Source organism: Mixophyes fleayi, chromosome 4, assembly GCF_038048845.1.
Source record: "Mixophyes fleayi isolate aMixFle1 chromosome 4, aMixFle1.hap1, whole genome shotgun sequence".
Classification (NCBI taxonomy): domain Eukaryota; kingdom Metazoa; phylum Chordata; class Amphibia; order Anura; family Limnodynastidae; genus Mixophyes; species Mixophyes fleayi.
This window is the reverse complement of record NC_134405.1, coordinates 8997770-9109894: the sequence shown is the minus strand read 5'-3', so window position 1 is coordinate 9109894 and position 112125 is coordinate 8997770. Positions and strand designations below refer to the sequence as shown.

General features: G+C 36.2%; 2 protein-coding genes and 1 pseudogene across 2 annotated transcripts; all 3 read left to right on the top strand.

The window, feature by feature from the left end:
* Positions 1 to 511: 511 nt before the first annotated feature.
* LOC142149646 (uncharacterized) lies at positions 512 to 66731 on the top strand. The gene is made up of 6 exons (XM_075204962.1): positions 512 to 934; positions 11079 to 11689; positions 22284 to 22880; positions 42394 to 43225; positions 55102 to 55675; positions 66184 to 66731. The coding sequence occupies exons 1-6, from the start codon at positions 512 to 514 to the stop codon at positions 66729 to 66731; spliced, it is 3585 nt and encodes a 1194-aa protein (XP_075061063.1).
* Positions 66732 to 68708: 1977 nt separating this feature from the next.
* Positions 68709 to 75796, top strand: LOC142149645 (uncharacterized). The gene is made up of 4 exons (XM_075204961.1): positions 68709 to 68802; positions 74722 to 74819; positions 74940 to 75509; positions 75677 to 75796. Exons 1-4 carry the CDS (start codon positions 68709 to 68711, stop codon positions 75794 to 75796), a joined length of 882 nt encoding a protein of 293 aa, XP_075061062.1.
* Positions 75797 to 89025: 13229 nt separating this feature from the next.
* On the top strand, positions 89026 to 90306 carry LOC142149644 (uncharacterized; annotated as a pseudogene).
* The last annotated feature ends 21819 nt before the right edge of the window (positions 90307 to 112125 follow it).

Here is a 112125-nt window from a genome sequence, read left to right as displayed (position 1 = left end):
TGTTCTTCTTTAGTGTACTTGTTGTGAATTTTATTCACAGGAGAAGCACTTACATCTAAAGATGTAAATTGTTAAATAATAGTGAGTCTGTGGGGAGTGTATTTAGCACAGATAGCCCTTCACAGTTTTCATTTAAGTATGTATGTTTCTGTATCACTGTACACAAAAATAAAAACAATGGTCAATGTCTGAGTCATAGTTGTTAGTGTATAAGACATTTTTGTATTCTGTATCCAATATAACGTTACTATTGTTCAAGAAGTTTCATTAATGTAATGATTAGGCTGCTAAATCTTAACATTCATTTTGCTTACAGGTGAATTAATGAGCAGGATTCCCATTAATAACAGAAGACAGCTTGGAAAGGTCCTTGTTCTCTGAGCATCTCATTGTTCCAAAACATCTTACCTACAAGTCATCTATACTACAGTCATCAGTTCTTCTTTTAAGCAGCTAACTTCATTTCTGAATAGGAGAAAATTTCTACAACTAATTTGTTGTAAAACATACGATGAGTCTAAAAGAAGAGAAGCCCTATCTGTGCTCTGAATGTGACAAAACATTTTCATACAAATCAAAGCTTATTCTCCATCACAGGATTCACACAGGAGAGAAACCATTTAAATGCTCTGAATGTAGCAAGTGTTTTACACTAAAGGCAGATCTTGTACAACATCAGAGGATTCACACAGGAGAAAAACCATTTAAATGCTCTGAATGTTGCAAGTGTTTTACCCAGAAATCCAATCTTGTTGTCCATCAGAAGATTCACACAGGAGAGAAACCATTTAAATGCTCTGAATGTAGCAAGTGTTTTACACTAAAGGCAGATCTTATGAAACATCAGAGGACTCACACAGGAGAGAAACCATTTAAATGTTCTGAATGTAGCAAATGTTTTACCCATAAATCAAATCTTGTTGTACATCAGAAGGTTCACAAGAGATATAAACCATTAAAGACTAGAGCAGTCTGGTAACTGGACTTGGGGCATTTTCCCACCTGTCGTGATTTTCCTGTTATGACCTAGAGCTGTATATTATTAGAGCTAGGCAATGATGATGTGACATCACACTCTGTAATATACTGCTGTTCTGCTCATGCTGGTGCTGGGACTAGTATATAGAAGAACTTTCTAGAAGAGAGTTACAGCAGCTCTTCTCAGTACTGGGATTACTTCTATGTCAGACAGAGCTATCAGTACTGAATATTTCTATAGGTACACTGCACACTGCCCTGTTATACACTACATGTGCTCCTATTGGACTTTGTTATAGCCTCTGTGTTCTTTACCTCATACTTTTCTATTACTGTTTTATCTCCCTCTGTTATGACAACTATGTACTCAGAAAGGGTTATTTAGTAAATGTTGAATGTAAAATACTGGTTTCTGTACCCCATAACAACCAATCAGATAATCACATTTGCTGGTTTGAAGAGAGCAGGTTGCTAATAGCTGATATCTGGTTGCTATGGGTTACATCAAATCCTTGTACTTCCCATCCTATTATTAAATAACTCCCAAGGAGGACACATTGTTCCCCAGGGTACCTGCTAACGTCCTTCAAAACTATTTATTTTATACTCCACAGTGATCGACATCAGACATCACTGACCTGTATATAGACTGAAGGACCATGTTCACACAATATCTGTAATTACCATTTATGTTACTGGCAGCTGTTTCTATCACACTGATGTTTAATAAAAACAGATATTGATAAATGTGTAGATTCTGTTTTTGATTGTGGAACTAATATATTTTTCAGTAGTAATGAGTATTATATACTCTTCTGCATTTTAGAATATGGAACCAGGGGTGATAATTAGGTGGTCATCCAAGCTGATTGTATGACAACCAATAATGAAAACACAGCAAGAACACAATAGTAACTTACAGCAAATGTATTAGTCATGTGGTTATTTTGCGTAAACTGAAATACAAACATAGGGGGCCTGATTCACCAAGGAGCGTAAATGGCGATTTTGTGTATAATCAGCACATTTAATATATGCACAACTAGAACTGGACCATACACAACTAAACGCAGCAACGTTCAATTAATCTATGTACTCATAGGACACTTACTACAACTTATAAATTCTGGGAGGGAACAGTGTGGGGATCTAGCTTTCATCCTTATTGTATGTACAGTAATGGCGTGACAAACATGAGCGCACGGAGATATATCTGATTCAAGCTTTGGGCATCTCACAGGTACTTGTTTATCTGCCGTATCTCTTGCTTCAGCTACAGGACTAGGTTAAGTCCTGATTACTAGTGATGACAGTCTTGTGCGCATGATATAACATGTGTTTGCAATCCGGAGAAACTGTAAAAATGTATTTTATGTTCGGTAGACATTAAGAACATCCTAATGAATGTATTTCATTTAGAGTATATATTTATATATACACCTTTTAAAATTAAAACCACATTACTCTCAGTAAGCATGACTCAATGAATCAGTCCCAGGGTCTTACTGCCAATCAGTAATTGCTCAGTAGAAGGAAAGATACATAGTATTCCCTGCTAGTTGCTGTCTCTTGTCTCATGTCCTCCAGAGGAACAACTACTCACTGTGTAATGGTGGCTAATTAACTAACATCTCCCCATTATATATATATATATATATATATATATATATATATATATACATATTCATTAGCTCCATTACCTCCCAATACCCTCAGACCACCTCCAGGCCCCGCATAAAATTACTGCCCTACTTGAAATGCATGATTTGCATGAAAAAATAAAAATAAATAATAACTATTCTGTACCCACGAAGTCTACTCCCCTATAGATATGTCCTTTATGGACTCCCTTTTCATGCAGAAGACACCTTCATTCCCATAGATCATTCCCATTTTATGGGCACATTATGCGAGGTTTTCTTATAATTTCATTTCATTAACACCCCACAATGATACTGAATGTGGTTGGATTAATCACTGCTTTTAATTTGATCTTTAGCTCTCGATATTGACGCCTACATCAAAAACTTCTTGTATTTTAACACTTCTGAAGACATTCCTCATCTTCATCATCATCATTTATATATAGTGTACCGCAGATACCATAGTGCCGGACAATCAGCTTATAAATATGACATACATCTTACAGATATGACAAACATGAATATAATAAACATATTAACCGATCCATAAATACAACTAAGTACAACAACATGTAAATGGATACTCATGAGCTGGCATACGGCTAGTATGGATACATGTATGAGTTCCATGTGAGTGAGTGAACAAACAGCAGAACACTCTGCCATATCAGAGTCATTACTCCCTCTCTCTAGAATGTCAGCTATCATGGGCAGAGTCCTCTTTTCCCTGAGCCTCATGTCTGACAATCTCATATTTTAAAAAACGACAAGAGGAAGTGCTGGTTTGGGTCATACAATGCTCTGAGGTCATAGGACTGGATGGCTGCAGTGCTGTACAGTGACATCGATCATGAGACTGTAGCCAGTGAGTGGATACATTGTATCCATGTGCAGGGGATCCCAATACATAATGTTTGGCCGTACCCCTTAGAGGGAATATTGATCGGCCTCGGTGATGTCTCTGTATCTGTCACCATCAAGGAGGTGACGTATGTTGTCCAGAGGTGTTATAATAAATGTCACAATCAAGATGGATATGCTAAAAAGAAAAATGATATAGTCCAGTATTTTAAAGTAAACAAATCTCTATGTGTCAACATATACAAAAATAGGAGAATTTGTTTTGTACACAACACAGCTATGTTGGGATAAGATCACCTGCCAACATCAAGGCATCTCTTGTAGGTAAAAAAAAAAAAGCGTTGTAATTCACCAAATTCAAAACTGAGATACCAACCTTTTATTCATATAAACATATAATAGAGATATTTGAAGAAGTCTCCGTTCGAGATGAAACGCGTTGGGACACCTTTTTGACCCATTCCGGTATCCGTAGAAGGAAGTGACTCCGCGCTCCACTGTGGAACGCATCGCACCCGCGGATTCCGGCACACACGATCCGACTGTTGCAACCAGCCTGCCTGTTCTGGAGTTCCATTCTGAGGGAGATCATTGGACCTTGATTCTCCTTCATCCAGTAACGCTTCCACGCCGTTTACCAACACTAGCGTGAGTTCGGTGGTGCACACTCTGGTCATCACTCCATTTTTATCAATGCGTATTTTAGTTGGCGTGTTCATGCTGTGCATGTTTTCATTGTGGTTTATTGTTATGGTCAGTATTGGGTCTTATTAAACTGCTTTTTAGTTATTCCCTCTTGGTCCCATACGTTTGTTCAGTCTTACAGATTGCATTTATACTACAATATATTGTGTATCAACTATAGCACGTACCACCAGCTGATATCATCTTCCTTTCCTTCTTTGTCTCCTTTCCCTCTCTTTCTTCCCCCCCCTTTTTTTTTTTCTTTCCCTTCTTTTTGAGGTTTATCCTGACATACGTGGACATGTGTGGATTTCTGGATTGATCCCGAATTGGTTCATACCCCATTGACAGCAATTCCGAATCCTGCAAGTGTTTTTCAGAGACTTTGTGTGTTTTTTGTGGACTCATTGAGCCAAGGACTATTGGTTTTTTCTCCATTCAGACTATCATTTAGTTCATTCCACGGTATGCATTGATACACCACCTTTAGTTTGTCATATCCAGCCATTGTATGTGATATGTCTAATTTATTCTGCTACAATATTCACCCCTTTTTTCTATTAACACTTCGCGAGTGCAGTTGGAACATATTTATATTTACTGTATCTACAAGGAGGGATTCCTTGGTTCCCCCGCTGCTGCGAGTGTGTCACCCAGTCTGATATTGAGCGCATATGTATATCTATTATATAATAGAGATATATCTAAAAAATATATTGAACTGTAATTAAACACAGTTTGCTATAAATCTCACATAATCCAGCATGTGATAATGGCAGAAATCTTCTCACCAATCTCATATAATGATGATCACTTTTCTAGATTGTAATTAATTACAAACACTCTTATTAGGACCATAGGACACTAAGCAATACTCTCACAGGACTGTTGTTTATCCCTTCTTAGTGTAGATGACCCATACGTTGTAGCTGTCATTCATGGGTCCAGTCTAACTGCATTCACCAGCGAGAGGGGATCCCTGCAGTCTGCCAGGAGATCTCTTAGATAGGTGTGTTCTGTGGTCCGACCAAGATGGCTCCAATGTTAAAGGAAAACATTCCTGTTTGTAATCATACCGCTTTGAATGACAGCTGAAATCGGTCCTTTTACAGTGATAATCAGTGAGTCCAGTTAAGGATCTAATCTTTGAGTTTGTCAGAGCAGAAGTGATTTGGTTCCTGATGTGTTTCCTTACCAACAAGGTAGCTTCTTTAGAGGAATATAATCAGTCACAATTCAGCAGACAATGTGGTGAGCTTATCCCAATATAGCTATATTGTGTACAAAATCCTAATGATGTTCATGCCTACAGATAGTGATTTGTATATTCTTTCTTTAGAGCCCTGGACTATATTTTTTTTTGTTTGCACATACAAAGTGGTCTTAATTGTTCTGGCTGCACTCCTTGGTGTCACTGATCTCTAAAATGGTTCTGCTATCTGTGGACAAAGCAGGGTGACCCCACTAGAGACATTTTAGCGGTTATTTACCGGTGCCTTCTGTAAGCTTTGGGGTTATCAACTGGCTGGAAACTGGAACTATTCACTGTATTGTGTGATTTTAAAAAATAAGTCAGCTTCTTTCACCAGTTTGGAGTTGTGCCCCAGTGATTAGAGAGCCCACTGGTGGATACCATCCCTGGTATCTTTACACTCTCCTGAGAAATGTTTTCAGAAGAAGCCCAAGTTAAATGTCTGTGCTCCCTCATGTTTGTGGTTCTCCCAAGGGAAAGAGTTGTGAGGGGGAAGTAGAGTGTGATGTGAATATAATATACACGTGGTTCTAATATGTAAATCTACTGTATGTTATTAAGGATATTAGTAGTCACCTTGGCTTTATATGTCTTGTATAAAAGTATCCTGCTTTCAGTATTGTGCCATTATATTGTTGTGGATCACCTTGGTGACTTCTAATATCCTTATGACTTACAGTAGAGGGTACATGGCCCTGTATATGTGCAGAATGTTATGTAGCTGAAGATGATAACCTCAATCCTATGCATCCAAGTAACTTTACACAATCCACTAGTTGCACCCTCTAGTGGTCACTCACATTTATGTTATAACGGCCCTTTTCACATTATATTAGGGATGTCAGCTGTGTGTAGTCGCTATCATTTACATCACCTCTGGGTTCTTTGCTGTATTATGCCTTTTCATGGTAACTCTTTTTTAATTATTATTATATTTTATTCATAAGGCATAACAAGGGTTCTGAAGTGTCGTACACTGGGGGTTAGAACATCGAACACAATGACAAAATAACATAAGTACAAAAAGGGACAGTAGCATATGAATACAAACAACAAATTGACATAATTACATAAGGGAAACTCTATGCCCTGCTCATGAGAGCTTACATTCAAAAGGGGATGGGCAGACACAGAGTGGGTGAAACAAAGTGGGGTGAGCAGAGGTAGGGGTATGGAGGTGCGAGAGTCAAGAGGAGGGCTGGTAGGATTGAATGAAAACATGAGATTTAAGGGCACGATTGCAGGCTTTACACTGATCGATAGTCTAATTGGGAGTGGGGATGTGTTCCAGAGGTTGGGAACAGCAAAGGTCCTGATTGTGGGAGCATGAAGAGATAATAAGTAAGGAGGTGGAGCTGGTGTCATTGTCAGAGTGGAGTGGGTGGGAGGGAGTGTGTGTGAGGGTGGATATGTAGGGGGTGAGGAATGTCTGAGGCCTTTGTGGGTAAGGAGTTTGAATTGTAGTCTGAAGCGGTCAGAGTTAACACAGTAGAAGTACAATGTGGCATTTTGGCATGGCCAGAATTAATTTATTCCACTCTGATTCATATTATATCTGCTCTCTTCAGACTATACCATGTCTACCAGATGCAATATCTTGTGGTTTAATCATTGGAGATCTAAACGTGTGTTTTATGTCTAATATTTATTATTGTGAATCACATTGAAATCGAAATTACTGCTGACATACAGAACAGGTCTTTCTGCTCACACCCTCTGCATAGACAGTAGGTTAATCCTAAACAAAAGATCAATTTGTTGACATAACAGGATGTCAGACACTGTGATCCTCTAATTAGAAGATTTTACCTCCCGCCAAGGTCTTATTAGAATTTTCCTTTGTAGTAAGTGACCTTAGGAATGTTTATACCCCATTTACATGTCAATTAAATTTACATGAGAGACCTGAGGTAAATGTATCAAGCTGAGAGATATCCTATGGTTTTGAAAAACCAATCAGATTCTAGCTATCATTTATTTAGTACATTCTACAAAATGATAGCTAGAATCTGATTGGTTGCTATAGGCAACATCTCCACTTTTCAAACCCGCTGGAAAGCTCTCAGCTTGATACATTTACCCACTGGAGACAAATAGTCTGAGAACCTTCTGGTCATCCCGGGAACTATTGAAGAGAGATGGGGAGGAATGACTATAAATAGGCAGTATCAGCCCAGTGTTAGTGAGTTGGTGGCTGCAGAGCTGGAAGGATGGAGCAGTAAGAATGATCAGAAGGGGAAAGAGATAGAAGGAGAAATCTTTAGAGTAAGGTAATTATATTATGCATAAGAATATACTGACATATACACAAATATTTGGAGATACTGTGCTGTAGATATTGTATTGTTATAAATGTGTTCTGACATAATGTTATTGTGCAATAATATACTGAGACAAATACAAACATTTATAGATATTATGTTATTTGTAATACATATCATATATATTTTATCTTAACAATGATTATCTGGATAGTATTGTAATCTAACAGCAGTATAATTATTAGGGTACACTACTGCACATTGTATTATCTATTAGTAAATATTATATTGTAAAACAAAACTGGGATTACATGTGTTGAACTTTATATATCCTGATAATGCACTGTAAATTATATGTATCTGCTTTTTCCTATGGTTGCAGTGTAGTTAGATATACATGAACCATTACAAATATTATTGTACATTTGTAACATATTCGTAAATATATTTCTAGATTTTTATCTTATTTGTATGAGTCATATATGTTAGGACAGGAATAATTTAGATCTCACATATTCATCAGAAAAACCAACTTTTGTTGCACAATTACTTAAGATTAAGACCCAAATAGTTAAATGAACCAACCACTGTATACATGATAATGAATTTAGTGTGCCAATAATTCTGTAACTAACAACACACATAAAGCGATAGATATACATAAGAACTGATTGGCCATTTTACTAGGTGCTGATAAAGAATTCATAACACAGCACTGAGGAATTCATTAATATTAATTACTTTTTGTTTAAAAAAATCCCACTGATCACCGACTGCTTAGATAGAGAATAGCGTGTTTATACCGCTGGTTTATGGAAATCTAAATTGTTTATCAGCTCATCAAACCTCATTTATCACCTGCTGCAAAGACTAATAATAATGTACTTTGTGCCGCTGATTTACATCTTTTAATAGCTACAGAAGACCTCCATATATCATTGGAAGATCAGTGCACTAATCAGAACTTGATAGCAATACAATATTTATCACATTATGTGTGGACCAATTAATACATTTTTAAGTGTAACAAGTATTATGGAATTTATTACACAGGTCTGCAAAAAAACTGACTGATTCCATAAGTAACAGTTGATCACATTATTCTCAGAAGTAGATCTCTGCTTTCAGCATTTGAGCTGTGTCAGATCACGGTACCAGGAGGGACATAAGAACTGAGACATTCGATATGTATTGTGAGCCTATTTTTCTCTGACATTTTAAGACAGAACACTGGTAATTGAAGGGTTTTAGATCTCACTACTCACCTTTATACTGACTGTCTCCTTACATTCTTGGATTCTATGAATGATTGACATTGCACAGTGAGCTATTAAAACCTGTTCTCTGAACTTGGCTGACATTAACTTATCTGATATATTTTCCTAATGGCTATTTCTAATCATTGTATGCATAAATCTTTGCATCATGTTCCTTAGGGTGCTATCACCTGCTTTTTAACAATTGAAAAGGAGTTTTCTCTTCTGTAAAATGAATTTGATTGTTTTAAATAAGGTTATTTAATGTCTATCATTCTGGTTTAATTTAGATGAATGTCATTAATAATCTGTCTTTACAAATTAATTTACTTATATATTTTGTTATGGTTTATTTTTAACAATGAATAATATGGTGTCAGTGTTACTGCTGATATTCAGAACATACCTTTCTGCTCACACTATCTGTCTAGATAATATATGAATCCTAAACAATAGGTCCATTTGTTGACATAACAGAATTTCAGAGACTGTGATGATCTAATTAGAAGATTTTACCACCTGCTGAGGTCTAATTAGAATTTCCCTTTGTATTCAGTGACCTTAGGAATGTTTATACCCCATTTACAAGTCAATTAAATTTACATGAGAGACCTGAGGTAAATGTATCAAGCTGAGAGATATCCTGTGGTTTTGAAAAACCAATCAGATTCTAGCTATCATTTATTTAGTACATTCTACAAAATGATAGCTAAAATCTGATTGGTTGCTATAGGCAACATCTCCACTTTTCAAACCGGCTGGAAAGCTCTCAGCTTGATACATTTGCCCACTGGAGACAAATAGTCTGAGAACCTTCTGGTCATCCCGGGAACTATTGAAGAGAGATGGGGAGGAATGACTATAAATAGGCAGTATCAGCCCAGTGTTAGTGAGTTGGTGGCTGGAGAGCTGGAAGGAGGGAACAGTAAGAATGATCAGGAGGGAAAGAGATAGAAGGAGAAATCTTCAGAGTAAGGTAATTATATTATACATAAGAATATACTGATATATACACAAATATTTTGATATATTATGTTGTAGATATTGTATTGTTATAAATGTGTTCTACCATAATCTTAAAGAAAAAGTTTGTTGTACAATTAAGATTAAGGTCCAAATAGTTTCATGAGCCAACAATTGAATACATGATAATGAATATAGTGTGGCAATAATTCTATCAGTAAAAATATATATATATATATATGCAAACAATCACACAAAAATAACACAAAACTTAGTGATATACTATGATTTTCTTTCATTTTTATGCAAGCAAAACAGATTTCTTTTGAAGAGATTATTTAGCCAAATACTCGAAGGAGACAACATATATCTCAGATATGATTTATATCTAATTTCCTATGATACAGATATTGATTAGAGCACATCACTGTTTATTTAAATTTGTTTGATAATACTACACCGTTTGCTGCTTTTTGTGTGATTCTTTGTAGATATATACCTGGGACAGGTGTCTAATGAATTACTGATTATATATTTACATGACTCCAGAGTGCCTCATTTTTAACATTTTTACTTCTTTAGTGTACTTGTTGTGTATTTTATTCACAGGAGTAACACCTACATCTAATTATGTAAGCTTCTTAATTAATAGTGAGTCTGTCGTGAGTCTATTATCTCCTGTGTGGATAATTCACAACTTTTTTGTCTTCTTTGAGTATACAGATAGGACTTCACAGTTTTCATTTAAGTATGTATATTTCTGTGTCGATGCACACAAAAATAAAATCAATGGTCAATGTCTGAGTCATAAATGTTAGTGCTTATATTATTTTTGTATTCCTTATCCAATATAACACTACTATTGTTATAGTTTTAGTTAAAGTAACATTCATTTTAACATTCATTTTGCTTACAGGTGAATTAATGAGCAGGATTCCCATTAATAAGAGAAGACATCTTGGAAAAGTCCTTGTTCTCTGAGCATCTGAGTGTTCCAAAAAAAATCACCTACAAGTCAGACATACTACAGTGATCAATTCTTCTGTATAGCAGCTAACTTCATTTGTGAATTGGAGAAACTTTCTGCAACTACTTTGTTGTCAAACACATGATGAATCTGAAAGGAGAGAAGCCCTATCTGTGCTCTGAATGTGACAAAACATTTTCATGTAAATCAAAGCTTATTGTCCATCATAGGATTCACACAGGAGATAAACTATTTAAATGTTCTGAATGTAGCACACGTTTCACCCAGAAATCAGATCTTGTTGTACATCAGAGGATTCACACAGGAGAGAAACCATTTAAATGTTCTGAATGTAGCAAGTGTTTTATCCAGAATGGAAACCTCATTAGACATCAGAGGATTCACACAGGAGAAAAACCATTTAAATGCTCTGAATGTAGCAAGTGTTTTATCTCGAATGCACACCTCGTTGTACATCAGAGGTTTCACACAGGAGATAAGCCATTTAAGTGTTCTGAATGCAGCAAATGTTTCACCAAGAAATCAGTTTTTATTGTACATCAGATGTCTCACACAGGAGAGAAACCATTTAAATGTTCTGAATGTAGCAAGTGTTTTACTAAAAAATCATATCTTGTTGAACATCAGAGGATTCACACAGGAGAGAAACCATTTAAATGTTCTGAATGTAGCAAGTGTTTTATCCTGAGTGGAAACCTGGTTAGACATCAGAGGATTCACACAGGAGAGAAACAATTTAAATGCTCTAAATGTAGCAAATGTTTTACCCATAAATCAGATCTTGTTGTACATCAAAGGATTCACACAATATAAAATACATACAGTTTCTGAATGTAGCAAGTGCTTTTCTGTAAAAAGAACAGAGCTCTCAGTACTGAACTTTTCTACAGGAACACATCACACTGTCCTGTTTCACAATAGATGAGCGCCTATTGGTCTATGGTATAGCTTCAGTATTATTTTCTTCATACTTTTCTATTGCTGTCTTATTTACCTTTGTTATTACAGCTATGTACTCAGAAAGTAATGGTGTCTTATGATCCCCCCTAGGTGTTATATTTACATCAACAGGCAGGCAACAATCAACTTCAATAAAGAGTCTTCACGTTCGTTATTCTCTTGTATCCTCTTTCTTTTTATATTGATAAATCAACCATCAACCACATCTCTATATCATATATCCAGGCGGTCTCCTAACCGAGTATTAACCAGACCCAAACTTGCTTAGCTTCCAAGATCAGTGAAGATTAGGCCTATTCAGGCTAATGTGACTAACTTAGTAAAGTAAAACACTTATTTACCCAAAAAATTACCATTCACTTTAAAAACTTTTAACCCCCAATAGACTAGTGAATATTCGAAAACCAATTAATTATTTTAAAAACCAATTGCGTTTGAAGTCACTATTAAGTCCTCGTGGGATAAGAATTTTCATATCAAAATATATATTTCATTTCATTTTAGCTAAAATAACAGTATTATCCCTTGTTCTCCAATTTTCTTTGACAAGTTTCACCGCACAAAAATAGGACATATCTTCTATTGATCATTTGTGATATTCCTTAAAGTGTGCAGATCTTGCATGATTGGGATTGTCTCCTTTTATATTTTGCGAATGTGTTCATTTAATCACATTTTTAACGCACTAGTGGTCTTACCCACATATTTTTTCCCACAATTGTAGGCTAAAACATATATTACATTTTTTGAGTTACATGTAATAAAATCTCTTATTTGGAAATTTTGTTCACCTACCATAGAGGTTACTTCCACAATTTTGGATGTGTCACATCTTATTCATCTACAGCCCATACATACGTCACATCTGTGAAAACCCTTTGTGGCAATAAGTGGCCTTTCGCTTTTTCTTGGTAGGACACTCGAAACTAAATTATCGTGCAGATTCTGTGCTTTTCTATATATGAATATCTCTTTCTCTAAATTATATCTTTAAGGATATTATCTTTTCAAAGTAGTTTCCAATGTTTCGTTATCACTTGTTCTATTAATGCTCAACAGAATATAGATCTTTACTTTGCGCCTTGTATGGAAAATTATTGAGCGCCATTGTACAAACCATTGTATGTTCCAATTGATTTAGTGGTTTAGTGGTATTCCATTCAATTTGTTCAAGGGTGCTGTGGTTGTTTAAGCACCCTAGATCTAATTTTGTTTTGATGTACTCAGAAAGGGTTAGTTAGTAAATGTGGAAAGTTAAATACTGAACGCGGTATCCCACAGCAACCAATGAGACCATCACATTTGTTGGTTTGATGATAGCAGTCTGCTAGTATCTGATATTTGGTTGCTATGGGTTACAGCACATCCTTGTTCTTCACACAATGTTATCATATAAGTCCCAAGGAGGACACATTGTTTCCCAGGGTACCTGTAAAAGTCCTTTAATAGTAGATGGAAGTAGATGGAGTAGGTGGAAGGGAGTGTGTGTGGAAGTGAGGTTGGATATGTAGTGCGGAGTGGAGTGGTTGAGGGGTTTGTAGGTATCGAGTATGAATTATATTCTGAAGTGAAACTATCTACTCCGAGTGTTACCAGGGGAGAGGTAATAGGACATAGGAGAGGTGGGGGAAACAGCACAGATAACCTTACATCACCTAATATATATATATATATTATACCATATATTATATAGTATACACATAATAAGGGCAGCAGCACCCACTTCTATCTTGTAAAGATCCGGGGCAGAGGCACAGAGCATAATATAGTATATTACGATCAGGTCAACACTCAGAATGTACACAAAATCATATTTATTAGGTTAATCCGGCGGTTCCCAAACTGTGCTCAGGGGTGCCGCGGGCCAGCCATAAAAAACCCAAACAAACAGAAACACTTACCAATCCGCCGGGCGCCGGGACCCAGCATCCTCCTCTCTCACGCAGGCTGTCACTGACAGAGGAGAGTGACAGCGTGACAGGAGGGGACAGAGGAGGGTGACAGCATGACAGGAGGGGGACAGAGGAGAGTGGCAGCGTGACAGGAGGGGGACAGAGCAGAGTGACAGCGTGACAGGAGGGGACAGAGGAGAGTGACAGCGTGACATGAGGGGGACAGAGCAGAGTGACAGGAGAGGGACAGAGCAGAGTGACAGGAGGGGACAGAGGAGGGTGACAGCGTGAAAGGAGGGGGACAGAGGAGAGTGGCAGCGTGACAGGAGGGGGACAGAGGAGAGTGACAGGAGGGGACAGAGGAGAGTGGCAGCGTGACAGGAGGGGGACAGAGGAGAGTGACAGCGTGACAGGAGGGGACAGAGGAGAGTGACAGCATGACAGGAGGGGGACAGAGCAGAGTGACAGCATGACAGGAGGGGACAGAGGAGAGTGACAGCGTGACAGGAGGGGGACAGAGCAGAGTGACAGGAGAGGGACAGAGCAGAGTGACAGCATGACAGGAGGGGGACAGAGCAGAGTGACAGCGTGACAGGAGGGGGACAGAGGAGAGTGACAGCGTGAAAGGAGGGGACAGAGGAGAGTGACAGTAGAGGGACAGAGCAGAGTGACAGCGTGACAGGAGGGGGACAGAGCAGAGTGACAGCGTGACAAGAGGGGGACAGAGGAGAGTGACAGCATGACAGGAGGGGGACAGAGGAGAGTGACAGAGGGCAGAGGAGCTGGGACAGCGTGACAGGAGGGAGACAGAGGAGAGTGACAGCGTGACAGGAGGGGGACAGAGGAGAGTGACAGCGTGACAGGAGGGAGACAGAAGAGAGTGACAGCATGACAGGAGGGGGACAGAGCAGAGTGACAGGAGAGGGACAGGAGGGGGACAGAGGAGAGTGACAGAGGGCAGAGGAGCTGGGACAGCGTGACAGGAGGGAGACAGAGGAGAGTGACAGCGTGACAGGAGGGGGACAGAGGAGAGTGACAGCGTGACAGGAGGGGGACAGTGTGACAGAGGACAGAGGAGAGTGACAGCATGACAGGAGGGAGACAGAAGAGAGTGACAGCATGACAGGAGGGGGACAGAGCAGAGTGACAGGAGAGGGACAGAGCAGAGTGACAGCGTGACAGGAGGGGGACAGAGCAGAGTGACAGCGTGACAGGAGGGGGACAGAGGAGAGTGACAGCGTGACAGGAGGGGACAGAGGAGAGTGACAGTAGAGGGACAGAGCAGAGTGACAGCGTGACAAGAGGGGGACAGAGGAGAGTGACAGCGTGACAGGAGGGGGACAGAGGAGAGTGACAGCGTGACAGGAGGGGGACAGAGGAGAGTGACAGCGTGACAGGAGGGGGACAGTGTGACAGAGGACAGAGGAGAGTGACAGCATGACAGGAGGGAGACAGAAGAGAGTGACAGCATGACAGGAGGGGGACAGAGGAGAGTGACAGCATGACAGGAGGGGGACAGCGTGACAGAGGGCAGAGGAGCTGGGACAGCGTGACAGGAGGGAGACAGAGGAGGAGGACAGCGTGGAAGAGGAGCTGGGACAGCATGACAGAGGGCAGAGGAGGGGGGACAGCATGACAGAGGGCAGAGGAGCTGGACCAGCGTGACAGAGGGCAGAGGAGGGGGACAGTGGGCAGAGGAGGAGGACAGCGTGAGAGGGGCAGTGGAGGGGGACAGCGTGACAGAGGGAGGAGGAGGGGGGACAGCGTGACAAGAGGGCAGAGGAGGGGGGACAGCATGACAGAGGGCAGAGGAGGGGGGACAGCATGACAGAGGGCAGAGGAGGGGGGACAGCGTGACAGAGGGCAGAGGAGGTGGGACAGCGTGACAGACAGAGGGCAGAGGAGGGGGGACAGCATGACAGAGGGCAGAGGAGAGGGGACAGAGGGCAGAGGAGGGGGGACAGCGTGACAGATGGCAGAGGAGGGGGGACAGCGTGACAGAGGGCAGAGGGGGCAGCGTGAGAGAGGGCAGAGTGTCTGGATGCTGAGGAGGCATTTTTGCATACAACTAAATAAGCATTTCTGTCCTGACCTAAATACTTATTACAATTTTTTTACCCAACTACTTCTAAAACAGGACTGCTCGGTAATTATTTTGGAGGGGTGCCTTAAAAAAATTATGGAGACTCTAAGGGTGCCGCAAACTGCAAAAGTTTGGGAACCACTGGGTTAATCCATTTAAGCAACAAGTTAATTCGTCCTTTTATCACTTGTTGTGGTCTTTTGTATCAACTCATTAATCAATTGGATTAACCTAACAACTATGATTTTGTGCTCATTCTGAGTGTTGTCCTGCTTGTAATATACAGGATCTATTTACATAAACATAGGATCCTCTGCACTCACCAATGGGATTATTAATCCTATTCAAGCTGTAATCTGTATTGAAAAACAGAGAATGTCCATTCCACATAATGTAATACATGGTAAGATGACCAACTCACACCGAACTCTGCCCTTTCTGGACAGTTCTTACACTAAATATAAACATACATCACTGTGCTAAACATATTACCATAATCATTGGAGATTTATATGTGTGTGTTATGTCTAATTTTCTTATGGTGAATCATATAGAAATCAGAGTTACTGCTGATATGTAGAACAGATCTTTCTGCTCACACCCTCTGCATAGACAATAGGGGAATACTAAACAAAAGGTTTGCGATGATCTCATTAGAAAATTGTACCAACTGCTGAGGTCTAATTATAATTTTCCTTTGTAGTCAGTGACTTCAGGAATATTTATATCTTATTTACATGTCAGGGAAGTTTACATGAGAAGCAGCTTTGATGAAAGAAAACACATTTTATGAGACCCTAATTTAAAAATCACCTGGAGACAAACAGTCTGAGAATACTTTTTTTTGTCATCTGGGAACAAATGAACAGAGATGAGGAGAAATAGCAAAATAAAACTGTACATTTATAATATATGTGTAAACATACTGATGAACATTTATAGCATTACAATTAAACTGTATGAATCATATGTAGGGACAGGAATAATTTAGTACTCCCGTAATATTAAAATCCAACATTTTGCCCAAAATAGTTTCACGAACCAACAATTGATATATATATATATATATATATATATATATATATTGTGAAAAATATACAAAGAAACATTAATAAAAGTATATGTGTACAGTACTGTGGTATCATGTGTGTAATATACATATATACATATATATATATATATATATATATATATATATATATATATATATATATATATATATTTATTTATTCTCTATCTGTACTGTGGTGTCATGTGTGTATTATATCTATATATTCTCTATCGGTACTGTGGTATCATGTGTGTAATATATCTTTATATTCTCTATCAGTACTGTGGTATCATGTGTGTAATATATCTATATATTCTCTATCAGTACTGTGGTATCATGTGTGCAATATATCTATATATTCTCTATCAGTACTGTGGTATCATGTGTGTAATAAATCTATATATTCTCTATCAGTATTGTGGTATCATGTGTGTATTATATCTATATATTCTCTATCAGTACTGTGGTATCATGTGTGTAATATATCTATATATTCTCTATCAGTACTGTGATATCATGTTTGTAATATATCTATATATTCTCTATCAGTACAGTGATATCATGTTTGTAATATATCTATATATTCTCTATCAGTACTGTGGTATCATGTGTGTAATATATCTATATATTCTCTATCAGTACTGTGATATCATGTGTGTAATATATCTATATATTCTCTATCAGTACTGTGGTATCTTGTGAAACATCACAGGATTCACACAGGAGAGAAACCATTTAAATGGTCTGAATGTAGCAAGTGTTTAATTGAGAGGAAAGCTTTTGTCTCCAGAGGATTTATACATGAAAGTGACCCTGAGGATATGAATGTAGTATATGTATCATCATCATCGATTTATTTATATAGCGCCACTAATTCCAAAAAGTTATCTCTATGTATCAAATAATATCCATACAGGGGATATATCATTTTTATATTTAAAATGTGGCAAGTGTTTTATATAACATCAAGGCCTTGTTAAATGTCAGAGAAGACTAGAGTGGTCTAACAAGGGGACTTGGGGGCATTTTCCCTCTGGGATGGTCTAAGTGTTAAGAAATAAAGCTGCAGTACACAATCACACAATGACAATAGGGCAGCCCTTGCAGAGCTCTGCATTATACTGCTGTCCTACTCATACATTACTTACTTGATATAGAGGAGAAGACAAAAAATGTCTCACTTTAAAGCTTTGCCGTCCACTGATAGTCAGTATGGTGTAATTCCAGCATTTAGAGACACCACAGAGGTGCTGCAGAGACAAGCATAAGGGATTAGTCATTGTCCCTGAAATGTGCAGATGCAGAAAATGTTAAAGATTGATAGATCCTGTAAAAAATGTTATATTGGTGAGAATAATCAATTCTATGCAGTGACTGGAAATATCAAGGGCAATGAGACTGGACTGTACAGTCAGAGGTGACGTTCTCTGTAAATGGGTAACTAGTTTATTTGTACAACTGAGTTGTACAATGCTGAATATGGATACTTGATGTTTTTTCTGTTTCATGCATTTAAAATGAAAATATACCGTGAGGCCTCAGTACTGGACACTGTATATGTTACATTTTTGATTGTTAAAATTGTAATTTTGGGTATCAGTCTTTCACCTGAGAATTTGTTCAATTCTTCTAGCCCTTTACTATGCCACAGATTACGCCACAAAGATTGTGCATCTTATTCTGCATTTCTTTGTTTTATTTCTAGTAGTATAGTATAGTACAGTATGTCACAGTCTAAAACCCATGTTACCAATAAGCATTGTGACTGTTGTCATATTAAATTACATTAAATAACATTCTAAGATTTTCTTTATTTTAGTGAACTAAGTATTATGTCTTAAATGATGTTCCCCACTCGCCATTAAAATATATCTCAGTCTAATAACCATTTACCAATAATCACTGTGACCTGCAGTCAGCCTTTGCTGAAACACTGTTATCTTATGTAGCAGTTTGGAAAGTAACATCTTAGCTTCTGAATCTTACACAGTTCATTGAGCATTTTGCTTTATCCACTGACACCCGGGTCAGCTGTCACTTGTAGCCAATGGTTATGACAGATGAAGAGCAGAGATATGAAGGTAATTGGGTACAGTGTGTACACCTGAATCAGCTGCTAATCTAGACTTCAGTCATTTATACAATCGTTAGAGACAACTAATTGACTAAAAGTTTTTGCAGTGTTTACCCATCTTAAGGGTATTATCATTCTGGTGTAATTTAGATGAATATCATTAATATTCTGCCTTTACAAATAAGTTTATGTATATTTATATACTATTTGAACTATTGATACATTTGGACACCATTTACCTGCGACATATTATGTTGTATGACATGGAAAATTTTTGTTAAATATTTGTATCTTGTTCCCCTAACCATCACTTATCATTGCTGAGTACAACACATACATATCATCTCTCTCTTTGGTAATTGCAGCGCTTGAGCAATAACTTTTTTACATTACTATATATTGTTATAGTTCATTTTTAAGAATGAACAATATTAAATTGAGTTACTGCAGATATCTAAAACAGGTCACTCTGCTGACACTCTCTGCCTAGACAATAGGTGAATACTTAACAATAGGTCCATTTGTTGACATAACAGGATGTCAGAGACTGCGAAGATCTAATTAGAATGCAAGATCCTGCCAAGATCTAATTAGAATTTTCCCATGTAGCAAGTGGCCTTAGGAATGTTTATACCTCATTTACAAGTCAATGTTATTTACATGAGAGACCAGTAGACAAACAGTCTGAGAACCTTCTGGTCATCCCGGGAACTATTGAAGAGAGATGGGGAGGAATGACTATAAATAGGCAGTATCAGCCCAGTGTTAGTGAGTTGGTGGCTGGAGAGCTGGAAGGATGGAACAGTAAGAATGATCAGGAGGGAAAGAGATAGAAGGGGAAATCTTCAGAGTAAGGTAATTATGTTATGTATAAGAATATACTGATATATACACAATCATTTGGAGATATTATGTTGTTGTTATTGTATATTTGTAAATGTGAGATATGTTTTTGTCAGAACATTGTTTGTATACTTATTTTTGTAACCAAACAGAATTATAATTATTAATGTACATTACTGTTACATTACTGATGATGATGATGATACTGTACATTGTATATTCTGCATTTGTTGTATCTATTAGTAAATATTTTATTGTAAATCAAAGCTGGATATACATGTCTTGAACTATAAATATCCTGATAATACACTGTACATTATATGTAAGTACATTCATATATGGTTGGCAGTGTAGTTAGATATTCATGAATATAAAAAAAGAGAGAAAGACTGTCACACTAATCACAGAAAGCTGTATCCTGGGCTATTTCATATCATTTATCTCATGTATACTAATGATTTTCATGTATATTCCCAGTTCTTTGTTACTCGGGTGCTATCTTAAACTTTCTTATGATAGGATAAAGAAAAAATAAGTTGTTCAGCTTGCACGATTTTATCTATATGGGATATTCTCCAAAATAATCAATGCAAATTAACTTTTATTAGAATAATTAAAAGAAAGAGCAAAATATGAAACCAATTATTATGTATACATCATTTTAAAATAAAATGTAATTTAAAAATTGCTATCTGTACCAAAACAATCCTCTCTTTTGGTGTGTGGTCTTATACTGAATATAGGATTGGAGGAATATAGTTGTTAATATAACTTGATTCATTTGACATTTGTATCTGTAGTATAAAGTGGGTTTGAGATAATTATTACTATGTTTGCTCAATAATTAGTGCAATTCCATTTTCCTGTAAATGTTTGGCAGTTCCTCTAACTGGGATCAATGTTTCTATTTGATACTTTTAATTATCCCATGTCGAGAAAACACCATCCCTTCTAATAATACAGGGGTGTATTGCTATCTGCCTGTATAATAACTATTCATGTTATAATAAAGTATAATAAATATTATAATAATGTATAATAACTATTCATGTTATAATAAAGTATAATACATAGTATAATAATGTATAATAACTATTCATGTTATAATAAAGTAAAATAAATAGTATAATAATGTATAATAACTATTCATGTTCATGAATAATCAAAAATATTAATATACATTTGTAATATATGTATAAATATGTTGATGGACATTTCTAGGTTTTCACTTAACTCGTATGAGTCATATATTAAAGGGCAGAAATAATTTAGTTCTCCCATAATCTTATAAAGCAAATTAGTTGCATAATCACTTTGGCTTACGTTGAATTTTTTGTAGCATAAATTCTAAAAGTGTGTATATATATATATATATATATATATATATATATATATATATATATATATGCCCTCAGTAGCAACTTTATCAGGTATAACTTTCTTCCACTGGTTTGGAGCACACAATAAGCTTCTGCCACATGATTGGCTGCCTCATTTTGAACACTTTTTTGTCTTTAGTGTACTTATTCTGAATATTTGTCACAGGAGCATCACCTAAAACTAAATATGTAAATTACTTTTATAAAAGTAAAATAAATATGTTATCCATATCACATGTGAAAGTTGTAAAAAATAGAGGTCTATTTATTACATTTTGGGTTATTGCAATAAGTACACAGTTCAGTGTCAATACCACCTACAACCCAAGATTCCACAGCAGACTGAGAGCCAGAGATCTTGTTGCAGTTCAATAAATAAACTTACAATGGAAAGTGTGTTGTACAAATGATGTTATCATACCCTGGTTTCAGTACATAATACAAAGAAGTCACAGCAAGGTAATAACAAAGCAATGAAGAATCACCTTTGTTTGATGGATCTACATTCTTGCCCATATATAGCAGCCGTTTTGATGGTCGCATAGATTATAACATTTAATAGCATTGTACAGGCTATTCCCAAATTAAGCAATAAGTATTCTAAAAAATACAAGTTTAAGTACAAATCAGGTTACACACTATAAATTGTTTTTACTATTAAAACTTACCGGTAATTCATAGCGAATTGGTGACTTGTACATTACCTCCTGTCTCGATATATATCACAGCGTTTTGTCTTGTCTGGGTGCACAGATCAGATAAGTCTTCTCAATAAAAACAATGGTCAGTGACTTGGTCACATTTGTTAGTGTATAAAATATTTTAGTGCTTATTACACGATATAACACTACTACTGTTAACATAGATCCATTCATTGAATCATTATAAACATTTTGTTTTCTCACAGGATTCCAACTAAAATCAAAAGACATCTTGGAAAGGACCTTGTCCTCTGAACTCCTGAGAGTTCCAAAAATAATCCTCACCTACAAGGAAAAGACTACAGACACCAATTATTCCTATCCCGTAGAAAATCTACACAAGCTAATTTCATTTTTGAACAGAAAAAAACCTTCTACAACTAAGTCATTGCTGATGAAATACATTATGAATCGTACAGGAGAGAAACCCTATTTGTGCTCTGAATGTTTCAAGTGTTTTACCAAAAGGTCAGATCTTGTAAAACATCAGAGGATTCACACTGGAGAGAAACCATTTAATTGCTCTGAATGTGGACAGTGTTTTACCCAAAAGTCAACTCTTGTTGCACATAAGAAGATTCACACAGCAGAGAAACCATTTCATTGCTCCGAATATAGCAAGAGTTTTGCTAGAAAGTCACAACTTGTTGTTCACCAGATGATTCACACAGGAGAGAAACCATATTATTGTTCTGATTGTTCCAAGTGTTTTTTCAAAAAGTCACATCTTGCAAGCCATCAGAGGATTCACACAGGAGAGAAACCATTTAAATGCTCTCAATGTTTTAAGTGTTTTACCAAAAAGTCACACCTTGTTAGACATCAGAGGAATCACACAGGAGAGAAACCATTTAAATGCTCTGAATGTAGCAAGTGTTTTACCGAGAATTCAAGTCTTGTTGCACATCATAGGATTCACACAGGAGAGAAACCATTTAAATGCTCTGAATGTAGCAAGAGTTTTAACCAATTGTCAACTCTTAAAAATCATCAAAGGATTCACACAAGAGAGAAACTATTTTAATGCTCTGAATGTCGCAAGTATTTTATTTACAATTAGGCTCTTGTTGCACATTAGAGCATTCACACTGAGGAGAAACCATTTAAATGCTTTGAATGTAGCAAGTGTTTTACCCACAAGTCAGCTCTAATTGAAAATCAGGTAATTCCCATAAAAAATAAACCATTTAAATAGTCTGAATGCAGCAAGTGTTTAATTGAAAATAAACCACTTGTCACTCACCAGAAGATACATGCATGAGAATTACCCTGAGGATCTGAATGTAGCATATATATCATAACCATATTATCACTTTATATCTCCATAATATCCCTACAAGGGATGTGCAATTATATTTTGAATGTGGCAAGTGTTTCTGTTGCATCTCCTTATTATTTCCCTCATACCTTTCTATTACTGTCTTACCTCCCTCTGTTATGAGACCGATGTACTCAGAAAGGGTTATTTAGTAAAATGGTGCAAGTAAAGCCCTGGTTGCTGTATCCTATAACAATCAATCATAACACAATAGTTGTTGGTTTGATGACATCAGAGGGTAATAGCTGATATCTGGTATCTATGTGTTATAGCGCAGCCTTGTTCTTCACACCATGTTATTAAATAAGCCTCAATGAGAAAACATTGCTTCCCCGGCTACTTTTTTCTTAGTGATCCAAATCAGACAGCACTGACCTGTATATAGACTGAAGGACCATGTTCACACAGTATCTGTAATTACCATTTATGCTACTGATAACACTTGATGTTCAATAAAAGCTGATATTAATAATGTCGAATTTTCGTTTTTGATTGTGGAACTAATATATTTTTCAGGCCAAGAAAAGAATAGATAAACATCTCTAGGCGCTACCTTTATACAACCTTTAAACAATATGTAAAAAAAGTACATAGGACTAACATATCACAAGTCCAATATACATATAGACTTATAATTTATTTGTTTTACTGGACTTGTGATGTGTTAGTCCTATGTACTTTGTTCACACATTGTTTAAAGGAGATGTTTATCTATTCTTTTCTTGGTCTCAGTTAACTGATTTGTGGGTTACAAACCCCGTTTACTTCTCAGGCTGCCACCATTTAGGAGTGCTCTAAAGATTTAAAGGCTGTGGCAAAGTCTGATTGGTCATGCTATGTAATTCCATAAGTTGGGAACAGCACGGTAGAAGTCTTGTAGATGGGAGTGAATGGTTGTTACCAGAGACAAGAAAAAAGCGCAGGTCAGAGTTATAAGACCTAAGAGGGTGGGAGGGAGACTATTTTGATATGAGATTTGATAAGTATAATGGGGTGGTATTGTTGAGTGCTTTGTAGGTAAGGTTGAGTAAGTCAGTGTAGGGATTTGGAAAAGTGGTGCAGCATATGTGTAGCTGTGAGAGAGGAAGTTCAATTATGCAGCAGCATTAAGAATGGATTGAAGTGTGAATACATGAGTGTTGGAAATGCCAGATACCAGGAGGTTACATTAATTAAGATGGGAGATGATGAGAGAATGGATAAGAGTTTTGGTAGTCAACAAAACTGGGAGAAAGTTTGGATGTGAGGAGCAAAACAGAGCGCAGAGTCAAGTGTAACACCAAAGCAGCGGGCCTGGAAACCTGTGGACACTTTGGTATTATTGACAGTGAGGGAGAGTTGAGGGGAGGTGGTCACTCTGGCAGGAGGGAAGGTGATAATGTCTATTTTGGATATATTGAGTTATTAGTAGCAGTGGGACATCAATGTTGAGATAACAGAAAGACAGTTGGATATACAAGAATGTACAGAAGGGGATATGTCAGTGGAAGAGATATAGACTTGGGTGTCATCAGTTTAGAGGTGGTACTGGAGGTCAAATGAACAAATTAGTGCCCCAAGAAAAGAGGTGTACAATAGAATAAATAAAGGGACAAGAACAGAACCTTCTGGAAACCCAGCAGATAGCGGGAGTAGAAAGGATGATGTGCCACCATAGGACACACTAAAGGAGTAGTTCGATAGGTAGCGAATGAACCAAGATAGAACTGGGTCATGAAGGCCAATGGAGTGAATGGTGTGTTGGAGATGATTACGATCAACAGTGTCAAAAGAAGGTCCAGAACAATGACTATGGAGAAATGACACTTATACTTTGCATTTAGTAGATCATTGATCATTTATTTGAGAGCTGTTTCAGTAGAATGTTGTGTGGAGTGAGTGGAATGGAGTGAGAGGAGAGAAAGTGAGAGAGGTATTTGCCATTAATTGCTCAAGCAGTTTAGAAGCAATGAGGAGGAGAGAGATAGGGAGGTTGCTGGATAAAGAGGCTGGATTGGCGGAGACTCTGTGGTACCTGGAGCTGCATTGTCTGGGACTGAAGTGATTGTTTTTTTGTAGAAAGATGCAGCCTGATTAGGGCAGGAAAATTCAGCCATAGGAGAAAATAATTGTTGTAGTGACAATGAGATGCTGTTTGGTTTAAGAGACTTTAGGTGTTTTTGGGTACTTGTGGATTTGGGTGCAGAGGGGGAGGTCATGAGGTAAGGTGAGCCTAAAGGAAATGAGGTTGTGGTCAGAGAATGTGAAGGCTAAGTTGGAGAAACTAGAGCTGAAGCAGCAGCAGGGGAAGACAAGGCCAAGTGAGTATAAAAATTATAGTTAATTGTGGATTCTGTGTACAGGGTCATCACCCCATGTCTGTATCTAAAAGGGATTAACCATAAAAACCCTATAGAATGAATACTTTGAAAACAAAATAAAAGATGCAGACAATAGGCACTGACCCTCAATGCATAGAAAGTTCTAATGATTAGAAGCAAGGTAGCTATATCAGATCCAGAAACCAAGAGACACTATATGAGTCATTAATGAAAATGCAACAATAAGTGGCACGTCACAAAAAGTACACTCAAAACATAAATGAACAAATGCCAAAGAAAAAAGTAAAATTGGCAATGATTAAATCTTATCTCATAGTCCACAGTACATATGTAAATCAATATACTTTTGGTTGTATTGTTCCTAGGTGTCTCACTCAAAAATGTTCCCAAAAGAAAAGAGAATGGAAAAAATAGTGTAATACATTCAATGGATTTTCTCACCACCATGTGCATTAAACATCTCACATGCACAAGCGTGATTCCAGAGAGACTAGAATGGTGCCACTTCCATATTCAAAGAGGCAAAAAAATAGGCACCACTATATAAAATGCAAAATGAGAAGGTAATAGAAAGGGGTCTCCTTCACCTGTTTTCGGTGCCCCACATGCAATGTCACTTACATAAACTAGTGAATATTCAAAGCCTTCAAAAACATATAGTTTCAACTTCTCAATATTTTAAGGACAGGGTCTTGTCCTCATATGATCCAATTTATCACCAGGGATAATATTCCATATGCAAATAGAAATTCAGGTAACCACAAAAAGAACATAGTGGTTTTACCATTTATTACCTAAACATTTTTCCTACTGAAGATGGTAATAGGTAAGGGTTTTGGTGTGCACCTTGCCTTGTTTCCAAAATGAGGCTCGGCTTCACTATTCACATAGCTGATATGCTAGGAGAATCTGAGAAGAAGGCTTGGAATATTTTCTTGCTATGACTTCCTTATATACGGAAGTACCTTATGTTCCTTCTATACTATTGAAATTATTATAAATTACAATTTTAATTTTTTTTTTATGTCATATTATGTATTTTATTTTTCATTAATTTTAATTAATGTGATTTTAATGCTCTTTGAAGAAAGGTTACACAACCTTGTATCAGTGTAGTATTTATCCTCATAGGCAGAGTCTTTTTCTTTTAGAACACCAAATACATTTTTGTAGGAAAAATAAACAATATGTTCATTCTTCCGACTTTAGTTGTTGTACAAAAAATGTTTAATCCATAATAAATATAAAGAAAATATGTAAAGAAGGACTGCACTGTTAATTGTCCATTTCTGTAACCCTGTTTTTTTTAGGATTATAGGGTCTGGTTTTAACCATGTGTAAATTACTGTATTATGTCTCTCCCTCCCTCAGATTCATTTAGCCCAAAATGTATCTAAAGCCTTTTTTTAATTAAATAAATTAACCATTTTTTGTTTAAAAAAAAATTGTTTAATAGAATTGCCCACTCCACTTTTAATTGTATTCTTGTTCTTTAATGTACCTATTCAAATTTCTCATTATATTAATGTTATGTAAATGTATGCAATCATTTAAATAAGAAATACAAATTACTTAAATAAATAAATTGTGGAACCATTTGTTTTTAATAGAGGAACCTCATAAATTCTAAATAAGAGATGACAAAGAAACACATTTACATACCTAAAGAAATCAAAGAACACTTTTAATAAAGTTCTTAACGTATTAATTCCTGATTACATTTTTATATAAAGTCTGAATACAATTTGTCTGGTTTGTAGCTTATGCTAGGAGATTAGTAAATGGTAAATTAGTAAAATTGAGATACCAACCTTTTATTCATATAAACATATAATAAAGATATATCTACAAAATATATTGAGATATAATTAAACACAGTTTGCTATAATTCTCACATAATCCAGCATGTGATAATAGCAGAAATCTTCTCACCAATCTCATATAATGATGATCACTTTTCTAGATTGTAATTAATTACTAACACTCTTATTAGGACCATAGGACACTAAGCATCAGTCAATAAATTCCAATGCTTATAGATGACAATTAGTATCCAGCAATATCCCCTCAAGTCTTCTATAGAAGGATGATAGTCATATATGTAAAGTTGTTTTAAACCCATTGGATGTGTAGTTCTGAAACCAAATATAAGATGACTAATGCTTATGCCCCAGCGTTAAAAATGTCTGTACTTATATATTCAGCAGCTGCGATCAACATTCCCACTAGCGGCTCTTACCCGATGGTGTTACAGTGATCACAATGATACTCTCTCATGGGATTGTTGTTTATCCCTTCTTAGTGCAGATGACCCATATGTTGTAGGTGTCCTTCATGGGTCCAGTGAGAGAGGATCACTTCAATGTGCCAGGAGATCTCTTAGATATAATTTACTTATATCTTTTGTTACAGTTTATTTTTAACAATGAATAATATTGATATCAGAGTTACTGCTGAAATGTAGAACAGGTCTTTCTGCTCACACACTCTGTCTACACAATAGACAAATCCTAAACAAAAGGTCCATTTGTTGACATAACAGGATGTCAGAGACTGTGCTGATCTAATTAGAATGTGAGATTTTACCTCCTGCTGAGGTCTAATTAGTATTTTCCTTTATTATAAGTAGTCTTAGGAATGTTTATACCTTATTTACAAATCAAGGAGGTTTACATAATTTGCATTAGAGACCTGGAGACAAACAGTCTGAGAACCTTCTGGTCATCCTGGGAACTATTGAAGAGAGATGGGGAGGAATGACTATAAATAGGCAGTATCAGCCCAGTGTTAGTGAGTTGGTGACTGGAGAGCTGGAAGGATGGAACAGTAAGAATGATCAGGAGGGAAAGAGATAGAAGGAGAAATCTTCACAGTAAGGTAATTATATTATGTATAACAATATTACATGCATACATAAATATTTGGAGATGTTATGTTGTAGATGTTGTATTGTTATAAAAGTGTTCTACCATAATCTTATAAGCAAAAATTTGTTGTACAATTAAGATTAAGGTTCAAATAGTTTCATGTGCCAACAATTGTATACATGGTAATGCTTTCAATGTGACAATAATTTTATCAATAAAAAAACTATATTTACAGTGTGTATGATAATAGTCATAGAATGAAAAGTGGAAAACTAAAATATTCTGTATATTATTTATGACCAAAACAGAACTTTTTTGAATAAATTCTTTAGCCAAACACTTGAAGACGACAACAGATATCTCAGATAAGATTTATATCTAATTTTCTATTATATACAGATATTTATTAGAGCACATCACTGTTTATTTACATTTGTTTGATGATTCTACATTGGTTGGTGCCTTTTTTGGGGGGATACTTTCTGGATGTATACCTGGAACATGTATCTAAGGAAAGAGCAGCAGTGTTAATATATTTGATTTTTATTTGTTTATCACTAATACTGGGTAATCACTTAGTGCCACAAATTTTGTTCTTGTGAGTATTTATAGATATATACACAGTGGTCACTTTATTAGATACACCTTTCCAGTATTGGTCAGGACCTCCCTTTAGGGTGCTGCCACATGATTTACTGATAATATATTTACATTACTCCAGAGTGTCTCATTTTTATCTCGTTTCCTTCTTTAGTGTACATGTTGTGAATTGTATTCAAAGGAGTAACACCTACATCTAATTATATAAGCTGCTTAATTAATAGTGAGTCTGTGGTGAGTCTATTATCTCCAAAGTGGGTATATCACAATTTTTTGTCTTGTTTGAGTGTACAGAGAGGCCTTCACAGTTTTCATTTAAGTATGTATGTTTCTGTGGCAATGTACACAAAAATAATAACAACGGTCAATATCTCAGTCATAGTTGTTAGTATATAAAACATGTTTGTATTCCTTGTCCAATATAACACTACTATTGTTAAAAAAGTTTCCTAAATGTAATGATTAGGCTGACAAATCTTAACATTCTTTTTGTTTACAGTTGAATGAATGAGCAGGATTCCCACTAATAACAGAAGACATCTTGGATAGGTCCTTGTTCTCTGAACATCTGAGGGTTCCAAAAAACACACCTACAAGTCTTTGACCTGTTTGCAATGGGAACTGTGGGTCCAAGTGTCTTTCTCTGCAACTTTTACAGCAGTATCAGTCATTAATAGAACTTTCCTTTAGTAGGACCATCCCATCAATCTGTAAGGGAACCAGAGTGTAAGAGATTTCTTACCATAACATAGTCTCTAGGTTGTATCTTCTGTGCAAGCCGAAGAGCTCCTTCTTTAAGTATTCTTCTGGGCCTTCTGAAGCTTCTGCAACTGTTCAGATAACTATATGACATATTGAGCAGTTAGATCATGATGCATCTTCAAGTCAGTCTGTGAATTAGTAACGTATTTGGCTGAAGTCCAATAACAGATCATATGGAGAGATATTGAGAAGAGGTTTAAAAGTGATTCTAACACTATGATAAACTATAGAAGTGCCATTCCTGTTTCTTTAGTAAGCTTTGTTGTTCTTTAATTACTCCATTTATTATTTCAACTTTCTTTGAAGCTTGAGAATGATATAGTATATAAAGTTTTGAATCTATTCCCATCATATTACACATTCTTTGAAACACTTTTTTTCGTGAAATGATTTTACTCTCTGAGTAAATTACATTTAATAACCCACCAACACATATCAATACAAACTAACACATACTGTAACCTTCTTATCTTTCTTTTCTCTTAATTAAATAAAATCAATTAACTAATTTATAACCTCTGAAAATGTTATGTTAGGCAACTGTCTGACCTTAGTAGATACTATCTTTCCTTCATTGTTTGTAAGACAAATTATACATATTTCACATTTAAACTTAGCAACTGTAGTACTTTCTGTGCATACTAACAAGATATAACAATTCTAATTTTGTTATCTGCTCCCATGTATACTAAACCATGAGCACATTCTGCAAAAGCTAGCAACAACATTTTTAATGCTACTTGTTTATTTTCTATATCTACCCAAATTTCATCCTTTGTTTCATAACATTGTTTCAATTTCCATGTATTAATTTAATTCAATGTAACCTTTTCCTGACATTCTCGTAAGTTCTAAAATGTGATATCATGAAAAATCATCAATTGGGTATGCAGCTGCCTTTCTAAAGCTGCTTCCCGAGTTGCTGAGTTTGCTACTTTGTATCCTAGTGAGACTTCATCTGTCTGTTTGGTATGTGCCTGACACTTAATGACTGCAACCTCTTTTGGAAACTGTATAGCCTATATCAGATGTTTGACTGTTTGTGCATGTGATATAGGTGTTCCTGTTGATGTTAGGTAACCCCTATGTTTTCAAATAACTCCATAATCATGAACTACGGTGTGTAAATACTACGTGTAACGTGAATCTGTGTAATTGTTTACTCATTTTCCTTTACCTAACTGACATGCTCTTATGAGTGCTATAAGTTCGGCTACCTGAACTGAGTGTAAGCCTAATGACTTAACTTCAATTTTCTCAATATGTATTGTGATTGTACATCCTGTCACTAGCGAGCTATCATCCGTTTATTTTATAAAACATTATCATCAGTAAAGAAACTTTAATCTAACTTCTTCAATGTAGTCTGGTAATATAGAAAATCATACACATTTACTTAATACGATCATGCTCATTGTCGTACTTGTCATGTGGGGTTTCTGAGGGCAATGATGCAGCAGGATTCTAACATTTCTGTACTGAAATGCTAGAAGAATGAATGCGATTTAATTTCATTATAATTTCCCATTGTATAAACCTTGCTACAGACACATGTCTAGTCTGTGCATTATTCAGAAGTTGTGTGACAGCACGAGGGACAAGCAAATGTAACCCCCGCTGCAACACAATATCCTGTAGCTGCTATGGCTATAAACCTTGAACATTAAGTTAATGCTTTTGCTACCTATCTAATTGTACACTTATTGCCTTCTAAATATCCTAAAAAAGTGTTATCATCAGTACACTAGAAAACATTTCTTATAATTGTAGATGCCTAATGCCGGGGTAAAGGCTAGAGTCTTTTAATATCTTCAGATGTCTCAATGAATTCAGGAATGCGTTCAACTTTATCTGGCATATTGCTATGGCTGAAAATCCTAGTATTCACTGGCTACAGAATTGTGACATATCAAGAAATAATTGCACTGCTTTTATTTCTTTTTCTTTCATTTTTCATTTTATTTTATTCTGAGGTAAAGCGTGTTCAAATATCAGGACAACCCTTTAGGAAATATAAATATCTCTGGCCAGGTGTCAAACAATTTTATCTTGTTAATAGATAAATGAATTTTCTCCTTCTTGGATACTTCTGAAAGAAAACACAATAATTGTTTAGTATCTTCACAGCAGAACATCATTCACTAATTCTGGTTTCTGGTCTCCTGTGGGTTTGATTGCAAAAGATTGCAAATTATTCTTCAAACATTATAACAAATAATTATAACTGTCTATGAAACCTTATAAAGATTGAACCCCCTGTAGGTAACAGCAAAAGAAAATATTCTGAATAGTTTTTATTAGTTTTAAAAATCAACGCTGCACAAATCTATGACTGTAAAAATTTCACAGAGATCTGCATTAGAATGCAGGGCGGGGTCCAGTCATTTGTCCGTTCTATGGTACAAAGACTGTGTTCAAACTCAGATTTCCATATACTGAGCTCCTCCTCTTGGCATGGGAATAAATCATGCACCTCATTCCATAGGACGAGGGAGAATGGAGGAGAGACATGTTTGTAACATGGGAGACTTCAAAGAAACGAAAATCTGACGCAGTTACAAATCCCACTATGTTAAACACTACACAGAAGCTATTTTCAATGTAAAACAGCAACTATCTTTCAATGCAACTATTTTTCTGATAAAGCTAACATAACACAGGTTTTGTTGCTGTATTTTAAATAACAATTATTCTAATTCAAAACAGCAAAGAATTCTCAAAGTTTAAACACACACACATTGTGTTCTATGATCGGAGAATCGGTTCACACTACATGCCAAAAATGTATGGCAATCGCTCTAAAAATATTTTAGCATACATTTCATTTGCAAAATCACTATTAAACACACAATAAAGACCTTGTTTAAGTATTCATCTCATGTCCGTATGCCAACACAAAAATTTATAGTCCCTTCCAATCTGGGTGTGAGATAGTGACCTTTTCTTGTATTTGATCACTGTAAAACTGACAAATATTGTTTGTTCACTTAATTCACTTAAACTTATGAAAGAGGAGAAAAGATTTTAATTGGGGCACTGTTTTATAGACTAATTTTCATAAAAAAAATCCTTTACTTAATTAATTTAATTATTTCATATTCTATGTTCTGAATATTTAATAAAGTTTGCAAGTGAAATATTAAAACATAATATGAGTTTATGAAAAGTGATTGGTGCTTTGTGTACACTAAATAAAATTGTTAAAAATATAACTGGGTAGTTTCTTGTCAATTTAAATTGTTAACTTGTTATTATATTATTTCATTAATCTAACAATGTGATTCCATTTGAAATTCATTGTAATAGTGTCTATATAAATAAACATAATAATAAGGTCTATATTCACTGGGTTCACTGAAATGTTACTCAGAACAAATTTTTAGTAAGATTTTATTTTTGAGCACTTATGTCAATAACGGACACAAAGTTCCCTTATATATTTTTTATATTTATTGGTTAAATTGTCATAAGCCTGTTGTAATTCCTCTATTCCACCACTAGGGACAGGTCTCTCTGCAGCATTCTTTAGCACATATGATTTTTAGAGGCAAAGAGTCTCTCTATTTGTTGCTAATTAGATAGCAAATTTCTTAAATATTTTATTTTCTTTTTAGTTAATTAAGTATTCAGTTATGTCTTAAATGATGTTCCCCACTCACCATTATAATATATTCCAGTATATCTAGACCCAATCTAATAAAGTGGCATTACTTAAGATTGGGCACTAACTAAAGTGGAAATGACACAATGCATTTTCAAGGGGAAAATACTGTAAAACAATGTTCTGATCAAAATCTTTTTCTCTTTTTTATTTTTGTATTAATTCCTAGATAAATCAGGTAGTTTTGTTTTAATTAACCCTTTTACACCCACATGTCGCACCTGCTTAAATAGGTCTTGTTGTGACATTTAATATTACGCTTTCATGAGTATCTATATCCTTAAAAGATGTCAGGAGGAAGTGCTAGTCTGGGTCATACAGGGTTATGCATGTTTTGCTGCCATAGGAATAGACGGCTGCAGTGCTGTACAGTGACCACGATCATTAGACAGTAGCGGATCCTTTGTATCCATGTGCAGGGGATCCCAATAAATAGTGCTGGCTGTACCCCATAGAGGGAATATTTATCTGCCTCTTTCATCAAACTGTCTCCATATCTATCACAATCCAGGAGGTGACGTATATCGTCCAGACGTGTTAGAATGAATGTCACAACCAAGATGGTTATGCTAAAAAAATTATATAGTCCGACGCTCTTAAACACATAATATACAAATCACTATGTTTCAGCATATACATAAATAAAAAAAAAATCTACACAATGTAGCTATTTTGTGATAAGTTTACTTGCCAACGTCATCTACTGAGTTTATCCCAATATAGCTATATTGTGTAGATTTTTTTTTTATTTATGTATATGCTGAAACATAGTGATTTGTATATTATTTCTTTAGAGCCCTGGATTATATTTTCTATTGTTTGCACATTCACAGTGGTCTTAATTGTTCTGGCTGCACTCCTTGGTGTCACTGATCTCTAAAATGGTTCTGCTCTCTGTGGACAAAGCAGGGTGACCCCACTAGAGAGCTGTAGAATACAATTGGTAACAAATACAATTCCTTCTTCTGCGTATAACCTCAAAATATACATACACTGTGCAGTAACGTAACATGGCGTACACACGTATGATTGTACACTTCTGTTCATAAGGAACATAATACTGACTATTGTGTTATAAAGTTAGTTATCTAGTTGACTCTGTGTAATTCAATGTTTATGTTTGTATATTGTCTACCTAGTGGTTACTGATAATACAGCCAGGTGGGAGCCATAGATAATGTGGGCTTATTGTCAAACAGAGCAGACATTTTAGCGGTTATTTCCCGCTGCCTTCTGTAAGCTTTGGGGTTATTGACTGGCTGGAAACTGGAACTATTCACTGTATTTTGTGATTTTAAAAAATAAATCAACTTTTTCACCAGTTTGGAGTTGTTCCCCAGTGATTAGAGAACCCACTGGTGGATACCATCCCTGGTACCTTTACACTCTCCTGAGAAATGTTTTCAGAAGAAGCCCAAGTTAAATGTCTGTGCTCCCTCATGTTTGTGGTTCTCCCAAGGGAAAGAGTTGTGAGGGGGAAAGAGAGTGTGATGTGAATATAATATACAAGTGGTACTAATATATAAATCTACTGTATGTTATTAAGGATATTAGTAGTCACCTTGGCTTTATATGTCTTGTATAAAAGTATCCTGCTTTCAGCATTGTACCCTTATATTGTTGTGGATCACCTTGGTGGCTTCTAATACCCTTATGACTTACAGTAGAGGGCGCATGATCCTATATATGTGCAGAATGTTATGCAGCTGAAGATAATAACCTCAATCCTATGCATCCAAGTAACTTTACACAATCCACTAGCTGCTCCCTCTAGTGGTCACTCACATTTATGTTATAAAGGCCCTTTTCACATTATATTAGGGATGTCAGCTGCGTGTAGTCGCTATCATTTACATCACCTCTGGGTTCTTTGCTGTTTTATGCCCTTTCATGTTAACTCTTTTTACATAATTACATAAGGGAAACTCTAGGATAGAGGGCCCTGCTCATGAGAGCTTACATTCTAGAGGGGATGGGCTGACACAGAGTAGGTGAAACAAAGTGGGGTAAGCAGAGGTGGGGGATATGGAGGTGGGAGAGTTAAGGGGAGGGCTGGTAGGATTGAAGGCTTTACGCTGATCGATAGTCTAATTGGGAGTGGGGATGTGTTCCAGAGGTTGGGAACAGCAAAGGTCCTGATGGTGGGAGCGGGAAGAGATAATCAGTGAGGAGGTTGGGCTGCTGTCGGTGTCAGAGTGGAGTGGGTGGGAGGGAGTGTGTGTGAGGGTGGATATGTAGGGGGTGAGGAATGTCTGAGGGCTTTGTAGTTAAGGAGTTTGAATTGTAGTCTGAAGCTGTCAGAGTTAACACAGTAGAAGAACAATGTGGCTTTTTGACATGAACAGAATTAATTTATTCCACTCTGATTCATATTATATCTGCTCTCTTCAGACTATACCAGGTCTATCAGCTGCAATTTCTTGTGGTTTAATCATTGAAGATCTAAATGTGTGTGTTATGTCTAATATTTATTATTGTGAATCACATTGAAATAAGAGTTACTGCTAACATACAGAACAGGTCTTTCTGCTCACACCCTCTGCCTAGACAGTAGGTTAATCCTAAACAAAAGATCCATTTGTTGACATAACAGGATGTCAGAAACTGTGATCCTCTAATTAGAAGATTTTACCTCCCGCCACGGTCTTATTAGAATTTTCCTTTGTAGTAAGTGACCTTAGGAATGTTTATACCTCATTTACATGTCAGTGAGATTTACATGAGAGACCTGGAGAACAGTCTGAGAACCTTCTGGTCATCCCGGGAACTATTGAAGAGAGATGGGGAGGAATGACTATAAATAGGCAGTATCAGCCCAGTGTTAGTGAGTTGGTGGCTGGAGAGCTGGAAGGATGGAACAGTAAGAATGATCAGGAGGGAAAGAGATAGAAGGAGAAATCTTTAGAGTAAGGTAATTATATTATGAACAAGAATATACTGATATATACACAAACATTTATAGGTGTTATATTATAGATATTGTATTCTACATATGGGATGTGTTTTTGTATTAGTAATGTTTATATAGTTATTATTACAATCTAACAGCATTATAATTATTAGAGTACATTACTGTGCATTGTATATTCTGCAGATTGTATTATCTATTAGTAACTATTATATTGTAAAACAAAGCTGGGTTACATGTGTTGAACTTTAAATATCCTGATAATACACTGTACATTATATGTATCTGCTTTCTCCTATGAATGCAGTGTAGTTAGATATACATGAACCATTATGTTTGTAATATATACATAAACATATTTATGGACATTTCTAGCTTTTCACCTAAATTGTATGAGTCATATATGTAAGGACGGGAAAAATTTAGATCTCCCATAATTATAAAAGTCAACTATTGCTGCACAATTGCTTAAGATTATGGTTCAAATAGTTTTATGAGCCAACCATTGTATACATGATAATAAGTATAGTTTGGCAATAATATATATTCTCTATCAGTACTGTGGCATCATCTGTGTATTATATTTATATATTCTCTATCAGTACTGTGGTATCATGTGTGTAATATATCTATATATTCTCTATCAGTACTGTGGTATCGTGTGTGTAATATATCTATATATTCTCTATCAGTACTGTGGTATCATGTGTGTAATATATCTATATATTCTCTATCAGTACTGTGGTATCATGTGTGTAATATATCTATATATCCTCTATCAGTACTGTGGTATCATATGTGTAATATATCTATATATTCTCTATCAGTACTGTGGCATCATCTGTGTATTATATTTATATATTCTCTATCAGTACTGTGGTATCATGTGTGTAATATATCTATATATTCTCTATCAGTACTGTGGTATCATGTGTGTAATATATCTATATATTCTCTATCAGTACTGTGATATCATGTGTGTAATATATCTATATATTCTCTATCAGTACTGTGATATCATGTGTGTAATATATCTATATACTCTCTATCAGTACTGTGGTATCATGTGTGTAATATATCTATATATTCTCTATCAGTACTGTGGTATCATGTGTGTAATATATCTATATATTCTCTATCAGTACTGTGGTATCGTGTGTGTAATATATATATATATTCTCTATCAGTACTGTGGTATCATGTGTGTAATATATCTATATATTGTCTATCAGTACTGTGGTATCATGTAATATATCTATATATTGTCTATCAGTACTGTGATATCATGTGTATAATATATCTATATATTCTCTATCAGTACTGTGGTATCGTGTGTAATATATCTATATATTCTCTATCAGTACTGTGGTATCATGTGTGTAATATATCTATATATTCTCTATCGGTACTGTGGTATCATGTGTGTAATATATCTATATATTCTCTATCAGTACTGTGATATCATGTGTGTAATATATCTATATATTCTCTATCAGTACTGTGGTATCATGTGTGTAATATATCTATATATTCTCTATCAGTACTGTGATATCATGTGTGTAATATATCTATATATTCTCTATCAGTACTGTGGTATCATGTGTGTAATATATCTATATACTCTCTATCAGTACTGTGGTATCATGTGTGTAATATATATATATATTCTCTATCAGTACTGTGGTATCATGTGTGTAATATATCTATATATTGTCTATCAGTACTGTGGTATCATGTGTGTAATATATCTATATATTCTCTATCAGTACTGTGGTATCATGTGTGTAATATATCTATATATTGTCTATCAGTACTGTGGTATCGTGTGTAATATATCTATATATTGTCTATCAGTACTGTGGTATCATGTGTGTAATATATCTATATATTCTCTATCAGTACTGTGGTATCATGTGTGTAATATATCTATATATTCTCTATCAGTACAGTGATATCATGTGTGTAATATATCTATATACTCTCTATCAGTACTGTGGTATCATGTGTGTAATATATCTATATATTCTCTATCAGTACAGTGATATCATGTGTGTAATATATCTATATACTCTCTATCAGTACTGTGGTATCATGTGTGTAATATATCTATATATTCTCTATCAGTACTGTGGTATTATGTGTGTAATATATCTATATATTGTCTATCAGTACTGTGGTATCATGTGTGTAATATATCTATATATTCTCTATCAGTACTGTGGTATCATGTGTGTAATATATCTATATATTCTCTATCAGTACTGTGGTATCATGTGTGTAATATATCTATATATTCTCTATCAGTACTGTGGTATCATGTGTGTAATATATCTATATATTCTCTATCAGTACTGTGATATCATGTGTGTAATATATCTATATATTCTCTATCAGTACTGTGGTATCATGTGTGTAATATATCTATATATTCTCTATCAGTACTGTGGTATCATGTGTGTAATATATCTATATATTCTCTATCAGTACTGTGGTATCATGTGTGTAATATATCTATATATTCTCTATCAGTACTGTGGTATCATGTGTTTATTATATCTATATATTCTCTATCAGTACTGTGATATCATGTGTGTAATATATCTATATATTCTCTATCAGTACTGTGGTATCATGTGTTTATTATATCTATATATTCTCTATCAGTACTGTGATATCATGTGTGTAATATATCTATATATTCTCTATCAGTACTGTGGTATCATGTGTGTAATATATCTATATATTCTCTATCAGTACTGTGGTATCATGTGTGTATTATATCTATATATTCTCTATCAGTACTGTGATATCATGTGTGTAATATATCTATATATTCTCTATCAGTACTGTGGTATCATGTGTGTAATATATCTATATATTCTCTATCAGTACTGTGGTATCATGTGTGTAATATATCTATATATTCTCTATCAGTACTGTGGTATCATGTGTATAATATATATATATATATATATATATATATATATATATATATATATATATATATATATATTTATATATTCTCTATCAGTGCTGTAGTTTAATATGTGTAATATATCTATATATTCTCTATCAGTACTGTGGTATCACGTATATATAATATATTCTATTAGAACTGCAGTATCATTTGTGTAATATATTTATATATTATCTACCAGTACTCTTGTGTAATTTGTGTAATATATGTACTGTATATCATAACATTATGAGTACTCCAGATAGTGTATTTTCTTCAAGAGGTAATTAATATGAACAGGAAAGCCTATTTCTCAGATAATGTTCTGAAAATTTGTTTTATATATTTTTATCTTAATATAGATTCTCGGAATATTCCCATTCACAGTCATGTATATTAGTGTGTGTCCAACTACATCCCTTTAGGTGTCCAAAATATAATTATGTATTATTCCCAAATGTATCACTGCAACCTGAGGTAGTTACCAAGTTATCACTTCCACATTCTATGTATTTGTATCAGTAATTCCATCCCCATATCAGACATAAGGGGCCACGAGTGCGACCAAATTAATAGACTGAGCAAGAAGTGTTTTATTTTGCACTATATAGAGAAGTGTTTTACACTGTATTGAAAATCGTTATCTTAGTGCAAATTATATGGAATAATGGAATAAATGGAAATCATTCTACTTACTATAGCAGAAGCTGTCAGATGTGATATAAAGTAAGAAGTGAGCTGAACCCTATAATTATATAAGAGATTATTGGTGGGAGACACTGCACCACTAAGGTAAATGTAATACAACATTGTTTAAAAAATGTTGAACACTAACTAGTTAACAATGACCTAAGGGGCGACGTCCTTCCCCCTGTGTTACATTCTCACATATATCTTCTATTACTACTGATCACATTATCATTTTCATTGTAATAGATTGTTTGGGAAAACTAGATATAAATTAATATTTGTTCTGAACGATTTGTTCTTGTCACAACATTAGTGAGGACTGAGAGAGTCTTCAATACTGAGATCATTTATCTTTCCTCCCTGTAATAGTAATACTTTGTCCTGGGAGAGCTCCTCATAGAGAAACACATAAAATAAGATATAAAGATGAGAATAATTGGGATAATTTACTGGTATTTATACTGATGTCATCTCTTTATCATGTGTGAATAATACATATTTGCTTTAAATTGAATAATAGTAACGACAGACAGATCTGCTTATAGAAGGAAACATTTTAGAAGTATCACAGTAAAGAAATATAAAAACAATGGTTAACTTAACTTAATTATAGGGCCATCATATGATAAATGTCGGCAAATAGCTTAATTATTGCTTCACTATAAATCATGCACCCAATTCTCTTTATACTATGATATGTCTATTAATAGAGATGGTTATGTACTCTAAAGTCCAAACATTATATTGCGGAATTACCCCATATTATTTATATATATATATATATATATATATATATATAGCATATAATATAAGTTATACTATATATAAAATAATATATTATGTGACTCCAGAGTGCCTTCTTAAGTGTACTTATTGACTATTTTGTTCAAGGGAGCACCACCTACAACTAAATATGTAAACTGCTTCATTAATAGTGAGTAGGTGATGGCTCCATTATCTCCTGTGCGGATATATCACAGCATTGTGTCTTGTAAGGATGTACAGAGAAAGCCTTCACAGTGTTTATTTAGAATGTATGTATGTAATTTTAATTCTACTTTTAATACCTTGGTATCTTTCCCATATTATTAGCGACTTACTCAGTGTTCTTCCTCTGATTTTGTAAATCTGTTCTTGGCTGGTCGAAGATGTACAATATCTGAGTCTTTATCTTGATGATAACGTGTATTTATTGCATAATACTTTATCTTATAGCTTATTTTTAACAGTGAATCACGTTGAAATCAGAGTTAGTGCTGCCTAGACAATAGATAAATACTAAGCAAAAGGTCCATTTGTTGACAAAACAGGAAGTCAGATACTATGATAATCTAATTAGAATGCAAGATTTTACCATGAGTCAAGGTCTAATTAGAATTTTCTTTTATAGTAATTGATTTTAGAAATGTGTATACATCATTTACATGCCAAAAATGTGAGAGACCTGGAAAGAAACAGTCTGAGAATATATTTTGGTCATCCCGGGACCTATTGCAAAGAGTTGGGGAGGAATGACTATAAATAGACAGTATCAGCCCAGTGTTAGTGAGTTGGTGGCTGCAGAGCTGGAAGGATGGAATAGTTAGAAAGATCAGGAAAGAAAGTGATAGAAGCAGAAATCCCCAGAGTAAGGTAATTTTATTGATACATAAACACAATTGCATATATATTATGTTGTAGATATTGTATTGTTATATATTTGTGGTGCGTCTATGTCTTTACAATGTTTGTATTGTTAGCACTGCAACCTAACAGAATTATAATTATTAGGGTAATCATTTGTTCTTTTTATATTCTGTAATTTTTATTATCATTAGTAAATATTGAAAAACAAGATTTCTTTCCTCATTTTGATCTGTTTTTCTTCTAATGTAAGAGTGAGTATGTGGAGAGTACTTAATCTCCTATAGGGATGTATCACAGCTTTTTGTCATCTGTGAGTGTACAGATTAGTCTCCACAGTTTTTCTATGTATATATGTGGCAATATACACAAGAATAAAAACAATTGCCAATGGTTGGGTCATATTTGCTTGTGTATAAAAAAAATATGTCTTCTGTACACAATATAACATTACTTCTGTTAAAGTAGATTAATTAATGTAATAGGCTTCTAAATATTAACTCACTTTTTTCTCTTAGGTGAATTGATGAACAGGATCACACTAAAAATAGAATACGTTTTGGGAAAGGACTTTGTACTCTGAACATGAGTGTTCCAAAAGTATAGTCTCATCTACATGTCATACAGACTACAAACATCAGTTCTTCATAAACTCTTTCGGATTCTCACAATCTTATTTTATTTTTGAATAAAAGAAACCTTCTACAAATAAGTTGCTGGTAACTAATACGCTAGAAGTCCTATCTATGCTCTGAATGTCACAAAGGTTTTGCTTGTAAATCACAACTGACCATACATCAGAAGACTCACACAAGAATGAAGCCATATAAATGCTTTGAATGCTACAAGTGTTTTAGCAAAAAGTCAACTCTTGTTGCACATCATAGGATTCACACAGGAGAGAAACCATTTAAATGCTCTGAATGTAGCAAGTGCTTTACCAAGAATTCAAGTCTTGTTGCACATCAGAGGATTCACACAGGAGAGAAACCATTTAAATGCTCTGAATGTAGCAAGTGTTTTAGCGATAATTCACATCTTGTAGCACATCTGAGGATTCACACAGGAGAGAAACCATTTAAATGCTTTGAATGTAGCAAGTGTTTTACCAAGAATTCACATCTTGTAAGACATGAGAGGATTCACACAGGAGAGAAACCATTTAAATGCTCTGAATGTAGCAAGTGTTTTGCCCAAAATTCACATCTTGTAATACATCACAGGATTCACACAGGGGAGAAACCATTTAAATGCTCTGAATGTAGGAAGTGTTTTAGTGACAATTCAACACTTGTTGCACATAAGAGGATTCACACAGAAGAGAAAACATTTCATTGCTCTGAATGTAGCAAGTATTTTACCAGAAAGTCACATCTTGTTGTTCATCAGATGATTCACACAGGAGAGAAACCATTTAAATGCTCTGAATGTATCAAATCTTTTACCAACAAGTCAGATCTTCTTAGACATCAGAGGATTCACACAGGAGAGAAACCATTTAAATGCTCTGAATGTAGCAAGTGTTTTACCAACAAGTCACAGCTTCTTAGACATCAGATGATTCACACAGGAGAGAAACCATTTAAATGCTCTGAATGTAGCAAGAGTTTTACTCAATTGTCAACTCTTGAAAAACATCAAAGGATTCACATAGGAGAGAAACTATTTTAATGCTCTGAATGTTGCAAGTGTTTTACCCACAAGTTAGCTCTAATTTAAAATCAGGCAATTCACACAAAAAATAAACCATTTAAATAGTCTGAATGCAGTAAGTGTTTAATTGAAAGGAAATCACTTGTCGCTCACCAGAAGGTTCATACAAAAGAGTCACCCTGAGGATCTGAATTTAGCATATGTATCATAAACGGGTTATGTTGTTCTATCACCATAATATCCATACAGGGGATATGCAGTTTTATTTATTTTTTAATCTGGCAAGTGCTATATAAACATCAAGGCCATGTTAAATTTTAGAGAAGACTAGTGGGGTCTGGCAAGGGGACTTGGGGGCATTTTCCATCTGGGATTGTCTAACTGTAATGATCTAGGGCTACAGTGCACAATCACACAATGAGCTCTGTAATATACAGCTGCTCTGCTCATACAGGTAAAGGGACTAGTAGAATAAAGAACATTCTATCCAGAAGAGAGTTCCTGTAGCTCTTCTTAGTACTGGGATTCCTTCTATGACAGGCAGAGCTATGACTACAGAACATATCTAAACTAACACTGCACACTGCCCTGTTCTACACCACATGTGCTTCTATTGGTCTCTGTTACATCTCCTTAATGTTTCCCTCATATTGTTCCGTTGCTGTCTTGGTTGTTGTATCCCCTAATAACCAATCAGATCATCACATTTGTTGTTTTGATGACACCAGAGTACTAATAGCTGATATCTGGTTTCTACGGGTTACAGCAAATCCTTGTTCTTCACACCATGTTATTAAATAAGCCTCAAGGAGGAGACATTGCTCCCCAGTCTACTTGTATTTTATTAGTTATCTAAATCATACAGTACTGACCTGTATATAGACTGAAGAACAATGCTCACACAATATCTGTAATTACCATTTATTTTACTGGCGGCTGTTTCTATAACACTTGATGTTGAATAAAATCTGATCATGATACATGTGGAAATTCTGTTTTTGATTGTGGAACTAACATCTTTTTTCAGTATTAATTAATATTGTACACTTTGCTATATTTTAGAAGATGGAACCAGAGGTGATATTTATGGGGTTGTGTGATGCTGATAATATGAGAGCCAATAATAAAAACATTGCAAAGACCAGTTATCATTATTATCATACAGCAAATGTATTAGAGGGATGTAGTAGAAATGTCTACAATGAATTTGAATACGTTTTGAAATGTAAAATGTCTATATCATAATGTTGACTTAGATAATGTCTACACTGTTATAATGTCGACCAAAATAATGTCAACACGGTAATAATGTCTTCACATTTAAAATGTCGACATACATTATGTCTACACATCCAAAATGTTGACATCTAAAATGTGGAAACATAACATCGCTGACACGTTCATAATGTCTTCACTCTTGTAATGTCGACATAACTAATATCTAGACATACATAATGTCGCCCTGTGAAATTTTTACACATAACATGTCCAACAGGTTTAAAATGTTGACATTATATAGTTAAATTGTCAACATCATAAAGGAAAATGTACAAGATATTTGGCAAAATACAATTCATTGTAGGGCAGGCGCATGCAGCCATGCCTGCTCATTGTCAGACATATTTTCTGTATTTTCTTAATGATGTGTTGTCCTGGTATTTTATTGACAAAATTAAAATCATTCTATTCCTTCTATTGTAGAAATTAATGCACTAAATCTGTGCGTGTGTTATATGTCGCAAAAAATTAACACAGCCATTTATTTCCTCTAAAATGCCACGACCATGCCTATCCTTATAACTGTAAAGTAGATGACAACCAAAGAACACTTTATTGACTCTAGTTTAGTACATATAATAAAGGTAATAACTAGGAAGGCCTGCAAATAATTTAAAGTTTTTTAACTTATAGGAAAATGTGCAGGATGTTTTGCAAACTACAATTCATTACAGCTGATGCTCATACAGTCATGTCTGCTCATTGTCAGCCATCTTCTTAATGATCATGTGTTGTCATGGCATCTTATGTGACAAAATTAAAATCACTCTAACCCTGTTATTGTATAAATGGATGAAGCAAATGTTTACAACTGTGATATGTCACAGCAACAAAACATAATTTAGTGCAACCATTTAAATCCTCTAAAAATCCTATGCCTGCTCTAATTACTGTAAAGTAATTGACAACCAAATAATACTGTATTGACTTTAGTTTAGTACATCTATTAAAGATTTCTAACTCATATGACCTGTAAAGAATTTAATGTTTTATTATTTGTACTAACAGCAATGAAACAATGTACACCCCATAGTTATTTAATTTGTAATTATAATTATTTTCCAGTCTGCTATTTACTGTGTTAAAACAATGTGATGCCATAACAAACATATATATTATTATCTTAGATTTATAAGACGCCACAGTGCTCCACAGTGCCTTACAGTAGACAACACAGGACATACATAAAAAAGGGACATACAAGGTAGACAATATACATGCAGACATGAAAATAAAGGGTATGGAGGACCCTGCTCAAAATAGAGCTTACATTGCAAATGTGGTTCAGAGTGGAGATTGGGACACTTGTGAGGGTTCATTAGTGTGAATAGTATTATTGGGAATAAGGTAAACCCTATATAGAGATGGGCTTTCAGAGAGAGCATCTAATGATTTTAAGGCTGTGGGAAAGTCTGATAGGTCATGGTAGGGAATTATATAAGTGGGAAGCAGCACAGTAGAATTCTTGTAGGTGGGAGTGAGAGGTGGGTACCAGAGATAAGACAAAGAACAGGTCAGAGGTAGCTCTAAGAGTCGGGAGGGAGAGTATTTTAATATCAAAAAATTGAGTTGTATGATGGGGTGGTATTGTTGAGGGCTTTGTAGATAAGGGGGAGTAATTTGAACTGGATTCTAGAGGATACAGAGATACAGTGTAGGGATGGACAGTGGTGCAGCAGATGAAGATCGGTGAGAGAGGAAGATCAGTCTTGCAGCAGCATTAAGAATGGATTGAAGTGTGGATACATGGATGTTGGGGATGTCAGATAGCATTAGGTTTTCTTTAGTTAAGACCGGAGATTAAGAGAGAATGGATACGAGTTTTAGTAGTCAACACTGGGAGAGAGTCTGGGTATGAGGAATAAAACAGAGAACGGATTCAAGTGTGACACCAAGGCAGCGGTCTTGGTAGACTGAGGAAATTTTGTTGTTATTGACAGTAAGGGAGCTTTGAGGGGAGATGGTGACTCTGGCAGAAGGAAAGACAATAAGCACTGTTTTTTGGAGATAGCAGAAAGACAGTTTGTTCCATAAGAAAGTACAAAAGGACAGAGGTCAGTGGAAGATATATAGATTCGGGTGTCATCAGTGTAGAGGTTGTACTAGAGGCCGAATGAGAAAATTAGTGCTCAAAGAAAAGTGGTGTACAATGAAAAAGTAAAGGGCCAAGAAAAGAGCCTTATTGGAGCCCAACAGATAGTGGGAGTAGAGGGGATGATGTGCCAGAGGTGGTAACACTTAAGGGACAGTATGATAGGTAGGAAAAGAACCAGAAAAGAACTGTGTCACAAAGGTCAATGGAGTGAAGGGTGTGTAGGAGAAGAGGGTAATCGACAGTGTCAAAGCAGAGGTCCAGGAGAATGAGTATGGTAAATTGACACTTAGGGGTAAGATTATCAAGCTGCGAGTTTCCATCGAGTTTGAAATGTGGAGATGTTGCCTATAGCAACCAATCAGATTCTAGTTATCATTTAGTTATTACATTCTAAAAAGTGATAGCTAGAATCTGATTGGTTGCTATGGGCAACATTTCCACCTTTTAAATCCGACGGAAACTCGCAGCTTGATAAATTTTCGCCTTAGACTTTGCAGTTAGTAGATCAATAATCACTTTTGTGAGAGATGTTACAGTGGAATCTTGGGAGTGGAACCCTGACTGCAGAGAGTCAAGAATGGAGTAAGAGGAGAGAATGTGAGATAGGGGTTTGTACACTAATCTTTCAAGTAGTTTGGAGACAAATGGTATAGGAGAAATAGGGCAGTAGTTGGAGATGGAGGCTGTATCACCAGAGACTGTATGTGGTAGCTGGAGCTTTATTGTCTAGGGCTGAAGTAAGTATTTTGCTGTAGAAATAGGCAGCCTGAATAGGGCAGGACAATGCAACCATAGGAAAAAATAGCTGTTTTAATGACAATAAGAAGTTGATTGGGTTAGGTGTCAGTGTATATGTGTGGATTTGGGTGCAGGGGGCGGGCATAAGGTTAACTGTAAATGATTGCTCTGATTAGAATATCAGGCACTATATAGTTCACTATGGGGAAGATTACTACATCATGGTATAAAGCTAGTGTGCATACTGTCTAAGAGTGTGCTACTTAGTTGGAAGGCTTAGCAGGAATTCAGGTTCCATCAGTACAGGGACTGATTCATCAAGGAACATAAATGGTGATTTTTTTTTTAGCATAATCCGTAAATGTAATCTCCGTTTGCTTGAACTAAACAATGCAAAGTTAAAATCAGCTTCATACTCAAATAATTCTTACTACAGGTATTTATTTTATAGAGGGCACGGTGCAGGGAAGGAGCGTTCTCCCTTAGTCTATGTACAGTAAGGACATGTCAAACACGAGCGCACGGAGCCATGTCTGATTCAAGCTTTGGGCATCTCAAAGGTGCTGATTTATCTGCTGTATCTCTTCCTGCAGCTACAGGACTAGTTTAAGTCCTGATTACTAGTGATGACAGTTTCGTATGCATGCTATAACATGTGTTTGTAATCAGTAGCAATTGTAAAAATGTATTTTATGTTGAGTAGACATAAAGAACATACTAATAAATGAATTTCGTTTGGGAAACAAAATTAAAAACACTTCTTTTAAAAAAAGTTTTATCTTTAATGTCTATATTATTAACAGGTGACATTAATTGAATAGGTCTTTTAGATCCATTAATTGTTGATCTCAGGAGTCTGCAGAGCCGATGCAGCGCACAATGCTCTCAGCTTGCATGACTTGATGAATCAGGCACAAAATCTTACTGACAATTGCTGAGTAGCAGAAAACATACCTAGTATTCCCTGCTAGCTGCTGACTTTCCTTGTCTCCGGTCATCCAGAGGGACAACAACTCACTGTGTAAAGGTGGCTAATGAAATAAACCTAACACACATCTATTAATTATATATTTATATATATATATATATATATATATATATATACATATCCATCAGCTCCAATACCCTCAGACCACCTCCAGGGCATCGCATAAAATTACTGTCCTACTTAAGCTGCATTATTTGCATGAAAAAAAATACAAATAAATAAAAAATATTCTGTACCTCACCGCTCCCATATAGCAATGGCCATTTTGGACAACCTTGCCATAGATCGTTCCCATTTTATGGACACATTATGAGGGATTTTCATATCATTTCATTTCCTTAACGTCCCACAACAATACTGAATGCGGTTGGATTAATCACTGCTTCTAACTTGATCTTTAGCTCTCGAAATTGAAGCCTCCATCACAGACTTATTTCATTTTAATACTTCTGACGACATTCCTCATCTTCATCATCATCGTTTATATATAGTGCACCACAGATTCCATAACGCTGGACAATCAGCTTACAAATATGACATACATCTTACATATATGACAAACATGAATATAATAAAAATATTAACATATACATAAATACAATTAAGTATAACAACGTGAACATGGTGTCAAAGTAATAATTAACAAAAACCCTTTATTACCAATTAGTTCAATAGAATGAACCAATGAACTTGAATTTTTTGTGCTTTAAGAGAACGGATAAACACATGTTGCACAATACGCATATTACATAACAAGAGACATGTTTTTAGTAAATTTCCATTATTGCACAGTTCATGAACAAAACAACATGTTATGTAATTTCCGGATATGGCCAAACAAATATTGGTCAAGATGACCCATCCAAGAGGAACATGTCACTTTAATTATAGAGCCTTAGATTGCCAGCAGTGATGTATACTGGGAGGGTGTGTTTTAAAGGAAAAGGAGTAACATATTCTATAAAAGAACGAGTTAATCAAATATAGGGTGTCAATTGGCATTTGAGACCCTGGGCGTATGTCTGCTCCGTCCAGTATGGCTGTATCTATGTTTAATATAATTTTAATAATAAACTATAGAAATATTATCTTTTGGTAACCTGCTCATCTCATTTATTATTTAAAAAGACGGAAAGAGAAAATCTTATTCACAATTTAGGTGACCAATTGGTGTGTCATTTATGTTTACACTTGGGTCTGTGTTGTATTGAAATATGTTTTGGGGACATTACAGGTCCTATCCTGGCTTTGCACCCATGGACTGTGGCAGTCTGGCCATCCTGGGACCTGTAGTGCACCTGGGAAAAATTACTTTCATATATTTCATGTACTCTCATTACACCTAACAAACAGGTATTATACCCTACCCTAAGAAAACATAAAACATGAGATCAAAAAAACAAAATAAAATAAAATAATAAAATCGCTCATAAACACCAAACTGGTCAAATATATATATATATTTTTTATCCAAAGAATTGAACATGTAGATCAACCCTGTTATACTGTTAAAATGTAATATTTTTTTTTATTTTGACTGCAATGAACTAACAACATGTTTTCATAATGGTTGTTATGAGAGTAGTAAATACAGTTTTATTCTTGTGTCTTACTCTGCGCTGAGCTTCAGGAGTTAGACATGACCCCAAGCATGTGTAACTGTTACTAATGGATGTAATGACACCGCTGCGCATGTATCGTATTTATCCTGAAGTATACGCCCATTATCATTATATTATAGCAGTCACCGCCCATCACACACCCCTTATTACCTCAAAAGACGCAGGGTTACGTAAGTGGTGTTTGCGTACGAACCTGTTATTACATCGAGTAATAATTCTTACTTAACTGGCTGTTTTCCTTACTTATCTCCCTGTTCTGGGCATACACAGTGTGTTTTTGCTCACAATGAGCACAAAATCGGCAGATAAATACAGTAATCAGGCTCAATGTGTCTGGGTGTGTGCCGTAATTTAACAGCTAACGAAGCAGAAAGTGACACTGCACCATTAGACTATTAACGGTTATCAGCAAAAGCTATTAAGAAACAGGGTAACAATCATTGAAGGATCTAAGAATGAACCTGATAATAAGATCTTACATGATAACCTGCAGAGTGTAAATTCAAACTGGGTTACAAAATCATCCTGCCAGGACCAGATACATATGACAGTAGCCGGTCAATGCTCGGATGCTCTTACTGGCCACATCCAGATCATAAATAATCCTGTTGCAGATTTGCAGTCATCACTCTGTACGTGTAGAGAGATGTATCCACTTTTATGTTCTGCATCTGATAGTGCTTCCAGCATCACAAGGGGTCCTGCAGGGAGAGGGGACTGGGGGAAGGAGAATAAAACCAGACATGGTCCCTGCTTGTACCACATAACATCCACATGAAGAGACATTGATTTGTTCATCCCCCTCTATTTCCTCTGCATGTGCCAGCTGCTTGTGCATTGTAACCAGCCTGCCTTACTTTCTCTTCTTTCTCTGCCAATATGTCAGTGTGTAGTGCTCTCTAGGGCATTCGTTTTATGGCCTATGACATTGTAACCAGCCTGCCTTACTTTCTCTTCTTTCTCTGCCAATATGTCAGTGTGTAGTGCTCTCTAGGGCATTAGTATTATGGCCTATGACATTGTAACCAGCCTGCCTTACTTTCTCTTCTTTCTCTGCCAATATGTCAGTGTGTAGTGCTCTCTAGGGCATTAGTATTATGTCCTATGACATTGTAACCAGCCTGCCTTACTTTCTCTTCTTTTTCTGCCAATATGTCAGTGTGTAGTGCTCTCTAGGGCATTAGTATTATGACCTATGACATTGTAACCAGAGAGCTGATAAGAGTGAGATATTCACGTCATTATTTCTACTATGTTACTGCCTAGTCAACAGAGATTGATTGTAACTGTATGTGAGATTTCAGGGAGAATGATCCCTGTATAATATGTCTATGCTATATTGCTGCTCCTTATGTACTGTGATCTTTGTGCTTCAGTTAATTGATGATAAACGTGCTGTGACAGCACCTTTTACTACAACACAGTTACAAGTTATAGCAAAACCTGTTTTGGAAGCATAGATTAGATCAGAAGAAAATAAGACCTGTATGTTCATAATATGAATAAAACCAACACTCCATGAGAACAACACATGAAGCCAGTATCTCATGTCAGAGGATTCACATGTGGTTATTGTGGAGTTCCCGTGTTCCAGGATACCTAGCAGAGTACTATATACAATACTATAATGTGACATGGTACTGCTGGTATATGTGCTGTGACAGTATACAATGTGATAATCCTCTATAGGTGTCCCATAACCACTTACAGCTGGGACCTGGGAATGCAGTATGCTTTCTATATAAATATTTGTATGATATCTCTTTGTATCCCATGAAAGATCTATATCTAATATTTACCTCATCCTTTCTGTCGAGCAGATAAATGTAATGTACTTTATGTGTTTCCCTGGTGTACTTTAATTGTGTTAGTGTAATAGTTTGCCAAGCGAAGCCAACACTGTAATTACTGACTGATGCTGCAGTACTCCCTGAACGTTATATTGACAGCTGTCACTCACACATGTCTGAGATGTGACATGTGTCTTTTATGGCAATTTCATATTCCCTTAGTACACGTCTGCAAACCCATTAAATATTAATTTCACTGTCTTTCAATGAGAACCGAATCATTTTCCCTGTGAGACTGAGAGATCGGACCGTGTTACTATAAATACCTGTAATATTTAAATTCATTGATGTATAATAATGAGTTAGCACCAATAAATGTATTTTCAGCCTAGGTTATCATTTAGGGTAACATTTATAAAATCTATCCAAACAGCTGCACAAACAATCAATATCTAAATTGAGCTCTACACGAAATAAAAAAAACAAGCTCAATAGAGATGAAAACTGAGATGATACGTATGGAATAATAACTATAAAAATAATAAATATTTGGAATTATCATAATAAAATTGCATAATATTATGAACACTACAGATATTGACTCCATGGGGTAATTAATATGAAGATGATGGCCTATTTATCAGAAGATAATCTGAAAATGTGTTTTATATATTCTAATATTCCTATAAATTCTCAGAAAATTCCAATTAATAGTGGTGTATATTAGTGTATGTTCAAACTACATCCCTTCAGATGTCCAATATATAATTATGTAGTAGTCCCTAATGTATCATTTCAATCTGTTGTAGTTACCAAATTATATCATAAAGTTATATAATTCCATATTATTTGTACTACTGCAGCCATCTCTGCTTTTTCAAACATAATTTGCATTGGAAATCACAGGAGCACTTTTCACATGTTAATTTTATAGTTTGCTGCTCTGGTTACTGTGACAAATCATGTGGATTAAATTTGTTATACAATAGAGATTTATACATTAGATGTAGATACCAGAGTGCCTCATTATTTATCAAATTACATTCTTAAGTGAACTTATTGTCTATTTTGTTCCTGGGAGCTCCACCTACAGCTAAATATGTAAAGTGCTTCATTAATAGTGAGTAGGTGAGAAGTCCATTATCTACTGTGCATATATACAGCTTTGTGCTGGAACAGGTCTTTTTGCTCACACTCTCTGCCTAGATAATAGATGGATAATAAACAAAAAGTCCATTTGTGGACATAACAGGATGTCAGAGTCTGTCATGATCTAATTAAAATGCAAGATTTTACCAGGTGTCAAGGTCTAATTAGAATTTTCCTTCATAGTATTTGTCCTAAGGAATGTTTATACATCATTTACATGTCAATGAGATTTACATGAGAGACCTGGAGACAAACAGTCTGAGAACCTTCTGGTCATCCCGGGAACTATTGAAGAGAGATGGGGAGGAATGACTATAAATAGGCAGTATCAGCCCAGTGTTAGTGAGTTGGTGGCTGGAGAGCTGGAAGGATGGAGCAGTAAGAATGATCAGGAGGGAAAGAGATAGAAGGAGAAATCTTCAGAGTAAAGTTAGTATGTTTATATAGTTAGTTCTGCAACATAACAGAATTATATTTTTTTCATTACACTAATTTGCATTGTATATCCTGCACTTTCAATTATCATTAGTAAATATTGTATAGCAAAATGAAGCTGGGTTAACTTGTCTTGAACTATAAATATCCTGATAATACACTGTACATTATATCTATCTACTTTCCCACATGGTTGCAGTGTAATTAGATATTCATGAACCATTATAATTATCAATGTACATTTATATTATCTTCAAAAAGATAACAAGAAGCGCAAACAGGTTACACAAATTATATACCACACATCCAGTTAATAATTACAAATTATTTATTACCATCTAACATACAAAATTAAAATAAAATCCACCTAAATAAATAAAAAATAGAAAAATAACCCAATTGTCTCTTAATTGTAAAATAAAATAAATGGTTATTATTATTATTATTATTATTAGGATAAAGTGGTGTCCTTTTGAGATATGTCCCAGATGTGCGTCCTTACAGTGCAATAAAACAAATCTGTGTATTATGTCTTATTTTTATCAGTGAATCATATTGAAATCAGAGTTACTGCTGATATGTAGAACAGGTCTTTCTGCTCACACTCTCTGCCTACACAATAGACAAATCCTAAACAAAGGGTCCATTTGTTGACATAACAGGATGTCAGAGACTGTGCTGATCTAATTAGAATTCAAGATCTTACCACCTGCCAAGGTGTAATTAGAATTTTCCTTTGTATTCAGTGACCTTAGGAATGTTTATATGTCATTTACAAGTCAATGTGATTGACATGCGAGACCTGGAGACAAACAGTCTGAGAACCTTCTGGTCATCCCGGGAACTATTGAAGAGAGATGGGGAGGAATGACTATAAATAGGCAGTATCAATAGAGCACATCATTGTTTATTTAAATTTGTTTGATAAAACTACACTGTTTGGTGCTTTTTCTTGTGTGATACTTTATAGATATATACCTGGAACAGGTGTCCAAGGAAAGAGCAACCTCCTGTATGGTGTTAATTTATTTGATTGTTATTTGTTTATCACTTAATATTCAGTAATCACTTAGTGCCACAATTTTATTCCTGTGAAGATATATAAATATGTACTTAGTGGACACTTTATTAGATACCTCTAGTACTGGACAGGACCCCCATTTAGGTGCTGCCACATGATTTACTGATTATATATTTACATGACTCCAGAGTTCCTCATTTTTAACACTTTATCTGCCTTAGTGTACTTGAGAATTTTATTCAAAGGAGTAACACCTACATCTAATTATGTAAGATGCTTAATTAATAGTGAGTCTGTGGTGATAACATTATCTCCTGTATGGATATATCACAACTTTTTTGCCTTGTGTGAGTGTATAGATAGGCCTTTACAGTTTTCAATTAAGTATGTATGTTTCTGTATCAATGTACACAAAAATAAAAACAATGGTCAATGTCTGTTTCATAGTTGTTAGTGTATAAAATAGTTTTTGTATTCCTTATCCAATATAACACTGCCGTTGTTAAAGCATTTTCATTAATATAACATTAATTTTATAATTAATTTTGCTTACATATGTACTAATGAGCAGGATTCCCATTAATAACAGAAGACATCTTGAAAATTTCCTTGTTCTGTGAGCATCTGATGTTCCAAAAAACTCACATACAAGTCAGACATACTACAGTGATCAATACTTCTGTATAGCAGCTAACTTCATTTTTGAATTGGAGAAATTTTCGACAACTATTTTGTTGTCAAACACATGATGAATATAGAAGGAGAGAAGCCCTATTTGTGCTCTGAATGTGACAAAACATTTTCATGTAAATCAAAACTAATTAAACATCAGAGGATTCACACAGAAGAGAAACCATTTAAATGTTCTGAATGTAGCAAATGTTTTACACAGAAATCTGATCTTTTTGTACATCAGAGGATTCACACAGGAGAGAAACCATTTAAATGCTCTGAATGTAGCAAGTGTTTTACCCAAAAGTCACATCTTCTTAGACATCAGAGGATTCACACAGGAGAGAAACCATTTAAATGCTCTGAATGTAGCAAGTGTTTTACCCATTTGGAAAATCTTGTTTTACATCAGAGGGTTCACACGGGCGAGAAACCATATACATGCTCTGAATGTAGCAAGTGTTTTACCCAATTGGAAAATCTTGTTTTACATCAGAGGATTCACACAGGAGAGAAACCATATAAATGCTCTGAATGTAGCAAGTGTTTTACCCAAAAGTCTCATCTTCTTAGACATCAGAGGATTCACACAGGAGAGAAACCATATAAATGCTCTGAATGTAGCAAATGTTTTACCCGAACGTCATCTCTTGAAAAACATTGGAAGATTCACACAGGAGAGAAGCCATTTAAATACTCTGACTGTAGCAAGTTGTTAGAGTGAAATTGTATGATTATTGATTTAATATCTATCATGTGCTAAGCTTTAGGAGCTAATATGTTAGTAAAGCGAAGCGTTCTGCACAGAGCAGCACAAGAGTATTGGCAGAAAACCTGGAAAGAGATAATGCATAAAGAAGATAGAATTGTTTGAACTTTGTTGGAAAACTGCAATATATATAATTGTTGATTGACTTTCTTTCATAATTTACTGTCTTATAATTGGTTGTTCAGCATCTATACCCCTAGACTTACATGTATAAAAATAGACACTGAAGCGGTCTCAAATTGTAACAGAATAAAAGCTGCTCAGCATTATATCATACAGCTGTTGAGTATTTTCTGTTCACCAGTCGACTGAAAACAAAGAAAGATCTGACTGACATTGAAGGTGATTGATAGAAGTATCGGTGAACCCCGATAGAAAGCGTCAGTGGTATGATACACTACTAGGGGGCACTGTAACGGGAATGGGGGTATTGAATTCAATTGACATAGAAACCATCAGCAGCAAGATGAGCAATGCAGGTCACCAGTTGGATAAAAAAGTACATATGCAGGCTGATTGGATGCCCACTCTTTATACACCCATACAGCAACATTTAAGAGTAACTCAAGAATTGCTTCAGATTTTCAACCAGTCACAAATTACACAGGTTAAATTGGACAGAAACATTACTAAAATCTTTGACTGGACAGTGTGCAATATGCAGGTAATAGCACAGGTAATGCAGAAACAAGTCACCCAAACCCAATTCCTTGGTAAACATGAAGAATTCTATAGGTCACTATTTAACTTGACCAACACGCTCTGGTTTGAGATGAGCACAACAAAGGTAGAATGTTCAGAACAAGCCTGCACAGGGGTACTAGAGGTGTTTAATGTTACGCAAGAAAAGACAGTTTGTAAATTTATGATATTACCAGTACCCCTGTACACACCATCTGGGGGTACCCAGCTATGGACACCCACTATGAAAGGATCCTACATAGAATTAGAATCCAATCAGACTCATGATACCTCATTATGTACAAAAACTAACAGAGGTATAGTGTGCAATAAACACTCGCCTATATATGAGCCCTGTCAACTGCAACACCCCACCAGTGCGTGTAAATGGACCTTACATGACCCCAGTAAGGATATGTACATCGAGATAGCACCACAAGTAGTCTGTATAATAAGTACAATGAAAGAAGGCTTACAGGCCATAGGTAAGCACCCACCATTCTCCGGATGTCTATATAATGTTACAATCTTTAAGTGGAAAAATCAGACACATATATTTTTACCAGATACCGAAACACAGGTAACATTGAAAGGGGAGGAATACAAACTTAAAGATAGAAATGTATCATTTAACCTACAGCTTCTTATTATTTCAAATTAACAATACTCAACTATTAGATAAACACCTAAAAGAGGTAAATTATTTTACTCATCATGCAAAAATGACTACAATAATAGAGGCAGGTGAACTAGTACATTTAACCTCGGAATTGAAAGATGGATTATCGCATCATTGGTGGGACATATTTGTTAATGGATCTTATTCCATGAAAAAAGCTATGAATATCTTGATTCACCCATTGTTACTAATTCTTTTTGTACTAACTATAATGATTATATGGAACTGCTACTTAACATGTAATACAAGAAAGCTTTTGAATAGATATCAGCAAAGTATTCCCCTCTATGCACCTAGATAAAACATTAAATAGGGAAAGAAAAGTTATGGTGATAAAGTACCAGAGATGTGTGCTGAATGAATTCTTGTTCTACCTATATGGGGTCCTTATGATACCATATGATGTAAATGTAGGTACTAACTGTCTTCTGCTGAGTATCACCATGACTTATAGGTAGAAGTTAATTGTTAATATTTAATCAAAGAGGGGAGTGTTAGAGTGAAATTGTATGATTATTGATTTAATATCTATCATGTACTAAGCTTTAGAAGCTAATATGTTATGCTATAACTTTAAGAGAAATTAGCAGATATTATGTTCAGTTTAAAAGACAAATTATTCAAGGTTATGAAACTACATAGCAGGATGTTCTCATGAACAGAAACAGACCAAGGACACGCAGTAAAGCGAAACGTTCTTCACAGAGCAGCACAAGAGTATTGGCAGAAAACCTGGAAAGAGATAATGCATAAAGAAGATAGAATTGTTTGAACTTAGTTGGAAAACTGCAATATATATAATTGTTGATTGACTTTCTTTCATAATTTACTGTCTTATAATTGGTTGTTCAGCATCTATACCCCTAGACTTACATGTATAAAAATAAACGCTGAAGCGGTCTCAATTTGTAACAGAATAGAAGTTGCTCAGCATTATATCATACAGGTGTTGGGTATTTTCTGTTCACCAGTCGACTAAAAACAAAGAAAGATCTGACTGACATTGAAGGTGATTGATAGAAGTATCGGTGAACCCCGATACCCCAACAAAGTATTTTACCCACAAGCCAGCTCTTGTACAACATCAGAGAATTCACACAGGAGAGAAAACAGGTATTTGGTCTTAATGCAGCAAGTGTTTTAGTGAAATAGAAAGGAAAGCACTTGTCACTCACCAGAAGATTCATACACAAGAGTCACCCTGAGGATCTGAATGTAGCATATGTATCATATTTAGGTTATCTTGTTGTATCATCATACTATCCATACAGGGGATATGCAGTTTTAATTGTTTTCAATCTATAAGTGTTTTATATAACATCAAGGCCATGTTAAATGTCAGAGAAGACTAGAGAGGTCTGACAAGGGGACTTGGGGGCATTTTCCCTCTGGGATGGTCTAACTGTTATGAACTAGAGCTGCAATACACAATAACACAATAACAATGGGGCAGCCCTTGCTGAGCTCTGTAATATACAGCTGCTCTGCTCATACAGGTACAGGGACTAGTAGAATAAAGAACGTTCTATCCAGAAGAGAGTTCCTGCAGCTCTTCTCAGGCGATGATTGTGAAATACAATCATATGACAATTATCTAATCTGTTTTGCTCATGAATTGTGCAATGATGGAAAATTACTAAATACATGTCTCTTTTATGCAATTCTATATTGTGCAACACGTTCTCTTAAAAGTACAGACCCTAAACTTAAATATATGAGCTAATATGTATTTCTGTTAAAAGTTACTTCAACAACACTACATGAGTCATTAATGAAAATGCAACAATAAGTGGCATGTCACAAATAGTACACTCAAAACAAATATGAAAATTTGCCAAAGAAAAAAGTAAAATTGGCAATGATTAAATCTTATCCCATAGTCCACAGTGCATATGTAAATCAATATCATTTTGCTTGGATTGTTTCTAGGTGTCTCACTCAAAAATGTTCCCAAAAGAAAAGAAAATGGAAAAAATAGTGTAATACATTCAATGGATTTTCTCACCACCATGTGCATTAAGCATCTCACATGCACAAGCGTGATTCCAGAGAGACTAGAAAGGTGCCACTTCCATATTCAAAGAGGCAAAAACCATAGGCACCACTTTATAAAATGCAAAATGAGAAGGTAATAGATAGGGGTCTCCTTCACCTGCTTTTGGGGCCCCTCATACAATGTCACTTACACAAACCCGTGGATATTCAAAGCCTTCAAAAACATATAGTTTTAAACTTCCCAATATTTTCAGCACAGGGTCTTGCCCTCATATGATCAAATTCACCACTAGGGATAATATTCCATATGCAAACAGAAATTCAGGTAACTACAAAAAGAAAATAGTAGTTTTACCCTTTATTTATCGACAATCCCTATTCAACAGATATGATAAAATCACATGAATTTGTATAATGGCAGCACATATACAGGGGAATAGCAATTGCGCCTACCAGAGTCCCCAAAGGTTTCAGCAGCAAAATGACATATCCTGCATATGAAACAGCTGTTTTTCCTACTAAAGATGGTAGTAGGTAAGGGAGCGTTTTGGGGTGCACCTTGCTCGACCCCCAGAAAACTGAAGCGTTTGATGTGTTTGGGGCCCCTCCCTGAAATAATCCATAGCACTATATCTTAGCCATAGCATATACTCCTATAGTCGAGTACAAGGGGAAGCCATGCACCGCCGTGCAGCGCCATCAAAGAGGCGTGGCTATGCCATTGTGGGTGTGGCTTGCATCACTGGGGGCGTCCTTAGCAGATGAAAAGCTCTAGGCCTCCCTCCAACAGAAAAACCTGCATTGCTGCATACACCATTGGCAGAAGTGTGCAGCGCCTGCTCACCAGAGCGTGACATATATCCCAGCAGTCCTTACTTCCAGGACAGCGGGACAGTGACCTAAAAGCAGCACTTTTAGTGGAAGATATGTAATTTCAATTATTTTATGTTTTTGCAAATATTTGTTTTGTGCTGTAACTGGATCTTGTAGAAGAGTCTGCTGGTTTATTACTATCATCTGTATTTGTAAGTAAATCATACTTCCAAGTGAAATTACAACACTACTGTCTTGAACCTTGGATACAGAGAGCTCCACCCCCCTAAAGAAGTTCCTACCCAGAACATAGGTTTCAAATAACATGTACATCACGCTGCTCCCCTTCATCACTGCAGCCCCCTGCATCACACTGTGGCCCCTTATTACAGCCCCTCTCATCACACTGTGCCCTCCTTTATCATTACACTGCATCACACTGCAGCCTACTGCATCACACTGCGGCCCCTTCATCACTGCAGCCCCCTACATCACACTGTGGCCCCTTATTGTAGCTCCTCGCATCACACTGTGCTCTCCTTTATCATTACACTGCATCACACTGCAGCCCCCTGCATCACACTGCAGCCCCCTGCATCACACTGTAGCCCCTTATTGTAGCCCCTCTCATCACACTGTGCTCTCCTTTATCATTACACTGCATCACACTGCTCCCCCTTCTTAACTGCGGCCCCCTGCATTACACTGTGGCCCCTTATTGTAGCTCCTCACATCACACTGTGCCCCCCTTTATCATTATATGTCTTATATAAAAGTATTATACTTCCATTGTGCCACAGTCCTCTAGCTGCACCCTTTAGTGGTCACTCACATTTATGTCATAATGACACTCTTCACATTATATGAGGGTTGTCAGCTGTTTTTGGTTGATTTCATATACTTCACTTATGGGGTCTTTGCTCTGTTATATTTGCCATTTATGCCTTTTCATGGTCACTCTGTTTTCTAAAATTATTATTATCCTTTATTTATAAGGCACCACAGGGGTTCTGTAGTGTTGCTCATGGGAGGTCAGAATGTGCAACAAAATGACAAAATACCATAAGTACAATTGTGACAATATTATATAAATACAAACAACAATTCTACATAAATACATCATCATAATTCACAAAATGACATAATTACATAAGGAAAACACTGGTACAGAGAGTCTCATGTTCTTCTATCTATGCCCCTAATCCATGTCATCTATCAGGTATTCTGAGCTGTTCTCTGTTAGTGACCTGTACAAGTGAATGGGTGGGTGACTGACTTCCTATCCCTGTTTTTATACTGATGTATTTCAGACAAAGTGAAAGATAATTTCATACATTAGCTCCATGAAGTGTCCTTTTGCAACTGAAATATATTGGTGTATATATACTGTATGTTATTACATGTTTTATTGTCTTGTTGTATTGTATATCTGTCTGTATATGACAAGCAACGTTTTTTTTTAAGTCAATTTCATTCAAATATCTGCTGCAGTATGTGATCTAGTCTATGAATGAAGGGAAAGTGAGTGGTTTCACAAACATAACTGTTTATTCCGAGTGATACCAGCGGAGAGGTAATAGTACACAGGAGAGGTAATAGTACACAGGAGAGGTAATAGTACACAGGAGAGGTAATAGTACACAGGAGAGGTCATAGTACACAGGAGAGGTAATAGTACACAGGAGAGGTAATAGTACACAGGGGAGGTAATAGTACACAGGGGAGAGGTAATAGTACACAGGGGAGGTAATAGTACACAGGAGAGGTAATAGTACACAGGGGAGAGGTAATAGTACACAGGGAAGAGGTAATAGTACACAGGAGAGGTAATAGTACACAGGAGAGGTAATAGTACACAGGAGAGGTAATAGTACACAGGAGAGGTAATAGTACACAGGGGAGGTAATAGTACACAGGGGAGAGGTAATAGTACACAGGGGAGGTAATAGTACACAGGAGAGGTAGTAGTACACAGGAGAGGTAATAGTACACAGGGGAGAGGTAATAGTACACAGGGAAGAGGTAATAGTACACAGGGGAGGTAATAGTACACAGGGGAGAGGTAATAGTACACAGGGGAGGTAATAGTACACAGGGGAGAGGTAATAGTACACAGGGAAGAGGTAATAGTACACAGGAGAGGTAATAGTACACAGGGAAGAGGTAATAGTACACAGGAGAGGTAATAGTACACAGGGAAGAGGTAATAGTACACAGGGGAGGTAATAGTACACAGGGGAGAGGTAATAGTACACAGGGAAGAGGTAATAGTACACAGGAGAGGTAATAGTACACAGGGAAGAGGTAATAGTACACAGGAGAGGTAATAGTACACAGGAGCGGTGATAGTACACAGGAGAGGTAATAGTACACAGGGGAGAGATAATAGTACACAGGGGAGGTAATAGTACACAGTAGAGGTAATAGTACACAGGAGAGGTAATAGTACACAGGAGAGATAATAGTACACATGAGAGGTAATAGTACACAGGAGAGGTAATAGTACACAGGAGATGTAATAGTACACAGGGAAGGTAATAGTACACAGGGTGGGAGGTAATAGTACACAGGAGAGGTAATAGTACACAGGGGAGGTAATAGTACACAGTAGAGGATGTATTATATAGTATACACACAGGGCAGACTAAGAATCGTCCCTGGCAGTGACAGCACACAGGCCCAGCTGCTGTGGGGCTCCTTACAATGTATTGTTACACGATGAAGGGCCATTGCTGGTGCAGTGTGACATGAAGCATCTCCATAGACATATGTTTCATGCTCAGTGTTCTGTACAAACTAATCATTTCCCTTGTTGTACAAAGCACACAAGTCTCTGTGTGATGGCACCCCGACAAGTGAAGTGATTAACATTGATTATATCAGTAGAAAGGTAACTGTCAAGGGGTGAGATATATTAGGCAGTAAGTGAACAGTGAATTTCTGATACAAGATAGTGGAAGAAATATAGACCTCAATAATTAGATAATGAGCACCTAAGGGGTGACGTCCTTTCCTCTGTTTTACATTCTCACACATTTCTTCTATTATTACTGATCATACTTTCATTTCAATTTTAATATGTAGCTTGGTAAAAGAACAGTCTGACAAAGAAAATATTATTTTATTATAAATAAATAAAAAAAGGGATCTAAATAATTTCTTGCTACAAGATTAGTGTGGATTAATAGTGTTTCCAATACAAAATTATTTCCCCTTTCCTCCCTGTAATAGTAACACTTTGTTCTGGGAGAGCACCTCATAGAGAAACATATAAAATAAGACATAAACATGATATAAAATGGGATAATTCACTGTATTTATATTTATGTGATTTCTCTATCCGCTGTGGATAATACATTTTTGCTTTAAACTGAATAATACTAACAACAGACAGATATATCTGCTTATACCAGGAAGCACCTGTGAATTATCTCAATAAACAAATTTAAAGGTCAATTGTTAACTTACCTGGAAAAATATTAAAGGGCCATCATATAGTAAATGGGGATAAAGAACGTAAGCATGGCTTCATACTAAACCAAGAACACACAACACTTTATACTATGATTTTTTTATTAATACAAATAATTATGTACTTTAAAGTCCAAAAACTATATTGAGGATTTACCCCACATTTTTTTGTATTACAGCGACAATCTTTGCATTGTAAATCACATGAACACTTTCACATGTTAATTTTATATTTCACTGCTGGAGTTACTCTGACGAAACATATATTGTTAAGTTGGTATACAATAAAGATTATTATTTTATATGTAGATGTCAGAGTGTTTCGTTTTTGAGCACTTCTTCTTCTTTAGTGTATTTATTGTCTATTTTGTTCACAGGAGCATCACCCACAACTAAATATGTAAATTGGCCCATTAATAGCGAGTAGATGACGAGTAGATAATCCCCTGTGAGGATATATCACAGCTTTGTGTCTTCATAGTTTTCATTTAAGTATTAATCCAACTTTTTATATCTTGCTGTGTTTACCTCACTATTAGTGCATTTCTTACAAGTTTCACACAGTTTTCCATATATATATATATATAGACAAAAGGTGCATTTGTTGACATAACAGGATGTCACAGACTGTAATTCTCTTTCCTTTGTTGCTTTTAAATGAGGCTCTTCAACATCTATCATTCTGCCTTAATTTAGATGAATATAAATAATAATCTGCGTTTACAAATTAATTTGTTATATATAATTTACTTTCTTTTGTCATAGTTTATTTTTAACAATGAATAATATTGATATCAGAGTTACTGCTGATATGTAGAACGGGTCTTTCTGCTCACACTCTGCCTACACAATAGATAAATCCTAAATAAAAAAGGTCCATATGTTGAAATAACAGGATGTCAGAGACTGTGCTGATTGAATGTGAGATTTTGTCTCCTGTAAAAGGTCTAATTATAATTTTCTTTTATTGTAAGTGGCTTTAGGAATGTTTATACCTCATTTACATTTCAATGAGATTTACATGAGAGACTGGTCATCCTGGGAACTATTGAAGAGAGATGGGGAGGAATGACTATAAATAGGCAGTATCAGCCCAGTGTTAGTGAGTTGGTGGCTGGAGAGCTGGAAGGATGGAACAGTAAGAATGATCAGGAGGGAAAGAGATAGAAGGAGAAATCTTCACAGTAAGGTAATTATATTATATATAAGAAGATACTGATATATACACAAATATTTTGAGATATTATGTTGTAGATATTGTATTGTTATAAATGTGTTCTACCATAATCTTAAAGAAAAATTCATGAGCCAACAATTGAATACATGATAATGAATATAGTGTGGCAATAATTCTCTCATTATAAAATATATAAATATATGCAAACAGTCAAACAATAAAAAGAGTAAAACGTAGTGTTTCACTATGATATTCTTTGTCTATTTTTACAAGCAAAACTGAACTTTTTTGAAGAGGTTTTTTAGTTAAATATTTGAACAAGACCACAGATTACTCAAATAAGATTTAAATCTAATTTCCTATGATACAGATATTGATTAGAGCACATCACTGTTTATTTAAATTTGTTTGATAACACTACACTGTTTGGTGTTTTTTCTTGTGTGATACTTTATAGATATATACCTGGAACAGGTGTCTAAGAAAAGAGCAGCCTCCTGTATGGTGTTAATTTATTTGATTTTTATTTGTTAACCACTTAATATTCGGTAATCACTTAGTGCCACAATTTTATTCCTGTGAAGATATATAAATATGTACTTAGTGGTCACTTTATTAGATATCTCTAGTACTGGACAGGACCCCCATTTAGGTGCTGCCACATGATTTACTGATTATATATATACATGACTCCAGAGTGCCTCATTTGTAACACTTTATCTACTTTTGAGTACTTGTGAATTTTATTCAAAGGAGTAACACCTACATCTAATTATGTAAGCTGCTTAATTAATGGTGAGTCTGTGGTGATACCATTCTCCCATGTGTGGATATATCACTTTTTTGCCTTGTGTGAGTGTATAGATAGACCTTCACAGTTTTCAATTAAGTATGTATGTTTCTGTATCGATGTACACAAAAATAAAAAAAGTTCAATGTCTGATTCATAGCTAAAAGTGTATAAAATATTTTTGTATTCCTTATCCAATATAACACTACTATTGTTAAAGCATTTTCATTAATGTAACATTCATTTTAAAATTAATTTTGCTTACAGGTGAATTAATGAGCAGGATTCCCATTAATAACAGAAGACATCTTGGAAAGGTCCTTGTTCTCTGAGCATCTGAGTGTTCCAAAAAAAATTCATCTACATCTTGTATATTCTACAGTGATCAATTCTTCTGTATAGCAGCTAACTTCGTTTTTGTATTGGACAAACTTTCTACAATTAGTTTGTTGTCACACATGATGAATCTAGAAGGAGAGAAGCCCTATATGTGCTCTGAATGTGACAAAACATTTTCAAATAAATCAAAACTAATTAAACATCACAGGATTCACACAGGAGAGAAACCCTTTAAATGTTCTGAATGTAGCAAGTGTTTTACCCACAAGTCACAACTTCTTAGACATCACAGGATTCACACAGGAGAGAAACCCTTTAAATGCTATGAGTGTAGCAAGTGTTTTACCCAAAAGTCATATCTTGTAAGACATGAGAGGTTTCACACAGGAGAGAAACCATTTAAATGCTCTGAATGTAGCAAATGTTTTAGTGACAATTCAGCTCTTTATGCACATAAGAGGATTCACACAGGAGAAAAACCATTTAAATGCTCTGAATGTAGCAAATGTTTCACCCAAATGTCATCTCTTAAAAAACATCAGAAGATTCACACAGGAGAGAAACCATTTAAATGCTTTGAATGTAGAAAGTGTTTTACAGAGAAAGCAAATCTTATTGCACATCAGAGGATTCACACAGGAGAGAAACCATTTAAATGCTCTGAATGTAGCAAGTATTTTACCCAAAAGTCAGATCTTTTAAGACATGAGAGGATTCACACAGGAGAGAAACCATTTAAATGCTCTGAATGTAGCAAATGTTTTAGTGACAATTCAGCTTTGTATGCACATAAGAGGATACACACAGGAGAGAAACCATTTAAATGCTCTGAATGTAGCAAGTGTTTTACCCAAAAGACATCTCTTAAAAAACATCAGAAGATTCACTCAGAAGAGAAGTCATTTAAATGCTCTGAATGTAGCAAGAGTTTTACCCACAAGCCAGCTCTTGTACAACATCAGAGAATTCACACAGGAGAGAAAACATGTATTTGGTCTTAATGCAGCAAGTGTTTTAGTGAAATTGAAAGGAAAGCATTTGTCACTCACCAGAAGATTCATACACAAGAGTCACCCTGAGCATCTGAATGTAGCATATGTATCATAAACAGGTTATCTTGTTGTATCATCATACTATCCTTACAGGGGATATGCAGTGTTAATTGTTTTCAATCTGCAAGTGTTAAATATAACATCAAGGCCATGTTAAATGTCAGAGAAGACTAGAGAGGTCTGACAAGGGGACTTGGAGGCATTTTCCATCTGGGAATGTCTAACTGTTATGAACTAGAGGCTGCACTACACAATAACACAATAACAATGGGGCAGCCCTAGCTGAGCTCTGTAATATACAGCTGTTCTGCTCATGCAGGTAAAGGGACAAGTGGAATAAAGAACGTTCTATCCAGAAGAGAGTTCCAGCAGCTCTTCTCAGTACTGGGATTCCTTCTATGACAGGCAGAGCTATGACTACCGAACATATCTAAACTAACACTGCACACTGCCCTGTTCTACACTACACGTGCTCCTATTGGTCTCTGTTAGATCTCCTTATTGTTTCCCTCACACCTTTCTATTGCTGTCTTGGTTGCTGTATCCTATAACAGCCAATCAGATCATCACATTTGTTGGTTTGATGACACCAGAGTAGTAATAGCTGATATCTGGTGGTTATGGGTTACAGCAAATCCTTGTTCTTCATACCATGTTATTAAATAAGCCTCAAGGAGGAGACATTGCTTCCTAGTGCACTTCTAGAGGTCCTTCATATGTATTTCTTAGTGATCCAGATCATACAGCGTGGACCTGCATATAGACTGAAGGACCATGTTCATACAATATCTGTAATTACCATTTATGTTACTGACAGCTGTTTCTGTAATTCTTCATGTTGAATAAAAACTGATCATGATAAATTCTAGTTTTGATTGTGGAACTACCATCTTTTTTCAACATTGTACACTCTACATTTTAAAAGATGGAACCAGGGGTGATATTTAAGGGGTTGTGTGATGCTGACAATATGTGAACCAATAATGAAAACACTGCAAAGACCAGTTATCATTATTAACATAAAGCAAATGTATTAGAGAGATGTAGTAGAAATGTCTAAAATGAAATTGAAGAATTTTTGAAATGTAAAATGTCTAAACCATAATGTTGACAAAGGTAATGTCTACAATGTAATAATGTCGACCAAAATAATGTCAACATAATAATAATGTCTTTACATTTAAAATGCCGACATACATTATGTCTACACATCCAAAATGTCGACATCTAAATTGTGGACGCCTAACATTGTTGACACGTTCATAATGTCTACACTCTTGCAATGTCGACATAACTAATATCTGCACATACATAATGTTGACCTGTGAAATTTTGACACATAACATGCCCAACAGATTTACAATGTAGGCATTATATAGATAAATTGTCAACATCATATAGAAAAATGTACAAGATATTTGGCATACTACAAAGAAACAGGGTAACAATCATTGAAGGATCTAAAAATGAGCCTGATTGTAAGATCTTACATGATAGCCTGCAGTGTGTACATTTAAACAGGGTTACAAATTCATCCTGCCAGGAGCAAAGACATATGACAGTAGCCGGTCAGTGCTCGGATGCTCTTACTGGTCACTTCCAGATCATATTTAATCCTGTTGCAGATTTGCAGTCATCGCTCTGTACATATAGAGATGTATCCACTTTTATGTCCTGCATCTGATAGTGCTTCCAGCATCACAAGGGATCCTGCAGGGAGAGGGGACTGGGGGAAGGAGAATAAAACCAGAATTTGTCCCTGCTTGTACCACATAACATCCACAAGAAGAGACATTGATTTTTTCATCCCCCTCTCTATCACCTCTGCATGTGCCAGCTGCTTGTGCATTGTAACCAGCCTGCCTTACTTTCTCTTCTTTCTCTGCCAATATGTCAGTGTGTAGTGCTCTCTAGGGCATTTGTATTATGGCCGTTGACATTGTAACCAGTGAGCTGTTAAGAGTGAGATATTTACGTCCTTACTTCTACTATGTTACTGCAGAGTCACCAGAGATTGATTGTAAGATTGATTGTGAGAGTTCAGGGAGAATGATCCCTGTATAATATGTCTATGCTATAGTGCTGCTCCTTATGTACTGTGATTTTTGTGCTTCAGTTAAATGATGATAAACGTGCTGTGACAGCAACTTTTACTTAAACACAGTTACAAGTTATAGCAAAACCTGTTTTGGAAGCATAGATTAGATCAGCAGAAAATAAGACCTGTATGTTCATAATATGAATAAAACCAACACTCCATGAGAACAACACATGAAGCCAGTATCTCATGTCAGAGGAGTCACATGTGGTTATTACGGAGTTCCCGTGTTCCAGGATACCTAGCAGAGTACAATATACAATACTATAATGTGACATGGTACTGCTGGTATATGTGCTGTGACAGTATACAATGTGATAATCCTCTATAGGTGTCCCATAACCACTTACAGCTGGGACCTGGGAATGCTGTATGCTTTCTATATAAATATTTGTGAGATTTCTTTTTGTATCCCATGAAAGATCTATATATAATATTTACCTCATCCTATCTGTTGGGCAGATAAATGTAATGTACTTTATGTGTTTCCCTGGTGTACTTTAATTGTGTCAGTGTAATAGTTTTCCAAGCGAAGCCAACACTGTAATTACTGACTGATGCTGCAGTAATCCCTGAACGTTATATTGACAGCTGTCACTCACACATGTCTGAGATGTGACATGTGTCTTTTATGGTAATTTCATATTCCCTTAGTACACGTCTGCAAACCCATTAAATATTAAATTCACTGTCTTTCAAAGAGAACCAATTCATATTCCTCTCAGAGACTGAGAGTTCAGACCGTGTTACTATAAATCCCGGAAATATTTTAATTCATGTATAATAATGAACTAGCAATAAAATGTGTATTTCAGCCAAGGTTATCAGTTAGGTTAACATTTATAAAATTTATCATAACAGCTGCACAAACATATTAATATCTTAATTGAGCTCTATACGAAATAACAAAAATGTTCTCAAGAGAGATGAAAACTGAGATAATATGCATGGAATAATAACAATAATATTAACAATCATTAAATAAGACTAATATAATAAGAATAATCATAATAAAAATGACTTCTTGCTCCTAGTATGTCCTATATAACATACCACATTCACACTGACATTCTCTAAACGACTACACTGCTCTTGGACCAGAGGAAGAGCACAGATCTGAAGGTAAATTGTGTATAGTATATACACATGAATCGCCATATTGATTGGGACTTTTTCTCCCATCATTGGTAAATCGCTAATCATTAGATTTTTCCTGTAGTGTGTACCTAGCCTTACTGCTGATACTTCTGGGCATATTCACTTGTTGGCGGTTTCCGCTGCGGAAAAAGTACTACCGTTTTTATGGTAATACTAAGCCGGATTTCAGCTCACAGCTCCCTGAGCCGCGAGCTGAAATCAAGCGAGAAAAGTGCCGTAATGACGTTAATAGTGCACGCGCCGCTTTACTTTTGCAGCAACAATTAAATGTGCCCCTTAGAACAGGTCTTTCTGCTCACACCCTCTACATAGACAATAGGTGAAACCTAAACAAAAGGTCCAATTTTTGACATAACAGGATGTCAGGAACTGCGATGATCTAATTAGAAGATTTTACCACCTGCTAAGGTATAATTAGATTTTTCCCTTTTAGTAAGTGACCTTAGGAATGTTTATATCTCATTTACAAGTCAAAGAAGTTTACAGGAGAAACCGATTTCATTAAATGAAACCCTAATTTAAAAATCACCTGGAGACAATCAGTCTAAGACTACTTTTTTATCATCTGGGAACTGTTGATGAGAGATGGAGAGGGATAACTAAATATGAACATATATTTGTAATATATGTATAAATATATTGATGAACAATTCTGGGTTTTCCAATTAACTGTAGGAACCGTATATGTAAAGAAAGGTATAACTTACTTCTTCCAGAATCTTAAAAGCCAAATTTGTGTCACAATTTCTTAAGATTAACAATAAATACTTTTATGAACCAACCATTGATTACATGATAACATAATATTACGAAAACTGCAGATATTGACTCCAAGGGGTAATTAATATGAATAGGAAAACCTTTTTATCAGATGATGTTCTGAAAATGTGTTTTATATATTCTAATCTTCCTATAAATTCTCAGAAAATTCCACTTAATAGTGGTGTATATTAGTGTGTGTTCAAACTATATCCCTTCAGATGTCCAATATATAATTATGTAGCATTCCATAATGTATCACTTCAGTCTGACGTAGTTAACAAGTTATCTCATCCAAATTCTATGTATTTGTATAAGTGATTCCTCCCATATTAGACTTAAGGTGCATTGATTGTGACCAAATTAATAGACTGAGCAAGAAAAGTCCTTTGCTTTGCTCTATATAGAAAATTGTTTTGCACTGTATTGAAAATTGTTATCTTAGTGCTAATTATATGGAGTTATGGAATTAATGGAAATCATTCTACTTACTATAGTAGAAGCTGTCAGATGGAATATAAAGTAAGAAGTGATTTGAACCTACAATTATATGTGATTATTGGTGGGAGAAACTACACCACTAAGGTAAACTTAATACAAAATTTTTAAAGAACTTTAGAACACACTAATTAGGTAATGAGCACCTAAGGGGGACGTCCTTTTTCTCTGTTTAACATTCTCACACATTTGTTCTATGACTACTGATCACACTATCTTTTTCAATTTAATATGTTGCTTGGGAAAAGAACATAAAAATAAAATAAGAACTTGCTTCATACTAAATCACACAGTTTATTTTCTTTATACTATGACATGTTTAGTAATACAGATGCTTATGTTCTCTACAATCCAAAGAGTACATTGAGGTTTATTTCATAAAATTCCATATCACTTGCTTTTTCAAACACAATTTACATTGGAAATCACAGGAGAACTTTTTACATGCTAATTTTATAGTTCGCTGCTCTGGTTACTGTGACAAAACATGTAGATTTTATTTGTTATACAATAGAGATTCATATATTAGATGTAGATTCCAGAGTGCCTCATTTTTTGTATCAAATTACATTCTTAAGTGAACTTATTGTCTATTTTGTTCATGGGAGCACCACCTACAGCTAAATATGTAAAGTGCTTCATTAATAGTGAGTAGGTGACAAGTAGATTATCTCCTGTGCTTATATACAGCTTTGTGTTGGAACACACTCTCTGCCTAGATAATAGATGAATAATAAACAATGGGTCCATTTGTTGACATAACAAATGGACCCTCAGAGACTGGGATGATCTAATGAGAATGCAAGATTTTACCAGGTGTGTCAAGGTCTAATTAGAATTTTCCTTTGTAGTAAGTGACTTTAGGAATGTTTATATCTCATTTACATGTCAGTGAGATTTACATGAGAGACCTGGAGACAAACAGTCTGAGAAACCTTCTGGTCATCCCGGGAACTATTGAAGAGAGATGGGGAGGAATGACTATAAATAGGCAGTATCAGCCCTGTGTTAGTGAGTTGGTGGCTGGAGAGCTGGAAGGATGGAACAGTAAGAATGATCAGGAGGGAAAGAGATAGAAGGAGAAATCTTCAGAGTAAGGTAAGTGTATTACGCTTAAGAAGATACATAAACAAATTTTTGTGTATATTATGTTGTAAATAATTTAGTGTTATACATGTGTGATGCGTTTTTACCTTAACAATGTTTTTATAGTTAGTACTGCAACCTAGCAGAATTATAATTTTTTCATTACACTAATTTGCATTGTTTATCCTGCTGTACTTTGAATTATCATTATTAAGTATTGTATAGCAATATGAAGCTGGGTTAACATGTCTTGAACTTTAAATATCCTGATAATACACTGTACATTATATGTATCTACTTTCCCACATGGTTGCAGTGTAGTTGAGATATTAATGAACCATTATAAATATTAATGTACATTTATATTATCTTCAAAAAGAAAAAAAGATGCACAAGCAGGCTACCCAAATTATATACCACATATCCAATTAATAATTTAACAAATTATGTTTATTAGCATCCAACATACAAAATTAAAATAAAAAATAGAAAAAGAACCCAATTGCCTTTTATTCATAAAATAAAATAAATGGGTTAATATTTCTCTTGGTGCACACAGCAGAGTATACACATTCATTAGTATCTCCACGAATTTTGTAAATAGATATTTGTCACAGATATATCCTATTCAAAGGAAAAGTCACTCCAAGTGCTAATTGCAGGTATTATTCTATTAGACTACTAGGGGAAACATAACATCCCTCTTATAACTCAGAGGCATAGATGGTGTTATCCAGATCGCTGCTTTCGGGGCAAATAAGATCAATGTTTTACTTAGTATACAGCAATTAGTATATTCAGCCTCCCGAAGTGCTTCATAATTCAGTCTCCCCAGCACCACATAAAACACAGCTCCCCATCTGTTACCTTATCACGGCTCAGTGTATTTGCTGTGTATGATTAGCAACGTCGGGACCCAGGTCTCTCTTTTACCAAATTCAATAAGGACATATGTGACCATTCAGGCTACACTTTTCTGGTCAAACAAATCATTCCTTTTGCGTGTTTCCCTGCATAATCACACTGCAGTTTCTTCAGATATGTGGAATTGACAGTTGAACCAAATTTTAACTTAGAGCAGACCAATTATGGCTTTTTTTTTATCACAGATAACATGTGATACAATCAATTAATTTCCACTAGTATGATATCAAACAGCATGGCAGAAATATTACATATATCATAGAAAAAATAAAACAATAAAAAAATGCTTTATTGTTTTATGATATATATATAGTATAACTGATTTTAATTGGCCTTGAAAGCTGAATGATACCATCTATGCTTCCGATATGTAAGAGGGATATTATTTACTCCCTAACAGTCTAACAGAAGAATACCTGCAATTAGCACTTGAAGTGAAGTTTCCTTTGTATAGGATATATCCGTGATTAGAAACTTTTACACAATTCATGAAAATATTAATGAATGAGAAAAATTCATTGTGTGTACCACTGGAATTATTAACCTTCTTATTTTATTTTATAATTAAAAGGCAGTTGGGTGCTTTTATCTATTTTTTATTTAATTAGGTGGATTTTACTTTAATATTGTATTTTTGGATGTTAATAAAACATTTATTTTTAAATGATTATTTGGATGAAATGTATATTTTTTGGGGAGCCTGTTTTCAATTATTTTTTTTCTTTTTGAAGTTTTGGGTGTTTTAATTTTTGCACAGTAATTTATTATTGGAGCAGCAAATCCCTTCCCAAATAATTAAGAAATTGAAATAAAAACAAAAAAATTTAGGAATTAATATTCCATTAAGATCAATTTGATCTGAGTATTTTTAAGTGTTTTAATCATATGAAGTAAGGGTTTTCGGTCTTTGTGCAAATTTGTTGCACAATTGTTTAGGATTAAGGCCCAAAGAGTTTCCTGAGCCAATTTATATAAAATGCACTCAGTGGCCACTTTTTCAGGTATACCTTTCTAGTAATGGAACAGACCAACCTTTAAGTTGCTACCTCATTTTGAACACTTTTTATTCAGTGGTGCACATATTGTGAATTTTGTTCACAGGAGAACCACCTACAACAAATATGTAAGTTACTTAATTTAATAATGAGAAGGTGGTGAGTACTTCATCACATGTGCGGATAATTCACAGGTTTTTGTTTTGCGTAGGTGTGCAGATAGGCCATCACAGTTTTGTTTTAAGTATTTATGTTTGTTTGACAAAGTACACAAAAATAAAAACAATGGTCAATGACTGGGTCATGTTTGTTAGTGTACAAAATATTGTTGTGTTCCTTACACAATATAACACTACTACTGTTAAAATGCATTCATTAATGTCATTGGCTTCTTACTATAAGTATGCTTTTTTTCTTACAGGTGAATTAATGAGCAGGATCACTCTAAAAACAGACGTTTTGGAAAGCACCCTGTACTCTAAACATCTGCGTGTTCCAAAAATATACCCTCATCTACAAGTCATATACACTACAGACATAAGTTCTTTATAAACTCTTCCGGATTCACACAATCTTATTTCATTTTTGAACAGAAGAAACCATCTACAAATAAGTTGCAAAGTAATAATACGCTAAAAGCCCTATCTCTGCTCTGAATGTCACAAAAGTTTTGCTTATAAATCACAACTGATCATACATCAGAGGACTCACACAAGAATGAAGCCATTTAATTGCTCTGAATGCTACAAGTGTTTTACCACAAAGTCAAATCTTATTGCACATTACAGGATTCACACAGGAGTGAAACCATTTAAATGCTCTGAATGTAGCAAGTGTTTTACAACTAATTCAAATCTTGTTGTACATAAGAGGATTCACGCAGTAGAGAAACAATTTAAATGCTCTGAATGTAGCAAGTGCTTTACAAATAATTCAACTCTTGTTGTACATACGAGGATTCACACAGGAGAGAAACCATTTAAATGCTCTGAATGTAGCAAGTGTTTTACAGAGAATGCAGTTCTTGTTGCACATAAGAGGATTCACACAGGGGAGAAACCATTTAAATGCTCTGAATGTAGCAAGTGTTTTATCCAAAACTCACATCTCCTTAGACATCACAGGATTCACACAAGAGAGAAACCATTTAAATGCTCTGAATGTAGCAAGTGTTTTACCCAAAATTCAGATGTTATAGACATGGTAGGAGTCACACAGGAGAGAAACCAATTCAATGATCTGAATGTAGCAAGTATTTTGCAAAGAAATCAAATCTTTTTGCCTATCAGAGGATTCACAAAGGAGAGAAACTATTTAAATGCTCTGAATGTAACAAATGTTTTACCCAAATGTCATCTCTTGAAAAACATTGGAAGATTCACACAGGAGAGAAATTATTTGAATGCACTGAATGTGGAAAGTGTTTTACTCATAATTCATGTTTTGTTGTACATCAGAGGATTCACACAGGAGAGAAAACATTTAAATGGTCTTAATGCAGCAAGTGTTAAATTGAAGAGAAATCACTTGTCACTCAACAAAAGATTCATGCGCAGGAGTCACCCTGAGGTACTGAGTGTAGCATATGTATCATAAACAAATTATCTGGTTGTATCATCATAATATGCATATAAGGGATATGCAGCTTTAATTGTTTTCAATCTGACAAGTGTTTTATATAACATCAAGGCCATTTTAATGTCAGAGAAGACTATAATGGTCTGGCAAGGGGACTTGGGGGCATTTTACCTCTGGGATGGTCCATTTGTTATGAACTAGAGCTGCATAACACAATCACACAATGACAATGGGGCAGCCCTTGCTGAGCTCTGTAACACACTTCTGCTCTGCTCATACAGGTACAGGGACTAATAGAATAAAGATCTTTCTTTACAGAAGAGAGTTCCAGCAGCTCTTCTCAGTACTGGGATTCCTTCTATGACAGGCAGAGCTTTGACTACCGAACATATCTAAACTAACACTGCACACTGCCCTGTTCTACACTACATGTGCTCCTATTGGTCTCTGTTACATCTCCTTAATGTTTCCCTCATACCTTTCTATTGCTGTCTTGGTTGCTGTATCCCATAACAACCAATCAGATCATCTCCTTTGTTGTTTTGATGACAGCAGAGTGCTAATAGCTGATATCTTGTTTCTATGGGTTATAGCAAATCCTTGTTCTTCACACCATGTTATTAAATAAGCCTCAAGGAGGAGACATTGCTTCCTAGTCTACTTCTAGAGGTCCTTTATATGTATTTCTTAGAGATGCAGATCATACAGCGCTGACCTGCATATAGATGGAAGAACAATGCTAACACAATATCTGTAATTACCATTATATTACTGGCGGCTGTTTCTATAACACTTGATGTTGAATAAAAACAGATCATGATAAATGTGGAATTTATGTTTTTGATTATGGAACTAACATCTTTTTTCAGTATTAATGAATATTGTACACTCTGCTACATATTAGAAGATGGAAACAGAGGTGATATTTATGGGGTTGTGTGATGCTGATAATATGAGAGCCAATAATAAATAGACTGCAAAGACCAGTTATCCTTATTAACATAGAGCAAATGTATTAGAGGGATGTAGCAGAAATGTCTTCAATGAAATTGAAGAAGTTTTGGAATGTAAAATGTCTAAATCATAATGTTGACTGAGATAATGTCTACACTGCTATAATGTCGACCAAAATAATGTCAACACGGTAATAATGTCTACACATTATAAATTTCGACATCTAAAATGTGGACATATAATATTGCTGATACGTTTATAATGTCTACACTCTTGTAATGTCGACATAACTAATATCTACACATACATAATGTCGCCCTGTGAAATTTTGACACATAACATGTCCAACAGATTTACAATGTCGACATTATATAGTTAAATTGTCAACATCATATAGGAAAATGTACAAGATATTTGGCAAATTATAATTCATTGTAGGGCAGACGCATGCAGTCATGTATGTTTATTGTCAGTCATATTTTCTGTATTATCTTAATGATGTGTTGTCCTGGCATTTTATTGACAAAATTTAAATCATTCTATTCCTTCTATTGTAGAAATGAATGCACTAAATCTATGTGACTGTTATATGTCGCAAAAAAAATTAACTCAACCATTTATTTCCTTTAAAATGCCACGACCATGTCTATCCTTATAACTGTAAAGTTGATGACAGCCAAAGAACACTTTATTGACTTTAGTTTAGTATATATAATAAAGGTAATAACTAGGACGGCCTGCAAATAATTTAAAGTTTTTTAACTTATGGAAACTGCAATTCATTACAGCTCATGCTCATACAGTCATGTCTGCTCATTGTCAGCCATCTTCTTAATGATCATGTGTTGTCATGGCATCTTATGTGAAAAAATTAAAATCACTCTAAACCTGTTGTTGAATAAATGGATGAAGCAAATGTTTGCAACTGTGATATGTCACAGCAACAAAACCTAATTTAGTGCAACCATTTAAATCCTCTAAAAATCCTATGCCTATATTAATTAATGTAAAGTAATTAACAACCAAATAATACTGTATTGACTTTAGTTTAGTACATCTATTAAAGATTTCTAACTCATATGACCTGTAAAGAATGTAAAGTTTTATTATCTGGACTAACAGCAATTAAACACTGTACACCCCATAGTTCTTTTTTTTGTAATTATGATTATTTTCCAGTCTGCCATTAGCATGTGCAGTACAGTACAGAAGACAGGACATAGATATAACAGGGACATACAAGGTAGACAAAATACATGCAGACATGAAAATAAAGGGTATAGAATTATAGAAATTCCATAAGTGGGGCTCAACACGGGAGAAGTCTTGTAGGTGGGAGTGAGAGGTGGTGTAGATAAGGGGGAGTAATTTGAACTGGATTCTGGAGGACACAAGGATCCAATGTAGAGATGGAAAGTGGTGCCGCAGATGGGGATCGGTGAGAGAGGAAGATCGGTCTTGTAGCAGCAGCCCTCTATTTATTACATTCTACAAATTGATAGATAGAATCTGATTGGTTGCTATGGGCAACATCTCCACTTTTTAAATCTGACGGAAACTCACAGCTTGATAAATTTTCGCCTTAGACTTTGCAGTTAGTAGATCAATAATCACTTTTGTGAGAGCTGTTACAGTGGAATCTTGGGAGTGGAAACCTGACTGCAGAGAGTCAAGAATGTAGTGAGAGGAGAGAAGGTGAGATAGGGGTTTGTACACTAATAGCTCAAGTAGTTTGGAGACAAATGGGAGGAGAGAAATAGGGCAGTAGTTGGAGATGGAGGCTGTATCATCAGAGACTGTATGTGGTAGCTGGAGCTTTATTATCTAGGGCTGAAGTAAGTATTTTGCTGTAGAAATAGGCAGCCTGATTAGGGCAGGACAATGCAGCCATAGGAGAAAATAGTTGTTTTAATAACAATAAGAAGTTGATTGGGTTAACAGCACTTAGGTGTCAGTGTATATGTGTGGATTTGGGTGCAGGGGACGGGCATGAGGTGAACTGTAAATGATGACTCTGATTAGAACTTATTTCACCTTTTTCCATTTTTTTATTCCTAGATAGATCAGGTAGTTTTGTTTTAATTAACCCTTTCACGCCCACATATCACACATGTTTAGATTGGTCTTTGCCTGACGTTTAATATTACGCTTCAATATAAATCTATATTTTTAATAATATGTCAGGAGGAAGTGCTGGTCTGGGTCATACAGGGTTATGAATGTTTTGCTGTCATAGGAATGGACGGCTGCAGTGCTGTACGGTGACCACAATCATTAGACAGTAGCGGATCCTATGTATCCATGTGCCGGGGATCCCAATAAATAGTGTTTGGCCGTTCCCCATAGAGGGAATATTGATCTGCATCCTGTTATCTCTAAATCTATCACCGGGAGGTGAAGTGTATTGGCCGGAGGTGGTAAAGTCCATAATAAATGCCACAACCAAGATGGCTATGCTCTCTGTGGAGGAAGCAGGGTGACCCCACTGGAGAACCACAAAAGACAATTCTAAATATCCCCTTTCTTTTGTGTATAACTGCAAAATATTCATACACTGTGCAGCAGCGTAATTACTTGGTGTATGTGCACAAGATTATTTACATTTGTTCAAAGGAAACATAATACATGAAATATTGTGTTGTAAAAGTTAGTTATCTGTGTATTTCAATGTTTATATTTGCGTATATTCTACCTAGGGGTTCTTGAATATACAGCCAGGTGTGAGCCATAGATAATGTGGGCTTATTGTTTAATCGCTGGGACATAACAAGCTTTTCAGATTGTGTGGGTTGGGAGGTAGTTTGATTAAATTCTCAGTGAGCCCTATTGTGTGGGGACAGATAGGACAAACATGTCCCCAAGTCAGCACAGACATCATGGCACCATATAGTTCACTATGGGGAGGATAACTACAGCAGGGTATAAAGGTAGGGTGTATACTGAGAGTGGGCTACTTCATTGGAAGGCTGAGCAGGAATTCAGGTTCCATCAGTTTGTTCTTTCCATCATCAGTTTAGCCCACGGTGTGAGTCAGTATGCCAGGCTGTGAGACACGGAGTTATATCCTATTATAACAAAGAACAATAGACTTGGTCGTTACCTCATATTGCTGTCACAGACTTTTTAGCTGCTACATCCCACTAAGTCAAACAGATGAGTGATACAGACATTTAGCAGGTATTTCCCAGAGCCTTCTGTAAGCTTTGGGGTTATTGACTTCCTGGAATCTGGAACTATTCACTGTATTGTGTGAATTTTAAAATAAAAATCAACTTCTTTCAACCATTTGGAGTTGTGCCCCAGTGATTAGAGAACCCACTGGTGGATACCATCCCTGGTATCTTTACACTCTGCTGAGAGATGTTTTCAGATGAAGCCCAAGTTAAATGTCTGTGCTCCCTCATGTTTGTGGTTCTCCCAAGGGAAAGAGTTGTGAGGGGGAAGGAGAGTGTGATGTGAATATAATATACAAGTGGTGCTAATATGTAAATGTACTGTTTGTTATTAAGGATATTAGTAGTCATCTAGGATTTATATGTCTTGTATAAAAGTATCCTGCTTTCAGAATTCTGCCCTTATATTGTTGTAGATCACCTTGGTGACTTCTAATATCCTTATAACTCACAAGGTGCATAATCCTATATAGGTGCAGCACGTTGAAAGGCTGCAGACATCATCTGCTCAGTTCTATGCATGAAGGGTTAAATAAAAACATGAGATTTATGGAATGCTTGAAGGCTTTGACACTGATTTATGTCTGATTGGGAGCCGGGATGTGTTACAGAGGTTGGGAACAGCATAGGAGAAATCCTGATGGTGGGAGTGGGAAGAGGTAATCAGTACGGAGGTTGGACTGCTGTCATTGGTTGAGTGGAGCAGGTGGGAGGGAGTATGTGAGGAAATGAGGTTGGATATGTAGTGCGGAGAGAAGTGGTTGAGGGCTTTGTAGGTAAGGAGTATGAATTATATTCTGAAGCGGAACTGTCTATTGTGAGTTTTACCAGGGGAGAGGTAATAGGACATAGGAGAGAAGGGGGAAACAGCACAGATACCCTTATATCACTTTATATATATATTATACCATATATTATAGAGTACACACATAATAGGAGCAGCAGCACTCACTTGTATCTTATAAAGATCCGGGGCAGAGGCACAGAGCATAATACAGTATATTACAATCAGGCCAACACTCAGAATGAACACAAAATCATAGTTATTAGGTTAAGCCATTTGAAAAACAAGGTAATTCAGAGGTCGTCCTTTTCTCACTTGTTGTGGTCTTTTAGATCAGCTTGTTAATCAATTGGATCAATCTAATATCTATGATTTTTTGTTTATTCTGAGTGTTGTCCTGCTTGTAATATGCAGGATCTTTTTACATAAACATAGGATCCTCTGCACTCATCAACAACATTATTAATGATATTTTAGATGTAATCTGAACTGTAATCTGAAATTTCCCCTTTCTGGACAGTTCTTACACTAAATATAAACATGCATCACTGTTCTAAACATATTAACATAATCATTGGAGATTTATATGTGTGTGTTATGTCTAATTTTTTATTGTATCTCATGTTGAAATCAGAGTTACTGATGATACTTAGAACAGGTCTTTCTGCTCACACCCTCTGCATAGACAATAGGTGAATCCTAAACAAAAGGTCCATTTGTTGACATAACAGGATTCCAGAAACTGCAGTTATCTAATTAGAAGATTTCACCACCTTCTGAGGTCTAATTATAATTTTCCTTTGTAGTAAGTGACCTTAGGAATATTTAAATCTTATTTACAAGTCAGGGAGGTTTACATGAGAAGCAGCTTTGATGAAAGAAAACACATTTTATAAGACTCTAATTTAAATATCACCTGGAGACAAACAGTCTGAGAATACTTTTTTGTCATCTGGGAACTATTGAACAGAGATGGGGAGAAATGACAAAACAATAATGTTCATTTGTAATATATGATGAACATTTACAAAATTTAAATTACACTGTATAAGTTATATGTGTAGGGATAGGAATAGTTTAGCTCTACCATAATATTAAAATCCAACTTTTGTTGTACAATTACTTAAAATTTCGACCCAAATAGTTTCACAAACCAGCCATTGATATATATATCATGATAATTATATAAACAAACATGAATAAATAAATAAAACTGATAATAAATATAGATTAGCAATAATATATATTCTTTAACAGTACTATGGTGTATATATGTGTGTATTATAACTAAATATTCTCTGAAAGTACTGCGATATCATGTATGTAATATATCTATATATTCTCTATCAGTACTGTGGTATCATGTGTGTAATATATCTATATATAACCTATCAGTACTATGGTATCATGTGTGTAATATATCTATATATTCTCTATCAGTACTGTGGTATCATGTGTGTAATATATCTATATATTCTCTATCAGTACTGTGATATCATGTGTGTAATATATATATATATATATATATATATATATATATATATATTCTCTATCAGTACTGTGGTATCATGTGTGTAATATATCTATATATTCTCTATCAGTACTGTGGTATCATGTGTGTAATATATCTATATATTCTCTATCAGTACTGTGGTATCATGTGTGTATTATATCTATATATTCTCTATCAGTACTGTGGTATCATGTGTGTAATATATCTATATATTCTCTATCAGTACTGTGGTATCATGTGTGTAATATATCTATATATTCTCTATCAGTACTGTGGTATAATGAGTGTAATATTAATGTAATGGCCCTGCACAGGAGGTCCGGCTAGTACTGATAGCAATTGAATAGCAAACTCTCTGCCTCAGTGTAATTACTAGCAAACTGCATTGTAAGTCATACAATTAATGTGTCTGAATCTTACTATGAAAAAAACCCATTGATTAGCTATTAATATTTTGTATTTTTTATTAGATCTTCTATATTACTTAACCGGTAGATGTTATTTAATCTCTAGCTGTTGCCTTTTACCAATGTAGACTTGTGGCTGACTGAGGATCATCTGTTTATCTGCTGCCGCTGACTTATGTGTTTATTTAGTTCATCTGACACATGTGATACATCAACACTCCTGTTGTATTTATGTGATGTAATGTGACACATTGTTGCCTCCACTTAGTTTATTGTGATACATATATGTGATACATTTAGTTGTGCCTCTTGTCACAGTTGTTTCGTCTATTCTTGTTCAAATTACATTGGTTGATTATTCTAATCAGAGTTTCTCTGTTCTCACAAATTTTTACATACGCTGATAATCTGTTATTTACTCTGAGCTGTTATTATTCCATATGTGATTATCTGTTTTACTGATATTTTGCTGGTAGAAAGAAGTCAGATCCATTAATACATGTAAAAAAAAACTTTTAATACTTATATATGTTCTGAATTTTAATCTTAAATATCAAAGAGGTTTGCAGCAATCCTTACAAAGTTGGACATTTGTCTTTCCGTTGTACAGGTGATTAGTGATCAGATGTGATTGAATACATCACATATAAATACTGAGACTGTGTCACCTGGATTCATCCTTCTGATGAAAGTCCAACAGCACAGAAACGTGTCAATATAAAATTCTTCTACTAACATACAAGGCCATCAACAAAATTGCACCGACATACATTTCCTCACTTGTCTCGAAATATCTCCCTAATCGACACCTCCGTTCTGCACAAGATTTATGTCTCTCCTCCACTCTCATCACATCCTCCCATTCTCGGTTACAGGATTTTTTCCGGGCTGCACCCACTTTGTGGAATTCCCTCCCACGCACAGTAAGACTTTCCTCTAGTCTTCAAACCTTCAAGCGTTCACTGAAAACCCACCTCTTCAGACAAGGTTATGATATTCCTCAACCATCATCTTAATTTCCCTAGATTACCCTATTGCCATCCTCTACACAGCTAACGCAAGACAACAACCCACTGACCAACATTGTAACACACACAGCCCACTCAGTACTTTTACCTTTGCAGTCTGGCTGGTCCATTGTGCAATATGATGTAGCACATGCCCTTGTGTTTCTAACTCCCATTGTCCTATAGATTGTAAGCTTTCGAGCAGGGTTCTCTTACCTCTCTGTCTGTATGTATTACCCAGTATTGTCTTATTAATGTTTGTTCCCAATTGTAAAGCGCTACGGAATTTGCTGGCGCTATATAAATAAATGTTGATGATGATGATGATGAAGGTTCTTACTACAGTCTCCATAAGGATTGGTCACATTATTTTCAGAAGTAGATCTCTGCTTTCAGTATTTATGAAATTCGATATCTATGATGAGCCTATTTTTCCCTATTATTCTAAGCAGAACACTGGTAATTGAAGGGTTTTAGATCTCAACATTTATCACCTGTATACTGACTGTCTGTTTTCAATCCCAGATTCCAGGAATGACATTGCACAGTGAACCCAGGTGACATTAAGTTACCTGATATATGATCATTGTTAACAGCTAGTTCTAATAATTGTATACATGAATCTTTCAATCATGTTCCTGAGGGTGCTATCATCTGCTTTATAACAATTGAAAGGAGTTTTTTTTATTGTGTATTAAATAGATTTGATAGTTATATGAGGTTCTGCTATATGTATCATTCTGGCTTTATTTAGATGAATATCCTCAATAATCTGCCTTTTCAATTTCATTTATATTAAATAATTTACTTATATCTTTTGTTATAGTGTATTTTTAACAATGAATAAAATTAATATCAGAGTTACTGCTGATATGTACAATAGGACATTCTGCTCACACTGTCTGCCTACACAATAGACAAATCCTAAACGGAAGGTCCAGACTGCGCTGATCTAATTAGAATGTGAGATTTTACCACCTGCCAAGGTCTAATTAGTATTTTCCTTTAAAGTCAGTGACCTTAGGAATGTTTATACCACATTTACATGTCAATGAGATTTACATGAGAGACCTGGAGACAAACAGTCTGAGAACCTTCTGGTCATCCCGGGAACTACTGAAGAGAGATGGGGTGGAATGACTATAAATAGGCAGTATCAGCCCAGTGTTAGTGAGTTGGTGGCTGGAGAGCTGGAAGGATGGAGCAGTAAGAATGATCAGGAGGGAAAGAGATAGAAGGAGAACTCTTCAGAGTAAGATAATTATATTATACATAAGAATATACTGATATATACACAAACATTTATAAGTGTTATATTATAGATATTGTATTGTAAATATGGGATGTGTTTTTGTCTTAGCAATGTTTATATAGTTATTATTACAATCTAACAGCATTATAATTAATATAGTATATTACTGTGCATTGTATATTCTGTACATTGTATTATCTATTAGTAAATATTATATTGTAAAACAAAGCTGTGTTACATGTGTTGAACTTTAAATCTCCTGATAATACACTGTACATTATATGTATCTGCTTTCTCCTATGGTTGCAGTGTAGTTAGATATACATGAACCAGTATGTTTGCAATATATACATAAACATATTTATGGACATTTCTAGATTTTCACCTAAATTGTATGAGTCATATATGTAAGGACGGGAAAAATTTAGATCTCCCATAATTATAAAAGTCAACAATTGTTGCACAATTGCTTAAGATAATGGTTCAAATAGTTTTATGAGCCAACCGTTGTATACATGATAATAAGTATAGTTTGGCAATAATATATATTCCCTATCAGTACTGTGGCATCATCGGTGTATTATATCTATATATTCTCTAGCAGTACTGTGGTATCATGTGTGTAATATATCTATATATTCTCTATCAGTACTGTGGAATCATGTATGTAATATATCTATATATTCTCTATCAGTACTGTGGTATCATGTGTGTAATATATCTATATATTCTCTATCAGTACTGTGGTATCATGTGTGTAATATATCTATATATTCTCTATCAGTACTGTGATATCATGTGTGTAATATATCTATATATTCTCTAGCAGTACTGTTGTATCATGTGTGTAATATATCTATATATTCTCTATCAATACTGTGATATAATGTGTGTAATATATCTATATATTCTCTATCAGTACTGTGGTATCATGTGTGTAATATATCTATATATTCTCTATCAGTACTGTGGTATCATGTGTGTAATATATCTATATATTCTCTATCAGTACTGTGGAATCATGTGTGTAATATATCTATATATTCTCTATCAGTACTGTGATATCATGTGTGTAATATTTTCTATATTCTCTATCAGTACTGTGGTATCGTGTGTGTAATATATATATATCTACCAGTACTCTTGTGTAATTTGTGTAATATATGTACTGTATATCATAACATTATGATTACTCCAGATAGTGTATTTTCTCCAAGAGGTAATTAACATTAACAGGAAAGCCTATTTCTCAGATAATGTTCTGAAAATTTGTTTTATACATTCTTATCTTCCTATAGATTCTCAGAAAATTCCCATTCACAGTCATGTATATTAGTGTGTGTCCAAACTACATCCCTACAGGTGTCCAAAATATAATTATGTAGTATTAAACAATGTATCACTACAATCTGAGGGAGTTACCAAGTTATATACATATTCTATGTATTTGTATCAGTGATTCCCCCATATCAGACATAAGGGGCCATGATTGTGACCAGATTAATAGACTGAGCAAGAAGTGTTTTATTTTGCACTATATAGAGAAGTGTTTTACACTGTATTGAAAATTGTTATTTTAGCGCTAATTTAATGGAATTAATGGAAATCATTCTACTTACTATAGTATAAACTGTCAGATGTGATATAAAGTAAGAAGTTACCTGAACCCTACAATTATATAAGAGATTATTGGTGGGAGACACTGCACCACTAAGGTAAATGTAATACAACATTGTTTCAAATATATAGAACACTAATTATTAACGATGACCTATGGGGAGACGTCCTCCCCCTGTGTTACATTCTCACATATATCTTCTATTACTACTGATCACACTTAATTTTCATTGTAATAGATTGTTTGGGAAAACTAGATATAAATAAATATTTGTTCTAAACGATTTGTTCTTGTCACAACATTAGTGAGGACTGAGAGAGTCTTCAATACTGGGATCATTTATCTTTCCTCCCTGTAATAGTATCACTTTGTCCTGGGAGAGCACCTCATAGAGAAACACATAAAAGAAGATATAAAGATGAGAACAACTGGGATAATTTACTGGTATTTATACCGATGTCATCTCTTTATCATGTGGGAATAATACGTATTTGCTTAAAATTGAATAATAGTAACAACAGACAGATCTGCCTATACTAGGAAGCATTTTAGAATTATCACAGTAAAGAAATATAAAAACAATGGTTAACTTAACTGGATAAATTATTACAGGGCCATCATATGATAAATGTCAGCAAATAGCTTAATTATTGCTTCACTATAAACCATGCACCCAATTTTCTTCATAATATGATATGTATATTAATAGAGATGGTTATGTACTCTAAAGTCCAAACACTATATTGCGGAATTACCCCATATTATTTATATATATATATATATATATATATATATATATATATATAGTATATAATATAAGTTATACTATATATAAAATAATATATTATGTGACTCCAGAGTGCCCTCTTAAGTGTACTTATTGACTATTTTGTTCAAGGGAGCACCACCTACAATAAATATGTAAACTGCTTCATTAATAGTGAGTAGGTGATGAGTCCATTATCTCCTGTGCGGATATATCACAGCTTTGTGTCTTGTAAGGATGTACAGAGAAAGCCTTCACAGTGTTTATTAAGAATGTATGTAGGTAATTTTAATTCTACTTTTAATACCTTGGTATCTTTCCCATATTATTAGCGACTTACTCAGTGTTCTTCATCTGATTTTGTAAATCTGTTCTTGGCTGGTCGAAGATGTACAAGATCTGAGCCTTTATCTTGAGGATAACGTGTATTTATTGCATAATACTTTATATTATGGCTTATTTTTAACAGTGAATCACATTGAAATCAGAGTTAGGGCTGCCTAGACAATACATAGATACATAAAAAACAAAAGGTCTACTTGTTGACATAACAGGAAGTCAGATACTATGATAATCTAATTAGAATGCAAGATTTTACCATGAGTCAAGGTCTAATTAGAATTTTCTTTTATAGTAATTGATATTAGAAATGTGTATACATCATTTACATGCCAAGAAAGTGAGAGACCTGGAAAGAAACAGTCTGAGAATATATTTTGGTCATCCCGGGACCTATTGCAGAGAGATGGGGAGGAATGTCTATAAATAGGCATTATCAGCCCAGTGTTAGTGATTTGGTGGCTGCAGAGCTGGAAGGATGGAATAGTTAGAAAGATCAGGAAAGAAAGTGATAGAAGCAGAAATCACCAGAGTAAGGTCATTTTATTGATACATAAACACAATTGCGCATATATTATGTTGTAGATATCGTATTGTTATATATGTGTGGTGCGTCTATGTCTTTACAATGTTTGTATTGTTAGCACTGACACCTAACAGAATTATAATTATTAGGGTAATCATTTGTTCTTTTTATATTCTGTAATTTGTATTATCATTAGTAAATATTGAAAAACAAGATTTCTTTCCTCATTTTGATCTGTTTTTCTTCTAATGTAATAGTGAATATGTGGAGAGTACTTAATCTCCTATAGGGATGTATCACAGCTTATTGTCATCTGTGAGTGTACAGATAAGTCTCCACAGTTTTATTTATGAATATATGTGGCAATATACACAAGAATAAAAACAATTGCAAATGGTTGGGTCATATTTGCTTGTGTATAAAATATATTTGTCTTCTGTACACAACATTACTTTTGTTAAAGTAGATTAATTATTGTATAAGGCTTCTAAATATTAACAAACTTTTTTTTCTTAGGTGAATTAATGAACAGGATCACACTCAAAACAGAAGACATTTTGGGAAAGGACTTTGTACTCTAAACATGAGTGTTCCAAAAGAATAGTCTCATCTACATGTCATACAGACTATAAACATCAGTTCTTCATAAACTCTTTTGAATTTTCACAATCTTATTTTATTTTTTAATAGAAGAAACCTTCTACAAATAAGTTGCTGGTAACTAATACGCTAGAAGTCCTATCTATGCTCTGAATGTCACAAAGTTTTTGCTTGTAAATCACAACTACATCAGAGGACTCACACAAGAATGAAGCCATATAAATGCTCTGAATGCTACAAGTGTTTTACCAAAAAGTCAAATCTTGATGCACATCAGAGGATTCACACAGAAGAGAAACCATTTAAATGCTCTGAATGTATCAAGTGTTTTTCCCAGAATTCACATCTTGTTGCACATCAGAGGATTCACACAGGAGAGAAACCATTTGAATGCTCTGAATGTAGCAAGTGTTTTACCCAGAACTCACATCTTGTTGCACATCAGAGGATTCACACAGGAGAGAAACCATTTAAATGCTCTGAATGTAGCAAGTGTTTTACAAAGAATTCAAGTCTTGTAAGACATGAGGTGATTCACACAGGAGAGAAACCATTCAAATGCTCTGAATGTAGCAAGTGTTTTACCCAAAAATCAGATCTTGTAATACATCACAGGATTCACACAGGAGAGAACCCATTTAAATTAACCATTAACACACTTTTTTCTCTTAGGTGAATTAATGAACAGGATCATACTAAAAACAGAAGACATTTTGGGAAAGGACTTTGTACTCTGAACATGAGTGTTCCAAAAGTATAGTCTCATCTACATGTCATACAGACTACAAACATCAGTTCCTAATAAACTCTTTTGGATTTACAATGTCTTATTTTTTTTTTTAATAAAAGAAACCTTCTACAAATAAGCTGCTGGTGAATAATGTGCTAGAAGCCCTATCTATATTCTGAATGTCTCAAAAGTTTTGCTTATAAATCACAACTGACGATACATCAGAGGACTCACACAAGAATGAAACCATTTAAATGCTCTGAATGCTACAAGTGTTTTACCAAAAAGTCAAATCTTGATGCACATCACAGAATTCACAGAGGAGAGAAATCATATAAATGCTCTGAATGTAGCAAGTGCTTTACCAAAAATTCAAGTTTTGTAAGACATGAGAGGATTCACACAGGAGAGAAACCATTCAAATGCTCTGAATGTAGCAAATGTTTTATTCAAACGTCATCTCTTGAAAAACATTGGAAGATCCAGACAGAAGAGAAATTATTTTAATGCTCTGAATGTACCAAGTGTTTTACTCATAATTCATGTTTTCTTGCACATCAGATGATTCACACAAGAGACAAACCATTTAAATACTCTGACTGTAGCAAGAGTTTTACCCACAAGCCAGCTCTTATACAGCATCAGAGGATTCACACAGGAGCAGCAAGTGTTAAATTGAAAGAAGAGCACTTGTCACTCACCAGAAGATTCATACACAAGAGTCACCCTGAGGATCTGAATGTAGCATATGTATCATAAGCAAGTTATGTTGTTCTATCACCATAATATCCATATAGGGGATATGCAGTTTTATTTTTTTTTAAATCTAGCAAGTGTTATATATAACATCAAGGCCATGTTATATGTCAGAGAAGACTAGAGGGGTCTGGCAAGGGGACTTGGGGGCATTTTTCATATGGGAAGGTCTAACTGTAATGATCTAGGGCTGCACTACACAATCACATAATGACAATGGGGCAGCCCTTCCTGAGCTCTGTAATATACAGCTGCTCTGCTCATGCAGGTAAAGGAACTAGTAGAATAAAGAATGTTCTATCCAGAAGAGAGTTCCTGCAGCTCTTCTCAGTACTGGGATTCCTTCTATGACAGGCAGAGCTATGAATACCGAACATATCTAAACTAACACTGCACACTGCCCTGTTCCACACTACATGTGCTCCTATTGGTCTCTGTTACATCTCCTTAATGTTTCCCTCATACCGTTCAATTGCTATCTTGGTTGCTGTATTCCCTAATAACCAATCAGATCATCACATTTGTTGTTTTGATGACACCAGAGTGCTAATAGCTGATATCTAGTTTCTACGGGTTACAGCAAATCCTTGTTCTTCACACCATGTTATTATATAAACCTCAAGGAGGAGACATTGCTTCCTAGTCTACTTGTATTTTATTAGTTATCCAAATCATACAGCGCTGACCTGTATATAGACTGAAGAACAATGCTCACACAATATCTGTAATTACCATTTATTTTACTGGCGGCTGTTTCTATAACACTTGATGTTGAATAAAATCTGATCATGATACATGCGGAAATTCTGTTTTTGATTGTGGAACTAACATCTTTTTTCAGTATTAATTAATATTGTACACTCTGCTATATTTTAGAAGATGGAACCAGAGGTGATATTTATGGGGTTGTGTGATGCTGATAATATGAGAGCCAATAATAAAAACACTGCAAAGACCAGTTATCATTATTATCATACAGCAAATGTATTAGAGGGATGTAGTAGAAATGTCTACAATGGAATTTGAAGAAGCTTTGAAATGTAAAATGTCTAAATCATAATGTTGACTGAGATATTGTCTACACTGTTATAATGTTGACCAAAATAATTTATGTTATAACGACACTCTTCACATTATATTAGGGATTTTAGCAACATGTAGTCGTTATCATTTACATCACCTCTGGGTTCTTCACTACGTTATATTTGTCAACTATGCCCTTTTTTTTTCACTCTTTCTTTTCAATTATTATTATCTTTTGTTTATAAGGCACCACAAGGATTCTGTAGCGTTGCACACAGGAGGTTAGAGTATGAAACACAATGACAAAACGACAAGTCAAAAATGACAATATTATATAAATTTAAACAACAAAACAACATAATTATATAAGGAAAATACTAGGAGATATCGCCCTGTTCATGAGAGCTGACATTCTAGAGGGGGTGGGTGGACACAGAGTGGGTGAAACAGAGTGGGGTGAGTTGAGGTAGGGGATGGACAGGTTGGAGAGTTAGGAGGAGGGCTGGTAGGATTGAATGAAAACATGAGATTTAAGGAATGTTTGAAGGTTTTGAAGCTGATTGATAGTCTAATTGGGAGTGGGGATGTGTTCCAGAGGTTGGGAACAGAATTGGAGAAATCCTGATGGTGGGAGTGGGAAGAGGGAATCAGTACGGAGGTTGGGCTGCTGTCATTGGCTGAGCAGAGTAGGTGGGAGGGAGTGTGAGGGTAATGAGGTTGGATATGTAGTGCGGAGAGGAGTGGTTGAGGGCTTTGTAGGTAAGGAGTATGAATTGTATTCTGAAGTGGACATGTCTACTGTGAGTGTTACCAGGGGAGAGGTAATAGGACACAGGAGAGGTGGGAAAACAGGACAGTTAGCCTTACATCACTTAATATATATATTATACCATATATTATATAGTATACACATAATAAAGGCAGCAGCACTCTCTTGTATCTTGTACAGATCCGGGGCAGAGACAGGGAACACAATATAGCACTCAGAATAAACAAAAAAATCATATTTATTAGGTTAATCCATTTGAGCACCGAGTTAATCCAGAGGTCGTTCATTTGTCAATTTTTCTGGTCTTTTGCATTAACTCGCAGCTCAAATGTATTAACCTAATATGATTGTGTAATCATCCTGAGTGTTATCCTGCTTGTCATATGCAGGATCTTTTTACATAAACATAGGATCCTCTGCACTTACCAACAACATTATTAATGATATTCTAGCTGTACTCTGTGTTGAACGACAGGGAGTGTCACATATTGTAATACATGCTAAGCTGACAAACTCACTCAGAAGTCTCCCCTTTCAGGCCAATTCCTACACTAAATATAAACATACATCACAGTGCTAAAAATATTATCATAATCATTGGAGATCCATATATGTGTGTGTTATGTCTCATTTTTCATGGTGAATCATACTGAAATCAAAATTACTTCTGATATTTAGAACAGGTCTTTCTGCTCACACCCTCTGCATAGACAATAAGTCAATAATAAACAAAAGGTCCTTTTGTTGACATAACAGGATGCCAGAAACTGTGACGATCCAATTAGAAGATTTTACCACCTGTTGAGGTCTAATTAGAATTTCCCATGTAGTAAGTGGCCTTAGGAATGTTTATATCTCATTTACATGTCAGTGAGATTTACATGAGAGACCTGGAGACAAACAGTCTGAGAACCTTCTGGTCATCCCGGGAACTATTGAAGAGAGATGGGGAGGAATGACTATAAATAGGCAGTATCAGCCCAGTGTTAGTGAGTTGGTGGCTGGAGAGCTGGAAGGATGGAACAGTAAGAATGATCAGGAGGGAAAGAGATAGAAGGAGAAATCTTCAGAGTAAGGTAATTATATTATGCCCAATAATATACTGAGACATACACAAACATTTATAGATATCATGTTATAGATATTGTTTTGTAATACATATCATATATGTTTTTATCTGAACAATGATTATCTGGATAGTATTGTAATCTAATAGCATTGAATGTAGTAAGTGTTTTACCCAAAAGTCAGATCTTGTAAAACATCAGAGGATTCACACAGGAGAAAAACCATTTAAATGCTCTGAATGTAGCAAGTGTTTTACCCAGAAATCAAAGATGGTTGCACATTAGAGAATTCACACAATATAAACAATATAAATGTTCTGAATGTTCTGAATATAACAAGTTTTTCTGAAAAAAGGACAAAGCTTTGAGTACTGAATATTTCTACTGGAACACATCACACTGCCCTATTTCACAATACATGTGAGTTTATTAGTCTATGTTATAGCCTCCGTGTTCTTTCCCTCATGCTTTTCTATTACTGTCTTATTTCCATCTGTTATGACAACTATGTACTCAGAAAAAGTTATTTAGTAAATGTTGCATGTAAAATACTGGCTGCTGTATCCCATAGCAGCCAATCAGATCATCACATTTGCTGGTATGATGATAGCCGACTACTAGTAGCTGATATCTGGTTGCTATGGGTTACAGCACATCTTTGTTCTTCACACTATGTAATTAAATAACTCCCAAGGAAAACACATTATTCCCCAGGGTACCTGTAAATGTCCTTCAAAAGTATAGTATAGTATAGTAATGTATAGTGATTGTCATCAGACAGTACTGACCTGTATATAGACTGAAGGACCATGTTCACACAATATCTGTAATTACCATTTATGTTACTGACAGTTGTTTCTATCACACTGATGTTTAATAAAAACAGATATTGATAAATGTGTAGATTCTGTTCTTGATTGTGGAACTAATATATTTTTCAGTAGTAATGAGTACCGTATTTCCCCAAGTATAAGACGCACCCATGAATAAGACGCACCTTAATTTTGGGGCCCAAAATGAAAAAAAAAGCTTCCTGAGACGACTGGGGTCTACCACTGCCTGCTGAACGTCCCACGCCATCTCATGCTCTGAGCATGCTGCCCTCCTGGCGGTTTCCAAATTCCTGGGTGCCCCTGACTTTTGAGAGTCCCCCCTGGCCCTGGTGGTTTCTAGCTGAGTGCCTTACCTCTACCTCTCGGAGCGCCTATCACGGCAATTGTGGCCTGTTTCCGTTGGAGACCAGGGGCTGGAGTTGGAACAGCCTGGCGGACCCGCTACTTCCGGTTACACGGCGGGACTTCCGGCGGGGACTCCTCTCTCCTCTCTCACATCCAGGTGCCCACTTCTTCATTGAGATAAGTAAGACTTGCAGTGTATAAGACGCACCTTTTTTTTAGACCCAAAATTTGGGGGAAAAAGTTGCATCTTATACATGGGGAAATACGGTATTATATACTCTTCTGCATTTTAGAAGATGGAACCAGGGGTGATAATTAGGTGGTCATCCATGCTGACTGTATGACAACCAATAATGAAAACACAGCAAGAACACGTTTGTAACTTACAGCAAATGTATTAGTTATGTGGTTATTTTGCATAAACTGAAATACAAACATAGGGGGCCTGATTCACCAAGGAGCGTAAATGGCGATTTTGTGTATAATCAGCACATTTAATATATGCACAACCAGAACTGGACCATACACAACTAAACGCAGCAACGTTCAATTAATCTATGTACTCACAGGACACTTACTACAATTTATAAATTCTGGGAGGGAACGGTGTGGGGATCTAGCTTTCATCCTTATTATATGTACAGTAATGGCGTGACAAACATGAGCGCACGGAGCCATATCTGATTCAAGCTTTGGGCATCTCACAGGTACTTGATTAACTGCCGTATCTCTTGCTTCAGCTACAGGACTAGGTTAAGTCCTGATTACTAGTGATGACAGTCTTGTGTGCATGATATCACATGTGTTTGCAATCCGGAGAAACTGTAAAAATGTATTTTATGTTCGGTAGACATTAAAAACATCCTAATGAATGTATTTCATTTAGAGTATATATTTATATATACACCTTTTAAAATTAAAACCACATTGCTCTCAGTAAGCATGACTCAATGAATCAGTCCCAGGGTCTTACTGCCAATCAGTAATTGCTCAGTAGAAGGAAAGATACATAGTATTCCCTGCTAGCTTCTGTCTCTTGTCTCCTGTCCTCCAGAGCAACAACTACTCACTGTGTAATGGTGGCTAATTAAGTACACTAAACTAACATATCCCCATAATATCTATATATATCTATATATATCTATATATATATATATATATATATATATATATATATATACATATTCATCAGCTCCATTACCTCCCAATCCCCTCAGACCACCTCCAGGCCCCGCATAAAATTACTGCCCTACTTGAACTGCATTATTTGCATGAAAAAATAAAGATAAATAATAACTATTCTGTACCCACCAAGTGTACTCCCATATAGATATGCCCTTTATGGGCTCCCTTTTCATGCAGAAGACAACCTTCCTTCCCATAGATCATTCCCATTTTATGGGCACATTATGCAGGGTTTTCTTATAATTTCATTTCATTAACACCCCACAATGATACTGAATGTGGTTGGATTAATCACTGCTTTCAATTTGATCTTTAGCTCTCGATATTGACGCCTACATCAAAAACTTCTTGTATTTTAACACTTCTGAAGACATTTCTCATCATCATCATCATCATCATTAATATATAGTGTACCACAGATACCATAGTGCCGGACAATCAGCTTATAAATATGACATACATCTTACAGATATGACAAACATGAATATAATAAACATATTAACCGATCTATAAATACAAGTAAGTACAACAACATGTAAATGGATACTCATGAGCTGGCATACGGCTAGTATGGATACATGTATGAGTTCCATGTGAGTGAGTGAACAAACAGCAGAACACTCTGCCATATCAGAGTCATTACTCCCTCTCTCTAGAATGTCAGCTATCATGGGCAGAGTCCTCTTTTCCCTGAGCCTCATGTCTGACAATCTCATATTTTAAAAAACGACAAGAGGAAGTGCTGGTTTGGGTCATACAATGCTCTGAGGTCATAGGACTGGATGGCTGCAGTGCTGTACAGTGACATCGATCATGAGACTGTAGCCAGTGAGTGGATACATTGTATCCATGTGCAGGGGATCCCAATACATAATGTTTGGCCGTACCCCTTAGAGGGAATATTGATCGGCCTCGGTGATGTCTCTGTATCTATCACCATCAGGGAGGTGACGTATGTCGTCCAGAGGTGTTATAATAAATGCCACAATCAAGATGGTTATGCTAAAAAGAAAAATTATATAGTTCAGTATTTTAAAGTAAACAAATCTCTATGTATCAACATATACAAAAATAGGAGAATTTGTTTTGTACACAACACAGCTATGTTGGGATAAGATCACCTGCCAACATCAAGGCATCTCTTGTAGGTGAAAAAAAAAAACAGCGTTGTAATTCACCAAATTCAAAACTGAGATACCAACCTTTTATTCATATAAACATATAATAGAGATATATCTAAAAAATATATTGAGCTGTAATTAAACACAGTTTGCTATAATTCTCACATAATCCAGTATGTGATAATGGCAGAAATCTTCTCACCAATCTCATATAATGATGATCACTTTTCTAGATTGTAATTAATTACAAACACTCTTATTAGGACCATAGGACATTAAGCAATACTCTCACAGGACTGTTGTTTATTCCTTCTTAGTGTAGATGACCCATACGTTGTAGCTGTCATTCATGGGTCCAGTCTAACTGCATTCACCAGCGAGAGGGGATCCCTGCAGTGTGCCAGGAGATCTTAGATAGGTGTGTTCTGTGGTCCGACCAAGATGGCTCCAATGTTAAAGGAAAACATTCCTGCTTGTAATCATACCGCTTTGAATGACAGCTGAAATCGGTCCTTTTACAGTGATAATCAGTGAGTCCAGTTAAGGATCTAATCTTTGAGTTTGTCAGAGCAGAAGTGATTTGGTTCCTGATGTGTTTCCTTACCAACAAGGTAGCTTCTTTAGAGGAATATAATCGGTCACAATTCAGCAGACAATGTGGTGAGCTTATCCCAATATAGCTATATTGTGCACAAAATCCTAATGATGTTCATGTCTACACATATTATTATTATTATCATTTATTTGTTGGGCGCCACAGGGTTTTCGCAGCGCCTTACATAATACGAACAGTAGACCATACAGGGTAAACATCACAGAACAATAAACACTAAGTACCAATGCTTCGGAAACTGCGGGCAGACATATGGAGTGAGGGCGGAGCAGAAGAGTCGGTATGAAGACAGGAGGGGAGAGGGGCCCTGCTCATACGAGCTTACATCCTAAGGGAGGAAGGACAAAACAGGCACGAAGGGAGGCAGTGATGCAATGGAGAAAAAGGGACCAGGGGAGAGGAGGGAGAACAAGCAGAGTGGATAAGGGGTTAAGTGGATGGTTGGTAGGCTTTCAGGAACAGGTGAGTTTTGAGTGCCCGTTTGAAGGAGCACAGATTGGGAGCGAGACGGATGGAGCGAGGGAGGTCATTCCAGTGCAGGGGGGCAGCTCGGGAAAAGTCTTGGACTCGGGAGTGGGAAGAGGTAATGAGAGTGGAGGAGAGGCGACGGTCGTTTGCCGAGCGCAGTGAGTGAGCGGAAATTTGATTATTCAATTTGATTATTCAATTTGAGCGGGACATATTGATTTGTATATTATTTCTTTAGAGCCCTGGACTATATTTTCTTTTGTTTGCACATACAAAGTGGTCTTAATTGTTCTGGCTGCACTCCTTGGTGTCACTGATCTCTAAAATGGTTCTGCTCTCTGTAGACAAAGCAGGGTGACCCCACTAGAGACATTTTAGCGGTTATTTACCGGTGCCTTCTGTAAGCTTTGGGGTTATCAACTGGCTGGAAACTGGAACTATTCACTGTATTGTGTGATTTTAAAAAATAAGTCAGCTTCTTTCACCAGTTTGGAATTGTGCCCCAGTGATTAGAGAACCCACTGGTGGATACCATCGCTGGTATCTATACACTCTCCTGAGAAATGTTTTCAGAAGAAGCCCAAGTTATATGTCTGTGCTCCCTCATGTTTGTGGTTCTCCCAAGGGAAAGAGTTGTGAGGGGGAAAGAGAGTGTGATGTGAATATAATATACAAGTGGTTCTAATATGTAAATCTACTGTATGTTATTAAGGATATTAGTAGTCACCTTGGCTTTATATGTCTTGTATAAAAGTATCCTGCTTTCAGCATTGTGCCATTATATTGTTGTGGATCACCTTGGTGACTTCTAATATCCTTATGACTTACAGTAGAGGGTACATGATCCTATATATGTACAGAATGTTATGCAGCTGAAGATGATAACCTCAATCCTATGCATCCAAGTAACTTTACACAATCCACTAGTTGCACCCTCTAGTGGTCACTCACATTTATGTTATAACGGCCCTTTTCACATTATATTAGGGATGTCAGCTGTGTGTAGTCGCTATCATTTAAATCACCTCTGGGTTCTTTGCTGTATTATGCCTTTTCATGGTAACTCTTTTTTAATTATTATTATATTTTATTCATAAGGCATAACAAGGGTTCTGAAGTGTCATACACTGGGGGTTAGAACATCGAACACAATGACAAAATAACATAAGTACAAAAAGGGACAGTAGTATATGAATACAAACAACAAATTGACATAATTGCATAAGGAAAACTCTAGGTTAGAGGTTCCTGCTCATGAGAGCTTACATTCAAAAGGGGATGGGCAGACACAGAGTGGGTGAAACAAAGTGGGGTGAGCAGAGGTGGGGGTATGGAGGTGCGAGAGTCAAGAGGAGGGCTGGTAGGATTGAATGAAAACATGAGATTTAAGGGCACGATTGCAGGCTTTACACTGATCGATAGTCTAATTGGGAGTGGGGATGTGTTCCAGAGGTTGGGAACAGCAAAGGTCCTGATTGTGGGAGCATGAAGAGATAATAAGTAAGGAGGTGGAGATGGTGTCATTGTCAGAGTGGAGTGGGTGGGAGGGAGTGTGTGTGAGGGTGGATATGTAGGGGGTGAGGAATGTCTGAGGGCTTTGTGGGTAAGGAGTTTGAATTGTAGTCTGAAGCGGTCAGAGTTAACACAGTAGAAGTACAATGTGGCATTTTGGCATGGCCAGAATTAATTTATTCCACTCTGAATCATATTATATCTGCTCTCTTCAGACTATACCAGGTCTACCAGATGCAATATCTTGTGGTTTAATCATTGGAGATCTAAACGTGTGTTTTATGTCTAATATTTATTATTGTGAATCACATTGAAATCGAAATTACTGCTGACATACAGAACTTCTTTCTGCTCACACCCTCTGCCTAGACAGTAGGTTAATCCTAAACAAAAGATCAATTTGTTGACATAACAGGATGTCAGACACTGTGATCCTCTAATTAGAAGATTTTACCTCCCGCCAAGGTCTTATTAGAATTTTCCTTTGTAGTAAGTGACCTTAGGAATGTGTATACCCCATTTACAAGTCAATTAAATTTACATGAGAGACCTGAGGTAAATGTATCAAGCTGAGAGATATCCTGTGGTTTTGAAAAACCAATCAGATTCTAGCTATCATTTATTTAGTACATTCTACAAAATGATAGCTAGAATCTGATTGGTTGCTATAGGCAACATCTCCACTTTTCAAACCCGCTGGAAAGCTCTCAGCTTGATACATTTGCCCACTGGAGACAAACAGTCTGAGAACCTTCTGGTCATCCTGGGAACTATTGAAGAGAGATGGGGAGGAATGACTATAAATAGGCAGTATCAGCCCAGTGTTAGTGAGTTGGTGGCTGGAGAGCTGGAAGGATGGAACAGTAAGAATGATCAGGAGGGAAAGAGATAGAAGGAGAAATCTTCAGAGTAAGGTAATTATATTATACATAAGAATATACTGATATATACACAAAAATTTGGAGATACTGTGTTGTAGATATTGTATTGTTATAAATGTGTTCTGACATAATGTTATTATGCAATAATATACTGAGACAAATACAAACATTTATAGATATTATGTTATAGATATTGTTTTGTAATACATATCGTATATATTTTATCTTAACAATGATTATCTGGATAGTATTGTAATCTAACAGCAGTATAATTATTAGAGTACACTACTTTACATTGCATATTCTGTACATTGTATTATCTATTAGTAAATACTATATTGTAAAACAAAACTGGGATTACATGTGTTGAACTTTATATATCCTGATAATACACTGTATCTGCTTTTTCCTATGCTTGCAGTGTAGTTAGATATACATGAACCATTACAAATATTATTGTACATTTGTAACATATTCGTAAATATAATTATGGACATTTCTAGATTTTTATCTTATTTGTATGAGTCATATATGTTAGGACAGGAATAATTTAGATCTCACATATTCATCATAAAAACCAACTTTTGTTGCACAATTACTTAAGATTTAGACCCAAATAGGTTAATGAACCAACCACTGTATACATGATAATGAATTTAGTGTGCCAATAATTCTGTAACTAACAACACACATAAAGCGATAGATATACATAAGAACTGATTGGCCATTTTACTAGGTGCTGATAAAGAATTTATAACACAGCACGGAGGAATTAATTAATATTAATTACTTTTTGTTTAAAAAAATCCCACTGATCACCGACTGCTTAGATATAGAATAGACATAGCCGGATTAAGGGGGGGCACAGGGGGCATGTGCACGGTCATTCAGTGATGAGCAGCGCAGAGAGGAAGCAAGAAGAGAGAAGACAGAAGAGAAGAAAAGAAAGAAACTAATAGAAAGGTAAGTAAAAAAAGGGAATAAAGCAGAAAGGCACACTATGAAGAAAAAGGAAAGAAGAGAGGCACAGTAAGGAAAAAGGGGAGGACAGAGACACAGTAAGGGAAATGAGAAGGAGAGAGGCACAGTAAGGGAAATGGGAAGGAAAGAGGCACAGTAAGGAAAATGTGAAGGAAAGAGGCACAGTAAGGGAAATGGGAAGGAGAGAGGCACAGTAAGGAAAATGGGAAAGAGAGAGGCACAGTAAGGGAAATGGAAGGGAGAGAGGCACAGTAAGGGAAATGGGAAGGAGAGAGGCACAGTAAGGGAAAAGGGGAGGAGAGAGGCACAGTAAGGAAAATGGGAAGGAGAGAGGCACAGTAAGGAAAAAGGGGGGAGAGATGCACAGCATGAGAAAAAAGGGGGGAGAGAGGCACAGCATGAGAAAAAAGGGGGGAGAGGCACAGATTGAGGAAAAAGGGGGGAGAGAGGCACAGTATAAGGGAAAAAGGGGGGGAGAGAGGCACAGTATCAGGAAAAAAGGGGAGAGAGAGGCACAATAGTGGGGACTATTAATTTAAGATGGGGTGGTTTGGGCGCTACTGAATGTGGGGGTGAGTTTGGGGAGAATGAGGTCTCTTTATTAAATGTGCCTATGTATTATTTAATGGCAGTGACGGGTTCAGGAAATAGGTATATTTCTGAAATGTAAATACTATTAATTTATTGCTGGGGCTGTTTGTAGGGAGGGAAATAGGTTTATTTATTAAATGTGAATACTATTATTTTAATGTTGGGGCTGGAGGAAGGCCTAATTATTAATTGTGGGTAGTATTGATTTAACGCCGGGGCTGGCTGTAATTTTCTAAATGTACCCATATTTTTTTCCAAATAGGGCCCCCAACATTCCAGGATCCAGACAAGCCACTAAAGAAACCTGCAGCACAGGTGGTGAAAGTGAGAAGAGCAGGTAGGAGAGAGCAGCAACGTCTGTGAAATGTTACGATTCTAGTGGGACAATCCCAATTTTTGGTGACCGTTCAATGGTGTACACAACAATGCAGGTTTTTTTTGTCTGTAGGAAGGTGGCCTGGCCATGCCCAATGATGCATTATCAATGGTATTTTAATTTGCAGTATCATTGCTAGTTTTAATGTGCATTATAAATTTTATTTTAAAAGTGCGATATCATTGCTAGTTTTAGTGTACGTTATCAATGGTATTTTTAATGTGTGATAGCATTGCTAGTTCTAATGTGTGGTGTCAATACCCATTTTAATGTGGTGTTTTGGTGATTGTTTTAATGTACAGTATTTTAGTTTGTGGAAGCAATGATTTTTCTTATGCAGACAACCTAAGCGAGCCCTCTGGGAGAGCTGTAAGTGTCATACTGTGGGTTGTAGGTGATGTAATGCAGGATGTGTCCCTATGCCCTTAATTTTAGATTTTAGGGGCCCCCCTGTCTTAAGTGCCCCGGGCCCCCCGAAGCCTTAATCCAGCTCTGAGAATAGAGCGTTTATACCGCTGGTTTATGGAAATCTAAATTGTTTATCATCTCATCAAACCTCATTTATCACCAGCTGCAAAGACCAATAATAATGTACTTTGTGCTGCTGATTTACATCTTTTAATAGCTACAGAAGACCTCCATATATCACTGGAAGATCAGTGCACTAATCAGAACTTGATAGCAATACAATATTTATCACATTATGTGTGGACCAATTAATACATTTTTAAACTTAAAATTTAAAACTGGTAATTGAAGGATTTTAGATCTCACTACTCACCTTTATACTGACTGTATCCTTACATTCTTGGATTCTAAGAATAATTGACATTGCACAGTGAGCTATTAAAACCTGTTCTCTGAACTCGTCTGACATTAACTTATCTGATATATTATCCTAACGGCTATTTCTAATCATTGTATGTATAAATCTTTGCACCATGATCTTGAGGGTGCTATCACCTGCTTTTTAACAATTGAAAAGGAGTTTTCTATTCTGTAAAATGAATTTGATTGTTTGAATTTGAGGTTATTTAATGTCCATCATTCTGGTTTAATTTAGATGAATGTCATTAATAATCTGTCTTTACAAATGAATTTACTTATATATTTTGTTATGGGTTATTTTTAACAATGAATAATATTGTTGTCAGTGTTACTGCTGATATTCAGAACATACCTTTCTGTTCTCACTATCTGTCTAGATAATATATAAATCCTAAACAAAAGGTCCATTTGTTGACATAACAGAATGTCAGAGACTGTGATGATCTAATTAGAAGATTTTACCACCTGCTGAGGTCTAATTAGAATTTCCCTTTGTATTCAGTGACCTTAGGAATGTTTATATCTCATTTACATGTCAGTGAGATTTACATGAGTGACCTGGAGACAAACAGTCTGAGAACCTTCTGGTCATCCCGGGAACTACTGAAGAGAGATGGGGAGGAATGACTATAAATAGGCAGTATCAGCCCAGTGTTAGTGAGTTGGTGGCTGGAGAGCTGGAAGGATGGAACAGTAAGAATGATCAGGAGGGAAAGAGATAAAAGGAGAAATCTTCACAGTAAGGTAATTATATTATGCATAAGAATATACTGATATATACACAAATATTTTGATATATTATGTTGTAGATATTGTATTGTTATAAATGTGTTCTACCATAATCTTAAAGAAAAATTTTGTTGTAGTTTCATGAGCCAACAATTGAATACAGGATAATGAATATAGTGTGGCAATAATTCTATCAGTAAAAAAATACATATATATGCAAACAATCACACAAAAATAACACAAAACTTAGTGATACACTATGATTTTCTTTAATTTTTTGACAAGCAAAACAGATTTCTTTTGAAGAGATTCTTTAGCCAAATACTCGAAGGAGACAACATATATCTCAGATATGATTTATATCTAATTTCCTATGATACAGATATTGATTAGAGCACATCACTGTTTATTTAAATTTGTTTGATAATACTACACCGTTTGCTGCTTTTTGTGTGTTTCTTTGTAGATATATACCTGGGACAGGTGTCTAATGAATTACTGATTATATATTTACATGACTCCAGAGTGCCTCTTTTTTAACACTTTTGCTTCTTTAGTGTACTTGTGTATTTTATTCACAGGAGTAACACCTACATCTAATTATGTAAGCTGCTTAATTAATAGTGAGTCTGTCGTGAGTCTATTATCTCCTGTGTGGATAATTCCCAACTTTTTTGTCTTCCTTGAGTGTACAGATAGGCCTTCACAGTTTTCATTTAAGTATGTATATTTCTGTGTCGATGCACACAAAAATAAAATCAATGGTCAATGTCTGAGTCATAAATGTTAGTGTTTATATTATTTTTGTATTCCTTATCCAATATAACACTACTATTGTTATAGTTTTCATGAAAGTAACATTCATTTTAACATTCATTTTGCTTACAGGTGAATTAATGAGCAGGATTCCCATTAATAAGAGAAGACATCTTGGAAAAGTCCTTGTTCTCTGAGCATCTGAGTGTTCCAAAAAAAATCACCTACAAGTCAGACATACTACAGTGATCAATTCTTCTGTATAGCAGCTAACTTCATTTGTGAATTGGTGAAAATTTCTGCAACTACTTTGTTGTCAAACACATGATGAATCTGAAAGGAGAGAAGCCCTATCTGTGCTCTGAATGTGACAAAACATTTTCTTACAAATCAAAACTAATTGCACATCAGAGGATTCACACAGGAGATAAACCATTTAAATGTTCTGAATATAGCATGTGTTTTATCCAGAATGGAAACCTCATTAGATATCAGAGGATTCACACAGGAGAGAAACCATTTAAATGCTCTGAATGTAGCAAGTGTTTTATCTCGACTGCACACCTCATTGTACATCAGAGATTTCACACAGGAGATAAGCCATTTAAGTGTTCTGATTGCAGCAAATGTTTCATCAAGAAATCAGTTTTTATTGTACATCAGATGTCTCACACAGGAGAGAAACCTGTCACTCACCGGACTGTGAGTGCCATTTCTCCTGTGTTCAGGAACTGTGGCCGTCGGCCATCCTGAGGGTCTGCGCATGTGCAGCCCTTATGAAACCTTCAGTACCTGTTGCTTTTAATTAATTGGATGATCAGGCAACCCTCCCTATTTAAACCACCTGTGATCATTACCTAGTTGCCTGATCTTGGAGTCTCATTTCCCATGAGCCTCTGAAGGTGTTCCTGTGTTTCCTCGTGTATTCAGCTCCAGCTGATTCCTGTCTACTACGATTGTGGTTTCCAGACCACTTCAACTCTCCTGTGTTCATCGTGTATGTACTTAGCTGATTCCTATCTGCTACTGCTGTCGGATCTCAGACCGTCTCAACTCTCCTGTGTTCATCGTGTCTGCACTCAGCTGATTCCTATCTGCTACTGCTGCCGGATTCCAGACCGCCTCAACTCTCCTGTGTTCAGCGTGCCTGCTCTCCGCTGCCTCCGTTACTACTGCTGGGTTCCAGACCGTCTCAACTCTCCTGTGTTCATCGTGTCAGCTCTCCACTGATTCCTATCTGCTACTGCTGCCGGATTCCAGACCGTCTCTACTCTCCTGTGTTCAGCGTGTCTCCCCTCCGCTGCCTCCGCTACTACTGCCGGATACCAGACAGCCTCAACTCTCCCGTGTTCATCATGTTTCCAGTTTTACTTACTACTGCTTCCTGAGTATTGCTCCTTTGATTACCGGTTACCTTTCGTGCGCTGCACCAACCTGATTACCGCTTCCATCCTCCAGTGGTCTCTCCTCCTGCCGGCGTTCAGCCGTTCAGGTATCCCTGCACTTCTCCTTGACAGCCTGCTCTCCTGAACCGCGGTATGCATACTTTCCATTGACTTTGCTATTGTATTGCATATCCGTCTGGACTGTGTTGTGTTCATCTCTGGAGTCTTCCATCTACTGAAGCTATTGTTACTATTGACTTTGTTTCCTATTACCTGAATCTCTATAGTGACTTTGTATACTTCAAGCAGCGCTTGTCAGTTATTATTGTATTGTGGTTATCATCATGGGATCAAGTTCCGTGTGCCCCCCGTGTATCCTCTGTATGCCATTCATCTCCTCGTGCCCCTCCTCACATATATATAGCAGTGGTACAACTTGCTGAACGCAGACCACTGACTCCTGTTTCCCATTGACACCAGTTTCAAGTATCCTCTCACATAAGCAGTGGTACAACTTGCTGTATGCAGACCACTGACTTCCCCGTTACCTACTTGCACCTGGAACCCATTCCTTCACTATAGACAGTGGTACAACTTGCTATATGCAGACCACTGACTTTCACTACCTCCTCTCTACTCCTGGACATTCCTCCTCACTATAGCAGTGGTACAACTTGCTGTACGCAGACCACTGACTCTCCTCACGTTTACTTGTCCATCTGGTTCCTCGTGTTCATACATTACCAGTTGCTGCTAGTCATAGACTTTCCTTGAGCATTCTCTCACCATCTGCTGATTCTCCTGTTCCGTTGTCACCCTGCTACCAGAGGACCATAGTACCAGCTATATTACTCTGGTAAGAACATTATCTGGTGATATCCTGGGCAAAGACTCCTAGTGCCCGTGACAGTAAGATCAGGCCATGACAGAGCCAGGATCGGAACCTACAGCTAAAGAGATGCTGCAGTATCTGGTTACCCGTATTGAACAACAGGATGTTCGCCAACAACAATTGCTGCAATGTTGCCAGGCGTTAGCCTCCCAAGGAACTTCTGCGCAAAATATCACAGCTACTGTTGATGCTACTGTGCCTTCATCCGTTTCCCCAGTGCCATCCCAGGTGTCTACTGCTTCCACGCTACACCTACCTACTCCTTCAAAATATGATGGAGACCCCAAAACATGCAGGGGTTTTCTAAATCAATGCTCAGTTCATTTTGAGCTTCAACCTCACAATTTCTCTACTCATCGTTCCAGAAGGGCCTATCTCATTTCTTTGTTTTCCGGACAAGCTCTCGCATGGGCTTCCCCTCTGTGGGAAAGAAATGATCCATTATTACAAGATAGTGCCAAATTTATTTCCACGTTTAGAAGTGTATTTGATGAACCTGTTCGTGTTATTTTCGCTGCATCCAGCATCCTCCGTCTACGTCAGGGTTCTCGTACTGTAGCCCAGTACGTCATTCAATTTCGGATATTAGCCTCTGGACTTTAGTGGAACACTGAAGCTTTAATTGCCGCCTTCTGGCAGGGGCTTTCTGATAAAATTAAAGATGCACTGACTACTCAAGAATTACCTACTTCTCTAGAAGATTTGATTTCTCTTTGCCATCGTGTAGACATGAGATTTCATGAAAGAGAGTCTGAAAAAACAACTTCATATAAAGCTCCTCTTCGCTCAAGTCCTCAAGTTCGCCAAGTTTCATCTCCGGTAGTACCTATGGAGATAGGTCGCTCCAAATTAACTTCAGAGGAGAGGGACCGAAGAGTAAAAAATAGACTTTGTATCTATTGTGCTGATTCTACTCATATGCTCAATTCATGCCCTAAAAAATCGGGAAATGCCAGGCCCTAACCAGTTCTGGAGAGGTGAAGTTAGGGTCCCTGGAGTCCTCTCCATGTTCTACGAAATTAAAAGTTTGTGCTTTTGATGTTACTGTTTCCTTTGCTACCAAATCTTTCATGTCCCAAGCACTTATTGACTCTGGAGCTGCAGGAAATTTTATTTCTAAATCCCTCGTGAATCAATGGTCCCTACCAGTGATTACTTTGAAAATACCAATTACTGTGACTGCTATCGATGGATCACGCATTATTAATGGTCTCATCACCCAGAGTACGTCTCCAGTAACCCTTCAAATTGGTGTATTACACCAGGAGGAAATTTCATTTTTAATTCTTCCTGTTACTACCTGTCCGATTGTATTAGGCCTTCCATGGCTTCAACGGCATTCTCCCCAGATTGACTGGCACACTCCTCAAGTTACGTCTTGGGTGTCTGAGTGTCATCATCGTTGCCTCTCTCAAGTCGTTCCTCTCAAGATACAGCAATCCTCCATTTCACCTTGTTCACCGGGACTTCCTCCTCAGTATGCTTCTTTTGCCGATGTATTTGATAAACTTCAGTCTGAACGTCTTCCTCCTCATCGTTCGTGGGACTGTCTGATTGATCTTCAACCTGGCAAGACTCCTCCCAGGGGTCGTGTGTATCCACTTTCGTTACCTGAAACTCAAGCCACATCTGAGTACATCAAAGAGAATCTCCAGCGAGGATTTATTCGACCTTCTACCTCTCCCGCTGGAGCAGGTTTTTTCTTCGTAAAAAAGAAGAATGGGTCATTACATCCTTGCATAGATTTCCGTGGACTTAACGCCATTACTATTAAAAATCGGTATCCCATTCCATTAATTACTGAGTTATTTGATCGTATCAAGGGAGCCCGGATCTTTACCAAGTTTAATCTTCGTGGTGCCTATAATTTAATTCGAATCAGGTCCGGTGACGAATGGAAGACAGCTTTCAACACCAGAGACGGGCATTATGAATATTTAGTAATGCCCTTCGGGTTATGTAACGCCCCCGCTGTTTTCCAGGGTTTCATTAATGAGATTTTCCGGGACTTGTTATATGTTTGTGTCGTCGTCTATCTGGAAGACATATTAATCTTTTCTCAGGACCTGCCTTCCCATCATCAACATGTGGCAGAGGTCCTTTCCAGACTCCGAAAAAATTCATTATTCTGCAAGTTAGAAAAATGTTCATTCGAGTTGCCCCAGATTCCATTTCTGGGATATATTGTCTCCGGAGTTGGTCTTCAGATGGATCCAGAAAAGGTGAATGCTGTATTACATTGGCCTCAGCCAACTACTCTTCGTGCAATTCAGCGTTTTTTAGGTTTTGCCAATTACTATAGATGCTTCATTCAAGATTTTTCCTCGATTGTATCTCCTATTGTGGCCCTAACTTGTAAAGGGGCCAATAATAAACAATGGTCCTCTGAGGCCCTTCAAGCTTTCCAGTTTCTCAAAGAGTCCTTCTCCTCTGCTCCTGTTCTTCGACAGCCTGATGTGACGCTTCCCTTCTTCCTAGAGGTAGATGCCTCTAATGTTGGCTTAGGAGCCATTCTCTCCCAAAGATCGGAGCAACAAAAATTCCATCCTTGTGCCTTTTACTCTCGGGGTCTTCTGCCTGCAGAGAAGAATTATACCATCGGGGACAAGGAGTTGCTGGCTATAAAAGTAGCATTAGAGGAATGGAGATATTTGTTGGAAGGAGCTCGTCATCCTGTGACAATTTTTACTGATCATAAAAATTTGTCATATTTACAGTCTGCTCAATGTTTGAATCCTCGTCAAGCAAGATGGTCTCTTTTCTTTTCTCGTTTTGAACTAATCATAACCTTCAACCAGCTGCAAAAAATAAAAAATCAGACGCCCTATCTCGAGCTTTTGTGACGTCCTCAGACGTTGAAGATAGTCCTAACCACTCTATATTAGACCCCAAATGTGTTTCTCTGGCTGCTTCTTCCACTAAGGTGCTACCATTTGGGAGAACCCTCGTGCCTCCTGCTCTTAGGAAGAAAATCCTTTCGTGGTTTCACTCTTCTCGTTTTTCTGGACATTCTGGTGAACGCAAGACTTTTGAAATTCTTTCTCGAAGTTACTGGTGGCCTTCTATGAGGAGAGATGTCAAAGATTTTGTGGCTGCTTGTGAATTGTGTTCCCAGTTTAAAACTCCCTGCAGAACTCCAGCGGGTTTGCTTCAACCACTACCCATTCCTTCCAAGCCGTGGACCCATATTAGTATGGACTTTGTTACTGATCTTCCTCCTAGTAAAAAGTGCAATACTATTTGGGTAGTGGTGGATAGATTTTCGAAGATGGCACATTTCGTTCCTTTGACCGGTTTACCTTCTTCATCTACTCTGGCTGATTATTTCCTCAAAGAAATCTTACGTATTCATGGATGTCCTTCCGAGATTGTTTCAGATAGAGGAGTGCAATTCGTTTCCAGATTCTGGTGGGCCCTCTGTAAGACCTTGGGTATCCGATTATCACTCTCATCCTCCTACCATCCTCAATCAAATGGACAAACCGAAAGGGTCAATCAAGATCTTGAGACTTTTATAAGGATGTTCTCTTCAGCCAACCAAGACAACTGGGTAGATTTGCTTCCATGGGCTGAATTCGCTCATAACAACATGTATCATGAATCATCTTTTAAAACTCCATTCTTTGTGGTTTACGGTCACCATTTGTCTTTTCAGGAATTTCCTGCCCTCCCTCCCATCCAAGTTCCTGCTGCAGAGACTGTTTGTCAGACCTTTGGTCTCAGGTCAAAACCTGTTTAAAGAAGACATCTGCCAGATATAAGTCTTTTGCAGATAAGAAGAGGCGGGCTATTCCACCACTTAAAATCGGAGATCGTGTATGGTTATCAACCAAAAATATTCGTTTGAAGGTCCCATCTATGAAGTTCGCTCCTCATTTTATTGGTCCATATAGGATCATTCAAGTGATAAATCCAGTTTGTTTCAAACTTCTACTACCTATGAACCTTCGTATTTCCAATGCCTTCCATGTGTCTTTGCTCAAACCTCTTATCATCAACCGTTTCTCGGTCCCTCCTTCAGCACCTCGGCCAGTTGAAGCTCATCAAGAGGAGGACTTTGAGATTACTCACATATTAGATGCAAAAAATTTTATGAGGAGTTCTTCGTTTCCTCGTTCATTGGAAGGGCTTTGGTCCTGAAGAGCGTTCATGGATTAAAGCAGAAGATCTCAACGCTCCAGCTCTTCTTAAGAAGTTGTATTCCAAGTTTCCGGACATACCCCGTTCCATGTGTTCTGTGCCCACCTTTAAAAGGAAGGGTAATGTCATTCCTCGGACTGTGAGTGCCATTTCTCCTGTGTTCAGGAACCGTGGCCGTCCGCCATCCTGAGGGTCTGCGCATGTGCAGCCCTTATGAAACCTTCAGTACCTGTTGCTTTTAATTAATTGGATGATCAGGCAACCCTCCCTATTTAAACCACCTGTGATCATTACCTAGTTGCCTGATCTTGGAGTCTCATTTCCCATGAGCCTCTGAAGGTGTTCCTGTGTTTCCTCGTGTATTCAGCTCCAGCTGATTCCTGTCTACTACGATTGTGGTTTCCAGACCACTTCAACTCTCCTGTGTTCATCGTGTATGCACTTAGCTGATTCCTATCTGCTACTGCTGTCGGATCTCAGACCGTCTCAACTCTCCTGTGTTCATCGTGTCTGCACTCAGCTGATTCCTATCTGCTACTGCTGCCGGATTCCAGACCACCTCAACTCTCCTGTGTTCAGTGTGCCTGCTCTCCGCTGCCTCCGTTACTACTGCTGGGTTCCAGACCGTCTCAACTCTCCTGTGTTCATCGTGTCAGCTCTCCACTGATTCCTATCTGCTACTGCTGCCGGATTCCAGACCGTCTCTACTCTCCTGTGTTCAGCGTGTCTCCCCTCCACTGCCTTCGCTACTACTGCCGGATTCCAGACCGCCTCTACTCTCCTGTGTTCAGCGTGTCTCCCCTCCGCTGCCTCCGCTACTACTGCCGGATACCAGACAGCCTCAACTCTCCCATGTTCATCATGTTTCCAGTTTTACTTACTACTGCTTCCTGAGTATTGCTCCTTTGATTACCGGTTACCTTTCGTGCACTGCACCAACCTGATTACCGCTTCCATCCTCCAGTGGTCTCTCCTCCTGCCGGCGTTCAGCCGTTCAGGTATCCCTGCACTTCTCCTTGACAGCCTGCTCTCCTGAACCGTGGTATGCATACTTTCCATTGACTTTGATATTGTATTGCATATCCATCTGGACTGTGTTGTGTTCATCTCCGGAGTCTTCGATCTACTGAAGCTATTGTTACTATTGACTTTGTTTCCTATTACCTGGGTCTCTATAGTGACTTTGTATACTTCAAGCAGCGCTTGTCAGTTATTATTGTATTGTGGTTATCATCGTGGGATCAAGTTCTGTGTGCCCCCCGTGTATCCTCTGTATTCCATTCATCTCCTCGTGCCGCTCCTCACATATATATAGCACTGGTACATT

Excerpts from the sequence above, each read along its gene's own strand:
- LOC142149645 (XM_075204961.1), top strand. The coding sequence starts at position 68,709 with ATGGCCGTTGACATTGTAACCAGTGAGCTGTTAAGAGTGAGATATTTA. Across the intron at positions 68,803-74,721 it reads AGAGTCACCAGAGATTGATT|GTGAATTAATGAGCAGGATC; the intron begins GTAAGATTGATT and ends TTTTTCTTACAG. Across the intron at positions 75,510-75,676 it reads ATGTTATAGACATGGTAGGA|ATTCACACAGGAGAGAAATT; the intron begins GTCACACAGGAG and ends AAACATTGGAAG.
- LOC142149646 (XM_075204962.1), top strand. The coding sequence starts at position 512 with ATGAGTCTAAAAGAAGAGAAGCCCTATCTGTGCTCTGAATGTGACAAA. Across the intron at positions 935-11,078 it reads ATCTTGTTGTACATCAGAAG|CTTATTGTCCATCATAGGAT; the intron begins GTTCACAAGAGA and ends TGTAAATCAAAG. Across the intron at positions 11,690-22,283 it reads GTTGTACATCAAAGGATTCA|TACAGGAGAGAAACCCTATT; the intron begins CACAATATAAAA and ends CATTATGAATCG.